The sequence below is a fragment of the Dipodomys merriami genome, unplaced genomic scaffold, assembly GCF_024711535.1.
Source record: "Dipodomys merriami isolate MVZ:Mamm:240054 unplaced genomic scaffold, mDipMer1.0.p SCAF_401, whole genome shotgun sequence".
Lineage (NCBI taxonomy): Eukaryota > Metazoa > Chordata > Mammalia > Rodentia > Heteromyidae > Dipodomys > Dipodomys merriami.
This window is the reverse complement of record NW_027205616.1, coordinates 100,729-238,879: the sequence shown is the minus strand read 5'-3', so window position 1 is coordinate 238,879 and position 138,151 is coordinate 100,729. Positions and strand designations below refer to the sequence as shown.

General features: G+C 58.8%; 3 protein-coding genes and 1 non-coding gene across 12 annotated transcripts; 1 reads left to right on the top strand and 3 right to left on the bottom strand.

Annotated features, from left to right (window-relative positions):
• The first annotated feature begins 19,303 nt into the window (after positions 1–19,303).
• LOC138806602 (monoglyceride lipase) lies at positions 19,304–95,673 on the top strand. Of its 6 annotated transcripts, none has more exons than XM_069992026.1 (9): positions 19,304–19,382; positions 20,849–20,993; positions 54,681–54,787; positions 72,496–72,632; positions 73,728–73,838; positions 79,562–79,639; positions 82,964–83,053; positions 91,234–91,449; positions 93,387–95,673. In XM_069992026.1, exons 2-9 carry the CDS (start codon positions 20,869–20,871, stop codon positions 93,510–93,512), a joined length of 990 nt encoding a protein of 329 aa, XP_069848127.1. In that variant the 5' UTR covers positions 19,304–19,382; positions 20,849–20,868; the 3' UTR covers positions 93,513–95,673. The 6 variants fall into 6 exon arrangements, with proteins under 6 accessions (XP_069848127.1, XP_069848126.1, XP_069848129.1 ...); XM_069992025.1 differs by lacking the exon at positions 19,304–19,382 and adding an exon at positions 19,913–20,015; XM_069992024.1 differs by lacking the exon at positions 19,304–19,382 and adding an exon at positions 20,494–20,575.
• Trnaa-ugc (transfer RNA alanine (anticodon UGC)) lies at positions 72,276–72,340 on the bottom strand. The gene has a single exon. It is a non-coding gene; the product is annotated as a tRNA-Ala (tRNA).
• Positions 95,674–101,385: 5,712 nt separating the features above from the next.
• LOC138806600 (ankyrin repeat and BTB/POZ domain-containing protein 1) lies at positions 101,386–108,086 on the bottom strand. Of its 4 annotated transcripts, XM_069992021.1 has the most exons (12): positions 107,929–108,077; positions 107,771–107,833; positions 107,640–107,695; positions 106,789–106,933; positions 106,278–106,437; positions 106,160–106,205; positions 105,731–105,847; positions 105,531–105,649; positions 103,931–104,029; positions 103,534–103,701; positions 101,951–102,151; positions 101,386–101,871 (listed from the first exon to the last, which is right to left on the bottom strand). In XM_069992021.1, the coding sequence occupies exons 1-12, from the start codon at positions 107,982–107,984 to the stop codon at positions 101,665–101,667; spliced, it is 1,437 nt and encodes a 478-aa protein (XP_069848122.1). In that variant the 5' UTR covers positions 107,985–108,077; the 3' UTR covers positions 101,386–101,664. The 4 variants fall into 4 exon arrangements, with proteins under 4 accessions (XP_069848122.1, XP_069848123.1, XP_069848121.1 ...); XM_069992022.1 differs by having other exon boundaries at positions 102,038–102,151; positions 106,160–106,437; positions 107,929–108,086; XM_069992020.1 differs by having other exon boundaries at positions 106,160–106,437; positions 107,929–108,078.
• A 798-nt stretch (positions 108,087–108,884) lies between these two features.
• On the bottom strand, positions 108,885–137,860 carry LOC138806627 (podocalyxin-like protein 2). The gene is made up of 10 exons (XM_069992067.1): positions 137,857–137,860; positions 136,908–137,228; positions 135,686–135,865; positions 128,097–128,348; positions 124,028–124,668; positions 122,079–122,153; positions 112,952–113,099; positions 112,683–112,744; positions 109,880–110,059; positions 108,885–109,202 (listed from the first exon to the last, which is right to left on the bottom strand). Exons 1-10 carry the CDS (start codon positions 137,858–137,860, stop codon positions 109,005–109,007), a joined length of 2,061 nt encoding a protein of 686 aa, XP_069848168.1. The 3' UTR covers positions 108,885–109,004.
• Positions 137,861–138,151: the final 291 nt, after the last annotated feature.

Here is a 138,151-nt window from a genome sequence, read left to right as displayed (position 1 = left end):
GTAAATTTCCAAAATGTATGCTCAACAATAATCATTAAAATGTTTGCAGCGTAAAAAAAAAAAAAAAAAAAAAAATTTTCACTTAAGGTTGATGCTGTACTGCTTGACCCATACCTTCACTTCCACCTTTTTGCTGGTTAACTATGGATCAGAGTCTCATAGAATTTTCTACCTAGGCTGGCTTTGAACCAGAATTTTCTACCTAGGCTGGCTTTGAACCTTGTTCCTCAGATCTCTCAGCCTCCTGAGTAGCTCGGATTACAGGCATGAGTCACTGGTACCCAGCAATCACATTTATCTTTGGCATCAGCATCTTTTCTGCTTGAAACCTACGTCTTAAGTTGCCTAGTATAGATTTCTAAAGTTGGTCATCTGTACTTAGTTCTGTCATTTGGATCTAGACTGTTCCCCAGCAGCTCAGGTGTTACAGGCTCAGTCCCTAGCCTGGCACAGTCCCTAGTGTGGCACTCCTGGGGGGGGGGGGAGCCTTTGGGAGGTGGGGCTGGTGAGAGGACTGGAGGGCTTTGGAACACGTGCTCCTAGTGGATTGGGGGACCCCGCCTCTCCCCTCCCTTTCATCTCCTGGCCATGACATCGGCAGTTCTTCTCTGCCACATGTGTCCACCGTAACGTACTGTGCCACCACAGGACCCTGGACTGAACTTCTAACCTTTACTCTCGACACCTTGATTTAGCTTACAAGGAAACCAAAACTCATTCTTTGTTTGGATAGCTCCTCTGAAGTGGATTCAGGAGGCTCTGGGAAAAAGTCAAACATTTTATACTTTATTTTGGAAAAATTTGAATGTACATAAAACAGAATAGTTTCTGTCAACAGCTATCAATTACCAATCAATTTTAACTTAACTCTCTTCCCTTATATTGTGATAGATTATTTTAAAGTCAGTCTGAACTATAGCAGTTATCCAGTCATATTGTCGGGTATCCTATATTCATATTACCCTCACGTATTCATAACTCATTGTACTAGTTTATGTGAATCAGGAGAGATTAGGTATTGTTTTTGTGGTGCCGGGGATATAGTCCTGGCCTTTTCGCATGCCAGGTATATGCTCTACCACTGAGCCATACCTCCCATTAGTTTGTGTGATGAGAACTTTATATTCTATTTGCATCTTAAATCTCTTTAAGATAAGGAATCTCACCTGACTTCCTTACCCTCTTCTTCTTCAGACGGCCTGTCCTGTAGTTTTCCCTGTCCTATATACTATGATTAGTTGCACATGTGTGATGTTCACCAAGTTCTCTTGTTACCTTTGTTTCTGGTCAACTGGTAGATCAGTTGAGAGAATTCAGATCATCAGCCACACCCAAGTTCCCCATTATCTGTGGCCATCTGGTTTTAGTAGGAATAATGGTCCATTGTGTGACAGAGTAGTCACTGGCGATGCTCCAGTTCTGTCACCTGCAGAGCAGGGAGATGAGCGCAGTTTGGATGAAGGGCATGCAAGTGACCTGGGCCTTAAAAGACGTGGGATGAGGCCGGGCGCTGGTGGCTCACGCCTGTAATCCTAGCTACTCAGGAGGCTGAGATCTGAGGATCGCGGTTCAAAGCCAGCCCGGGCAGGAGAGACCGTGAGACTCCTATCTCCAATAAACCACCAGAAAACCGGAAGTGGCGCTGTAGCTCAAGTGGTAGAGCGCTCGCCTTGAGCTGAAGAGCTGAGGGACAGCGCCCAGGCCCAGAGTTCAAGCCCCACGACCGACAAAAAAAAAAAAAAAAGACGTGGGATGAGGGAAAAAGTCTTCTTTGTAGAAGAAAGCCACTCTTCTACAAAGCATTGTATCTTGACCTTTCTGCCCTCTGACTGTTCTACCCAGCAGCCCTGTTTTTTCTGTCTGACTTTCTCTGGTTGGGAGCCCCTGTAATCCAGGCACATCATCTCCTCTTGGCACGTGCCTTTCACCAAGGGCCTTGCGCAGAGCTCAAGCCTGCAGATGGTGGGGGTGGGGCTGGAGTGGGGGGTGGCAGGCGAGGAGGGTCCGTTCAGCGAGAGCTGGTGAGGTCTGTGTCCCAGGCAGGGGCTTGTTCCTCTTGAGCTGTAACCTACCCTCTGTCACCAACCTTCCGGAAACCACCAACGAAAGAAGCAATAAGCAGCCTGCTGGGAATACCACACAGCCTGGGGGTGTTGAAGGAGTAGGTGTGGTTAGACATACTGGAGTCAGAAATCTGGTCTATATGGAAAATAGCAGCTCATTAGCATGTGTCAAGTACAAACCTGGGAGGGGGCCTCCTCTAGGCTGCTGAGTGTCTGGCCACTGGCAGGACACAGCAGAGCTGCTGGCTCGGCTCGGTCCACTCACCAGAGCAGCTGGGGGTGGCTCTTCCAGCCCCCGTCTCGGCCCTCTCTTTTCCTCGAGTGTGAAGTAACACCATCGCTTGGACTCACCCATGCATCTTTAATTTCATCTTTAAAACCCATGTCCTCCAAGAACATCTCTGATTTTTACTGTTTCCCAAGCAGGCGTTCCTGCTGGGAAGAAAATGTGGAACCCATTGGCACGAGTACCAGAGTGTACTTGGCAGTTACATTTAGGCTCTGTAAAAATAGTGCTTATTTTTTTCAATTATAAAAATAATGCATGCTTTTAATAGAAAATTGGGAATATTAAAAACTAAAAGGGAAGAAATAATTATCTATGATTTCACTGTGTAGGCCACCCACTGTTAACATTTTAGTGATTTCCTTCCATTTGTTTTCTATGAATATTTATACGGTTTGATTCATTTTCTGGGTGCATTCTTGTACTTTTAACTTAAAGTGGTCACATGAGGATTACATTTGGTCTTCATGACCAAACATAATATTTCTTATCTACTGTGTATAAAAGTTCTTCACAAACCCCAGTAATTTTTTTTAATATGTGTTAGCTGGGCAAGGTGATTCCAGCCTGCAATGCTAGCTAAGTAGAGAGGGAGGCAGAGACCAGGGGATCCCATTTTGAAGCCAGCCAGGCATAAAAGTTTGTGAGAATATATCATAAGCAGTTGTGTGTGTCTGTCATCCCCAGAGACACAAGGAAGCACAAGTAGGAGAATTGTAGCTCAGGCTGGAAGTAGGAGAATTGTAGCTCAAGCTGGCCTGGGCACAAATCAAGGCCCTACCTAAAAAATAACCAGTGCAAAAAGGCTCTGGAGCTGGGCTCAGGTGGAAGAGTATATTCAAGCATGCCTAGCATGGTTGAGGCCCTAGATTCAATTACCAGTGCTGCAAAAATAAGTAAATAAAAATAAGCCATATTTCACAGCTGCAGTAGAGGTTCATTATAACAACTACCACCACAACAATAAAAAGTAAAGATGATGTGAATAGGTAGTTTGAAAGGGAAAAGTCCTATTTTTCTCTCCCTCTCTTCAAATATAAATTTCATGGGTTGGTGAAAGAATTTACTGAGGTTTATTGGGTCAAAGATGTATCGGCAAAGATCTATTGGGACCCCATGAAAGAAAAGTGCCAGGCGACTAGAGAGAATATAGCTCACAGAAAAAGGTTTGAAAGTCGGGTTTATTCCTGGGGTCCTGGGCGTGCAGGGTGGTTCCCCCAGGAGGAGCCGGTGTCCAGCAGGACTCTCCCGTCTCCAGATAGACTGTGGAAAGTGAGCCAGGACAAGCACATCCATGGCACGCGCTCCTCTCTGAGACCCTGGCCTCCCCGGCTGCCCCCCCCCAACTCCCCGGCTCCCCGCAACCATCTCTTCCTGTTAGGTTGGGAGGAGGGCAGTTGCCAGTGGAAAAGGGCTGGGTCTGGCTGCTCCTCACAAGCCTGCCACCCTCTCCCCTAGACTTCCTCTACTTCACCCCTACTGTCAGAGGCAAGTTCCGAGTCTGGATGGCACAGCCTGGGCTGTGCAGGTGATCTGGCTATATCTCCTCTGCTCGGCTCAGGGCTTCTGGCTGTGCGGTGTGCCACTGCGGCCGTCTTCTGTGCCCTGGCTCCCCGAGCTGTGCTGTGTGGCCTCCCTGCTCCCTCACTTCCCATTGTCGAAGAGACCAGCTGGGAAAGAATCAGGGACAATCCTGGGCTCAACCTGCTGTCTTAGCTAGTGCTGTCTTACCTAATGCGTTGGAGTCACTGAAGAAAGCCGTCTTTTAACCCTTTCCACTTTCACTCAACACAATCCTTTCATGTAATAGTCAGGAAACAAGCAAGGTAACAATGTCTAGAAGACAAATGCTGTAAGAAATGGGAGTTTTTTTTTTTTTGCCAATCCTGGGCTTGAACTCAGGGCCTGGGCACTGTCCCTGAGCTTCTTTTGCTCAAGGCTGGCACTCTACCACTTGAGCCACAGTGCCAGTTCTGGCTTTTTCTGTGTATGTGGTATTGAGGAATTGAACCCTGGGCTTCATGCAGGCTAGGCAAGCACTCTACCATTGAGCCACCTTCCCAGCCCTGAGAGCACTCATTTACTGAACAGTGTGCACACTTCCCTGGCAATGTGTGTGCCCGTGCATAGTCATCCAAGTGTCAGAGGCAGTGGATTAATAGTTCTAAGCACATTAAGTTTTTAAAGAGACATTTATGCTGCAGCTCAAACCCCATTTCACTGTTTTAGATTTTAAACAGAAATAAAAACTTTAAAGGCACCCATACAAGAACAAAAGAATTATCTTCCTCATGAAAACCACTGCATTACTGTCTTTTTAAAATCTGTTTAAAAGTAGGAGTGTGAGCTGGGCACTGATAGTTCATGCCTGTAATTCTAGTTACTCAGAAGGCTGAGATCTGAGGATCAGAGTTCAGTCAGGTTTGTTAGCCCAGGCACACAAATCTGAGAGAGACTCTGACCAATTAACCACCCCAAATCCAGAAGTGGCGGTGTGGCTCAAGTGGTAGAGTGCCAGCCTTGAGCACAAAAGCTAAAGGAGAGGGTGGGGTCCTGAGGTGAAGCCCCCTACCAGCACAAAATGTAGTGAATAAGATAAATACAAACAGGAACATGTGGGACATGTAGACATCCAGAGAGAACTCTTGTAATTCCAAAGGGAGCGTCCATGCTGGGGACCAGCTGTACCACTGGGAGTTCTCGGGACCCACTGCAGAGTGCGTTGTGGACTGCATTAGCTTTCCATGCTGTGGCAGAGCGCCCGAGATAACTCAGCTGAGGTGTGGACAGGCTTCAGAAGTTTCGGTCTGTGGTCAGGACCTCTTGCTTGGGTCAAGGTACCACGGTGTTAGTGAGCGTGTGGCTGAGGAAAACCGCTCACCTCATGGTATCCGGGGCTACCCAGCATGCTGTACCCAGGCACACTGCGGTCGCTTACCCCAGAGTGATCCTAGAGATCACAGTGCACTGAGGTGAAACCAGGGCAGGGCTTCCCCTTGGCAGGTCCAAGCATCCACCCTCCTTTCTCCCAATCCACTCTTGAAGACAGATGCCCGTGTGGCTGTCAGGACCAGAGTTAGGTTTCCTGTGCCCAGGTGCCTCATCCCTGCTCCTACCGTGTCAGCACACACACGAGCAGTCTTGCAGCTTCTCGGTTGTGCCTCGTAGGGAAGAGGCGGCCCTGCCCCCTCAGCTGGAGGGCAGAAGGTGAGTGAGACTTCATCGCACACTGTGAACACAGAGAAGGTAAGGAGACTACAGAGCACTAATAGCAGGCAGGAACACAACGTGAACCTCTGGCCCTCTGACCAGATCCATGCCCTAACGGGCTGGCACGAGCCACTGGCACCCTGCTAGAACTTTCTTTTGTAAAGTCAGGATGATTCAGGGATTTTTTTTTTTAGAGCAGCTACACTGATGTACAAACCAACACCAAAACCACAGTAAACCTCACCTCACCCTCTTCCCTTCCTCTTCTCACACGGCCGCGTGTCCAGCCTGGCTGCTGCACCTGCTCCTTCCTCTCCTCACACGGCCGCGTGTCCAGCCTGGCTGCTGCACCTGCTCCTTCCTCACACGGCCACGTGTCCAGCCTGGCTGCTGTACCTGCTCCTTCCTCTCCTCACACGGCCGCGTGTCCAGCCTGGCTGCTGCACCTGCTCCTTCCTCACACGGCCGTGTGTCCAGCCTGGCTGCTGCACCTGCTCCTTCCTCTCCTCACACGGCCGCGTGTCCAGCCTGGCTGCTGCACCTGCTCCTTCCTCACACAGCCGCGTGTCCAGCCTGGCTGCTGCACCTGCTCCTTCCTCTCCTCACACGGCCGCGTGTCCAGCCTGGCTGCTACACCTGCTCCTTCCTCACACGGCCGCGTGTCCAGCCTGGCTGCTATACCTGCTCTTTTGCTGATGAGCTTCTTGGCTTTTGTGCCTCTCCCTCCTCTCTCATCTCTAGCAAACTCCTACTTATCCTTTGATAACCCACTCAGATATTCCCTTCTTGGCAGCCTTCCCTGATTCCCAGCCACTACTAGGCAGACTCTAATATTCCTCCTTTTTGAGCCTGTATTAAAGCTTCCACATCTCCCTTTGCACTTCCGACACAGCACTCTAATTATTTACCCATATGTTGATGTTTTACACTAGACTGTCATTCTTTAAAGTCAGGGACTCAACCCTGGCTTTGTAAACGACGTGAACAGACCTGCAGTGACTGATGAATGAGTACAGATGACATCACCGCATGTGTACCCATACAGATCTTCATTGTTTAAAAGATTGTTCTTTCTCTGCTAAGACACCACTTGTGTCTAGCACACTCTTCCTCCTACAGAAACCCAATGAGCACAGATTTACTCTTATATAATGTATAAGCCAGGGGACTGATTATACATGTGCCCGCAGACTTGCATTGTGGGTTTGTCAGGTCTCCTCAGCTAAATAATCCTGTAAATGGGCCCCTCACCCCAGTACTGCAGGCATTGCAGAATTTTAACTCCAAGCCTTTGCTTGCTTGTAGCTGTTCCTTCTTTCTGCTCTAAATGAGCCATCTGGGCTGCTGTGTTAGCAGTTTCCAGAAAGTGCTCAGGGATGCTAAAAGCTAGGAGAGAGATGGCCGTCCTGCCCTGGGACACTGTAGAAGTCAAAGGTTCTCCAGGGAGTAGCTTCTGTTTGGTGGGCATTATGTTTTGCCCTGCTATGCTTTTCCTGAGCCAAATATCACAGCCACTGTAGCAGTTCTGCAGGTGCATTTTGTGCTAGTGCTATTCCAATGCTGGAACTGATGTCAGCATTTTCTAGGCTTTGACATGTAACTGGTGTGAGGTCTTGGAGCCGCGCGTGCCAGTGACCCTCCGCCATCCACAGAACTTAGCAGTGGCCTGAGAAGCTCTGGGGCAGTGTCCACACACACTTGGCATGCGCCCTTAGAAAGCAGACTCCATAATCTCATGTCCAGCATGAGTTTTACTTCTGTAGGTATTCACTTTAAATAGCCTTAATTTATAAACATCTTAAAACTAAGAGGACTTCTAATGTCTGACTATCCCCAAACTAGATTTTAAGCATTGGACATGTAAAAGCAAAACATGTATACTTACATGTATTATGTCTTCATTTGCTCATTTGTTCATTTTCTGACTCCTTTAGCTAGGATATAAATACCCCAGAAAGACTGAGTCCAGGCATAGGGACTCCTGCTTACGCTCTCAGACATTTAGGAGGCAGAGCCTGGGAGGACTGTGGTCTGAGGTCAACACTGGGAAACATGTGGGGCCTTATTTGAAAGATAAACTAAAGCAAAAGCTATGGGGGTGTGGCTCACGTGGTGGAATGCTTGCCTAGCACGACTGAGGCTCAGAGTTCAAACCCAAGCCCCAGTACTCTGTCTCTGTCTCTCTCTCTGTCTCTCTCTCTCTCTCACACACACACACACGCACACACACACGCACACGCACACAGAACAAATAGAGCCTCTTGTCTCTTATTCTCACTGTATGTGTAGAACCAGGCACTGGGAGGAGTCTCTTTTTTGTAGATGCAGTGGCCACATCAGCCTGACCCAGTGGTGCCTTCCTGGACTAATCAGGGAACATCCCGGTGACTGTCCCCTGCGCTGTCTTTGCTCCTGTCCCTTCTTTGTCAGATGTGTGGCACATGCTGACTACAGGCCTTTGCCAACTCCTGACCTGTGAGTGCTGTTTCCCTCCACAACTTATTATCTTTGTTTTGTTTTCCATTTTCTTTCACGCATTCTTTCAGGTTAATTTTTAATGAAACATCTGCCCACAGGTTGGATGCTATGGTCTCAGTGTGGGTGTTTCCAACGTGTTGTGTCTTGGAGGCTCATTTCTAAGTGTGACATTGTTGAGGTGGGTCTTGTGAAAGGTTCTTAGCGCAACTGGGGTGTTTCCCCTGGAAACACTTGTGGGAGACCTACCCTGTTTGAGGCTAGCTTGGGGAAAAGTTCAACAAAGATGCTGGGCGCCTATGGCTCACACCTGTAGTCCTGATGACGTAGGAATTTGGGGTTGGGGAGAGAGAAGCTCTGGGTAGAAGAGTTTGCAGACACTTTTCACCCATAGCTTGGGTGGAGTGGTATCTAGCTGGCATCCCAAGGTAGTTGGGGGACTAAGATCAAGAGATCCCGTGGCTCTCGGTCAGCCGCAGAAAGGGTCTCCATGGAGAAAAAGACTAGAGGTGTGGCTCCGTGTAGTCCTGGAACCCAGAGCTCAAATCTCAGTACTGCCAAAAATGACAGAGATACGATATATATCTGTTCAAAAAGAGGCTAATCAGATAAGGAATGTTGCCAGCTTATTTGCAAGGACAGAAGGAGGTGGGGGAGGAGGACTAAGAGGGACCAGGAGCAAGAGGAGAAAAAGCTTAGCATTTTATTAAGTTTTCAACAAACACACTCAACTAAGCCTGCTGTATGTGCCCGGCAGTCACGAGCCTTGTTCTCAGGGAGAATCTATTTGGAAATATCCAAGATACAAATACAAGACATGAGCAACTTCAGACTTCCTAGTAGACCTGCTGCCAAAGTAAAAAGATACAAAAGGCGGTTAATTTTAATCATTATGACTAGATCAGTATATCCAAAATAACCTCATCTCAAAGTGTTAACAACATAAGAACAATTGATGCTATCTATATGTTAGTTGCTCTTTTAATCTGGCTTCAAAACGCAGTGTGTATTTGATACTCTAGATTTCAAGGCGTCAGCAGCCATCTGTGGCCCCGATGCCCTATTGGTCAGTGCTCTTCTACTCAGTAAACAACAAGGCAAGCTATGGTATACGGTTAAACACATAGAAATAACCAGCTTGAGTATTGCACATGTGATGCTTTGTGGAGTCTTAGATAGAGTGGCTGGGAAGGTCCCTGCTTCCTGGACCATTAGCTGAGATTCTGCCCTTTCATGGTACCAGGGAGTAGGGCCTAACAGCCGTTCCCCCGTTTTAGTGTTTCAGATATAGCTTGCTAGCTCCCTTCTCTTTCATTTCCAGCTTTTTGTTTTTTAATCTAGAGGTTTTAATGAATCCACCATGCCCCGACTTACAGTCACTCGGTGCTGGTCTTAGTAAGCACTGGGTGCCAGGAACACTTAAAAACATTTTCTCCCACATGGTCTCCTGTGCCACTGGCACGTCCTTTGAATGTACAGCTCCCTTGGTATCCCTTAAAGGATGAGCCCTAGAACTCCCCCCACGAATGCCCAAATCCATGGCTAGGCCGTCTCCTATGTAACACGGCAGAGGATGTGCATGGAGCCTGTGCACTATGCAGAACCCGGGCACCTTAAGCTGTCTCTAGATGATTTGTAATGCCAAATACGGTGCCGATAGTTTTATATTGTATTCTTTGGGAAGTGATGATCAGAAAAAGTATTGGTACCTGTTTAGTATTTTTTAAAATATCTCCAAACTTTTGTTTAATTGAATCTGTGGAAGCAGAGGTCACAGATATAAAGGCTGGACTGTATTTATTTCCTGTGCCTAAACAGAGGGAATGTACATGCATCACCATCTCTTCTCTGGGCATCTGCAGGGTTTTGTCCTTTCTTTTAATCAGGAGGCCTGACACCCAGCAAGTCTCCGTGCCTCTGCTGGGCTTGAGTTCAGACTGCTGTCCCTAGCCGCCACCACCAAGGCAGGCGTGAAGTGAGCCTTCTGTGGGCCCCGTGGGCTGGCAGTGCTTGTCCCGGACCGGGGGGGGGGTTCCCCCCGGGAGCAGCACCCCCACTCCTGTCTATAGACGGGCTCCACTGAGTCCAGGCCCTCCTTGCTTCCTCCTTTCCCCCTCTTTCCCATCACCTCCTCTTCCCATGCCTTCCCATTCATTCCCAAGTGCCCCACGTTTCCTCCCGGAAACTCTCAGCTGAGCTCAGGGAGTCTGCTGTGCTCAGCACTTCCATAAAGGTGATTAAGACACCCCTCTCGGGGAAGGACGCCGGGGTTCTTTCACTGTAGGCATGCCACTGCTGGCTTCTTGAAAATTTTGTTCCAGATAAAGAAAGGAAATGTTTCTTTTCTCTGTGCTACCTCTGCTGGATCCCTTCTGGATCCTGTCTGGGCTGCCCCTCATCCATCCGACTGAGTTCGCCGTGTCCGTACAGGAGTGTTTTTATTACTATACCCATGCTCCTTATAACCTCTAAACAAATGAGTTTAAAATTAGAAGTACACCCACACATTATTTGCAATTTTCTGGAACTTGGACTTCAGGGGTTCCAAGACTGTCTCTTTGAGAGTGTCACATGCCCACACTCTCTATGTCCCTACACTGCTTGAAGTCATCTAGCTACTCTGCTTAAACTGGGCATATCCTTGTGTTGACATATCATGAGAAGACTGAGTCAGGGAAGAGCTAAAGGACTCTAACATGCTGGGTTACTGATTTTGGTAGCAACAGTTCAAGAGCCATATTAATTAGAAGGATGTTAGCTGCTGTCACAGGAAGAAATCCACATCTCAGTGACCTAACTCATCAGAAGTGATTTCTCATTTCACTGCACAGCCCAAGTCAAGTTGTTGGGGTGGGGTATTTCTTTGCTCTATACAGCCATTCAGGACCCTCATTCATTAGGTTGTATGGACCACAATGCCTTCTAGGAATGCTTTTCCCCCATGATTGGGAGACAAAGGGAAGGAGATGAAGGGAGGAGGGGAGAGAGGGAAAGGGAGGAGAGGTGTCATGGGTTAAGCCTGGTTGTTGGCACATTCATTTCCTGCCATGCTCCATTGGCAGGATGGGAACTCCGAGGGCAGCTGGAAGCCCCATGAAGAACAGGGCTAGCAGTCTCTGCCAGGGATGACTTTAATACACCCTGCAAGTCCTTTTCTTTTCTTTTCTTTTTGTCAGTCTTGAGGCTTGAATTCAGGGCCTGGGCGCTGCTCCTAAATTCTTTTGCTCAAGGCTATCACTTTATTTACCACTTGGAGCCACAGCTCCACTTCCAGTTTTCTGATGGTTAATTGGAGATTAGAGTCTTGTGGACTTTCCTGCATGGGGCTGGCTTTGAACCATCATCCTAACATCTCAGCTTTCTGTGTAGCTGGAATTATAGGCATAAGCCACCGGTGCTGGCTCTGTAAGTCATTTTTCATTTCATGACACACAGGCCAATGGGCCAGAGGTGGTCTAAAAACCACAAAGAATATATATTGCTTGGGGGACTTTCTGCATTAAGTCACTTGGCCAAAAAATAGTTTAAATATCAGCTTCTGAGAGGCTACACAGACAGGAGGAGTTCCTGACATCAGTAGTTCTCTAAGAATGTAGATCTCTGATCCATTTGGAGTTTGTTCTCCCAAAGGGTATGAGCATGACTTTAATGTGACTGCTTCCCAGATAACCTTGTTTGAAAGGCCATTGGCCCCCCTAGATCTTAGTGACCTTCTTTTCCAAATAGTACTTTTCTATATGTACTTGGGTCTGTTGTTGAACTTTGTATTCTTTTTGAAAATTGGGCCATTGGTCTATTTATGTGCTAGTGCCACACTGTTCTAGAAGGTATGCTTTAATTTCTAATAAGGCTTTATTGCATGACCAGATATTAAAGAGTTTCTTCTGTCTTTTCCTCCTGAACTCAACATAATAAGCATATGTTCTACTACTTAGTGACACACTCAGCTCTTCTCTGGAATTAAAAGAAAGTAAGAACAAAGCTGAGCACTGGTGGTTCACACCAGAGGACTGATTCCACGACCTTCCTCTTCTCACAGATACCCGAGTCAGGGAAAGTTCAAGTTCCTTACATAAAATAGCATAGTATTCTTACATAACCTCTGTATATCATCTTGTGTAACTGAAATAATCTCTATACTTCTTACCTAATAACAAGACAGTATGAAAACATCTGTACATGTTTCATATAGACCCCAAATTTTTCCTCCACCATTGTCAATCCAAAGTTGGTTGAATTCTTGAACACAGAATCTAGCTTCAGCACTGAGTGTGCAATCAGTCTATTTTCTTCTTGCTCTTATGATTTTGTCTGTAGAGGGGTTGAACTTGGGACATGTGCTTACTGCACGAGTACGCTACCATTTGAGCCGTGTGTCTAGTCCTTTTTGCTTTTGTTATCTTTCAGATAGGGTCTTTTACTTTTTCCTGGGGCTGGCCTCCTATTCCAATCACTCTTCTTATTGTGCCTCACCAAGTAGCTAGGATTGGAGGCATGAGCCACCATGCCTGGCCCTAGCACACAGTTGCGAGAAACTATTGTATAAGAAAAAGTCAGGCAAACAAATCAGATAAGCCTGCCCGTAGACCTCTTAGGGCTTTGAAGGAAATGTAGAAAGTCCGACCCAGGCCTGCAGAAGGGTGTGGGAACCCAGGTGCCCCAATTCCTGTTATCAGATTCTTTCCTCACCTGGAAACCCTAGGAATGTACTGGCAGTGCAGAATGTTAGAGCAGTGTCCAAGGTGTGTGTGTGTGTGTGTGTGTGTGTGTGTGTGTGTGTGTGTGTGTGTGTGTGTGTGTGTGTGTGTGTGTGTGTGTGTGTGTGTGTGTGTGTGTGTGTGTGTGTGTGTGTGTATGTAGGTGGGGGGGGTTCCTCCCCCCTCAAGCAAGTGGTTTCATCTACTAAATGGCAGCCTCCTCCCAGACCTGCCGGGCGCTCTGGTTGTTTGAGGACCGTGCGCGTGACAGTGGGTGAGGGAATGGGGCTTCACAGGACAGGGGTCTCTGCTCCTGACCTTTCGCAGACAGCATGGACGAAGCACGATGCCGTTCCCTCCTGACCATGGGCCAGCTGTTGCCTAAGCACTTTTAATGTATGCAAATTCCCTTAATGTCCACAAAAATTCTGTGAAGGAAATATCCTTATTGCCCCTATTGTGTGGATGAGGGAACAGGCAGAGAGCCTAAATAACTTGGTCAAAGTCAACGCTTCTAAGTCCCAAGGGTCTGTGTCCTTTGCACCACATGCCCTTTGTGTTCCAAACCAGACAAGAAAAATCAGAGTTGGAGGTATGGCTCAGTGGTAGAGTGCTTGTTCAGCTTTAAAGAGGTCCTGGGTTTGGTCCCCAGCATCTTACGCACACACGCATACACACGTGCACACACACATGCCCATATTTAGGATTATTAAGGAAAACTGTGTAGCTCATTTCCCCCTCCCCAATCTCAACTTAATTGTCTGTCCATGTCTGTACATGGTAGTGCTTTGTGCACCGTTGCCCAGCCCTTCACTGGCCTCCCCTGTGGACCTCCCGTGTTAGGTCAGTGGCACCGCTTCAGGAGAAGCCCAAACAACCATGCATACTTGTGTCCTGGCACCTTTGCTCCCGCACACGGCCTGGCACCTCTGTTCGCTGGCAGTCTGTGCTTCTTATGCCTATAGTGACTCCAATGGAGTAATTTTTATGAGAACCACTTTCCTCTGCCTCACTAACCTGATTAGCCTGTGGGAGGATTCTTCCTCCTCCACCGAGTCCAGATCTCATTACAGTGCTTGGGCCCAGTTACTGGCATTCAGCACTTGCCAAATGCAGTTAAAGGAAGTGACATGTGGGTGGGGACGCATACTCTCCTCCTGGTAGATTTGATTGTACTTAATGGCCATTCCCAAGAGGCCTGCCCTCTGCATAAACACATGGTAAAAATAGCCCTTCACTGGATGACTGTCTCTGAGGGCTGGAAGGACCGTTGTAGACCATGCGGCCCACCTTGATCTCTACACAAGAAGCTGACTGCAAAATTGAAATCTGCTGGGGTGAAGGAGCCTGGCAGGAAAGAGCCCTAATTCAGCCCTCCCTCCCGAGCTCCACCCTGAGTCCCGACCCTCTTGGAAACCAACACTTCCATGATGGCCTGCTTTATCAAGGCCCCGGGGGCACTCTTCTTTATATCTTATCTTCCCTTAAATGAAGCCATGTTTTAAATCTGTTACACTTAATTTTTTAAAAGCTTTCATAAAAACACATAAAGATAACCCTACAAATACAGTCGATGCAAGTGAAGCTGAGTTGTTGATGCCCAGCTACACATGAATGCCTTTGTGAAAAGGAGGACGAACAGCACCCAGATTCGTCAGACCCCTGCCCCCCAGGACTGTCTCGACTAACAGGAAGGACGGAAGCTGCTAGAGGGGGACTTTCTCACAGTGAAGCGTGATGTTACTTGGTGCCCGCCTCCCTGGCCTGCTTCACGCCTCACTACACAGGCAGGAAAGGGGTGACCCAGGAGGTCAGGAGGTCAGGAGGTGGCCCTGCCACTCCTGACGTGTCGGTGGCCTCAGGCAAACGAAGAGTCCACAGAAGGGCCTGGTGTGGTGGGGCTCAGGCCTGTAATCTCAGCTGGCTGGCAGGGTGAGATCAGGAGGCTGACCCTGTGAAGCCGCCCCCAGTGAACAGCAAGAGCCCATTTTGTAGCCACACGTGAAGGGGTTGGAGTGTGTGGAGGACACACAGGATAGCAGACTGGCTACATCGGCCAGCTATTGCTGCATAACAAGCCAGTCGAACTTGCAGGCCTACCACGCCGCAGCGTCTTTAGCTCACGGTTTTGTGGAACAGCGGCTCGGGCTGGGCTCTGCTTGTGGTCTTTTAGTCTTAGTGGAACTTCCTCCTGCATCACTGGACGTCTTCAGGTCACAGTCTCCAGAGGCGCTGGCACTTGTCTGCCTCAGGGCCTCGGCTCCCCACATGGTCTATGACCACGTGTGCCACGGCTGTTGTGGGGGGGGGGCTCACGTGGCAGCAGGAGGAGAGGTGAGACCGCCTCTTGACACCTGGCCCGGTCTGGCCTGGTGTCCTTCTAGCCACTGTATCATGGCCAGGGAGGTCAACCAACCACTCCACCTTTTGAGGCAAGAGCCTCCAACCAGTACAGAGGGCGGGACACAGGGAGGCCATTCCCTGGGGCCGAGGAGTGCTAACAAACTGTCCTAATCCCTACCCGTACCAGCGTGTCCTGGTACCAGCAGCCCGGCCATCTGCAGCCACCAGGATGCTCACCACTCTAGCTACGGTGGTGTCCTGGCACCTTCCCTGCTCTAGCTTGCCTTGGTCTTTCCCCTCAGGCATCTCCTGCACCGCCCCTCAGGCCACAGCGAACGGGAGACTCACAGCACATGGCTAACTCAATCTTATTTACAATTTTAACTTGTGCATCTATAGCTTTTCTTCCTTATTGTTGTTGTTGTGTACCTGTGCTGGGGCTTGAACTCAGGGCCTGAGTCCTCTCCCTGAGCTTTATTTTAAAGCTCAAGGCTAGTATTCTACCACTTGAGCCACAGCTCTACTTCAAGCTTTTTTTGAGTTGTTTATTGGAGATGAGAGTCTCAGGCTGACTTTCCTGGCTGGCCTGGATTCAAACCACAGTCCTCAGATCTCAGCCTCCTGAGTAGCTAGGATCACAGGTGTGAGCCACCAGCATGCGTCTATTCCTTATTTTTAATACTCTGTGTGTGTGTGTGTGTGTGTGTGTGTGTGTGTGTGTGTGTGTGTGTCCCCTGAGGCATGAACTCAGGGCTGGAGGAATGGTCCCTTAGCTTTTTTTTCTCAAGGCTGGTGCCCTACTGCTTGAGTCACAGCTTCACTTCTGGCTTCTTGGATATAAGAGTCTCATGGACTTTCCTTCCCAGGCTTGGTTTGAGCTGTGATCCTCAGGTCTCAACCTCTTGAGTAGCTAGGATTATAGGATTATAGTCATGAGCTACCAGGGCTTGGCTGAATACAATTTATTTTTAACCAGTACCTACAGACATAAAAATTGTACATAGAGCCAGGTGTGGAGATACACACCTTGAATTCAAGGTCAGCCTGCAATACATAATGAGACCGTGTCTCAGAAAGATTATATATATTAATGGGGTTGCATGTGATATCTGGATACGTGTATAAACTGTGCAATATTTAAATCAGGTTAAATCATATCACTCAGGTTAAATCAAATCACTCCTTTATGGTAAAAACCTTCAAAATCCTTTCTCCTAACCCTAAAATGCACAGAACACAGAATACTCAGCTAGTGGCCCCACCAGTGTTTCTCGTTCCTTCCTAACTATAGTTTCCGCACCCTGAACTCATCCTGTGCCAGCATGATGCTAAATAGTCCACAAACGTCACTCCATTTTCTGCCACAAAGTAGACAAGTCTTTCATTCATTAATCCTCGTTTTATAGAGACATAAGAAGTCAGTCGGGCACCTGTCTGTGATCATGGGGTTCTAGGCTAGTTGAGCTAGGATCTGAGCCCAGGGCACCCGACTCTGAGGCCTGTTGACCTTGCGCTGTCCTGTGCGCTGTAAATGGTCGTCTCTACTTGCCATCTCTGTCAGTTCCCCCTCACTTTCTAAGTCTGCCCCGTTTACCCATGAGCTGACCTCCCCAAGGTCAGTCACTGAGCTGAGGCACAGGTCCCAGGCCTAGTGCCTGACGTCTGCAGGCCACAGCCTCGCTCTAGAAGCGTACTCGGGGCTGCAGTCTCTGAGACTGTACCTTCTTCATACCCTCCTCCCCCTCCTCCTCTTCCTTCTCCCCCTCTCCCTTAACACCTCCTCTCCCTTCCCTCCCCCCTCCTCTTCCTCCTCCTTCTCCTCCTCTACCACCTCCTCTCCCTCCTTCTTCTCCACTTCCTCTTTCTTCTCCTCTACCACCACCACGTCCTCCTCCTCCTCCTCCTCCTCTTCCTCTTCCTCTTCCTCTTCCTCCTCCTCACAGTGTTTTCCCCAGGATCACTGTCCTTCCAGTCGACCTCCCCTGGGCAGTCTAACCCCTGCTGAAGACATTGGTGATCATAACTGACAGACCGCTTTCAGACCTTCACCTCCGCCTGGACCTCCACTGCCCCTCCCAGCAACCTCCCCCATAACCTGCGGCGCCTCCCTTCCTTTTACGTTCTACAGTTCAGGAAGGCACCACCAACCAGTGACATGAACCAAAACCGCAGGCTGGCCCTTCCAGAGGTGATGGGTAGGCAGAGACCGGCACTACCTGAAGGGGGCAGTCTCTGCCCAACAGCGGGCAGGCCGTGGCCAGGCGCAGCCCAAGCCTGGTGGACTTTCAGAGGAAATCCAGCCCAACATGATTAGGTCCTGGGCGTTCACTGTTGGCTGCCTATTCAGATATTGTAAACCATCCTACAGGCCGAATCTTCTGCAGCCCAGGCACACGGCAGCTGCCAGCCATGCCACTGCCTAATCTCCCAGGCGGCTGGCTGTCTCTCCAGCTAAGTGGCTATGTCTGGACTGAGTCCTAGTCTGCCTCCAGCCCGAGCTCTCCAGGGTTTCAGATCCACACGCCCAGCTACCCAACAGCCTCGCACATCCCAAGCCCACATGCGGGCTTCCGCCAGAGGAACTGAGAATCTAGATTTGCCATGTGAAATCACCAGCTTCTAAAATGTATGGTAACAACGTTTAGATGGAAAGGCAGTTTCTCTTGGGTCAGAGTTGATGTGTTAGCCACCAGGCTGCCACCCCTGACTTAGCGTGAGCTAAGCCACCACACACCACAGACAAGGCCTCGCCAATCTCCAACCCTGAGGGGGTAGAAGTGGGTGCCAGGCCAGGGACCCCCCGCAGGCACACTGCTCCTCAGGGCAGCTGCTGCTCCGGCTTTAGTGACTTTGCTCAGCTTTCTTTCCCCCAGGGTCAGCCGTGGTCTTGGTTGTGTCCCTGAACGCAATCCCTGTTCCCAGCCGCCGCTCCTCCCTACCTGGAGGGGCATAACTGATCACCCAGACTCCTGTCATTGCAAGAAGATGAATTCATGGCGCTACTTCACGTAAGACAAACTCCTGGCTCTCTTAGGCCTCTGAGATCCATCCCACCCTTTCTCCTCACAGAAGTTCCCAGCACTTTCTACTCTCCTCTGGCCTCAGAGAGACTCTGAAGCTCATGTAAGAACACTTATGTGGGCAGAAAAATGCCACTTTTCCTTGGGTTGTCAGCCAGCCTCTTCATCTTAGGCCCAGGAGCAGATTCTGCCAGCCAGTTCTTCTCTTGAAGATCTTTACATCATGTGTCACCTAAGAGGTGAGGGTTTGGTGGCCCAGGGAGCTCCCTGCCAAAATAAAGCGCCAGGTGCACTTTCTAATAAAAGTCTTCTGTGGGGCTGGGAAGGTGGCTCAGTGGTAGAACGCTTGCCTTGCATGCCAGAGGCCCTGGGTTCGATTCCTCATCACCACATAAGCAAAAAGAAAGAAGCCGGAAGTGGCGCTATGGCTCAAGTGGTAGAGCACTAGCCTTGAGCTGAAGAGCTGAGGGACAGCGCCCAGGCCCAGAGCTCAGGCCCACGACCGACCAAAAAAAAGACACTCCTAAGCTGTTTGGCAAATATGGGTAGAACCGCTATCAGAAACACACAGGGTAATGGGACATTAAATGCTGGCAAGACTATCAGGAAGCTGGAGTGCTCACTGCTCATATGTGCAAGGGGCATGAGCAAACACTGTTTTGTGGCCTCTGAACACGCACACGCACACCCTAAGCATGCAACTTCCATGAGCCCAGAAACATCACTCGAGGACATTTGTCCCAGATGATGAGGACACAGTAGGGGAAAAAAACCCTCAATATCCTTCCACGGGTAGGTGGTTAAATAAAGTGTGCATCTACCGTGGGATGGTCCTGTGCCGGCCAGGGCTGCGGGGGCGCACGCGCGCGGAGAGCCCGTGCGGTCAGAGGGCTCCTGATTTGGCTTTGGGTGCTGGAGGCGAGCTCCCCAAGTAGCCCTGGATTGTTCCTGACCGGGTCGGGCTACGGGTGGGCTGGGAAGAGCACTCACACTCGGGTGCTGCGCCTCCTCCCCGCCTGGGCCCGGTACAGGCGTGCGCCACTGCAGCCCCAGACACCCGAGGACCCTCGGCCCGCGCCTCCCAGCCGGCCCCTTCCAGCCCTGCCTTTGGGCGGCGGCGTGCGCGCCCCGGCTGCGGCCGCCCAGGGATGCCTTCCAGGTGTCCCGGCAGGGGAAGGAAGGCCGTCCCGTCTGGCAGCCGCCCCGCCCCACCCCGGCGCCCGGGCCGCCTCCCCCCGCCCGACTTCCAGCTCCAGGCTAGGGCAGCGGAAGGGAGCGTCCGCACCCGGTGAGTGTGCGCGCGCGTGTGCGGGCCCGGCCAGCGTGCAAGGGCGTCCAGTGGAGGCGCGTAGGGCGGGGCGCCGGCGCGCGTGGGGCCGCGGGCCTGGGTCCTGCGGTGCTGTCAGTGGGGCCGGGCGCGTGCGGGCGGGCTCACCGGGCGCGGGTCTGGGGGCGCGGGGGCGGGCTCGCCGGGCGCGGGTCTGGGGGCGCGGGGGCGGGCTCGCCGGGCGCGGGTCTGGGGGCGCGGGGGCGGGCTCACCGGGCGCGGGGGCGGGCTCACCGGGCGCGGGTCTGGGGGCGCGGGGGCGGGCTCACCGGGCGCGGGTCTGGGGGCGCGGGGGCGGGCTCGCCGGGCGCGGGTCTGGGGGCGCGGGGGCCCCGTGACAGCCCCGGGCGGGCGGGCGCGCGTGGCGGGTCCCCGTCCGCCCCGCGGGGCCGGCACCCGCGGCCCGGCGCCGCCCCCCGCGCGTCCCCACCCACCGCGCCCGCCGTCGCCGCGCGGCCGCCCGCGGATAAAGTGGCGGCGCGGACGCCGCGCCCAGTCGCCGCGCAGCCCGCCGCGCAGCTCCGTCCGCCCTGGCCGGCCGCAGACCCGGACCCGCAGCGCTCGGGGGAGGCGACGGCGGCGCTCCAGGCCCCGGTAACCGCGCCCCGCCCCGTCCTCCCCGCCGGGGTCGCCGCACGCGCGGCGCGGGCGCCCGGTGCGGGTGCGCGGCTGTGTGCGCGCGTGCCGGCGCGGGCGCGCGCCCCGGGCCCCAAAGCGGCTCGTCCCCGCCACGCCACCTCGCGCCGGGCGCGGGGGCCCCCGCGCGGCCCCGCGCCCGCCCTCCCCGCCGCCGGGCTCCGCTCCCCGCGCCAGCCCCGCGCCCGGCGGGAGGCAAAGTTTGTCGCAGCCGCGGGGCGACTTTGCGGGGAGAACCCGCGTTGTGCCCGCCGGGGAGCCGGGGGGTGCAGGGAGCAGGAGCGGGGGTGCGGGGAGCGCGGAGCCGGGAGCGGGAGCGGGTGCGGGGACGGCGCCGCCCGCGGTGGGTTTGGAAAGTGATGACAGGAGCCGTGGCGGGGCGGCGCGGCGCCTTCCCCGCCCCGGAGGGAGGGAGCCAGCCGGGCGGCCGGGAGCCCGGGAGCGCAGACCCGCGCGGCGCGGCGCGGGAGCCGCCGGACGCCGCCCGCACGCAGGCCCGCCCGGCGGCATGGACGCAGGTTGGTCTCCCCTTCGCGCGCCGCCCCGCGCCGCCGCGGCTTTGTACGGGGCCGGGCCGGCGTCTCCTGACGATCGCGGCCAAAACAGGCTTGAGGAAGTTCCCGCACGATTTAAGCAAACGCAGACGGGAAGGAGGGCGCAGCCGCAGCGAGGCCCCCAGAAAATAAAGTGGGCACCCCAGCCGCACGGCGGGGCGGGCGGGCCAGCGAGGACTCCGAAGGAGACTTAGCCGTGCTGTCGTTCTGACCGGATGTGTCCGCCTTTCTTTGCAGGACTGGAAGGACCTTCCAGAATGCCAGAGGAAAGTTCCCCAAGACGGACCCCTCAGAACGTTCCGTACCAGGACCTGCCCCACCTGGTCAACGCAGATGGACAGTACCTCTTTTGCAGGTACTGGAAGCCCGTCGGCACACCCAAGTAAGTCCTCACGGCCGGCCTGGCTGCCCTGCACCTGTGCCCGCCTCCCCTTCCCTTCCCCCCCTCCCCGTGCCCTGCTTCCCGTGCCAGCGAGGCCGGGCACCGGGCACCGTACTGGTTGCTGTAAAATGAAGACGCACACATGCTCTCTTTTCATGGTAACAACTGGGATACGGATTCTACGGGGTGGCGATCTTCAGAAATGTCACCTGACAAGTTTTGTCCAGCATTCACCTAAAATCAGCCCAAACAATTAAGGAATCCCCGACCCCGAAAGGCATAGGAAAACAAAAATTGCATGTGGTGTGTGTGTGTGTGTGTGTGTGTGTGTGTGTGTGTGTGTGTGTGTGTGGCCTTGCTCTCTCTTCCTGCTTTATTCTGAGCTTTGGAACGGGGAGTCTGGGTGCTGCTGTGAGAAGGCCCCTTTCCTATGAACGGCCCGGTCCTTCCTCCTTGGTGTTGGAGATAGGCCTTGGGCAGGCTGACAGCTGCCCTCTGCTGCTCTGCTGCTCTTGGACGAAGCAGGAAAATTCTGCTGTGGGTGTCAGTCAGGGAAAGAGATTATTTGTGGCAACCAGTTGGCCTGGTGACAAGGGAATGTTTCCTGTGCCCTCTTCCCTTTCCAAGGGCTGTTTACCTGGCCCCTCAGAGCTGGGCCTTCCTCCCTTGTCTTCAGTGGTGGTGTGTGATTCAGGCAGCTGGATACTCCCAGAGTGGATATGAGGACTTTGGAGTCCTGGGTTGGAGCTATAACTTCAGGGGTGGCTAGAGGACTTGTGATTGTCTTCTCTGATGGACCGCAATCCCGTCAGTCCTGCAGGATCTCCTCTAGAGGAAAGGGTGTGCGTGTGTGTGTGCATGCGTGTCACCTAGTCATTAATTCTGACTGAGCTGGCTTAACTGGAGGTCACATCCTGGTTTAATTTCTAGCAAAGTGTTATGTGGCAAGTGATTTGATTCATGTGCAATACAGAGGAGTCCATTCTTAATGCCCAGCCCATACTTGGGGGGCTTTGTCGGTTCAGTGTAGTGAGGGTGTCCTAGTTTGGAGTTAGAAAAAGAAAGAGGGCCTGGAGGCCTGGGGGGGGGGACTGGCGGGGTGGCCCAGTTGGCTGCCCTCGCCCTGACTGTGGGTGGTTTTCAGAACCTCCGCCCAGTGGCCCACAAGCGGCTCTCTGCCAGGCTGCTCTTGCTCTGCAGAGGTAACCCACCTCCGTTGACGAAGGCCAGCTGCCTCTTGGAGGTCAGTGTCTGCTGTGGGTGTGGACAGGATTGAGCCCTGCGGTCAGAAGAAAGGCAGGTAGAGAAAAGGGAAGGAGAAGTACCGTGGGGAGCAGCCCAACAACCAGCCTTTGCCGCTCACGAACTGCCATCCCATGATGGCGGTGATTCGGGCCCCTTGTCACCACCCACCCTGCCTCCTGGAGACAGGATTGATGAGCTCCCTTAGGGGCTTGAGGGCAGTCTGGAAACATTTTACAACTGACTCTGCCTAGAACAGGGTCCTGGAAGCCCCCTGGAGTAATAGGTGCAGCCCCATGATTGCTGGGCCAGGAGAGGGCCAGCTGGCTCTGGAGAAGGCCCATAGCAGTGGGGGTGTTAGGGAGGTTCGGGCTGTGGGCGCAGGGTTGGGCAGCTGCTGGACAAGCGTCTCCAGATCTGATAGGAGAGCAGCTGCTGGCTGCCCGGCCGCCCCTCACGTGGCCTCTGGAGTCATGTAGCTTGCTGTCTGGAAGAGGCTAGGTACCTCAGGTCATCTTGGACTTGAGCCCTCTCCTCCCCCAGGCCCTTTCCTTCTGCTCCCTGCAATAGGGCCCCTCCCGCACACAATCCTGCCTCCTCCCAGCTGGGTAGGAGGGAACAGGAGGGGAGAGAAAGAAAGGAAACTGATCCTAGCTGAACTTGCTCCACCAGTCAGGACCACAGGAACCCACCTCATCTCCACCTGCTTCTCTACCATCTTTCCCAGAGTGGTTGAGACCTCAGGAGGCCTTGAGGCGGAGGGAGGGCTGGGCCTGCCTTGGTCACTTGGCTCTGGTTTGGGTTGATCTTCTGGACAACAAGCTGCCCCCTGCTCCCTGGACCTCCCAGGAGCACCAGAATCTTGAAATACTGGAGCATTCCACCCTCAGCAGAACTTGCCGGACGCCAGGACTGGCGCTGCAGGTGCTCACTCACAGTCTCTGCTGCACGCTGGCCAACCGGCCTAGCCTGCTTTCCGGAAACAAGTTATGTAAATTCCTCAGACTGACAGACACGGAGAAGAAAGTGCGTGTTGGGTAGTCACTGCTCTCTGTACAAACACAAGGCTGTGTTTAATATAGCAGGCTAGAGTTTCTGGGTTTGGTTATTATGATCAAAGCATTCATACCTCCGTGTGTCAGTCCTACTCAGCAGTATATACAGTCCTTAAAAAAATACTTTTACAGCCGAGCGCTGGTGGCTCACGCCTGTAATCCTAGCTACTCAGGAGGCTGAGATCTGAGGATCGCAGTTCAAAGCCAGCCCGGGCAGGAGAGACCGTGAGACTCCTATCTCCAATAAACCACCAGAAAACCGGAAGTGGCGCTGTAGCTCAAGTGGTAGAGCGCTCGCCTTGAGCTGAAGAGCTGAGGGACAGCGCCCAGGCCCAGAGTTCAAGCCCCACGACCGACAAAAAAAAAAAAAAATACTTTTACTAGTTCTGGTAGATGTCTTCTGAACTGAATACCAAGTAGGGATCTGGGATCTGGAGTAGACTGGCACAGACTAGATCTCAGTTAGGGTTCACAGTGATCTGCGAGACCAGCTTTGGTGGTGTCCTTGCTGCCCTCTGTGGGAGGAAACAGGTCCACCGCGATGGCTTGACCTGGATGTCCCAGCTAGCAATATCTGGCTTTGTTCGTCTTGACAATCCACCCACCGTGCCTGTCAGATTTTACCCGTGGGGTTGTGTTTTCCTGTGCAGATCATATCCTAGGGCAAAAAGAAAGAGTAATCAGTTCTCCAGAATCTTGTATTCCATCTGTGAAACAAGAAGTAGATTAAAAACAAATATTCAATCTTACGCCCTGGCAGCTCTTATCGGGACTCCACACTGGGACTCCTTCAAATGCTGTGGGTTTTTTTCTTTTCTTTTTTTTTTGGGTCCGGTCGTGGGGCCTGAACTCTGGGCCTGGGTGCTGTCCCTCAGCTCTTCAGCTCAAGGCTAGTGCTCTACCACTTGAGCCACAGCGTCACTTCCGGCTTTTTGCTTTTTTGCTTATGTGGTGCTGAGGAATTGAACCCAGGGCCTCAGGCATGCAAGGCAAGCGCTCTACCACTGAGCCACCTTCCCAGCCCCTTTTCTTTTTCTTTTTTTTTAAGGTGGACTCCCACTGCAGGTGTAGTCATTGCCAGGCGTCGAGGGGCCCAGGGGTCTGGGACTCTAGAGCTGGGAGGCTCAGGGTTACTCTGAGTGCTGGTTTATTCTATCAGGTGGCCCTTGTCCGCCGAAGCGGAGCCTTGAACGGATAACTGGGAGTGATGTGGACACACGGCTGCAGGGAGGGTCCCTCTGGCCCCTGGCGAATGGTTGAGTAGCACTAGGAGTAGGGGTAGCAATTCGTCCTGAACACTGATTTGATGATTTAGAGGCCCCCAAAGTGTATGACCCGGAAGGCTGGAGAACTTGGTAACTCTCCAGCTCCGACCCCCACCAGGTGGCTGCTCAAGGCAGGAGGCAGTTTGCTTCACCTGCGTGCAGGTGCCAAGTGGGTGGGTTGAGCACAGGTGTGTTCTTCAGTCTCGTGCCCCCTGTGCTTCCTGTATTTGACTTCAGCGGTTGTAGAAGCACACGTCTCCTGTGCTGTCCCGAGACAGTGTGTCCTGGGTTGGGGGTGAGAGGCCTTGAGAACTGAGTCTCGGGGCCTCAGAAAGCCTCTTTATCTTGTATCTCTCTTGGCATTTTGTTCTGTACTCCCCCACACTTGCTGAGCTCTTCCCAAACCTAAGCCTGTCCGCTAGTCCTCCCTGGCTCTGCCTTTTTGTTTCTCATTTCAGACTTCAGCACTGTGGTCTTCCTTCTACCAGCCTGCACCAGTGTCCTCCCCCAGAGCAGCCTCCTCTCTGGCCTCCCAGCTCCCCAGGCCCCGGCAGGATGCTCCTGTGTGCTTGTCAGGACTTTGCTGTGGGCGACTTGGAGTCAGGACTGTGATTGGGGTGCGTGGCCGGGGATGAACTGGCGAGGCTTTGTCACTTCTGCCTTTGCCTGCAATCCTGCTGGGGCTGTCTCCTCTCCGTTCCGGGACCACCCATCTGCCCTTTTTCTGGGTCACTTTGGCTCTTCCTAGGCACTTCCTAGAACACTGGCCGTGGCGTGCTAGCATCCTTCTCCCACACACTGCCCCAGCTGCAGTGCACGCACGCAGTGCACGCTGCCCTCCAGCCCCACAGCGCCCTCGTGCCAGGCCTTTCCGGTGCCACCCTGCCACCCGTTCCAGGGCTCAGGGCCCCTCCCAGCCATCTAGATCTAGACCCTGGAGAGGAAGAATTGTCACCATCTGCCTGGGCTTGACTTCCATCCCCTCCGCCTTCTGGAAACTTCATTCTCAAAGATCAGCCCACACCTGCCCTCCTCTTGTTTTCTAGGCGGTTGTGGCCAGTTCTTCACCGGCTCTCTTGTCCCCGGTGCGATACATTGGTTCCAATTTAGTGAAGGCAGCCCCTGCCTTGCGCACACAGAGGAGCAGGAAGGCCTGTCCAGTCCCACTTGCCCTTCTCGCCTCACGCACCTGGATGGTGTCTCCACACCTCTGCCTTGTTGCCTGGCTGGAAGGCCTGTGCTTGCCATCTTCCTGAGCTACTTGGTGGCCACCTGAGTCACCTTCTGGTGGTCTCCTTCGGTAAATGACCAGCAGGCCCCTTTACCGTGGCTGACGGGCCGGGCTGCCCCTGGCTCCGCAGGCCCCCAGCAAGCGGGCAGCGCGGGCTCCTCGGGGCCTCTCCTTGCTCGTCAGGCCTCATTCTGCACATCCACTCAGCACGCGCTTCCTGTTGCCCCCTCGTGTGCAAGCGTGTGGCTGCCAGGCAGGGCGTGCTTGGCACAGGCCTCTATCGGATGAAGGGACGGTCAGAGGCCACGTGGAGAGCCACCGTGTGGCATGGGTCCAGCACGGGGCTCCTGCCAGCCCGGCGTGAGCTCCGTAAAGCCCCAGGCCGCACGGGCACAACGTGGGCTGGACCAGCTCCTTCCACTTGCCCGGGGCCTCTGACCAAGTCACACCTTTGGGAAGGTGCGCCTTGCACCGCTCGGGGTGGCAGGTGAGGGAGGCCAGGCCTCAGCAGAGCGGCAGGTGGCACGGTGGCAACCGTTGAGGAAGATAGAAGTTGACCATGCTTGCTGAGAGAGGGCGCGAAGGGAAGGGGTGAGCCCCAGGTGAGTCACCCAACGTCAGGGCACAGCGCCTCTTAGCAGCACACGCCGTTAGCGTATCCGTCGTTCAGGAGATGCACTCCCGCAGGGAGCACACATGCTTCCCCAGACACTGAGACATTCATCGGAGCAGCTCTGGAATAAACCCTGGGCAGGGTGGAGGACAGAGCCTGGGCTCCCCAGGCCAGCCTGGCCCCCGGCTGAAGCCAGGTCCAGCATCACCCGGAGGACCCAGGCGTCGGTACCAATGAGTTCCCTGAGGAGAGGAATCACGACGCGCCCTGTCTCTTCGCCGTGGGATTCAGAGTGGAAAGGCTCTGAAACAGACCCCGCTGTAGATAGCTTCATCAGATGGCGCTTCTTTGTGCACCTGTCTATTCTTTTGCCTATTTTAAGGATCTCCCAAAGTTTCCTTCTCTCTCAGGAAGCTGTTATTTTCCTGCCTCGGCTTTTTCCTTTTCCGCAGCACAGCCGACTGTCTTCCTTTTAAATAGGGCATCTCTTCTGGGCTTTTTTTCCCCCCACTCCTCGGATAGCAGAGATCTTTTGATGGTGAGAGGGGAGGCCTGCCGCGGCTCTGGCAGTTGATTTTCCAACTGCTTCAGTAAGGGATAATTTCTTCCAGTTGCTCTAAGAATGTTCTACAGATACAAGTCTGGCTTTGTTTTGCAGTGGAGGCTCAGAAACAAAATAGCGAGATAAGCAGCTCTCTGAATAGCAGCCATTGTCCACCATTGTCTATTTATCGGCACCTTTTAGGTTGAAATCTTAATCCCAGATGCTTTGTCCAAGGGTGCAAACCAAGCTATTGGTCTTTGTGTAAACGGAGGAAATAGCCTTTGGTGGTGCGAATTTTTACAGCTGGGATGACAAGATGACCCTTGTCCCATCTTTGAGGGGAGGTGTTTGTCATTTCTCACAGCCTTGCTCCGCAGGGGCAGGGGCGGGGGATACATGCTGCCCGCGAGTGGAACGTGGGGGGCTGCAGAGCGCTGCCCGTGCCCCCCCCCAGTTGCAGCACCCAGGCCGAACACTCCGGCTCCGTCTAACAGGCACTCCTCTGCGGAGAATGCTGCCCACGGGACCCCCGTGGCGTTCTCCTGTGTGACCATGCAGTCGTGCCTACCTTTCCCGTAAAGGTGTTTCTTGAGGGGGGTCATCATCCTATCAACTTTCAGAAAGCAAAGAATGAGGGCAAAAAGGAAGGACAAAGAGGAAGGAGGGATAGAGAAAAGAGGAGCGGGGTGCTGGTGGCTCACGCCTGTAATCCTAGTGACTGAGGAGGCTGAGATCTGAAGATGGAGGTTCAAAGCCAACCTGGGCAGGAAAGTCCGTGAGACTCTAATCTCCCATAAACCACCACAAAACGGGGAAGTGGTGCTGTGGCTGAAGCAGTAGAGCGCTCACCTTGAGCTGAAGAGCTGAGGGACAGCGCCCAGGCCCAGAGTTCAACAGGCCTCACAACTGACGACAAGTAGAAGAGATGTAGAGAAGGGCAGAGGAAAGAGATTCATCGCATGGAACAGGCATGCCATGGGAAGACGTCTTCAGATGAGAAGGTTTAAACAGACAAGTAGAGGCACTGGGGGAGAAAGAGATGCATAATTGGTCCTAAGTCATAGATGTCGGATGGCAGACTTGGCCAGTTCACATCTGAGGATTGGTTGTCTGGGGACTTGTCACCTGGCAGGGGTCCTAGGCCTCTGGTTCCAAGATGGTTACAAAGGAACTGCAAGGAAGACTGGCAAGGCACAGGACATAGATACAACATGGAGGCAGAGACGCCCAGTTCTATCCTGCGTTTAGTTAATTCATGGACCCAGGTAATTCTTTTGTACCCTTCAGTGAAAGCAGCTTTACTCATGGCTTTAAAGGATTAGAGGTGAAAAACATCTAGTCATGAAAGCCCTGCCTCTGTAGCCATTTTAGAAGTTTCACTGTCTGCGCATTAAGTTGGCCTTTGAAGGAAGCCATTCAGGAAAACCTTGTCTGTGGGCGACAAAAATGATGGGCAGTGGAGAAGAACTGAGGTACTGGGGAGAGATACCGGAACAGAGCCCCTCTCCCATGGAGTGATTCCACAGGTTTAATAGAAGTGTGGGGTGGTTTGGGCACTTGGAAGGCAGTGGAAATGTGACCTCTCACCTGGTCAGGTCTGTTCTGTGGCTGTTACTTTAGAGTTGCTTCCTGTCCCACCCTCTTCCGCCCTAAGCCCTAGCAACAGAGCAGATGAGTTTTATAAATGGCCTTGGCCTGCTCCAGCAGCCACGGGTCCCTGCCTCCCCTGCCCTAGATGACTTGCTATTTCCAACCGTCAAGTCTCACTTCCACTTCCTATAACCTTCCATGGGTGCTACAGGCTCATTGACTTTACACGAGAAAGCCACAGGAACAAGTCATTGCTGGTGAAGTTCTTTGTAAAATAAAACACAGGTAATTTGACACGTTTAAGTCATACCAGTATTTATAATATAATTGTATGTATGTCAGGTTTTTTTTTTTGAGTGCCTTAAAAAGCATAATTTCATTAAGGTGTTGAAGAGAGGAGTTACTGTTTCGTAAGTCAGGTGATGAGTACATTTCTTTTTGGACAGTGTTACCCCTTTCTTTGTTCTCCCTGTTTCCCTTTCCTGTCCCTGCCCACCAGCTGCAGAGTTCATTTTCCACGCAGTGTCTGCTGAGTACTTTTAGCATTGTTCTAATTGGCACATAATAGTTGTGCGTATCCTGGGGTACAGTGTGATGATTTAATATGTGCATGTGATGCTGAATGGCCAGGTCAGGATGACTGGCATTTGCCATCTCCCAATGCTCTGACCGTTTCTCTATGTGAACAGGGCTCTCCTGTGGTTCTTTATAAAATATAGAATAAGTTGTTGTTGTGCCCTGTAGTTACCCCTTGTGCTATAGAGTGCCAGAACTTAATCCTTTTCTCCAACCGTGCTCTGGTGCCTGCTCCTCTCCTCTCCTCTTCCGCCTTTCCTGGACTTTATAGGTGGACTGTTGTGCTCTCTGCATTACAAAATTAACTTTAAAATGCTGCATCTGAGGAGGTTCTGCTGCACTTGTCTTTCTGGGCCAGGTTTGTTTCCCGTATTAATGTCTTCTGGTTCCATCCACAGTGCTGCAAAGATAGTGTTTCCTTCATGTTCACAGCTGAGACTGTTCATTTTATCCAGTTACCACGGGAATGCAGGTTTCGCCGTTTCACCTCCCTTGACCTGTGCTCAGGAGAGGTGGGGCTGGACGGGATGGGAGGTCTCCTCGTAGTATTTGGAGGAGCCCCTGTGTGTGTTCCGTCGGGGCTGCACCAGTGTGTGGAACTTCCCTTTCTTCTACATTTTGGCCAGCATTTTTAAAATTTTATTGCTTATTACTTTAATGTGCACACATGGGATCACTGTGATCATGACTCTGTTATCTGTCTTTGCTACTCAAATACCCTTTATAGACACACCTGATGATCAGATCTGCGTGCTAAGGCAGACGTTCCATAGCTAGGGGTGTGGCGATGCCCGTGTGTCCAGGAGTGAGCTATGGGTGTGGGTGCTGTACTGCGCTTCCCAGACCCGCAGCCGCAGAGCCCTGGGTGTGTCCAGCATCCCACCCATTGCTGTTACGGAGTCTGTGCAGGTTCAGTCCAGCAGCTCTTTGCTGGCCCTGGCCATTTCCCTGGCTGTTTCTGAGGTGGGCTGCTGGAGAACAGGTGCTGACAGGCTGGGGGGGGGGGGAAGGGGGGAGGGGGAGGGAGGGAGGGGTGATGGTGCCGCAGGCTGAGGCCCTGGGGACACTCCAAATAGCAGAGGTCAAGAAGGAGTATGTTCTGATGCTTTTCAAGTCTCTGGTTGCATCAGGTTCACCTGTGTCCCTGAGGCCAAGCAAACAGGGAGGCAGAATGTGATGTCCAAGAAGCATGGGTGGGAGAGGAAATTTCATGGTCATTTTTGAAATCTAACACTCTTTTCTCAGTCTTAGAGCTTGAAGTCAGGGCCTGGCACTGTCCCTGAGCTCTTTTGCTCAAGGCTAGTGCTCTACCACTTTTAGTCACAGCACTACTTCTGAGACAAAGATCTTTGTACTGAATTTGGACTATTGTTGAAGTTTTATTATTGCATTTGCCTTTGAGTGACTTTACATGAGATACCACCTCTAATACCTTCCAGTAAGTTCCCAGAGGTTGGGTTTTTTTTTTTTTTTTTTTTTTTGGTCTGGTTGTGGGGCCTGAACTCTGGGCCTGGGCGCTGTCCCTCAGCTCTTCAGCTCAAGGCTAGCGCTCTACCACTTGAGCCACAGCGCCACTTCCGGCTTTTTTCTTTTTTCTTATGTGGTGCTGAGGAATCAAACCCAGGGCCTCATGCATGCAAGGCAAGCACTCTACCACTGAGCCACCTTCCCAGCCCTCCCAGAGGTTTTATACTTTACATCATTGACATGTTTGCCTCTCATGGTAGTAGAAAAACCTGTAAGCGTCTCCAGGGCTCATCTGTAGAGTTTCGTGACTGGTACAGAACAAGGGACCAGAGCATTTTCCTTGCCTGAATAGAGGAGCTCCCGGTGTTTACTGTGGGGAATCAGGTCAGATGATTTGCAGTCTCTGCTGCTGTGGAGCTTTGGGAACAGAGCAGATCATGGGGTTGAGAGTGTTTCAGAGGGGCTGACTTCCTTTGCAGGAAACAGTGCCCAAATCTCAAAATCTCCTTGTAGAATAAGACGCCAAGAAAAAGAGCATTCCTTGCAGAAAACCCTTGAGATGATGGATGCCTTCGTCGCCTAACTCTGATATAAAACTGTGCCAGTAAAAACATACCTGCAAGAGTGAGCTGCAGGGTGGCTGATATTTTCCATCCTTGCCCCTGAGTCAGCATAGGTGGCAAAATCTGGAGGTGGTGTCTGCTTCCTTGTTTTGTTGTGAGACGGATGGTACAACTACTGACTTACTCCAAAGGGAAACTCAGCTTCTAGAAGTGAGCAGCAGTGGAGGGCCACCAACAGCCTGGATTCCGGGCCTGAGTTCAGCTCACGCCTTGTCTGAATCAGGTCTCACTCCATGTGGAGACACAGAGGGAGATGGCCCTGCACCATTTTGAAGAGGGCTCTGTATAGGAGTCTGCCCGTGAGGGCCATGGCCTCGGCCTTGGGTCGCTAAGAAGTTCAGGGAACTTTCAGCCGGCTCTGTAGGGTGAAAAGGGCGTAGTATCCCTTGAAAATGCCAGGAACTCTTTGGAAACCAGGGCAAAGTGCATGGCAGAAGGTGAAATTGGAGTGTCTAGTTTGGGAGCCTGAATTGGATGGTCGTTGTATTTGTCTGCTAGGACCACTGTAACCAAATTCCACAGGTGAGGCAGCTTAAAAAGCAGAACTTACTTTCTGACAGGTTTGGAGCTTGCAGTCTTCAGGCCAAGGTAGGAGCAGATGCTTCTCCTGAGCCTCTGCCCGTCTGTGCGCCCTTCGGAGAATGGCAGCCAGAGAGAGTCCTGCCACGGAGTCCGGGCCTCCCTGGGAAGGATGCAGGGTTCACACGAGGCTGGTTATTGTTTACAGTCTCATACTTTAAAAGCAACTGGGAGGTCTTCAAGGCTCCATATGGCCGAATCGCTAGAGTTGGATGAGCATCCTGCCTCTTGACATCTGTGCTTCTCTGTGGGCTTGTGCGGATGCCCAGCCCATGTAGAGTGCTGGTCTGTCCCTGCCCCGGTGGCCACCTGCCTCAAGGACAGCGGATGGGAGCGTGTCTGCAGTAGGCCTGCATGGAGAGCACGCCCTGAGCTGGTCGGCCGGCCTGCATGGAGAGCACGCCCTGAGCTGGTCGCCCGGCCTGCATGGAGAGCACGCCCTGAGCTGGTCGGTCGGCCTGCATGGAGAGCACGCCCTGAGCTGGTCGGTAGATGCCTTCCCTTTGGCATCTCCCTCCCCTTCCCATGGCTGATTTTCCACCTCTAGGGTAAGGCACATGGTTGGTCTTGATCAGACCATTTTTCTATGTGCTTTGCAACCACTGCTGGCTATAGGACTTCATGATGACTGAGACAAGTTTCCATGTGGTTCCAAGACATGCACATACTCTCTGTTTTTGACGGGAGTCATACACGTGCAGTGCAGCGCCTGCCTTGCTGGTCTCGGACAGCCAGACACACAGGCATTCCCAGGATGACCATGGGTGCGCAGCAGAGTCGGGGGAAGGGCTGAGAGTCTATACCAGTCCTGCCTCTAGACGGACTGATAGGAGAAAATCCACAACCATGCATCTCAGCCTCTGTCTGTGTTCTGATGGAGGGGAGTGGGCGTGGGGTGACTGCTTACAGCTCAGAGGGCGCCAGAAGGCATCCAGGGCTTGAGAGGACCAGGGTGGGTTGTAGCCCTGTGTCTCAGCCTGAGTAGAAGCCCTGTGTGGTGCTGGGAACAGTGGGTGCTGAGCAGGAATTGGCCAGCTGTCTCCCCAGTACCCATCTCCTTTTCCATCAGTAGGCCCCAAACCTGAGACCACGGCTGCTTCCACCCCCTGCATTAGTGGTGTCGACCCTCCTGCTCAGGGGCTGATCCTGTGCCAGGCTTAGCTTTTTGCACTTTAAATGCTCCCCTCCTTGCCACCAAGCCACAGTGACTGATTCTCATACCTTGTATGAGTGAGATTTTTTTCCCCCCAGCAATTTCTGGGAAGAGGCTTAGGGCCATGAAGGGAGGTAAACTAGACATGGGCCCCGCTTCAAGAGGCGCTGTGAGGTAACAAGTCAAGGTCAGGCTGTGTGACCCCTTGAATCGAGCCCTACAGGGCTGAGCGAACAGTTGCATGAGCTAGTAGGTGTGGCAGCATTTACCACCACAGTGCAGAGAATCGGTCTATGTGGAAAAGTTGCCAGCCTGGGGCACCAGGCAGGTAGGAGACTGATAGATTAGAAGGGTAGATGCTGGAGCCGAGGAAGGAGTGAACCAGAGTGTGAGCAGAAGACATCTTTCAATGTTCTTGTGTTGTTCTCTCTTCAAAAGTCTTCAAAGGTCAAGAGAGATTGTCTTCTCTCTCCTTGTCCCTTACAGAGTCTGCCAACCAGAGATTTGCATACTAAAATTCTCCCTGAAGATATATCTTAAAAACCTAAAGCAGGCAGAAAGAAAGAAATGATTCAGTTAGGTCAGAAATTAATGAAAAAGAGGATAGAAAAATGATAAGAGGAAATGAATCTAAAGTTGGCTATTAGAAAATATCAACAAAATTGGCAAATTATTAATCTAGAAAAAGTAGAAGACTCAAGTTACTAAATCAGGAATGAAAAACAGGATGTTATTACAAATTTTCCAGAAATGAAAAGGGTTATAGAGGACTATGCCGAACAATTGGATACCAATAAATTGGATAACTTGGAAGAACAAGGAAAAATTTATAGAAAGATATAAACTACCAAAACTGACTCAAAGTAAATGGGAAATCAGAATAGACTTGGAGCAAGAATTGTACCAGAAGCAAATAAAACTATCCACACGCAGAAGCCTCAATATGCTCTAGCAAGCAATTTTCACCCGGGCCAGTGAGGAAAGTGTTGCTCCTGGTGTCCTACAGTAAGGCCTGTGATTGGTGCTAAGTTATCAATTTGCATGGAGGGCCCTGCTGTGGATGGGACCGACACAATCCTTCATTTGCTGGAAGGTTGCTGAGATTGGTGTTAAGCATAACCCTTCATTTGCATGAAGGGCAGTGATTGGTGTGCATGCCTTTGCCACACACACCCCTTTTTAGTATATGAGTAGGATCTGCAGCTTTTCTAGTCAGTCTGAATATGCTTTCTTTACTACCCGGTTGTTGCAACAGGAGGACCATTAAAAGCCTTCTCTCTAGCCATTTTCTTGCTTATTTTGATCTAACATTAGAGGAGCACTCTATACATAGTTCCAGACAGCAGCCAAGATAGAAACAGAAAGGAGATGTTAGAGCAGGAAAGAATGAGAAAGGGCGGACCACTAGGGCTGAAAGAAAATAGAAGGCCATAAAGAGCCAGAAACACAAAGTTATAGGTTCCTATTGCTAGAAGAATTCTAAGAACAGTCAAGCCTTTGGTTTTTTGTTTTTTTTTTAAAAAAGGCTGATGTCTCAAGCTTGTAATTCTAACTACTTAGGAGGCTGAGATCTGAGGTTCAAGATTCAAAACCAGCCTGGCAGGGAAATCTGATTGATTCTTTTCTCCAGTTATTTACCAAAAGATGGAAGTGGAGATATGACTCCAGTAGAGTGCTAACCCTGAGCAAAATAGTCAAGCAGTGTGAGGCCCTTCAAGCTCCAGTATCAGTGTGTGTGTGTGCATGCGTGCACACACGCACATACACATACATACACGAGGCCAGCAGACCAAAAACCCCAGGCCGGAGAGCTGTAACATTTGTTGCTATGGGGGCTGAGGGTCCAGAGACCCAACACAAGCCTGCCACAGAGTGTGCACTCAAGAAGTGTTTGTTACCCATCTGCTGACTTGGGTTTTTCTGCAATTCCTGAATAAAATCATGAGTAAGGAGAAGCAGCTCTTCTAGTTCTGGTAGTCCCGGCCCTGGAGTGCCCAAGAACCTTCCAAGAGCCCACGCGGTGCTGGAGACGGCAGGTGGCAAAACACTAATGCCCTTGCTGGGATCTGAGGGCTACGTGAAGCCCTTCACCGGGAGAAATCAGAGAGCTTTGCCGACGAGGAAATACTAGGAGTCCCTTCTTTACACCCTTCTAGACCAGGTGCTGCCTTGGGAGTTCCCTACGGCAGGCCAAAGAAGAGCGTGTCTGGCTGGCTCTCTGAAGTCATCGCCTAAGAGCCTCCGACACCCTGGGGCACCATCACCCCTGAGCTCCCAGGAGAGACCTATTCCTTTTGATACGTGTCGTAAGAATGAATGTTCTGTAACAGCTTTTTGTTTAAGCCTGTATCATCTTTGGAAATGGGAAGGAAGCTAATTTTTAGGTGTCTCCAAGCCTGTGTCTGCCATATTGCCTCCCCCTCACCCCCCCCCCCAACATCTGTGGTGTGGTTGGCAGCATTCTTGCTACTTTATTGCTATAGAAATTGCGTCTCATGCAATCTGATGCTAGTTAGTGGCAGAACCAGGACCAGCACCCAAATCTGTTTGCTCCAAAAGCATCATTCTTTCTCCAGTACTCATCTCCAACACATGAAGCATCCACGGGGCTGCGTATGTGACCCAGTAGTGTGCAGCAGCTGCCCAGCCCTCAGGTCAGTCCCAGGAGGGACGGTGATAGCTGCGTTCTACTGTGACAAGGAGTAGGCTGGGAGAGGCTCGGTGGCAGAGACGCCATACCTAGGAATGACGGGTCTCGTGGCGCATGTGGGCCACGTGACCCCTTAGGCGTCCAGCTGCAGCCCCTGCCCGTGTTCACCGGCCAGTCGCAGCTGCCTGTGGAGGCTGGAGGCCCCACCACATCTGCAGCCAGTGCTGTGCCTGCAGCTCAGCACAGAGCTCCCTCACCTCTCCTGCTTTCACAGACTCCTGATCACTCACTGCCATCCATTTGGCATTTTACCACCCAAAAGAACTGGGAGCCATCTGCAGCCCTGGGGAGTTCATGCTGTTCTCCTTCCAGGAAAAAACTGCCGTTACATAAGCCCAAGCCCGGTGCATTCGGGCAGGGAGGTCCGGGAGCCCCTCCTCCCACTGAGGAACTCGTTTCAGCTGCTCTACCTGCTGCTTCCTGTCTCGTCTTGGTCCAGAATCTCCCTGCAGCTGTCTTTCTAATCATTCTCTCTTGTAGAACCTTTAAAATAGAATCAAATGCTAGCTCAGTGTCTGCAGAGAGAGGCCTGCCCTCTCAAAGATACTTCTGGGATCTGTATTGGACTCCCTATCCCTAGTTTTTGGGTGGGGTTAGGGTGGTCTCACGGGCCTGGGGCCTAGAGACCCACAGGGACCCTGACTCAACCTCCTGGCACCTGCCTCCCTTGCAGATTGGCTTATCTTGGGTTATTCAGTTGTTACCAAAAAAAGTGTGTGTGTGCGCGTACATACATGTATGCACGTATTGTGTGCTCGTGTACACGTGTACATGTTCATTGAAGGAGGATCACCTGAATGACTGTTAAGCTGCCCACACTCAGAAGTTGGATAGCATTGCAAAGATAATCTAATTCGTTGGCTGTGCTGTGTAGTGGGAAACTGAGGCACAGAAGACGTGGAGACACAGGTGGTAGCAGTAGGAGCATCCTCAGGTACCTGACAGCTGGCAAGCAAGCAGGAGGGCCAGTGTGAGATGAAGGAGATGAGCAGAGGTGGTCAGCTGGCTCGGGAGCCAGGACCTCTGTCTGAGCAGGCGTAGGAGCCTGATGGCCAGGCCGTGGCCGGGGCGCTGTCCACCCCCTGCTCACTGCCGGGACGCTGTCCACCCCCTGCTCACTGCCGGGACACTGTCCACCCCCTGCTCACTGCCGGGACGCTGTCCACCCCCTGCTCACTGCCGGGGCGCTGTCCACCCCCCTGCTCACTGCCGGGATGCTGTCCACCCCCCTGCTCACTGCCGGGATGCTGTCCACCCCCTTGATCACTGCCGGGGCGCTGTCCACCCCCTTGATCACTGCCGGGATGCTGTCCACCCCCCTGCTCACTGCCGGGGCGCTGTTCACCCCCTGCTCACTGCCGGGACGCTGTCCACCCCCTGCTCACTGCCGGGACGCTGTCCACCCCCTGCTCACTGCCCACCTCGTTAGATTGTGGCCCCTTTCTCATCCCAAGGTCACATTAGAGGTCATGTTCTCACCAGTTACCTTGTTTCTGTTGCAAACCCCAGCTGCCTACCTGCTTTCCTCCGGGTTTTTGCTGCAGCTATTTTAATTCCACATTATTTGTCCTTATTTTTCTTTTAAATCAGCTTTCTTTCTTTTTTGTTATTTTTACTTTAAACCTATTTTGAGAACAAACTTTATTCTAATACAGGACATAAGAAACTGTTTCTTGTCAGATACCACAAATAGGTGGGCACAGGGAGAAAACAAACCTGGTGCCAAATTCTAGTTCCACACGGAGACCTGCCAAGAAGCCTCAATCTGGGGTCTTGTGCTGGAAGTGGTGCCGAGCATGCGCCACGTGGCGGGGCCCCAGCTTCTGCCTTTTGTGCGCAGGGTTTTGTGAGATGGCAAGGGAACAGTAGTGAGCCCGGTGGGCTCCGTGTCACTGGGTGCCACACCAGCACACCTTAGCCATCCTGAGCGCGGCTCTTACCCCAGACTGGGTGCCACACCACCACACCCTAGCCATCCTGAGCGTGGCTCTTACCCCAGACTGGGTGCCACACCAGCACACCCTAGCCATCCTGAGCGTGGCTCTTACCCCAGACTGGGTGCCACACCAGCACACCTTAGCCATCCTGAGCGCGGCTGTGGTGTCTTACCCCAGACTGGGTGCCATACCAGCACACCTTAGCCATCCTGAGCGCGGCTGTGGTGTCTTACCCCAGGAGACTCGGGTCCTACACACAGCAGAGGAAGGGCACTCTGGTAAACTCGAGGGTTTTGGCCTCTCTCTAAGAGGTGATAGGTTAGCTATCTTCAGATTGTTTTCTTCTTTCTGTTGTACATGCTGATCAAAAGCTGTCCTCTCCCCTGCGTGCTGTACCTCCCCTCCACAGATTGCATGCACAGTAAGAGCATCCGGACTCCCACAGCATGTTGGCTGTGGTTTGTTACAGGGCCTGTTGGTGCTGCCGCACCCCTTCACCCTTCGGGTCTGGAGCTGTCTGTCATTTGGCAGGAGTAAGCGCAGGCCCCTGTACCCCGCAGAAGTGACTCAGTTTTGGAAGTTGATCTTAGAGCTCTTGCATTGCGGTCAGTCAGACTCACCAGCACCTGCCCTTGACTGTCTTTTCTGGAATCTTGAGATGGCTGCGAAGCTCTTCATTAATGGACCAGCCTAAAAGTCACACCATGCGCTTTCATAGGCCATTAGCGACTCCCAGAAGGCCAGTTCCCAACATTGATTTGGGTGCGGCCTGAGGAAAGGTTAAGAGCCTTTCTGGAGCCAGCCAGGCCCTGTGGAGGCCCTGAAGAGGTTCTGCCTGCTAATGAAGCTCCTTCATCTCCTGGACTCAAAGCAGAGCCGCCGTTCCACACAAACAGATCGCTCCAGAGGCTGCAGCCCCCAAGCTCAAGGAACTGGCTTGAGGCAGAGATACCTGGTGTTCTTAAGTTTTGAACCTAGTTTGTGAAAGGCAGTTACCCCTCACACTTCACCGGCACTGACATGTTTTCTGCACCTTTAGGAGATTACAGGAGGAAGGGAAATGTGGGAGAGAATAATTATGCCTAATTAGGGGAGGCAGGATGTCAGCTTTGCTCGTGATTAGAGCGTTTTGGGCACCAGTACTGTCGACTGCTAACGGCCTGTCTGCACGGTATTGGCTGCCCCGGGGGGGGGGGGGGCATCCTCTCTGGCCAGACCCAGGCGCCTGGCCCAGGCCAGTGTTGCTTAACCCGGGGGGCATGATCTGAGAAGCGCAGTTGGTTTTGTTTTGTGCAGGCCTCACAGTGTATTTATACAGGGTGGGGTGGCCGTGATGTCACAGGACGTGTGGCTTTGTGGGACACGGTCACCGGAGTAGTCTGCCCTCCACCAGCTTGTCACACTGGCAAGACTGTGTCTCACTCCATGTGGCACTTTATTTTTCTAAATTTAAAAATCAGATGCACAAAATCAGGCATGCTTATGGGATACTATGTAGTGTTTCAGTACATGCATACGTTGTATAAAGTTCTAATCAAGAAAGGACAATCTGTTTTCTCAAATATTTATAATTTATGAGTGGTTAAAAATATCCAAGATCCTTTCTTCTAGCGTTTTTGATCTATACAGTTTATTGTTATCAATAATTGCCTAAGCCATAATGCATCTCTTCTGTGTAACTTGGTATCCAATTTGTATCTCCCTCTTTTTTTCCTTTGTTCTTTTTTGTTGGTTACTGGGGTTTGCACTCCGGCCTCAAGCTGGGAGCAGGTGCTCTGCCACTTGAGCCGCACTTCCTGCTTCCCCAGGCCTCAGCCTGTCATCCTCAGTTTTCTGAGTTTTAGCTGGAATTACAGGTGTAAGCTGCTCTGCCCAGCCCATTGTCTGTCTGTCTGTCTGTCTTCACCACCCGCCCCCCCCCCCCCCTTTACTTCTTTTGCACTCAAGCCCTCATACTTGCTAGGCAGATGCTCTGGCACTGGCCTTGGCCCCAGCCCCGTATCTCTTAAATCCTTCAACTCCAGTATCTCGTACTGTGGGAAGCAGTTCTGTGCTGTGAGGGAGGGAGGAGGTGGAATGTCCCTGTCCGAGGCCTGCTTCGTGGAACCTGCCTCTGAAGCTAAGCTGGAAGCTCTGGAAGGGCAGAGTGTCTGACGCAGCTGGCCCGCTCCTGCAGGACAGCGCTCTGGCATATATCAGCTGTGCAGGAGTTTCACTCTGATAGTCCCATGTCCGCACACAGGGTGGCCTGGGCGCACGTGGCCTCTTTGCCTCGCAGCGTAACCATAGCAACGTCTCCTCTCTACATATCATGTGAAATTTACTATGACATATGCTTACAGACTATTATGTACACATTAAAATACACATTTAAGATTTAGGCTACATTGGTACATTTTTTTCTCCTGGAAAGAATACCTAGTATACATCAGAACTTTGTAAACATGGCTCTTTTTTTTTTTTTTTACTTTTTCTTTTTGTTTTGCTGGTCATGGGGCCTGAACTCTGGGCCTTGGGTGCTGTCCCTCAGCTCTTCAGCTGAAGGCAAGCACTCTACCAGTTGTACAACAGTGCCACATCCGGCTTTTTCTGCTTGTGTTGGGTTGAGGCATCAAACCCAGGGCCTCATGCATGTGAAGCAAGCACTCTACCACTGAGCCACCTTCCCAGCCTTCATGGCTCTTTTTTAATTAGTAACTTGGTCGATTTGCTATTACTAATAATACAGTACCACAGACTGCACACGCTAGTAAAACAAGACGTTTATTTTGGCTCACACCTCCGATCAAGGTTCAAGGGCTTCGTGTGACTGCATCCTCTTGCTGAGCCACTGCAGGGGTCACTAGCAGGAGGCAGGGCGCATGTGGCTGTTCCTGTGTCCCCAGAGCCAGGGGGTGGGGCTCTGTCTGTCTGTCTGTCTGTCTGTCTGTCTTCACCGCCCGCCCCCTGCTCCACCTGCTGACCTCACCTTGCAGCTCCACTCCTCCCAGTGGCTTCACCCACAGCACTGACATTGTTCTCCCTTCCTCTCGACCTTCTCTGCGTACATGTAAGTTCCAGTCCAAGTGGCTGCTTCTGAGGCTGGCCTGGAGCCCAAGAGCTCTGTGGGATGTGGAGCTGAGTGTAGAGGCAGGAAATGAGAGTCAGCCACAGGCCAGGCCCTGTGGAAGCTGTGCTGGTGGGGGGGGCAGGGGGGGTCTTTACCATCTGGAGACTTTGCAGTTAAATGAATATGAGGATGATAGACACATCGTTGACCACACAGGGACCAACATAAAACTGTTCCCACTGTGCGGTGCCATATTGTAGTGCGGCACATGCCATGGAGGGAATACCCACAGGATCAAGATTGTCCCACACCAGGAAGCAAAGGAGGCTGAGGGTGGCCAGGCTTGACCCACCCAGGAGGAAACAAAGGCGGCCCAAGGAGAACTGCTGTCTGAGGTCACATCCCCAGCGATCAAACTTCTGCCACCAGCTGTACCTTTAATGTTCCCACCACCTCTCCACACACCCCCAGACCACACCTTCAACACAGGGACACAGCTGAACGACACCCAAGTCAGAGCAAGTGGAACACTGGTTGTGCAGTGATGCTGGGCTCCAGGGCGGAGATCCCGCAGAGAGCCGACTCCCAGGGGTGCCTTTCCCACACTGCCACAGCACCTGGGATGAGTTGGCTCCACCCTCACTGTCACTGTGCAAGGCTCCTGTAGACCTCCGGGACAGCCGTGCTCTTTGCAGAGCAGAGGTGCGGAGGTCACGTGTGTAAACAGCACTATTGCCGCACGCACTGAGATTCACATGCGTGTCCCCTGACAGGATTCACCAGGAACCTCTGCTCATCCCAGAGGTGCCCAAGAAGGCTCAGTATTGATCAGGTGTGTGCATGGCCATGTGTCTGTGTGAGAATACTGAATACATACAATACTTTCCACTCTGTGGCTTTGGGCAGGCACCTGGCCCTCTCTGGCCCCGTCCATGAAGTGGAGCTCTCAGTAGGGCCTGCCAAGCCTTCAGAGCTGTGAGCTAAATACCCCAGGCTTCCTTCACAGGAAGCTCTGCCAGGTATTCTACTGCACTGCATTGTGGTGGCGGTACCTGACTAACGGAGGAGTGCCAGGAAGGCCCATCGAGATAACGGTTTGGATAAGGGGTTGCTCCCTTGCTGTGGGTTTTCTTTCCCTCTGGAGTTTTCAGAGCTTTTGGTCCCTGACAGTCTGTGCTGCGTACTGATGATACTCCAAGAGTTCAGCTGGCCTGAAACCAGCTGACCCCACCAGCCCTGCAAGGGGGTCTCCATCAAGTCCTGGCTGTTTCCCTTGCCTCCTGGCCGCTCGGCCTGATTTCTCCTGGGTGCCCTCCTGCTTGGCCACATTGCTCGAGGGGCCTGCTCGTCCTGAATCCCTGATGCCTATGCCCTTGCCCGTGACGGTGGTGCAGTGCAGGGACGGCCATCAGCAAGACCTCGTGATGGTGGGCGGGATGAGCCGGGGGAGGGGAGGGGGTTGAAGCTGTAGGGTAAACAGGGTTGGTGCAGGCGCAGAGACGAGCTGTTGGCAATGTCTGGCTGGCAGCACAGCAGAAAGATGAAGTTTGTGCGAGCACAGATTTGAGTGGGAGAGGCTGGGGGCAGGGTGTCAACTAGGAGGCTGCCATGCTGCTTGGGTCTGGGGTGAGAAGGGCCGAGGGGGGTAACTGAGGGAGTGGGAGGAGCAAGTGAGCAGAGGCGAGGCCTGCAGGGGGGTCCGTGTGGAGGGAGGTCCTGCACCCATGGAGGCGGTCTGCAGTCTGCAGGACACACACTGGCGGAGGCGGAGGGGCGGGCAGCCCTCTGGAGCCCGGGGTGTTCGGGACAGAAGTGGCCGTGGGAGTGGGTGGTGCGTGTGTCCCTTTGGGGCACCCAGGAATTCACTGTGTGCTGGCCAGCACCCAGAATGCTGGTGCGCTGTCCAGACCAGCTGTTCGCGTGGATCCAGAGTTTCTTTTCACCTAAGCTATTCTTTGATGGGAGGAATAAGGTTTTGTCTAAGCCTGATGAAGTCCATCAAGAACACTTTGAGCCTGATGCTGGTGGCTCACGCCTGTCATCCTAGCTCCTCAAGAGGCTGAGATCTGAGGATCAAGGTTCAAAAGCCAGCCCCAGGCAGGAAAGTCTGCGAGACTCTTATTTTCAATTAATTATGAAAAAAGCTGGAAGTAGTGTCGTGGTTCAAGTGGTAGAGCACTAGCCTTGAGCAATGGCGCTCAGGGATGGTGTCCAGGCCCGGATTTCCAGCCCCAGGACTGGGGGCGGGGGAGGGGGTTGAAAGAACCCAGAGAACTGCCACTCTGCCAGGCACTGTTCCAGACAGCGTGGAGACAGGGCGACAGGGCGGTGGTGCCGCCAGCAAGCTGCCGGGACCCACAAGCCCCGGGAGCTGCAGTTTGAGCAGCAAGCCGCCAGGCAGAGGCGGCGAAGGGCAGATGAGCCTGAGAAATAGGATGTGTGTGGTCGTGGGGTGTGTGCCAGCTGGGCCCAGGAGACTCAAGACATGGGCAAGAAGACGTAGATGTGCAGCCTCCCCACCCCCACAGGACAAGGAAGTGTTGCTCTTACCTGTTCCACATCGGCGTCAGGACGGAGCAGGCGGCGGTAAGGGACACTCACCCTGCAGAGCAGTAGCCCAAGCCGGTAATCCTGCACACCTTCATGCTGGCCTGGGACTCTGCCATGAGCTGGAGATCTGTGACCCTAAACTAAAAAAGAAAAAAGGAAACAACAGCCAGATTCTCCAAAACAGCAGAGCTCTGTGCCACGGCAGACCACGGGCATGCTCCAGCAGGGAGGGCAAGGGGGACATTTTAAAGATAGAAATGTGGGACTGGGAGAGGGGGTGCACTCCAGGGACGGGGCAGGGGGATTAAAGTTCAAGGCTGCGAGTTACGTAGCCAGGCCCAGGCTTTCCTCTCTCCTCTGAGCCCCAGACTTCCAATTTAAAAGAAAAGTCCAACAGAGCCGGGCGCCAGTGGCTCACGCCTGTCATCCTAGCTACTCGGGAGGCTGAGATCTGAGGATCGCGGTTCAAAGCCAACCTGGGCAGGAAAGTCCGTGACACTTTTATAAAACCACTAGAAAACTGGAAGTGGTGCTGTGGCTCAAGTGATAGAGCACTCACCTTGAGCTGAAGAGCTGAGGGACAGCGCCCAAGCCCAGAGTTCAAGCCCCACAACTGACCCCGCCCCCCCCAAAAAAGTCCAACAGAACAAAAAAATAAAGATAAAAAAGAAGAGTGTTACATCAGATCAGATATTTGAAACAATAGCCCTCCAGCAGCGTGATTCATCACCAGCGTGGTACCTACCCGAGGCTGAGGCCAATGCCGGGGCCGCTGGCCCTCTTTCTGTACAACGCCTCTGTGGCTGCCACCTGGCCAGGTCTCTGTGACTGTCCCCATTGGCAGTTGTGTTAAGAACTGTGCTTCTGGTTTCACCTACTTCTTGTTGTTTTGTTTTACAAGCAACCCCATCTTGATTCAGACAACTCATATTTCATCAGAAACTTGGGCCCCTAGGCATCTAGAGACACAAGACTGCCCAGATAGCAGGACTGGAAACAGGTCCAACTGGAGATGACCACGTGACTGTCAACAGGAGGCTAGCGAGGGAAATACTAGAAAATCCTTAGAGCACTGAATGTACACTGCTGGTACACAGAGCAGTACAGCTGAGACACCATAGAAGCAAGACTTAGAAAGTTATTAGCGTGAATCTGTTAGTGTAAAAGCTATACGTAGATGACCCCAAACAGGGGTGTTTGCCTGCACACTTCGTGATTAAAGTAGGAAGAGACACAGGTGAGAAAGTCACAGAAGTTGAGACCCTGGCAGCTTCTGTAGGGAGAAGGCACACACGTCTTTCTGATGATTGTAGTTACCAGTGCGGTTTCTCCAGCTGGAGGTAATGGTTAGCAGACGTGCACCGGTGGGTTGGATTGCTTGTATTCTTTCGTAGTTGTTTCTCTTTTTCAGTGGGAAATCACACAGGCCTGCTGGTTGTGTGCTGCTGACCCAGGTTGTAGCTGGAGATGTGGTTTGGGGACATTTTGGCCTTCCCAAGCTGTATAAAAGAACTTTTTTTTTTTTGCTATTTTGTTTTTGGTGGTGCTGTGGAGTTTGAACCTGTGCTTGGTAGAAGAGTGTTTTCTACCGCTTAGGAAACACCTCCAGCAGGAATTTTGGCCTATTTTAGAATACGGTCAGTGTATGTAGTCTTAGGCATTTAAGTAAAAAGACACGGAAAAGGTTCACGCCCCACATTTTGAGCTGGGGTTGTTTTTCATGGGTCTCAATGATCAGAAAGCAGGCTGTGTGCGTTGCACGCGGGACCACATCTGGAAAGGTCAAGAGGAAATACTACCTGATAGACACGGTGCTCTTGTTCATCTCGGAGACAGTCTTCTTTGCTTGCAGGAAGCCGGGCTGGAGACTGAGGAGGGAGTCTTACCTTGGCCCTGCTTTGCATGTGAAGAAAAGAGAGGAGCCAGCCTTGGGGGTCTCAGACAGCAGGGAATGATGGACATTGACCGGACAGCTGTCTGGGACATGTTCTCTGCAGGGACACGGGCCAAGGACAACAGGAGAATATCAAGGCACCGGGCGCCCTCCCAGGCCTGGGGACTGCCTGGCCTGGCTGGGCTCTTCTGCCGCCCCACCTGACAGCAGGCTTCCCCGGCTTGTACCGCCACGTGGGCAAGACATGGGCCATCCATCGAGCCACCCAGCCCCCTCTGCCTCAGGCTGTCAGGATGCCAGATTCGCTTGGTACGTTTATGTGAAACACATCTTTACGGGGGCTTGTAATTTTCTAGTTGAATAAGTCCAGGGTAGGCTCACTTTGGGGTTTAATGATGCTCCGTGGTGGGAGCTTGCTGAGGTTGGTGCTCAGGGAGTGGGCAGTCACACAGGGTACCTTTGCCTGTACCACATGACTGGTGTGCTAACCGGTCCCGTGTCCTGTCAGCTCCCGAACCCAGAGGGACAGACTGAAGGTCTGCTGCTCAGCCAGCAGCAGGGACGTGCCTGACGCTCCCAGTGTCTAGCCTGAGGTTTTGATTCCAAACCCTGGTTTCAGGGACCCAACACGGCAGCTCCACAGGGCTTTTTTAGTGGCATTTCAACTGCAGATTAATCAAATGCTATTAGTGGTGACTTAGTCCTAGGGGAAAATTGAGCTAAAGCTTCTCAGTCAGTCTTTCCAAAGCCAGGGCCCAGTGCAGGAAGGTAATAATGTAGTTGTTGAGAGTGTGGCACTAAAAAGACTCACAGATACTGGGGCTTCCACCAGGAAAGGAAGCTGTCATTGAATGGTGATGTCTACTCTGAGTCCTGTAGGCTGACTGACTAGTGATGTCCGTTCTGAGTCCCGGAGGCTGACTGATTAGCGATGTTTGCTCTGAGTTCAGGAGGGGAGGTATGGGCTCTATAACCACTTCCTAAATACCTGCTAGGTGTTGGGTGCTGTACTGGGTGTTTAGCGTTCTTCCAATTGCCTTCACCACAACTCTGGAAGTGGATGTTGGTGTTATTCCAGTGGGAAAATGTCCGTAGAAAGATGTTGAGGAGGGGCTGGGAAGGTGGCTCAGTGGTAGAGTGCTTGCCTTGCATGCATAAGGCCCTGGATTAGATTCTACAGCACCACATAAGTACTGTGGCTCAAGTGGTAGCGTGCTTGTCTTGAGCTGAAGAGCTGAGGGGCAGCGCCCACGCCCAGAGTTCAGCCCCTACGACGGACCAAAAAAAAAAGGATGTTGAGGACTTGAAAGCAGGCCCCAAAATGTAACATGCTGTGCGGTTATAATTACAGTGGCAGATTCTAATGATAAATGTGTAATTAAAGAACAAGTATTATAAGCAAAGTTTAATATATGTAGAAAGGGAGAAAGCAGCGGGAAATAAATTCCGTTGTTCCTGATGGTACTCTGGGATTGTGGGTAGATTTTCTTTTCTTTGTGCTTTCTATGTTTTTCTGTTTTTCTGCAGTGACCCATATTCCTGCCTCAAGCATACATAAATTAAGCATGTGAGTGGGTAGGTCCCTTTTTGTGCTATTACATAATTGGAGATTCAGTGGCATGCTTTTTCACTTCATGAATTCACCAGAAACATTAATGACTCCTCCTTGACATAATTTTAATAGCTATTTCTGGTAGTTCTAAAACTTGTGTTTTGTCTGGGCTGAAGGATTGGACAGGAACCCCTGTAATCCCCTCCTCCTGTACTAACACGAGATCCACCTTAGCCTTGTGAAGGGAGGAAGTCCAGAGACACACCCATGGTTTGGTAGTGTGAGCCACGGGCCATGCATTCGTGCAGGAGGATGCCAGTGCTCAGGATGTTGTGACAGCCTGGAGAGGTAGGTCCTTGTCGGTATGGTGGTGCACACCTATAGTCCCGGCACTTGGGAGGCGATGGCAGGAGAATCTGAGGCCAGCATGGGCTACATACAAAAACAAAAAAACAGGCAAAACAAACAAAAAAAGAGACAGAGCCTGCTGGGAAATCACGGGTGGCCTGCCCGCCTGCCTGCCTGCCTGCCTGTGCTGGGCTGTGGGAACGTCACCCCCCACCACACAGTCCACGGTGGAGGCCTGGGGACTCGCACCATACCACGCTGGCTGGCGTAGGGGAGGACAGCCCTAACCTGAAGGGTCTATGCCTGGGGGATGGGCCCTCAGCCCAGGAGGTGGGCCGCATATGCATGCTCAGACTGTGCGCTGCCACTTAAAAGCTAAACACAGTGCATCTACAGCTCAGTTCTCTGGTGTTTATCAGGGTCAAGTGGCACTTGTAAACTTCCCCTGGGCAGGGTGGCTGGCTGGCTCCTGTCCCTCCTCCCTGGACACCAGCGGGAATGGGTGGAGCTGCTGGGCAGCCAGGCCCCGGCCACCGCTACCTCTCGGCGTGTCTGGGTCCATTCTCCCGGAGCTGCGGTGGTCAGCGCGCTGGAGCTGGGAAGGCCCAAAGGGGCTAGGGGACCGTCCCACCAGACAAACTGGACTGACAGACGCCTTCTTTGGTCCCCAGTGACAACTGTGAAAAATGAGGGGCAGTGCAAGCAACCAGCTCAAGGCTTTATTGAGAGCAGACCTGCCGGGCTGCCCCAAGCGGAATGGAGGCAGCGGCCATGACAGGTTGGGGCAGGATTTAAACAAAATGTTAGGGGCTGTCACATGGGTCACATTACAAAGACTATGGAAATTCGGGGTAGGGTCGGTTCTGAGAGGAGGTGTTATGAAGGTGTTACGAGTGGTTGGCAAATGGAGGAGAAAGGAAGGAAACAGGCCAGGATTGATCTTCTACAGGCTTGGAGACTGCACGAGTTGGAACAGGAGCTGGGTTCTTGTGAGGTCAGAGCAGGAAGGCAGAGGTGAATGAAAAAGCCAGTAGGCCCAGGGAAGTGGGGCTTTCTGGTTGAGCCCGACAACGGGAAGTTTACAGCCCAGGATCATCCTGCGGGCACATCAAACAAGCTCCCACATACCTGGCATTCTACCTGGCCCTGCACAATAGGGTGGAATCCTGGAGGGGGGGGGGCTCACATTCCGATGAGGAGGGTAACCAGACTGTGGCAGGAATTTGTAAGTCACACCAGGGAAAACAACACTGCAGTGTCTGAGATGTAGAAACTTAACTGATTTCTGTAAACAGGCGGGGACACAGGGTGGGGCCTTCCTCGGCTGGCAGACTCAGACCTTAGAACAATGTCACCGTGGGGTCCCAGAGGGACTAGGGCCGTTAGCTCTAGGCACCAGTGGAGTACTTCCTGGGCCAGGTGAAGTACGCAAAACCCAGACCCAGAAGGCCCCTGTGAGGGGGAGGGACAGGGATGAGCGGGCACCCCTCCGCACACTCTCCACCTGAAGGGGCTGGGAGGTGGCCAGGGAAAGGAACCAGCAGCTATCAGACAGGGAGGAGAAAGGAAAGATCTAGGCTGGGACTGTTTACTGAGATAGAGCACCCAGGGGCCTTCCCTCCAGCTTGGAGACTGAGTGTAGAGCTGGGCTCCGGAAGGGGTTTTATGAGGTAGGAGCAGGGAGCAGGGGTTAATGAAAAAGCCACTAGGTCAAGGGAGGGGGGTGGGCTTTTCGGGATGTTTACCGCAGGCCTTAGATAAAGTGCCCCGCTGGTCTGGCTATCGGTGCAGATCTTTGGTGGCTCTCCTGGAAAACGGCGGGGGTGGGTCCTTCAGTGTGTGCCTCCTGGCAGAAGGCCAAGGCTCGGGTCCCAGACTTCCCGGTAGGGCCTGGGAGGCTCTGAATGACTTTATCAGCTTCCTCTGGCCCCTCCCATCACCGTGCACAGCCGTGCTTGGGGCCCAGGGAGGGCTTTTCTGCTTTGTGGGGGGTATGTGTAACACAAGTGCCTTTCATGCCCCCTTTTGGTGCTAGAGGTGGAATCAGGGCCTCTGCCCCAGTGAAAGTCTCTTATAGCCAGAGAGATGGATACAGACGTCTGCAGAAGGAGGTTTATCCCACAGAGTAAACAAATACAGCACCTCCACCTGACTCAGTGACGAGGAACCTCTCCCCTTTGACAGGAGAGGTAACTAAGAGACACACAGATATTTCCAACATAAATACCAAAACAGCCAAGGGCAGCCGTGTGGAATAATCAGGACATGGAATTCCAGAGTGGCTGTCTGAGCATTTACCCTGGAGGCCACAGATTCTTCTCCGGGAGCTTTCTAACGACAGCTCCGAGACAAAGAGGAAAGGAAGAGGGGATGGGTAGACAGTGCTTCTGCCAAGCCCCAGGGAGGTAGGGCCTAGAGGTGAGCATTCCCACCCACCTCGGAGTTCCGTGATCTTAGGAAGGCTCATGAAATGACACAGCTGGAAGTTGGGGCGAGGCTTGCTGAGCAAGCCTACCACTCAGGGATGGCCGGCATCCTGTCCCCTACGCGTGCACACCAGGACAGCCTGAAGCCCTGCGTGTGGCTGCACACTGGGTGTGTTCCCCGCCATTTGTTCCGCAATCCTGGGTGCCCTTTGGTGTAGGAGGGTATTGTGCGTGGGGAGCAGGGCTCGGGCAGCCTGCTCCAGGCACGTGGGCCCCTCGGGAGCGCTGCAGCAGACAGGGTGGCCGGGAGGACAGGTCCCAGGGCGGCGTAGTCAGGAGAGTGGGGGGAACAGCAGGGATGGGAGAGGCTCTGAGCGGCGCCGGGTGTTCCGGAGCGTGAGGGCCTGGGGTCTGCCGGAAGGCTGGTCTGCGGGATTTGATCAGCGGTGGAGAAGCCGCACTCCCAGAGGTCCAGCTGGGAGTGTCCCTGCCAGCGGACCAACAGACGTCCAAGCCACGTCAAGGCAAAAGCCGCTGGGAGTGGGGACTAGCAAAACAAAAGTGTTTACAAAAGTAGAACACGCCCGTTCAAAGGTTACTGGGGAGAACAATGAGAGGTAGGAATTTTAACAGCCTGGCGCAGGTATTTCCTGGAGCCTAACAACCCGTGACACTCTGGGTGTTCCATCTGTAGTTTTTAGAACTGGGTAAAAAGCCTCCATCATTATTCAGGGGCAAGGTGGCCCTGAGGACAAGACCGGGTTTTATAGGCCCGGTATCCATATTTCAAGGCCAGGCACTCTGTCTGTGGCTGGGCAGAGAGGGAGGCCAGAGAGCAGGGCACCGGGCAGGGCCACCACACAAAATAATCCACGTCGCAAATCATTGCTGGGGAAGTTAGTGCTCTGTTCTTACTTTAGTACCCAGAGAGCTTAGAGCAGATTTGAGCAGCTGAGCTCCAGACACGGTCTGTCCCTCTGACTGGGATTCACTGTCCTCCGCCCTCCTCCCGAAGAGCGGCACCCGGAGCTGAGCACGAATGCGAGGTCTAGGTCTATCCCCAGTCTACTGTTGGTAGTGTTTACATTTAAAGTTTACATTTAAAGTTGAATTCTCTGAAGGTCAAGTTCTGGGTGTGACTGGTTTTTGTTGTTGTTTTCTGCCAGTCACTGGGCTAGAAATCTTGACCTGGTCACTGTCCCGAGCTTCTTTTGCTCAAGGCTAGTGCTCTACTTCTTGAACCACAACTCCACTTCTGGCTGGATTTTGTTGTTGTTGTTTTGTTTTTTGGTGCTTAACTGGAGATCACTGAGCCCGTGGCCTTTCCTGCCTGGTCCGGCTGTGAACTACGTTCCACAGATCTCATCCCTGAGCAGCTGGGATTACTGGGTGCTGAAGGATTAGGCTAGGATTACAGGGCAGGAGCCACCAGCTCTCAGCTGACTGCTGCTCTGAAGGCTGTACTGAAGGAAAGAATGCTAGAAGAATACTTAGGCTGTGGCTTTGTTATGAATTTGATCTTGTTTTCTTTTTGAAAAGCTCCTCTAAGAAAGGAAGATTGGGTTGGCCTTCAGTCAGATGAGTCATCCAGTTCCCTTTCTGTTTATGGAAATCTCAATTCTCCCTTCCAATCACAGGGTCCCTGACTCTCCAGTCCTCAGGGAGCCCGGTGTGGTGCCTCAGGGAGCCCTCTCAGTCCTTCGGTAGCTGGCCCCAAGCTCATCTTTCTCCAGTCTTCCCTCTCCCGTCTCCACCTTGCCTGGAAGCTGTGTGCTGCTCCACCTGGGCCAGTCACAGATGACAGGCAGGCAGAGGGGTTTGGTGGGGGAAGTAGGTGCTTTCAGGGCCCTGGAGTAAACACACTGTGGCTGTCTAAATGCTCTGTTCATTCATCTATCCACGTGTGCATAAGTCCACGCATGCACGCACCCATCTACCCATGTGTGCATCCATGCACACATGTGTTCATTCCATTTTGATGGAGCAGAGGCCTTGCCCTCACTAAGGACTAGGCACCAGAATGAATCAATGGGACTTTGTCTTCAAAGAGCACAGGGTCTACTCACACTAGATTATGATGAATGCCAGGGGATGGAGGTGTGAACAGAGATGTTAGGGCCCCAGGAAGGGGCATTAGCTCTGGGGAGAAAGTGCTAACAACCTCACAGGGAAAGTCTGGCATGTCTGGACCTGTGGCATAGACAGAGGCAGGTATTAGCAAACCAGTATCCTCCTCTGTCTAGAGGACAAGGTGGGAGGAGGGAATTCACTTTCCTCATCTGAAAATGGAGAACATGCCAGCGTGTGCCGCACTCACCCACAGCCATGGTGGTGTTATGAAAGCAGCATTCTTAGACCAGGGCCTGGCCAGAGCCAGTGTGCTGCTGGCTTGCTGATTGTATAACACATAACTGCTCCCAGACTGCCGCTGCCAGTGTGCCCAGGGGCCCTGTGACGTCACGCACCATTGGCATGATCTGTCTCTGTCGCTGGGGACAGGCCAGTCTCCTTTCCTCTGAATCCTTGGTGTGTTTGGCTTTACTCTTGTCTTGTCCTCTGTGAGAGATGGGGGTGGGGAGGTGGAGCTGGAGCCATGGGCCTCCAAGGGGAGAGGCCACAGAGCCCTGGGGTCCCCCTCCCCCATGGGGCGGGCCGGGCCGGGCAGGGGGTGCGGAGGACAAAACTCAAACTTGAGGGTTCATCCCGCTGCTGCGCTCGGAGGCTCACACCCAGCCTGGGATAGTTTTAAAGCCATGAGGTTTGGCAGGCGGGCCGGAGTCTGGGGCGGATATGGCTGATAAAGCGACTCAGGGAGCCAGCGGCTGTTTCCGAAAGATGCCAGAGCTCAGAGCAGCGCACCCCTCACTGCGGAGTGCGGGTCACTGGGGCTTGAGGTCACAGTGTGTCCCCCGGGAGCCAGCCTGCGGCCCTGTGGTAGGAATGGGCTCCATGGGCCCGGGGCTCACTGCCCACAGCCACTGCCTTCCCAGGCCTCTCGCGGGGCGGGTCTTCAGCCGGAAGGCCAGGTTCTCCTCTGAAGCCTGGCACGGCGTGGAAGGCGCCCGCCCCCCAGTGCACCGGCGGAGCCATCCAGTCCCACGGTGACTCAGCTGCCTGGGGCAGGGCGCACGGGACAACACGGAGGGCTTTCCAGAGGCCGGGGCAGCCTAGAACAGTCTGACAGTGGCCTCCCACTTCACAGACAGGTCAGCCAAGAAGTCGGGTCACCTAAAACAAGCAATTCAGAAATGGGGGGTTGTTGGGTGGGGGAAGAAAAGCCATGCCACCCTGGTGGGCAGGGTGAGCGGGCTGCGTTTATACATTCTGCGCTCTGCGTCTTGTTCATCTCGGGGCTTCAAGCACTTGACTGGGGTGGGCCCCGCCTCCAGGGCCGGCTGCCAGGGAGGCCATCTGCTTCTGGGGCTGCCCCGCCCGCTGTCGGCCTCTTCCCAATGACGGCCCCGGCTGGCTCCAGCCCCGAGGGAAGCTCCAGGAAAAAGATTTCTGCAGCCTCTTCTTCAGAAGCCTCCTCCTCAGCCGCCGGGGCTCCGGCGCGGGGCTCTGGCCTGTCAGATGGGACAGATACCATCCCTGTTCCTGATCCCAGCAGCACTTAGCTTGTGAGCCTCCCAAACCTGAGGTCACGCAGGGTCACCACCTGCCCAGCTCCCGCTCTCCCTGCGGAGGACGCCGGGGCCTCCTCTCCACAGTGCCTCGACACCAGCTCCCCTTCTGGGCCTGGAATGGTGCACGTGTCCGCCTACCTGGCCAGCTCTCCTCAGGCCTGGCCAGCTGTCCTCAGGCCTGGCCAGCTCTCCTCAGGCCTGGCCAGCTCTCCTCAGGCCTGGCCAGCTCTCCTCAGGCCTGGCTTCTGGGCCCCTCATTTTGCCCCTCACAGCACAGCCTCATGCACACGTCCTGTGGAGGTCTGTCTCTGACTCTAAGCTAGCTGGCAGGGGTGACAATGGTCTGTAGCTCCCAGGCCTGGCTCCAGCAAGCTCAGCCATACTTCCAGACGGCCCTGTGCCACGACACGCAGGCCTCTTCCTCTCCTCCTCACCGCGTCAGGCGACCTGGCAGGGTCCGCGTGCCGGGACCCGGTCACAGTGCTCTGAACAGCCTTCCGGCAGCCATGAGGTAGAGCCACTCACGTGGCGTGCTGGTCCTGGCATTTTCCCAGCAGACACGTGATCCTAATGTTCTGTGAAAACACAAAGTAGAGCTTCCACATGGCAGGCAGCAGCCAGGGTTGAATGTTCACCCTGGGGACAGGTATGGAGGCTGGAAGCCTAGCCAGGTTAGACCTGGGGGAGAGGGAGGGAGGGAGCCAAGGGAGCAGGAGGAGGGGCGGCAGTGGCCACTTGCTCACCAGCGCAGCCTGGCTGGCTCTGGAGGCTCCAGCCTGGGGCCTGGGGCCTGATGGCCAAGTCTCTGGTCAGGTGACCTGCGGGTTTCCTGGCTGGGGGCATGGCTCTGAGAGGTAACCCCCCCTCCCCAGCTACCTGAGTGGGCGTCCCCACTGCTGAGGTCAGAGCCGGCCACACAGGGACCACCCGGCCGCGGAGGTCCAGGCGGATGCGGGGCGGGGCTCAGGTAGGCAGGCCTCGCCCACTGGGCCTCCACCTAAGTGTTTGCCAGCACCCAGGCTCAGGGCTGGCAGGGATGGGGCTGGGGTGGGGACATCCTGGGGTTCCCAACTGCCGGAACACAGGTTTGGCTTCAGGCTGGGTCTGGGCAGGGGTGGGAGACACAGACTTGTCAGGGTGGTTGTCCTGGCCAGAGCGGTCCCGGAACCCAGGCAGCAGCTCACCCTGGCAGTGGAGGTCCGGGTGGTTCTGAGGACAGCTCAGCCCTCCCGCCGCCTCCACGCGCAGCGCTGGGCCCGGCGCCTGGCTCGCATCAACCAGGGCGGCTCACGAGCACCCGCTCCCACATGGCCACTGTTAGGGTCCATCACAGACGTCCCAGGGGGCCACACAGAGGCCGGCGGGCGCAGGAGAAACACGATTGTAAGGTTTATTAGAGGGGCCATATCTCCCCAGGAGAGGAGCAGAATGGCCTCAGCTCTCATCCGGGTGGGTCGCTCTGGGGGTAGCGGCATTTGCAGGAAGGTCTGGGGTTGTTGGAGAGAGGGAGTGGCCAGCTATATGGTGGGAACTTTGGGGCAGGGAGGAGCTCAGGTCGGGCTGGAGCTGAGGACCAGTAGCGGGGATAATGCTAAGGGCTGTGAATTGAGTTCAGGTTCCAGCTGTGCCTTCCTGACCGGCTCCCTCTCCCCTCCAGGGCCCTGGTCTTTGTGTCCCATGGCGCCGGGGAGCACTGTGGCCGCTATGAAGACCTGGCTCAGATGCTGCTGAGGCTGGACCTGCTGGTGTTCGCCCATGACCACGGTGAGTGCAGGGAGCAGGCCGTGGCCGCCTCTCTCCTCTGCCTTCTTCAGGGCTGAAACTCACAGCTCTCTCTGTAAGTAGAACAGTGTCTGCCCAGCGCTCCTGCCCAGTCTGAGCCCACGTGCAGGTGATTGGAACTCTCCGGTGAAAACCTCAGGTTGAATGTGTTTACATAAGCACTTGCCCCAGGGCCAAGCAATCTTCAGTTATGTTTATAAAGTGCTTTCTCTCCAAATGGGCCTGGTTTTCTCCCAAGGGACTCCAAATGGATGAGGTGAGGCAGTTCAAGTTCAATTTAAATCCGGGATTACCCGGGAGAGACTCACAAAGCATCTGAAGCCCGGAGAACCGGGGCTCTCAAGAAAATACAAAGCAAAGACGCAAGAGCACCGGCACGCACACGCGTGGCCATGCACACTCACGCAAAATCTATGTAACACAAGTGTGCACATGTACGCACAACACTACACACACATGTGTGATACATGTAGACCCGTGAGTGCATTGTGTGTGCTGTCTGTGCGCAGTGTACATGTATCTGAGTGTGCACACACACCTCCACATGTAACTCCACCACTGCCACACAATGTGTAGCTCACACATCTGTGCAAATTCAGTCCTGCCTGTGGTTCTCCCGGTTTTGTTCTTTGTCTGTCTTAAGCATTCCCTGTGGCTGAACATGGTGTTTTCCCTCAGCCTCAGTGCCGAAACACACAACTGGCTTGAAAGCATGTAATTAGGTAATGCGGCAGAGAAGAGGGCGCAGGGGCCAGGCAGGGGCCACGAGGCCTCTGGAAGGAGAGGCTTGTGTCTGCACAGACATTAGCCCAGAGGGCGGCCGGCTGGGCATTGCCCATGGAAAGATCTGCTCATTTGCTTTTCCAGGAGCCCTTTCTGAATGTATATATGCAGTGTCCCCCAACTGAGGGGAGACTAAGTGCTTTCCTGTCATAATTGTAGTGTCTCTAGTGCTCTGCAGTCACCTGGCAGATGATTTTCTAGATTACTCCCAGCTTCTTCTGTGGGACTGTGTCGTCACTAGCTGGACCTTTGCATACCCTGTAAAGGCCTGGCTCCCTCCTCCCCCGCCCCTCCATTAGAGATGGTGGTAATCTCATCACTGTGTTGGAGATGTCTTCAAGGAAAGGAAGAGTTACACTATGCAATTTCAATATCTGCCTTGAACTTCAGTATCTCTTTATCAGATGGACTCCCCCAAATCTGCAGAATTAAGTAAACATGCTGAGGGTGACATCTGAGAAAATGCTTTTCTGAAGGGACTCTTTTCTGAAATCTTTTGTGTTGGTCTTGGGCTTGAACTCAACATCTGGGCACTTTGAGCTTGCCTTTTTCCTTCCTTCCTTCTCCTTCCTTCCTTCCTTCCTTCCTTCCTTCCTTCCTTCCTTCCTTCCTTCCTTCCTTCCTTTCTTTCTTTCTTTCTTTCTTTCTTTCTTTCTTTCTTTGCTCAATGCTAGCACTCTACCACTTGAGTCATAGCTTTACTTCTGGTGTGTGTATGTGTATGTGTGTGTGGTTAATTGGAGGTATGAGTCTCAGACTTGCGTGTGTGTGTGTGTGTGTGTGTGTGTGTGTGTGGTTAATTGGAAGTATGAGTCTCACAGCCTTGCTTGGCCTGAAGGGACCTTCTTTAAAGTAGAGGGAGAGGGACTGGGAAGGTGGCTCAGTGGTAGAGTGCTAGCCTCACATGCATGAGGCCCTGGGTTCAATTCCTCAGTATCACATAAGAAGAAAAAAGCCAGAAGTGGTGCTGTGGCTCAAGTGGTAGAGCGCTAGCCTTGAGCTGAAGAGCTGAGGGACAGTGCCCAGGCCCAGAGTTTAGGCCTCACAACCGGACCAAAAAAAAGAAAAGAAAAATAATTCGTAATTCAGATTAGATCCTTCCAGAAGTGTTTTCAGTGCAGGGGGTAGGATGTTCGTATTCAAGCATCCATGTGAGCATCGTGGTGAGGATGCATTGCCCTGGAGCAGGTGCAGACGTGTGGTTACTGGAACCCCGCGTCTTGAGGCCAGGGGATCGAAGGAGTGGCCAAAGGCCTGTGGATGTGGCAGAGCAGAGCAGCCACGAGGCTGCACGGCTCCTTGGAGACACCGGCATCCCTGATCCCGGGGCCTGGTGGGGGCCGGGTCACCCATTGAGAGCCATGGCTCTATCTTGTCTGTGGATGGAGTCCCTGCAGCCCTGACAAAGATGGCTGCCTGGCTTCTCCCTGATGTCCTAGTCTTTGGTGGGGCCAGACACTGGGGTTTGAATCATCTAGGTGAGTCTGATGTGCACTCAATTGAGAGTCTGCTGTGCTGTGAGCCAGGGAAGCCACGCAGCCCGCAAAGCTGAGGACATGATGCCACCACCTGGCCCAGGGCTGAGGAGGTTCCGTGCCAGGCACCCGTGTCCTAGTCAGGCAGAAACCCCCACCGCCGACGTGGCTGGACGCTAAGCTGTGCAGCAGCGAGGGCAGAGGGCGGGCCCTGGCCTGCGCAGCTCAGAGTCTGTGAGCCGTCCCGGAGCCACAGCAGCCGTGCGGCAGGGGAGGCGCAGCTGGGCAGCGCAGGAAGGACTCCGGGCTGTGTGGGTCACCAGAAGAGGGAATCCAGGGCAGAGCCCCTGGAGAGACAGGTTGGGGGTTGGTGGGAGTGGAGTGGCCCACTGCATCTGCACCGATGGGTTTCCTGTGACATTCTAAATCTAGCTGGGAGAAAGCCCAGGTGGGTGTGCCCGTGGCCCCCGGGTGCCAGCTGCCTGCGTGACTCACTGGAAACGCCATCTTCCCCCACGGGCAGCTGGCCAGGGTGACTAGAGAGATGTGAGGTTGGGACGGATGGAAGTCTGGATCCCGTGGCGCCCCGGGTATGTCTGACCCTAGCTCCCTAACGGGCACAGTAGAAACCGGCTTGCTGCTGGGGCGGGACTCGGGGCACAGTACCCACTTGCTCCACTCCGCTGAGGAACACTGCCCGGGAGCAAGCGTGTGGAAATAATTTGCTGGGGTCAGAGCCTTCTCTGTATTTACAAAGTATAAAGGAGCCATCCTGGACCGATTAACAGTGAATTAATTATCTGCAAATATTTGAGGGAAAGTGCTAAAGGAAGGCTTTTTTTTTTTTTCTTCTTTTTTCTCCTTTTAGCCCAGCCAGGCTGGAGAGAAGAGGGGCTTGGAGGGAGTCTGTGGGTGGCAGCGGTGCCGATTCTCACAGGGATGGGCCTGGTGCGGACAGGAAAGGAATATTTAGAAAACAGTGGGGGAAGATGATAGAAGTGTGGAGGCCCCTGGTGGGGTGTATTCCAAAATAGATTGCCATCAGTTACAACAAATATATTTTTGTTGGAAATGTTTGAAAATGTGTTGACAACTTTCCTCGCTTTAGTAAATACAAGAGTGGAAATAATGGGTGGAGGGGCCATGATCAGCTCCGGAGCTCCCAGCCCGGTGGGCAGGGGTGAGGATGGGCGCAGCCGCTCGCGCCTCTGCCTGCCTCCCTCTGCCCCCTCCCTCCCCCTTCGAGTCTGATGTAAGTCTCTAGTATGAGTTCACACCGGATAGACAGTCATTGCCTCTTTCTTGAGTTCTCAACGTCCCCAAGAGGCCGTAAAATGGAGGTGATGGTTACACACCACATGTGCACACGCACATGCACGTGCACGCACACATGCACACCAGCACTGTGGCTGTGAGGATGAAGAGAGGAGAAGCAGGATCCCAAGCCGAGCAGACCCGAGAGCCGCGGGAGGGCACAGTAGCTCTGGGAATTCCTAAACTTGAAGGACCAGTCCAGGGAGATGACGGGGAGTCTGCCTGTCCTGTCCCTTGGGTCCTGCCCCTGCATTCAGAGGTGAGGAGCAGGACTGGCAGAGGTGAGGGCCAGGCCTGGGTCAGGCAGCTGGGAAGGCACCCTGCTGCTGAGGAGAGGGTCAGGACTCCACCCCGGACCGGGGCGCACGGCGGGGCCTGGGCTGGGTGTCCTGGGCAGGCGTTTGGAGGTGACTGAGCCGTGGGGGAGGACGCGGTAGGCACGTGGGCAGCCGTCCCTCTCCCCCAGCCCCCTGCAAGCCCCCCAGCGGGCTGGCTGCCGTCCAGGCTGTCCGCTGCTGGGTCTCCACGTCAAGCCGCTCTGCGCCCGGCTGCCGCCCTCCAGCCAGCCTGTGCACACAGGTAGCACCTTGGAAACCCGTGGAGGTGCCACAGTGGGGCTTCCCACGCCCAGAGGCCTGGCGTCCCCACCCGCCAGCCCCAGCCCCCTTCCCCAGGCTCCAGTGCGCACTGCAGGTGCTGTTCTTGTTTTTGTGAACTGGAGCCTTGAGCCAGGCTGCTGCTGCCCGCTGGGCCACGCCCCCAGGCCCCTGGGCCACACCCCCAGGCCCGCTGGGCCACGCCCCCAGGCCCCTGGTTAGCTGTTTGTGGGTCTGCTTCCCTGCCCCACTTGGCTTTCCTGGGTTGGATGCCAGTCTGGAGGTCTATTTTTTTCCCTTTCCATCTCTTAGAGTACCACTGAGGCTTAGTTGGGGAGGCCGGGTGGAATGAGGAGACTGGGCAGGGAGGGAGGTGGGAGAGGAGGGGGGCTGAAGGAGGTGGCGGGGAGGGGAGAACTGTGGCGGCTGAGGCAGGCAGTTTCCTCCGGCTAGGTTGGGACCACGGGAAACCCAGAAGGGCTGTGGTTGGAGGGCTCAGGATTCTGGCAGGCGTGGGGAGTAGAGACCATACTCCTGGCCTCTGAGGTCTCCATCCCAAAGGAGTAGGACGGGCCTGGGCTGGAGGAGCTGGGCTGCCTGGGTGCTGGGTGCTGGGTGCTGAGTGCTGGGTGCTGGGTGCTGGGTGGTGCTTTCCTTCCACAGTCTGCTTAGCGCATGTTCTCACTGGAGTCTTAAATCTCACTCTGGCTAGGTGCTGCTGTTCCTTGAGAGGCTGGGGTCAGCCTGCAGGATGGAGATTCAAGGGTGTCCACTCTGTCTGTAAGCTGGTGTGGCGGCACACACCTGAGGTCCTGGCTCTGTGGGAGGCTGCATGCCGAAGAGCCACCGTCCCCGCAGGCTCTGGGCAAACATGCACGACTCCTCCTGAAGAGGAACTGGGCCAAAAAGGGCTGGAGGTGTGGCTAACGTGGTAGAGCACCTGCCTAGAAAGAGCGATGCCCTGAGTTCACACACCAGTACCACTAAGTAAAACAAGCCCAAAACAGCGAAAGAAATGTGCTGTGGAGAGGCCTCTCTGGACTGTCTGCTCTGGAGCCTCTCCCCGCAGAGCACGCCCAGCCCCACTGCGCGCCACACCTGGGCTGCAGGTCCTGGGGCACAAATTTAAATTGTGCACGTCCTGGTCAGGTGACAGTGGCCAGGGACATCGCCCCAACTCTGAACTCTGCACGTTTTCTTTATGGGAGAGGGACTCTCTGTCCCCAGCCAGCCAGTGTGGCACAGTGTGGCCTTCCGTGTGGCACAGTGGAGCTGAAAGCTGGGAGTCAGCTGCTACGGCCGGCAGGCAGACGCCACGGATGCCCCTGCGCTCCTCGCAGCTCCCGGGCAGGCAGGGACCTGCCGTGGGCGGAGGCGGAGCCCCACCACGGGGCGGGGGTGGCGCTTGGCATGGGGCTTACCAGCCCTGCTGGTGGCACCAGGACAAAGACGCACGCCCAGCCAGAGCTAAAACACAGACGTGCGCGATTGCTGTCTCTGAGTGGCAGAGAGGCCCTTGTATAGCGTGATGGGTGGGCGGTGGCCTTCACCCACGGAGCACGGGCAGGTGGGAGCCTGGAGCCCCCAGAGCCGGTGCTTCTGCCCACACTGGGAAATCGCAGCTCCTCCCCCTCAGTAAGAGAAGATTGGAATAACTAGCTGCAGATGGCTCGGAGCGTGGAAGGCCGCGGGCGGCCTCGCCGAAACGCCCCCGAGAAGCCGCGCGTGTGGGACCACCCTGGAGGCCGGTGGGGCAGAGGCTGCTTGGTGAGCCAGCCTTTCTGAAGCTGAGCTCCAGCAGCATGTGACCAGGAAACGGCCAGCCCACTGAGAGCTAAAAATAAGTGGCTGCCACCCTGCCAACTGTCAGGGCAGGCCGGGAGAACACGCGGACGGGGAGGGGAGGGGAGGGGAGGGGGCGCGTCCCCCGGGCTCCCCCGCCGGAGAGACAGCCTCGTGAGGGCACGGGGGCCGGGTCAGCCTCTGGGGGTGACGTAGAATCCACGCGACCGTCTTAGAAGAAAGAAAGAACTGTTTGCGTTCCTGCCATGGCTTTCTGAAGGTCTCCGTGGCCCTGTTTAACTCCAGTGTGTGAGGGGCTTTGCAGGCAGGCAGGAGCTCACCTCCCAGAGGAGGGAGGGGCAGGCGGCAGCGCCAGGGCCTGTGCCCGGGCGGCGCAGGCAGGCAGGCCTAGCTGCCAGTGCCCGGGCGTGCCACGCACAATTAGTGTCTTCCTTCTCCCAGTGAGTTCCATGGGAGACCTGCCACGAAAGAGTGAGGTTCCTGGGGGCCCGCCGGCATTGTGCGGGTCTGCTCAGGGCTCGTGTGCACAGCAGTGGCTTGCCAAGCAGCCACAGACCCTGACCTGGCCGGCCCAGCCTGGACCACCGTGGGGTGGTTACTCGGACCAAGCTTCCTGTGGGCTCCGTTGAGGCTCCCCCCCCCCGTCCCCTGTCCCCACGGCGTTCTGAAGGCGCCGGCCTTGGCGAGGTACCTCCTGCCCATTCCCCTCAGCATCTCACACCCCCCAAGGCATCAGCCCCAGTCAAAGGCCCTGGTAGATGGCACCCAGTGTGTGACACCCATTGCCCTGTGAGCCCTGCAGAGCCAGGCGGCCCGTCTGCCAGCCTCCAGGGCCGCTGTGGGCAGAATGGGGCCTGAGTGAACTCTTCCACTTCAAACTGCTTACACCGCGCCTGGTCCCCAGCGCGCTCTAGCTGCTCAGCCAGTACTGCCATAGTGTAAGGCATTTGGTAGAACCGCAGCTTCTCTGGACCTGCCCAAGTTGAGCCTCATGCATGAATCAGCTGTGTGGGGATGTACGTTCGGACCCGAGGACGGCCTTGTTGACATGCCAACAGGGAGGTCTGGTCATGTCTGTGCTGGTGGCAGTGCTCTCGGATCACACCACTGATGTCCCAGGGCCGCACAGAGAGGAGGGCGGCAGCTCCTCTGGAGACAAACCCAAGGCGACAGAGCCCGCCCACCTGGCTACAAGCTTAACTTGGGGAAATGCTCTGAGGGGGCGCTGTAGAATCCTACCCCCCCTCTGCATCTGGGTGGAGCCATCTCTGGGCAGGTGGCCCTGGGCATTTGTACTGTGTGACCCACGTGCAGCCGAGGCTCCAGAAATAGCTGGAGAAGCTGGGTGCCAGGGTTCTGTGCCAGCTCCCCACCCCGGCCAAGCTCTGCTAGGCGCCCCTCCTCCCATGGGGGGCTCTGTTAGCGTCCCACCTCCCATCAGAGGGGAGCTCTGCTAGGCACCCCTCCTCCCATCAGAGGGGGGCTCTGCTAGCGCCCCTCCTCCCATCAGAGGGAGGGCTCTGTTAGGCACCCCTCCCATCGGAGGGAGGGCTCTGCTAGGCACCCCTCCTCCCATCGGAGGGGGGACTCCTGAACCGGTGAGAGCCAGGTGCCATCTGGATAGAGCCCAGGAACACAGACACCATCTTCGCACGGTGCTGTGGGATGCTGCGGAGCTGTTCTGAATCTGCCGGTGAGGTGCAGGCCTGCCCATGTGTGCGCTGCCAGCGCCACCCCTTCCTTCTCTCTCTCCGGGCTTCAGGCTCCCTAGCGAAGGGCCGGGCTGCCACTTCCTGCAGAAACACTAAATACAGAATGTGTCACAGACTCAGATCCGGGAAACGCACGCCGGCTCCTACCCACAACACCCTGCCTTCCCGCGCCGGCTCCTGCCAGCTGGCTGGCCAGGCCCGTGCAGGCTGAGTGGCGGCCCACAGGCTGCCCGTGGGCCGGGGCCGCCTGCAGGATGGCAGAGTCCCCCTCAAAGTGCTTTCCCCAGTCACTGCAGGGCGGAAAACAGCTTCCGGCTTTTGTCCAGAGCAAGCTTTGCTACCAAAAAAGGGAGAAGAATGCTTTACTTAGTCTACAGGCAGGAGGGGGAGACTGGTCCCGGAGAGTGTGGGAGGAGGCTAGGTTGATGGCGTGGTGGGGAGGTGCAGGCCGTCCTCTGCTCTCCAGGCACACACGAGAGCCCCTGGGGCCAGAGCCAGCTGAGGTGCCCGCCTTCCTCCCCAGGGGGAGGCAGGTAGAGAACAGACCGGCACCCAGAGGAGCGTCCTGTAGACGTCAGAGGGGGGAGGCATACTGGCCTTAGCCAGCACCTGCTCAGTGCCTGGCACGCGGCGAACTCTGCTCGTGCATCCGAGGGGCCCGGGCCCCAGAGGGGGTGAGGCGCTGGCTGGGGTCACCCGACCTGTGCGTCCCAGCCACAGGGGCCGTGCTGGTGCGAGCTGTTAGAGCCAGAGGCCAGGGCTTACCAGAGGGACAGCCCTGCACAGCCAGTGGCGTCTGTGTGTCAGAGTGCCGGTCCCATCCCTCCGCGCGTACCACGCCCGCTGTCAGTGGTGGGCTTTGTTGGCAGGCTCTCCCGGTCTCTCTAGAAAGTGGATCTGATTCTTAAAGGCCTTTTGAAGGCACAAGAGAGAAAGGAAAACTGTAGGGCCTCCCCCACTCTCCCGCTGCGCGAACGGCAGCATCATGAACAAGCAGATTGACGCCCTCCTCTGGGCCCCCGAGCAGGGCACCTTCCTCAGCAGCACAGGCACAGCTGCAGCGAGGGCCGCATCTCTGAACTTGGTTCATTCACTCACTAGCTCGTTTACTCTGTAACTTACAGAGCAGCTGGCACAGGCTGATGGGGTCCTCAAGGTGTCTCCTTCACCTAGGATTTGGATTGAGAGATGCAGACTCCTGCCCTCAGACCGCAGCGACCGCTGCAGTGTAGGTCCCTGTGAGCCAACGCCACACACAGATAAAACAGGTCAGGGTGGATGGGGGCAGCCAGCTGAGAACGGTGGCTGGAGACCTGTGGGGCTTGGGGAAGGCGGACAGCCGGTGCAGAGGTCCTGAGGGGAAAGGGTCCCTTGCTCACGTTGTGAGGCTCAGGATGAGTGAGACACCGGACACAGCAGGGGCCGAGACCAGGGAGTCGAAGACCTCAGATGGGCTTTGTACAGGGCTGATGGGCCAGTGCCTACAGGAGGTGCCTCCCGGTGTGAGCCAATGAGAGTGAGAGACTGTGTGGAGCCTGGCTTGAAAAGAAGCTGGTGCCGATGGCCCTGTGGGAAGGGTGCGTCCGTCCACTCTGGGCTCTCCCGCAGCATTCTGGAACCCTCCAGAACACCCATGCGTGAGCTGTGCTGTGACCGCTGCTGCCCTGCTCCTGCGCTGCGCCGGCGTGCGTCCAGGGGCTGCTCTGTGCGCACCCCAGGAGCGCCATGACCGTTTGTCATGCTCACCCCCCCCCAGGGCCTTCTCACTGAATCTGTGTTCATCTTCAAGCTCAACAGAAGAAAGTGTTCTATTTTTTTAATGAGGGATCATTGAGGCAAAAAAAAAAAAAAAAATCAGTTGAGGGTGGATTTTTCACCCTCTTACGAAAAAATAGCCCTTGCGTATGCGTTGGTTAGATTCAAGTCGGGGAGAGGAGGCCTGGCCAGCCCATGCTCCATAGACGGGGAGGCTGGGAGAAAGCACTGCACGGAGCAGGCAGAGGAGACAGGGACGTGGCGGGCAGCTCCGATTTGGGAAGGGTTACTCCTGAGACCAAGCTGCTTGTTGGAGAGTCAGGAACAGCGAGGGACGGGCAGGAAAACCAAGGCATACTGAGACCTGACCATGACTGAGAAAGGAGCTCCACCTGGGCGCCGGTGGCTCGCGCCTGCCATCCTAGCTACTCGGGAGGCTGAGAGCTGAGGATGGTGGTTCAAAGCCAGCCCGGGCAGGAAGCCCTGGAGAGACTCTTCTCTCCAATTAACTACTCAGAAAAATCTAGAAATGGCACTGTGGCTCAAGTGGTAGAGCGCTAGCCTTGGGCCCAAAGAGGCTCAGGGACAGCGCCCAGGCCGAGTTCGAGCCCCAGGATGGCTGTGGAAAGGACTCCATGATATTAAGGGGGAAGACAGGAGTGGAAGGGAGGCACGTGGAAGTAGGAGTCAGTGTGAACAGTGTGCCTGGGAGTGGGCGTGGTGTGTGTGTGTGTGTGTGTGCAAACAGGATGTATACAGTAAGTACTGACTTGAAGTCAGTAGGAGCAGTGGTCACCTGAAATCCCTCACTGTGGGTTGGAAACCAGAGCCATTTGTCACAGGAACGGTGGCTAGAGCTTCATGTTCTGGAACAGGATTCTCTGAGGGCCAGTTCAAGTCCGGCTATAGTCTGTCCAGATACGTGACAGCTGTCAATCCATCGGCATTGACTGCGCCCCAGGACCCGAGGCTTACCACCGCAGGTGTCTGTGGGGCTGCTCTGGTGTCTGTCTGTCTCTGCCTAGGAGGGCTGGCCCGCATGCGGGTGGTGACTGCAATGGGGCAGTCGGCTCTGGACGGGGCTGACTTGGTAGGTAGTTGCGGGGAGAGTCCCTGTCCTCTGCAGGTCCGGCTGGATTTGAGGAGCTCACCAGGGAACTGCGGGCCCCTCCCAGCCCCGCCTGGTTCAGCACCAGCCCTGTGAAGTCCTGGATGCGCAGAGTGCTGGCTGCCTACTGAGCAGCGAGGCTGTGCCTCTCAGAGCAGGAAGAGCATTGCTTGGGGCGACCGTGCCGGTGGCTGGAACCCAGGCCAGCAGAAACACTGCTCCAAAAACGCTGTGCACACGCTGCTGGCCTGCCCCCGCCCCGCCCCCGCGCACACTTAGCTCATTTATTTTCCTGTCCTCAGCACCTCACCGCGGCCAAGCACCTCTGTGCAGCGTACAAACGCACCAATTACGGCCACATCTCCAGAGCAGCTGGCTGCTGGCTGCAGGCCACACCGGGCAGTGTGACTTTCATGCTTTCTGTGTCTGTACATATGTACAAGTGTGATTTTTTTGTCTTTGGTTTTTTTCCTTTCATGACAAAATACTAGCTTGTCGCAGAAATTTTGAAAATCCACAAAAACAGACCAAAAAATGAAAATAGCTTTAATCATCGATCACCCAGCAATACCCCAGAGCCTGTGTGTGGTATGTCCTGTTGTGTATGTGTGTGAGACAGATAGACACACAGAAAAAGGGAGAGAAAGAGAGACGAGTGGAAAAACAGCAGGCCAGTGTCTTGCCAGCACGTTGGGCGCCCCCCCCCCCAGACCCTGGATCGAGCCTCACCTTTTTGCAGGCCTTATCCCTGATTTTTGCACTACCTGAAAAAATGGAAAAAGAGCTTCAGGGAGCATCTTAGGGCCTGGTAGGAGTGGATGTGGTGAGCAGCTTATGGAAGACATTAATTCACACCCATGCATGTATGCACACGTGCCTGTGCATAGACACACATGCACACCAGGGAGACTGGCCAGCCAGGATCTGTTTTGGATTACTTGAAACACTTGTCAGTTAGATGCTTCTGTATGGGGCCCTGGGCTTCAGCCCAGCTTGGGAAACACAGGGCTGCGAGAATCCTTCTGAGCTTCCTGCTGACAGCCAGGACCCGGCCACCCTCTCAGAGCGCCGAGCACCTCTGCCCAGACAGCAGCCCTCAGAGTGTCAGGGCTGAGCCCAGGTGCCCCAGGATGTGGCCTGGTCACTTTTCTGTGCAGAGCAAGCCTCCTCAGGACCACGGTGTGCTAGCCGAGGCCAGACTCCAGCACACAGCTCTGGGACTGACTTGTAGGAGCTGTGTTCAGAGCCCCATGATGTCTTAGTTCCTTGGAGTGAACCTCTTGTGAGTGACCCACAGGTTACCGCTGCTCATTCGGATCCCTTCTCCCACTCCCAAGACCCCACCCCCTCCCCCAGCCCTGGTCGGTAGAGATGGTGTTTCTGAGAGCATAGCCTTGTGCCATCATAGCAGACTTGGCTCTGTGGGCGCACAGGGAGAGGAGAGGAGGCCCGCAGGAAGAGATCCAGCAGAGCGGGAGCAGGCCAGGCCCCCAGTGCCCAGACACAGGATGGCTGAGGGGCTCTGGGGAGCAGGGTGACCACCGTCCTGCCTGAGGTCCAGGCCCGGCTCAGACATACCCAGGCAGAGGGTGCAGCTGAAGAGGGCGCCCTGGGGAGGGAGACCCCTCCTGACAGGGTGCAGCTGCCAGATCCGCAGGCCCTCCTGAGGAAAAGGGGAAGAAGGCAGCCAGGAGTGTCTCCAGGGCCGGGGGGTGGGGGGGGGGGTGGGGGGGTGGGGTGTGTTCTGTGGAACCGGCTGGGCTGGGGGAGTGTGTCAGAGAGGGAGCGGGGAGAAGGTGGAGGCCTGGCCCCAGTCCAGTAGACATGCGGGGAGTGAGGAGCGTGGCAGAGAGGAGCACACATTCCTTCAGAGGAAGGGGTGAGGGTGAGCGGGAAGATGGATGCCTGGAGAACCGCCCTGCGGTCCCACTGTGCACAGAGACGTTCAATTCCACGTCTGGTCTTAAGAGGTCAGAGCACCTTTCTCCCTGTGAGGTCTGTACTCAGGAGGACAGTTGCCATAGCAACAGCACCCTGACACCAGGTCTTGCTAGAGTCCAACCACTGCAGCCGCCTCGTTTGGCCACAAGCAGAGAGACTGGGCTGGAGAAGAGGCCCAGCCACCACGTCCAGAGCTTACATGTTCTCAGCAGGCCTTCTTGTTCCGGAGCGCTGCCTGCAAGAACAAAGCCTGGAACGAGGACGAAGGAAGACTGGCATGTGTCTGGAGTGTACTGTGTGGTGGGTGCTGTCTCATGTAACTCCTCAGCAACCTGCCAGGTAACCAGTTCCCCCTGGGCAGAGCGCAGCGGGGCTCCCCATCCAAACCCATGACTCCTGCTGAAGTGAGGCTTTGTTCTGCTGTCCTCAAAAAACACTACTCAACAGCATTACGACATGGAGGAAATAAATTAGGCAAAGCACAGTCTTCCTTTCTTTTTTCTTTTTTTTGCCAGTCCTCGGACTTGAATTTGGGGCTCTTCTCTTCCTGAGCTCATCACTTGAGCCACAGCGCCACTTCCATCTTAGTCGGAGCTAAGGATCTCACTGACTTTCCTGCCAGGCTCTTCGATACTTGATCCTCAGTTCTCAGTCTCCTAGGAGTACAAGCATGAGCCACTGACAAAAGAGCCTCTTTAACTTGTCTTCCAGGGCTAGGAAGGTGGCTCAGTGGTAGAGTGCTTGCCTTGCATGCATGAGGCCCTGGGTTCAATTCCCCAGCACCACATACGCAAAAAGAAAAATAGCCGGAAGTGGCGCTGTGGCTCAAGTGGTAGAGCGCTAGCCTTGAGCTGAAGAGCTGAGGGACAGCGCCCAGGCCCAGAGTTCAGACCCCACGACCAGATCCCCCCCCAAAAAAAGAATAACTTGTCTGCCAACACAAATAAAGGTTATTTTAGGGATAGGAAGAAAATATTTAACATGAAGTATTCTGAAAAACCCAGACACGCCAGGACCTCACTGACTTCCAGACGTGCCGATCCCTCTGCCGGCCTCCCCCTCCCCTTGATCTGGCTCTGCCGATATGGAAGGCTGCTCTTCTGCTAAGCCTTTCTCTGGATTTGAAGAGGCCCCGGGTGGGCGCTCTGCAGCCATCTCAAGCATTCTTTGGAACCTGCAGGGCATCCTGTTACTGTCACAGACTTTTTATTCCTAGATCTGTCACATCCTGGAAGTCTGGTGGTAAAAGCTTCTGTCCGCCCCACAGCTACTGCCTGTTTAGAAGCCACTTTCGCCAGAAGAATCCGGGGACAGGGAAGCGTCTCTGGGTGATTCTGGTCAGCCGGGAGTGGCCAGAGCCTCATCACCGCAGAGAGAAGCCCACAAGTGAGGGCCAGCACGGCCAGGCCTCGGGAATGCCGCGGCTGAGCCCCCAGACGCTGCCCCCCAGCACGGCACGGAAGGATGCCAAGAACCACAGTTATGACACTTTTTGTCCTGCTGTTTCCTCTTATTTATACAACCGAAGTGGGGTGTTCCCAAATAAATCCTCTAAATATGACATCCTGAGGATGCATTGCTTCGAAGACACAGCGCAGATAAGTCTTTTAGTCAGTTACATTATAAAGCATGTTGTAACAGCTTAAAAAAAATCTGAGTCGAAATGTGTCTCCATAGCCCATATGCTAAATTCTGGCATCTTTGTGCCTCTCCCAAGCTGTTGTCAATTAGCACAGAAATTAATTTCTGCCTTGGTCTCCTTTGCAAAATCAGGCTGGTGCTGGGTGCTGAAGAGGGGCATCCTGCTCTCAGCGAAGGTGCCCAGGGGCCAGTGAAGAGCGGACGGCACAGCCGGTTCCTTGAGTGTGCAGATGGACACTGGACAGAGGAGGCAGAAGCCAGCCGCTCTCCCAGCCTGAGCTGTGGTCTGAGACTTTTGCCAGATGTACTTTTAGGAAAAGAGAGGAAGGGAAACGTTTCCCGCGTGGCCTGGGCCGCTGCTAGAAGAGGGGAAGTTAGTCTCCACACAGGCACACCACTCTTGCCTAATCTCCAGCCAGTCCCTTACCCCCCTTTTTTGGGGGGCTGATACTCTACCACTTGAGTCACAGCTCCATTTCCAGCTTTCTGGTGGTAGAGATAAGAGTCTCACAGACTTTCCTGCCTGGTCTGGCTTTGAACCGTGATGCTTAGATTTCAGCCTTCCAAGTGGCTAAGATTACAGGCACGAGCCACTAGTGCCCAGCCTCTCTCCTGCTTTTGACCTCTGACTTTGAGTCCCTGGTCCGGTGAGCCCTGCCATCGATGGAATGTTTGTTTTCAGTACTGACAAGATGTTGGTGGATGGCCAGACGTTCTTTCTGAGGGCAACAAATGGACATATGTCCTCTCGTCTAAGGACGCTGTTCTTCGACTTTGTCACTGTCCTAGGGTTTTCTGCTATCCTCATGGGCCTTGCAGGCCAAGAGACAAGCCAGACCTTCACTAGAAAGCTCAGTTGGAAAACGTGACCTTCACTAGAAAGCTCAGTTGGAAAACGTGACCTTCACTAGAAAGCTCAGTTGGAAAACGTGACACTGAAACTTTTGAAGGCTTTGTCAAGTGGAGTATAAAGAAAAAAGGAAGCGCATGGACACTGGTGTCTTCGTTCCAACCGAGCTCAGAGGTTAAAGACCTTAAAGACCGGAACCAGAAGACAAAACAATAGTGGAGAAGTGCTGAAATGGAGGCAGTTCCCGGGCCCCACCTACTGGGGGTGGCGATCAGGACTCACACAAGTTGCTCCAAAGCCCAGGCTACTTCTTGACCTGTTGTTGGGTTCTCTAGTTCTCTCCCAGCCAGGGTGAAGATAAGGGATGCTTAAAAACAACGGAAAAGCGGAGGTGGAGCCGGTGGTAGAGTGTGTGCGTAGCGGGCCTGTCCCAAGGGAAATGGAGGAGGAAGGCGAGGAGGAGGCATTGTTGAAGGTGGTAGCCCTCTACCCCTGAGCCACCTTCCCAGCCCTGGAGAGTGTTGTGTGACTCTTTGAAAGCCCTGAGGCCAGCCCTGAGGCGCTGCTCAAGCAGCGGGCATTTTCTCATTCTGCGCTGTGCCTTGGAGGCCTCTCTAGGCATTTCCACCACTAATAATTATCGGCCACTCCTCTGGGTCCAGCGCCGCCCAGAGCGGTCAGCCGGCATGGACTCTGATGGACTGGTGATCCAGAGGCCCGTGGCGACCCTGAATAAGAGGAGGCGGCGAGACCCAGAGGAGTGGGAACCTGCTCTGGGGTCTTCCTGGGGCAGAGGCAGACTGGTTGGGAAGTCAGAGCCCACCTGCTTCCCCCCACCTTCACCCCCTAGCAGGATGCAGCCCTGGGCCTGCGCAGCAGCAGGGAAGCCCCTGGGGACCTGCTGGGGGGAGCCCCAAGTGTTCCCAGCAGATTACTCCCACCTCCCCCCTGAAGATGTTGACCTCCTGCCTGCTTTGCCCTGACCCATGACTGCAGGTGCTAGACTGGAGACGGCAGAGTCCCTGCCTACCCCCCTCGCTGGCCAGGCCTTGAGCTCCACCACTTAGTTCCTGAGGGTCCACATCCTCAGGCGGCAAAGGGAAACGCAAAGCCCTGGCCCACACACCTAGGAGTGGCTGATGAGCGCTGGTGGTGCTTTGTAACCTGCTCTGCGTCCGGTCTGCCTGTCTTGGTTGCTTTACCAGCTTTCTCTTCCATGAGAAAGTGAGTCCTAAGTAGGGTTCTGGGAAAACAGGGAGGTGGACACCCCAGGTCTGTGGCCATCAGCTTTCTGGACGTGCCCCCGGGAACGTGGGAAGTTGTTCTCAAGTAGAAGCATTTTCTGGGAACAAAGACATGGAGACTGGTTAATTGTTAGATGTATTAAGTGCATATTTTGTGTCAGATACTTCTGGGTGTCCTGGTTTAGTTTTATTTTGGGGTACAGGAATGGAGCCCGGGGCCTTGCTCTGTGAGGCACTCACTGACTTGTGAACTGCACCCCAGCCCCTGCCAGAATGCTTTAGTGTCCTGTGCTGTAGTGGACGATGGTAAGACAGGGCGATGCACAGATGACTGTGATGAACGAAGTGCAGTCCTGCTCATGGACCCCTAGAAGCAAGAGGCCCAGCCGGCCGTGCTGACCGAGGCAGGGTGAGGAGAGGGTGAGGGTGCACTGATGCAGGCGGGGGAGGTTTCAGAGACGCAGGCCCTGCCTGATCCTGTCCTGGGGTGACTGAGGTGAGCAGAGCCTGGGAGCCTGGGAGGAGGTGGCTGACCACGGCGGCCTGGTTGGCTGGTGTTTAATAAAGGTGAGCTCAGGCTTTGCTCCGCCTCCTGGCGTGAGCCGACAGGGAGGCGAAGGAGCAGCCCCTCCAGGATCCACAAGGCATAAGGTGTTAGAGCATCAGGATGCAATAAAAACATAGTGGAGCTGCCTACCATGGCGCTCACCGTAGTAACAACACTCAGGGCTGAGGCAGGAGGATCACGAGACCAGAAGTTCAGGGCCAGCGTGGGCAAAAGAGCAGACCCTCCAGCTCCAAAGAGCAGGTAAATAAACAGAATAAGATAAGATCCAGAAGCAGACCGGACTTCATTGATACAGCAGCTTTTCTGTGGAAGGGAGACATCACCGTTTGGGGACGGGAGCGAGGACTTTTACACACACACACACACACACACACACACACACACACCCATGTTAGAACTTGGCGTAGAGTGTGGTCAGACAGCATGGCGGGCATTCTGGGTCATCTACCATGGCGGAGCGCAGTGTGTCTGTGGTGATGCCCTTCTGAGCCCCGCGGCCCCGGGCCAGTTCCTTAACCACTCGGTGCCTCAAATTTTTTTTGGGGGGGGCGGGGGGGATTCCGGTCGTGGGGCCTGAACTCTGGGCCTGGGCGCTGTCCCTCAGCTCTTCAGCTCAAGGCTAGCGCTCTACCACTTGAGCCACAGCGCCACTTCTGGCTTTTTTTTTCTTTTTGCTTATGTGGTGCTGGGGAATCGAACCCAGGGCCTCCTGCATGCAAGGCAAGCGCTCTACCACTGAGCCACCTTCCCAGCCCCTCTGTGCCTCAACTTTCTAATCTGCAAAATGGGTGGGGACAAACTCCAGCATTCTAGACTGGCTTGAGAGGCTGAAAAGAGCCCGTGAATGAAGGGCACATGTGACACACAGGCGACAGAGCCTCTCTCCTTCCTTCCTTCCAGTGGGCCACGGACAGAGTGAGGGAGAGCGGATGATGGTGTCTGACTTCCAGGTGTTTGTCAGGGATGTGCTGCAGCACGTGGACCTGGTGCAGAAGGACCACCCCCGGCTGCCTGTCTTCCTCTTGGGTCACTCCATGGTAAGGAGAGCACAGAGAGCCTCGCCCTGACTCCCTGCGGGTCTCCTCTCCCCCTCAGAGCTCCTCTCCCCTCTCCACCCTCCTCAGGGCTGTAGGGCCAGCGGGCACTGCCAGTCCGCCCAAGAGGCCCAGGCGGCCATTCCATAGCAAGGACACAGCAAGGCCAGCAACTGCCCCATCTCAGGGGCACAGGGCTCCGTCAGTGCGAAGTACCTAAAGGTTCCCAGACCCCCACCTTGTAGGCGGCCACAGGCAGGGAAGACCGTGGTGGGAACTCCCTGAAAGGGGATTCAGCCATGTTTAACCTCTGAACCCACAGCTGTGCAGGCCCATCTCCCCACAGAAAAGCTAGTTAGGGCTTAGTAGCACATGCCTATAAACCAAGCAGGAGGGGAGGCCAGGCAGGAAGGAAGTGAGTTTGAGGCCAACCCAGGCAAAAATGTAGCTGTACCTTGTCTCCATAAAAAAAAAAAGAAAGGCAGAGGCCCTGGTTCAATATCCAGGCTGGGAGGAAGAAGGAAGAAGGGGAGATAAAGGGAGAGAGGAGGGGAAGGAATGTGATGAAAACACATTCCTCCTGGCTGGCAGGTGGGGGTCTGGGAAGTGCTGGGGGGGGGGCTGAGCCTGCATCCCCGCCGGCCCCTGTGCACCCAGAGGCTGAGCCTTAGGTTTAAATGACCCTTGAGCTCCAGACAGACATGGCCTCTTTCCTCCCTATGGGCACTTCTCCTGGAATGTTCATTTCTGGGATCTTTAGCACCCAGCAGAAACCCTTAGCAACCCACCCCGTGACCGCATTGCCTTTTCTTCCCCACCCCACTAAACAAAAACTCACCAGAATGGGGGAGGCCCACCGGCCTGGGCTTGAAATGAAACAGAGTGTGTTAGTGTTTAGCGTCCAGGCCACCCACGGCAGAAACTGATTTCATTTTATTATTTTACTCTACATCTCTGACACGTTTGCTCGTGGAAACCCGGACCAGGGAGGGGCTATGATGAAATCACCGCAGCTTCGGTTTCCGGTTTACCAGCCGGCCACGGCCTGCGCCCCAGGCATGAGCCGGCACCGCAGCCACTCTGTCGTTTGCCTTGCAGGGTGGGGCCATCGCCATTCTCACCGCAGCCGAGAGGCCCAGCCACTTCTCCGGCATGGTCCTCATTTCACCTCTGGTGGTCGCCAGTCCCGAGTCAGCAACAACATTCAAGGTAAAGCGCCTTCTGGGCCACACAGTCCCTGCGAGCCCCAGCCTGGGGACATGGCTGTGGTTGGGCTGGTGAAAGGGCTGGAGACTACTCCCACGCTCTGTGCGCCACTGTGCAAACACCTGGGCGAGTACCAGACATTGTCGTCACTGGGGCTGTATCACTTCTAAAGGCCCAAAGACAGCAGGAAAATGCCTTCCTGTTTGTGCCGGCTTTATCGGCAGAAGTTGAGGGGAAAGGTTGTGTGTATTGTGTGTCCAGCAGAATCATGCTCACCAACAAATCCCATTCAAGGGGCTTGAGCTGTTCTTCCTGGAGCGTCTGCAGAAGGAAGGAGTCGGGGGCGGGAGGGGATGATGGGGCATTCCCAGCCCACCCCAGCTCCAGGCCCTCATCGCTGCTTTGTTTCTCTGGATATAGAGTCCCACATGAACAGCACGCATTGGGCTCCTCTTGACAGGTGAAATGAGCCCAGAAACAGTACCTGGAAGTAGGGGGAGAAGGGAGACGGAGCCAGCAGCCCACAGGGGTGTCTGCTGGTGAGTAGGGGTTGTGGTGTCTGTGTAGACCTGTCCTGAGGGCTGACACTGTGCCAGGTGGTTCTGTGTGCCCTCAGAACCAGCCCCCCGCCCAGCACGGCCCGCCGGGAGCACCCCAGCACCTTCCATCCCATGCCACACGCTCCACCAGAGGATCTCTTTCCTCCGAGGTCGGGGTGGGATGGCAGACGAGGAGCCTCCCCAGCAGAGAGGGGGAGAGCAGCTCTGCAGGGCCACGTGAAGCAGAGCACCGGGACGATGCAGCCATTGCCGTAGGACCATCGGTAGATCTCCGTGCTGAGGGAGGCTGTGGGCGGCCATGGGCCACGCGCGAGGCAGGGGCAGCGCAGATGTGACCTCTAGAGCATCCGGTAGTCACGGTGGTGATGTGGTGGGGGAAGAGTAAGTCTCAGGTCCTTACTAAAGTGGAATAGGCAAGGCTGGGCCTGGAGTAAGGTGCCCTGCATCCAGCGATTGACTGTGGACTGCGTGCGGCTCACCAGGCCCCCAGCTCACACATGTTGCCTCAGCCTAGGGAGAGGTCAGGACCAATGTTCCTGGTGGGGAAACTGAGGCCATCCCCTCCACCGCCACCCACACTTGTTGGTGAGTCAGCTGGAGTCTGTTGGTGGGTCTGGGTCTGGGCGCTCCACACGTCAGGTGCTTCCTACAGAAGACGGTGCGTGTCTGCTGCCCCGGAGGGAGAAGCTGGGGACCGGGCAAAGTGCACAGGGAGGACACAGCAGCTGTGCTCAGAGGAGGGACTGACCGACAAGGCTCTGGGAGCCTTGTGCAGTGCAGGCCAAGACTGCCCTTCTGGTGCGGGCTGTGTGGCGACCTTTTGGGCCTGGTGCTAATAGATGACCCTGTGGATCTGGGGCCCGCTGTCCCTGGGGGGAGGTGGGTCTCCTCTTATTAACCAGGCCTCTGCCCTGCCTCCTGGTCGTTTTGATTGACAGCATGTGTGATTCACTGGCCCACCTGCCCGGGACAGGAGCCTGCCTCCCACAGGTGACCAGGCCTTTTCTGACAAGGTCTCAAGCAACTCAGAATCTTTTTCTCTTATAGTTCGGTCTGAAATTTAGCAGTAATTTGCCCAGTCAGTTCAAGATGGGAAGGACCTAGCTGGGGGGAGGCCCAGCAGCGGTGTCTGTCTGTACTCCGCAGGTGGCGGGCCCCACGTGTGGGCAGGAGAACGGGCCTGTGTAGGTTCTTGGGGAGCACGGTTGGTTCCCTTTCCCGTGTGGTTTGGTTTTGCTGTGGTTGTTTACACGCTCTTCTTGGTGCTCTGGGTCTCCCTTTAGTGATAGCTCCTGGCCCGTGCCTGACCTCAGGTCCCTCTGAGCCTCGGTGATCATCTCGCTGTGCTCTGGGTTGGGGTTCTGTGGAGGGGCAGCAGAGCGCGGCCTGGAGTCCTGATCTTGTTCCTCAGCCCTCCCAGCCTCCCCCAGCGTGTCTGAGGTCCCGGCGTCCCCAGGACCCACGGAATGAGGGGTTCCACAGCTTGTCTCCTGGCTCTGGATACCCGCAGGTAAAGCAAGCCCAGCCACTGCTGAGGTGGACGCTACAGGGCTCTGAATCCTTGAACCGAGCCAGGTGTGAGGCCCCAGAGGTGGGGGACAGCACATTCTACTCCCAGGCCGGTAAGGCTTGAAGAATACGACGCCCAAGAAAGACAGGAGAAAGGGGGATCCTCCTCCCCACCTGGGAAGCTCTTAGAAAGACCCTGGGGGCAGAAATCTAGCAACAAAAATTCCACAGAGCTGAGTGTGGGGCCATTTCCTGGGCCTCCTGCGGCCCCGGGGGCACAGGGGCACAGGGGCACAGGGGCACAGGGGCACAGGGGCCCTGGCCCCCAGCTGTGGCCTTGTTTCTCAGATGGACCTGGTCACGCCACACCCCCCCCCCCCCCGCCCGTGGCCTTGGGTCTCCTGCTCTGGGCTTGTCTGGGACCACACAGAGCGTTGTAGGGTACAGGCCCTGTCTTTCTCTGAGTAGAGTTGTGGCGAGGGCTCTGCCTGGCCGGTGGAGCACATGGTAAACGTCTGCCCTACCGTGCTGGGAGAAGGGGTTGTCACTGTGGGCAAAGTCCCGAGGTCCGTGGGTCCCAAGGCCTGGCCTGTGCTGTTTCCTCTTGGCACCATGACTGGAAGGACGTGGTGGCCATGTTGTGGGAGAGGAAATGAGGCATTGTCTTGCTCGGGGTCTGTTTGAGCAGCAGCGGGCAGGAGGGCTGGGACAGCCCTAATGTGCCTGAGCCACTTACCTCTCAAGGCCAGGGGTCTGCTGTTGGCCACAGGGCTGGGAAACCCGGCAGTGCAGCCGTGTGAGGGAGCAGAGGTGGCAGAGAAGGCGGCCCTCGCCCGGTGCCTGGCAGCTCCCGACAGCCGGGACACGTGGGACTGAATGAGCAGTTTCTGCCGCACGTGCCACCCAGCCCCTCAGCGCCAACAGCGGTTCCCGTGGTCGGGGAGCCCCACGGGGCACAGATTTCCTCCCAAGCAAAGCTGGGCGGCCTCAAGTTCTTGATGGTCTCACAGATGCGGCGGTCCCTTGCCCTGGGCGCCACGCTGCCCCACAGAAGGCACAGGGTCCCGACTCCACGCCCGACAGAGGTTAGCTGCTGAGCCACTCTGCCGGAAGAAAAACGATAATCACCTCTTCCCCACAAGTCCTCCACTGGCAGATGCTTAAACACAATCAAGGGAGCCATTAAAACCTTGAGGATCAATAAAGGCGCTTAGTGCATCTGCTGCTTATGGTGATGGACGCTGTGCCTGGCGGCCCACGGCCCCGCCCCAGCAGGCCAGCTGGCCTTGCCTGTGGGGGAGCAACAGGCTCCCCAGCCCTGTCCCCACGCTCCCCAGCCCCCTGTCCCCACGCTCCCCAGCCCTGTCCCCACGCTCCCCAGCCCCCTGTCCCCACGCTCCCTAGCCCCCTGTCCCCACGCTCCCCAGCCCCCTGTCCCCACGCTCCCCAGGCCCCTGTCCCCACACTCCCCAGCCCCCTGTCCCCACGCTCCCCAGGCCCCTGTCCCCACACTCCCCAGCCCCCTGTCCCCACTCTCCCCAGCCCCCTGTCCCCACGCTCCCCAGCCCCCTGTCCCCACGCTCCCCAGCCCCCTGTCCCTGCTTCTCTGCATGGGTGCTATTTGCTTCCTCATGCTGCTGGCCTGATGGCAGTTACCTAACTTCTCAGGGCTAGAGGTCAGGACTGGATGTGGGGAGAATGCTGTGGAGAACACAAGTCTGTGGAATGTGGAGGTTTGAGAACCATGCATGTGAGGAACACATGTGTCCTCATGGAGGTATGGTGACCATGTGTGTGCTCATGGAGGTGTGACCATGTGTGTGCTCATGGAGGTGTGACCATGTGTGTGCTCATGGAGGTGTGACCGTGCGTGTGCTCATGGAGGTGTGATGACCATGCGTGTGCTCATGGAGGTGTGACCATGCGTGTGCTCATGGAGGTGTGACCATGCGTGTGCTCATGGAGGTGTGACCGTGAGTGTGCTCATGGAGGTGTGACCGTGCGTGTGCTCATGGAGGTGTGGTGACCATGCGTGTGCTCATGGAGGTGTGACCATGCGTGTGCTCATGGAGGTGTGGCCATGCGTGTGCTCATGGAGGTGTGACCATGCGTGTGCTCATGGAGGTGTGACCATGCGTGTGCTCATGGAGGTGTGACCATGCGTGTGCTCATGGAGGTGTGGTGACCGTGCGTGTGCTCATGGAGGTGTGGTGACCATGCGTGTGCTCATGGAGGTGTGACCATGCGTGTGCTCATGGAGGTGTGGCCATGCGTGTGCTCATGGAGGTGTGACCATGCGTGTGCTCATGGAGGTGTGACCATGCGTGTGCTCATGGAGGTGTGACCATGCGTGTGCTCATGGAGGTGTGGTGACCGTGCGTGTGCTCATGGAGGTGTGGTGACCATGCGTGTGCTCATGGAGGTGTGACCATGCGTGTGCTCATGGAGGTGTGACCGTGCGTGTGCTCATGGAGGTGTGGCCATGCGTGTGCTCATGGAGGTGTGGTGACCATGCGTGTGCTCATGGAGGTGTGGTGGCCATGCGTGTGCTCATGGAGGTGTGACCATGCGTGTGCTCATGGAGGTGTGGCCATGCGTGTGCTCATGGAGGTGTGGCCATGCGTGTGCTCATGGAGGTGTGGTGACCATGCGTGTGCTCATGGAGGTGTGACCATGCGTGTGCTCATGGAGGTGTGACCATGCGTGTGCTCATGGAGGTGTGGTGACCGTGCGTGTGCTCATGGAGGTGTGGTGACCATGCGTGTGCTCATGGAGGTGTGACCATGCGTGTGCTCATGGAGGTGTGACCATGCGTGTGCTCATGGAGGTGTGACCGTGCGTGTGCTCATGGAGGTGTGACCGTGCGTGTGCTCATGGAGGTGTGGTGGCCATGCGTGTGCTCATGGAGGTGTGACCATGCGTGTGCTCATGGAGGTGTGACCATGCGTGTGCTCATGGAGGTGTGGCCATGCGTGTGCTCATGGAGGTGTGGTGACCATGCGTGTGCTCATGGAGGTGTGACCATGCGTGTGCTCATGGAGGTGTGGTGACCGTGCGTGTGCTCATGGAGGTGTGACCATGCATGTGCTCATGGAGGTGTGACCATGCGTGTGCTCATGGAGGTGTGACCATGTGTGTGCTCATGGAGGTATGACCATGCGTGTGCTCATGGAGGTGTGGCCATGCGTGTGCTCATGGAGGTGTGGCCGTGCGTGTGCTCATGGAGGTGTGGTGGCCATGCGTGTGCTCATGGAGGTGTGACCATGCGTGTGCTCATGGAGGTGTGACCATGTGTGTGCTCATGGAGGTATGACCATGCGTGTGCTCATGGAGGTGTGGCCATGCGTGTGCTCATGGAGGTGTGGCTATGCGTGTGCTCATGGAGGTGTGGTGGCCATGCGTGTGCTCATGGAGGTGTGACCGTGCGTGTGCTCATGGAGGTGTGGTGGCCGTGCGTGTGCTCATGGAGGTGTGGTGGCCGTGGATGTTCTCATGGAGGTGTGGTGGCCGTGCCCGTGTCCTCACGGGCTTCCTGCTCCTTGGACACTGGGACAGGGCTTTGAGGCGGCACACGGTTACAGGAGGCAGGCTACAGCCCAGCTGCAGAGCTGGCCGACTCCTCCCCGGCTGGCCCATAGGTTTCTCCATACCCCACAGGATTTTCCGAGGACTGTGCAAGACTGGACACGAACGAAATTGAGATTGACATTTGTTTGGCTACCACTTCTTGTATGGGTGAGCATTCCTCTCCCCACTGCACCTCCTTGACTATCTTTGTCCTGGGGGCTCGGCTCTGAGGTCCCTGGTGGAGGCTGACCATCCGTCCTTACACTGGAGATCGGGCTCTGAGGTCCATGGTGGAGACTGACCATCTGTCCTTGTACTGGAGATCGGGCTCTGAGGTCCATGGTGGAGGCTGGCCACCTGTCCTTGTACTGGAGATCGGGCTCTGAGGTCCCTGGTGGAGGCTGGCCACCTGTCCTTATACTGGAGATCAGGCTCTGAGGTCCATGGTGGAGACTGACCACCTGTCCTTACACTGGAGATCGGGCTCTGAGGTCCATGGTGGAGGCTGACCGTCTGTCCTTACACTGGAGATCGGGCTCTGAGGTCCATGGTGGAGGCTGAGCATCCGTCCTTACACTGGAGATCGGGCTCTGAGGTCCATGGTGGAGGCTGACCACCTGTCCTTACACTGGAGATCGGGCTCTGAGGTCCATGGTGGAGGCTGACCACCTGTCCTTACACTGGAGATTGGGCTCTGAGGTCCATGGTGGAGGCTGACCACCTGTCCTTGTACTGGAGATCGGGCTCTGAGGTCCATGGTGGAGGCTGACCATCCGTCCTTACACTGGAGATCGGGCTCTGAGGTCCATGGTGGAGACTGACCACCTGTCCTTACACTGGAGATCGGGCTCTGAGGTCCATGGTGGAGGCTGACCATCCGTCCTTACACTGGAGATTGGGCTCTGAGGTCCATGGTGGAGGCTGACCACCTGTCCTTGTACTGGAGATCTGGCTCTGAGGTCCATGGTGGAGGCTGACCATCCGTCCTTACACTGGAGATCGGGCTATGAGGTCCATGGTGGAGACTGACCATCTGTCCTTGTACTGGAGATCGGGCTCTGAGGTCCCTGGTGGAGGCTGACCATCCGTCCTTACACTGGAGATCGGGCTGTGAGGTCCATGGTGGAGGCTGACCACCTGTCCTTACACTGGAGATCGGGCTCTGAGGTCCATGGTGGAGGCTGACCGCCTGTCCTTGCACTGGGGATCGGGCTCTGAGGTCCATGGTGGAGACTGACCATCTGTCTTTGTACTGGAGATTGGGCTCTGAGGTCCATGGTGGAGGCTGACCACCTGTCCTTGTACTGGAGATCGGGCTCTGAGGTCCATGGTGGAGGCTGACCATCCGTCCTTACACTGGAGATCGGGCTCTGAGGTCCATGGTGGAGGCTGGCCACCTGTCCTTGTACTGGAGATCGGGCTCTGAGGTCCATGGTGGAGGCTGACCATCCGTCCTTACACTGGAGATCGGGCTCTGAGGTCCCTGGTGGAGGCTGACGGCCTGTCCTTGCACTGGAGATCGGGCTCTGAGGTCCATGGTGGAGGCTGACCACCTGTCCTTACACTGGAGATTGGGCTCTGAGGTCCATGGTGGAGGCTGACCACCTGTCCTTGTACTGGAGATCGGGCTCTGAGGTCCATGGTGGAGGCTGACCACCTGTCCTTACACTGGAGATTGGGCTCTGAGGTCCCTGGTGGAGGCTGACCTCCTGTCCTTATACTGGAGATCGGGCTCTGAGGTCCATGGTGGAGGCTGACCGCCTGTCCTTATACTGGAGATCGGGCTCTGAGGTCCATGGTGGAGGCTGACCGTCTGTCCTTACACTGGAGATCGGGCTCTGAGGTCCATGGTGGAGGCTGACCGCCTGTCCTTGCACTGGGGACTGGTGGAGGCTGGAGATGATGGTCACACTTACCTGGGACTCGCTGTTGGCTGTCCCTTCCTGCTGCCCAGGGCCTTGTGTGCAGTCTGCCTGCTCTGCTCCTCAGGCTCTTCTCCCACTCTGCCTCCACCCCCAGCCCACCGTAAAGGAGGTGGAAGGTGGGGCTCAAGCCATCCTGCTGGAGAAACAGTTCCCCACTTTCTTGCTTTATTATGGGAAGAAGCTAACGCACCTAATTTCTCCTTTTTAGTTGTGGGGCTTGAACTCAAGGCCTGGGCTCTGTCCCTAAGCTCTTGGGCTCAGGCTAATCTTGCCACTTGGAGCTACAGTGCCACTTGTGGTTTTCTGGTGGCTCACTGGAGATGAGTGTCTCACAGTTTCCTCTCGGGGAGTGCATGTCTCCCTGGAGCACCATGTGGTCCACCACTGAGCCTTTCCCACGCGTGTGTGCAGAGCTGGCCCACAGAATCTGACTCTGGGACGGTGACCACATAGATACCAGCCCCCAGTGGGACTCCTCAGCACCTCACCCCCGGAGCCCAAAGACAGAGCCCTGGACAGTGATTGAGCAGCAGTCAGCAGGAGTGAACTCTCACTGTCAGGTGTAGGTCAGTTGTCTCAGAGAGCTGAGACACTGTCAGAAGCAGGCTTGGCCTCCGTCACTATACCTTCAACACACTCTGTCCATTCTGAGTCCTGCATTTCACAGCTCACACTTTTTTTGTTTGTTTTGGTCAGACGTGGTTGGTGCCTGAACTCTGGCCTGGGTGCTGCCCCTCACAGCTCAAGGCTAGCGCTTTACTACTTGAGCCACAGCGCCATTTCTGGCTTTTTTCTTTTTGCTTATGTGGTGCTGAGGAATCGAACCCCAGGCCTCATGCATGCAAGGCAAGCGCTCTACCACTGAGCCACCTTCCCAGCCTTCACAGCTCACTGTTGAAGTAGCATCTTCACCTTGAGTATGTGCTCATCACAGCCCCTTTGAGTTCTCTCCTTCCCTGAGAATGCATTAATCTAAAAGGGGAAAGGGGAGGGGAAGAGGGAGACCAGAACCAGGTTCAGGTGCCATGTGCATGTGTTAAACACCTGCTGTCTGCCTGGCTTTGCCCTCAGGTGTCCATAATTCCCCCTGTAGCCTCTTGGAGCCCCAGCTAGTAAATTGGAGAGGCCTGGTCGGTGAGGACCCAGCTCCCGCTCACGGCGGGCATCTCCGCCGGGCCTCCTGCCCTCTTCCGGGCTCCTCCTGAGGGGCCCTGCGACTTCCTCCCTCCCAGCTTGGAAGGCCGTGCTTCTTTGCTCTCCGCTGGTCTGGATGGTTCTGGATGGTTTTGTCCCTGCTGCAAGGAAGGGCTGTGCACACTGCATTCTGGGCAGCAGTGCGCAGTGATTCTCTAAGACCCTGTATGACTGTGGGGTGGCTGCTGTGCAGACCTCAAAGCAGGCAGACACGTAGAGCAGAGGTCCTGGAGCCCATGGGCCCTGGAGCTTCTGCGCTCCCAGGCCCGGGAGGGCAGCTGGGGGGGAGGTGGGGGGGGGGTCAGCTGTCTCCAGGGAGGGCCGGGCATGGGTCCAAGGATGCTCATGGCTTCTCTTTCGTCTTCCTCTCTAGATTCTTGCCGCAAAAGTACTCAACCTGGTCATGCCAAACATGTCACTGGGGCCCATCGACTCCAGCGTGATCTCAAGGAATAAGACAGAGGTGAGAGTTTGGGGTGAGCCTGGAGTGCGTTCATGGCCTTTGAGTAAGGTCAGTGTATTTCCCGGTGGGAAGCTGTCTGGGGTCTGTCCTGCAGTGGGTTCTATGGCCCTGTGCCCAGCGATGGGAGACACAGGAAGGAAGCGGTCCTGTCGTCTTCCGGCTGAGTGTTTGAGCTGTGTCCTCACAGTCTGCGGAGCTTACCAGGGGACCAGCAGCAGCCTGCTCGCTTTGGAGTGCACGTGACCAAAATCCAAAGTGAGATTAGGCAAAAGATTTATTGGATGCAGCAACTGAAAGCTTCAGGCGTGTCTGGATCTAGGGCGTTACAGTCCTGTTTTCCATCCGCCTCTGCTCGGCCCTCATTCCCTCTGGCTCGACTTGGTTCCCAGGCTGGCTGGGCCTACGCGTGGGCAAAGGCGGCCGCTGGCAGCTCTCCCCTAGCCGCCCTGGGGCGCAGACAGCCCCTTTCGGGCAGATTCTTACTGACTGACTGTGCAGGCCTGGGTTCTTGTCTAGGAAAGGAGTGGTGTTAGCCCCACCTAAACTCATAGCCTGAGAGTAGGGGAAGAGCGGCTCCAGGATTGGGCTAACAGGGACAGACCGCCGCACAGGCCTGTGAACAACTCACTTCCTTGGCTCACTGAGGACCTGCTTGGTCCTGGGTCTGGACATGGGGAAGCCTTCCTGTTGGTGAGCTGCCACGCCGCTGCTGCGTGCAAGGAGCCCTGGTGGGCGGCAGGGGTCTCTCTCCTGCCCACCCCGCACACCGTGGCTTTGGCCTGAACGTGGGACCTGTGGAGAGCCCAGCTATCTTCATCAGAGACAGACAGACAGACTAGCTTGCCTGTGCGGTCTTTGGGTCGGAGCACCCAGGTTGCTTTCTCCCCTCTACAAAGGTCTGGGAGATAAAGAGGAAAGAATTATTTCAGACCCCCTTCCCTGCTGAGAAACGTGGAGTTACGGAGCTTTGATCTATTGGTTAAATTACTGAAGGTCTGATCAGGAGAAAAAATGGAAGGGACCTTTCTGGACTTGAGCCTGTAGGGTTTCCTCCCCTCCAGCCTCTACCATGGCCAGGTTTGGGTCAGGGGAGGGTGGAGCTGTTTAAAACGACCCCCTTTTCCTTCTGGGAGATGCAAGAAGGGTGCGGACTCCAGTGACCAGATCTGGTGAGAGTCAGCGTTCCAGCCCGGGGTGCCCCCCTGTGGGGTGCCGGCGCCCTGGACTGAGGGATAGACACCTGCACTGTAGCTGGGGAGCGCACGGGGCTCAGCCCCTCGGCCCCCTCATCCGTGCCAAGGCACAGCTTCAGCCCAGGTATCCCAGGACCCCTGCAGCTATAGAAACCTCCAAAGGCAGATACGTTCCCTGACAAGCTAGGTAAGGGGGTGCCGGCGGGGTCCCACCGGGGTGCAGGTGATGTAGGCCGGGCGGGCGGGCCTGCTGGCACAGGCCAGGCATGGGGTGGATGGCCGAGGAAGCAGGTGTCGCTGTGGTGGACGTGGACAGGGAGCTGTGTGTTTGGGTTGCTCCGTGCCCCACCCCCACCCCGAGCACAGTCTCCCCACTTCTGTGCGGCCCAGCAGAGGCCAGCCCAGCCGTCCCAGCCCAGCTCCAGGGGTTTGGACCTGGTTGGCAACCCTGAGCCTGGCGGCTGTGACAGGCCTCTGCTGCCTGTGACCACCAGGGGTGCCTGGTTAGAGTGCTTTCCCTCCCCCAAAAGCCTTGGTGTGATTCTGAATTGTTCTCTGGTCCTGGATGGGAGAGGAGGGAGAGGGAGAGGTGGCTGGGTGGCTCTTGCGGTGCTAAGCCTTGGACCTACTATAAGGCAGGGGGAAAGCAGTGTGGGGAGGTTAGAGGGGAGAGGCAGGGAGGGACGCGGGCCCTGAGAGGGCTCCCCCATGGAGCCCTGGAGGTGCTCTTTCTTCTCCTGTGGAAGCCCAGTGTCTCCAGCGCCCCCTGTGATGCGGGCAGCCAGGCCAGGTGAGCTCTGGCACCAGGAGCTCGGGACAGGGGCAGCTCTGCTTATTTCCTTCCACACAGTGCTTCAGACGTGCCCCGCGTCGGGAGGAGGCCCGTGCCCCCTGGCACCTCTGCGTGGATGGGCCAGCCCCGCCCTCCCGCCCCGCCCTCCCTGCCCACCCTCCCTCCTGCCCTGCAGGAGCGTGCGAGGCTGGAAGGTCTTACTTTGTGACCGCTGTCAGGCTCCCCTTAGCTTGCCCACAGGACAGCAAAAAAGTGGTCAGAGCCACAGAAAAGGAGCTCGCCCCAGGGTAGAAAGGGGCCCACATGCCAGAGCTCAAGGCCATCCTCAGTGGCCGAGAACCACAGGCCAGCCCAGTCAGGCTGTCTGTGAGGGAACACACACACACACACACACACACACACACACACGAGAGCAGGGTGGAGGGGACCACGTGGGCAGCCAGCACCCCAAGGTCTTGGAGACGAAGCAGCACACACATAGTTCAGCGTGTCTGTCTGTAAGGCATTTGCACAAAGAAAAAGCAAGTAGTGAGCAGGATCTGTCCACAGGATGAAGGCTTGCAGGGGCTAGGGCAACAGAGCAAACTGCACCTCAGGCTCCACGCTGTTGCTCGGGGACCTGGAGTCTGGCTCCCAGCAGCAGAGGCCCAACTTGCCCTCTCCCCCCCATTTAGAGGTAGGCGTTCGCGGGGAGACCAAGGCCAGGCCCTCCCACGGGCCAGGGGCAGCAGAACCAGCTGTCTTCATCCCCTAAGTTGATTCCTTCCTGATAAGAACACAAAGCCTTGAGCCTGAGCACAGGACGGCTGTGACCTGTCTGTGGCTGCAGGGTGGTTGTCAGCCCAGTGTGCCTGCCTGCTCCAGCAGCCCCGGCTTCACCCCTGAACCCCACAGGAAGGCCCAGCCCGTGTGCCGCCCCCTTCCCCGGGCGCCTGGGAGCCCTGTCTGCAGCCCCTCCCCGGAGCAAGAGGGGCCCACATTTTGAACCCTTCTGGCTGGAGAGCCCCTTTGGCTTCCAGAGGGGCCCCCTGCACCTCGGGGTGGGCTTAGGTTCCCATTTGCCCCAGGTGATGACCCACAGACCACATCTGGCTTGTGGCTACTGGGCAGCTCGGGGTGGTCTCCAAGCAGGAGCTGTAGTGCACTGAGCACCGCAGGGTGTAGGCCAACCCCACCAGTTCACGGATGTCAGGAGAATGTGGTGGGGGTGGGGCAAGGCCTTATTTCTGAATGGTTCTTCTCTGCACTGGCCTGGGGTGGTGTGAGACCCCGGCCCGGATGCGGGCCTGCTCATAAACAGGGCTGGCCTGGGCCCACTGGGCGGCCGGGCAGCCCTGGGACCCGATGCGGGCCTGCTCATAAACAGGGCTGGCCTGGGCCCACTGGGCGGCCGGGCAGCCCTGGGACCCGATGCGGGCCTGCTCATAAACAGGGCTGGCCTGGGCCCACTGGGCGGCCGGCAGCCCTGGGACCGCACAGCCAAGTGGAGGGAGGCCACCTGAGGGAAGAGCACAGCTTTCTAGTGCAAACTCCAAGCCTGGACCTCACTCCCCTCCCCCTCCCCCTCCCCCTCCTCCCCCTCCTCTTCCTCCTCCTCCTCTTCCTCCTCCTCTTCTTCCTCTCCCTCCTCCTCTTCCTCCTCCCCTTCCTCCCCCTCCTCTTCTTCCTCCTCTTCCTCTTCCCCCTCCTCTTCCCCCTCTCTTCTTCCTCCTCCCCCTCCTCTTCCTCCTCCTCCCTCTCCTCCTCCCCTTCCCCCTCTCCTCTTCCTTCCCCTCCTCCCCTTTCTCTTCTTCCTCCTCCTCCCCCTCTTCCTCCTCTCCCTCCTTCCTTTCCTCTTTCTCCTCCTCCTCCCCCCTCCACCTCCTTCCCCTCCTCCTCCCCTTCCTTCCTCCTCTTCCTCCTCTTCCTCCTCCTCCCCCTTCCCCCCTCCTCTTCCTCCTCATCCTCCTCGCCTTCCTCCCCTTTCTCTTCCTCCTCGTCCTCCTCCTCCCCTCCTCTTCCTCCTCTTCCTCCTCATCCTCCTCCCCCTCCTCCCCTCCTCTTCCTCCTCCCCCTCCTCTTCCTCCTCTTCCTCCTCCCCCTCCTCCCCCTCCTCCCCCTCCTCTTCCTCCTCGCCCTCCTCCCCCTCCTCTTCCTCCTCATCCTCCTCATCCTCCTCCCCCTCCTCCCCTCCTCTTCCTCCTCCCCCTCCTCCCCCTCCTCTTCCTCCTCCCCCTCCTCCCCTCCTCTTCCTCCTCCCCCTCCTCTTCCTCCTCCCCCTCCTCTTCCTCCTCATCCTCCTCATCCTCCTCTTCCTCCTCCCCCTCCTCTTCCTCCTCTTCCTCCTCATCCTCCTCTTCCTCCTCCCCCTCCTCTTCCTCCTCCCCCTCCTCTTCCTCCTCATCCTCCTCTTCCTCCTCCCCCTCCTCCCCCTCCTCTTCCTCCTCATCCTCCTCATCCTCCTCCCCCTCCTCCTCGTCTGACCCGGGGACGACATGCCTCTCCCCGCTGATGTCTGGCGTGCTGTCACTAGGGTTGTCTGAGTGTGGGCCACGGGGGAGGCGCTCGGTGAGGGTGTGCGGGTGGCTGGCGGCTGGGGGAAGGACGTACAGATGCTGGGGATGGCAGGGCCAGGGCTCCGCACAAAGGAAGAAGGCTGAGGGCCAGGGCAAGGCCCAGGGGCCCTGGGAGGGGCCAGGCAGCTGAGCCGGGGTCCATCATTGTGGCCGTGTGAGGGCAGAGGTGCCCGTGAAGGAGAGGTGCTGGTGGAGGGGTCGGGCGTCCCTGCCGGGCGCCGATGCACACGGCCTGCCGAGCAGCCGCGCCCCAGCAGGCCACAGGGTGGGCGGCTGAGGCCCGCACTGCTGCTCCCCACATTTCCTGTGCTCCGTGCACAGCCCAGTTCCTCCGGCATTTTCTACGTGAGTTCAGAATATTCCATAAGCCTGCCCCCCCACCCACCCAGCACGCTGCACAATAGCCAGTGACCCCCTGGCCACATACCAGGCCCCAGTGGGGAGCAGGCAGGCCACCCACATGAGGCTGGAAAGGGCTCGGTGAAGTCTTAGCTCAAGGGAGACAGAAGTTTCATCCAACAGAGAGCAGGCCAGACGAAGGCCGTGGTAAGAGTGTTCTATGCCGTCTTACTGTGATTATCAGGGGGTCGCACAGAGTCTCCGGTCGTACAAGTCAGGGCTTCATAGTCTCCTTTTGGCTGATGCTCCCCCTCTCCTCAGCAAGCCCATCTCCTCCTGCTCAGGACAGGAGCGGGCCGCAGGCAGCGCCGCCCACCTGGTCCTGCCGGTGCCCACATTCTCTGCTGTGCCGGAGAGCTCTCATCTCCCAGAGGAATGAAGAGTCTGGGCTGCCGAGGAAGGGCGGGTGGGCAGGGAAACCTGTCTTCAGAGAGCCTGCGGGGCGTGCCGCGTCCCCCGGAGCACTGGCCTCGGGGGCTGGCTCTGTGAGGGGGGGAGGGCTGGGAAGGAAGCCTGCCCAGGGCCCATCCTCCCCTCACCTCTGGGCTCTGCCAAGTTCCGTCGCAGTCTGACCAGCTGTGTGTCCTGTGTGCCTGTCTTTTCTGCCACTTGCTTGGTTTCTGGTGGACCAGCGGCCACCCACTCCGTCACAGGTTGGTAGGCCTGGCTGGCAGTGGAGAACGCTGGTAGGCTGAGGTCCGCAGCATCATCCTAGCACACAACGCAAACACTGACCTTGTTGGTGAGTGGTGGCTCAAGTGGTAGAGCACAAGTTTTGAGGAAAGAAAGGAAAAGAAACAGTCAGGGACAGCACCTAGGCCCTGAGTTCAAGCCCCAGGACCATGGTGTGCACGAGCAAGAATGTCACCTCAGTGCTGGGCTCAGTGACAGAGCGTTTGCTCAGTGAACCCAAGGCCTAGGCTGCCCTTCTAATCGTCACCAGAAAGAGAAGTTTCTGTGGCTGGTTCAGAATTGCTGCTTGGGGGCCTCAGTGTCTCCCTGTGCCCCTCCTCTCCTCAGCTTCCCTCCGCCTCTCCCTCTATGCTCATACCACAGCCTGCCCTTTCCCCTGCTCAGTTCACCTTGCCCCTCACAGCCCGCCCTTTGGCCTTGCACACACACACACACACACACACACACACACACACACAGCCTTCCCCCCACACACAGTTCACCTTCCCCCCTCCCTCCCTCCCTCCCCCTGCTCAGTTCACCTCCCCCCCTCCCCCCACCCCGCACAGTTCACCCCCCCCCCCCCCCCCGCACAGCCTGCCCTTTGGCCTTGCTCAGACACACACACACACACACACACACACACCCTCCCCCCCACACACAGTTCACCTTTCCCCCCTCTCCCCCCTCCCCCCCACAGTTCACCTTCCCCCCTCCCTCCCCCCCTCCCCTTGCTCAGTTCACCTTTCCCCTCACAGCCCGCCCTTTGGCCTTGCACACACACACACACACACACACAGCCTCCCCACACACACAGTTCACCCTCCCTCCCCCTCCCCCTGCTCAGTTCACCTTTCCCCCTCCCCCCCACCCCTCACAGTTCACCTCCCCCTGCTCAGTTCACCTTTCCCCTCACAGCCCGCCTTTTGGCCTTGCTCACACAGCCCTTTCCCCTGCACATCTGGCAGCTTCAGATAGAACATTGTGTAAACAGGGTCTACGTGACCAGGACAGGAACTGAGCCCTGGCGGGAAGGAAGCCCCAGGCCTGCGGAGAGCCTCCCAGGGGGCCAGCCCTCTGCGCTGCAGGTCAGAGGACTGGACGGCCCCCTGTTGTCCAGCTCGGGACAGAGGCGGTCAGGGCATGCATCTCAGCCTCAGGCTGGACCTCTCGTGTGTACAGACACACCTCTGTGTACACACACATACACACCAACACACATCTGCATATCCACATACATCCATACCCACACACAACACATACATACGCACATACCCACACCCACACGTATACAAAGACATCCACACACACGCCACCACACATATGCACACCAACACACATCCATATATGTAATACACATCCACACACACCAACACACACATATCCACATACACATGTCCATACCTACACGTCCACATATCCACACACATATCTACCTCCACATACCTACATACCAACACAATACACACACACACACACACAGGGCCATGGTCCCAGACCCCTGGAGGAGACCCAGGCTAGAGCTGACGCAGAGCGCAGCTTGCCTGCCGGAACAGAGACCTCAGGCCACAGGTCTTGCTCAGGAGGGGGCTGGTCCTTGGTAGACATCTGTCTGTGACCGTGACCTTGTCCACATGTCCCCACCACTCCTTCAAAGGGCAAAGATTCTCCTAGTGCACATCAGCCTTCCAGCCTACCTATTGGCCAGAACAAGGTCCTGTGGCCTGCACTTGGCTGCAAGGGAGGCTGGGGTGAGGAGCTGGTTCTCAGAAAGTAGCAGGGCTCCCACGGGGAGAGTGGACTGCTTCCGCCAGGCAGCCGCCGCCGAGCCTCCTACCAGGAGCACAGGCCTACCCCCCACAGCAGCCAGAGGACACCTGTGTGTGTAACGCGGCCAACACGAGTCAGCGAGGGAGGCAGCGAGGGCCAGATGGCGGCGGCACGCTGGCGCCTGGTGCTGACGCCCGAGGGTCAGATGGCGGCGGCACGCTAGCGCCTGGTGCCGACGCCCGAGGGTCAGGTGTCCGCTGTTCTTAGTCTGCCCTGTGTGGTCCTTCCTGTGTCTCTCAGCATTGGCGCTGGGCTCTGCTGGGGCCGCAGCTCTCCTCCAGCAGGGCTCACAGCGGCCTTAACTGGCTGCCCAAGCACCGCCAGCCTCCTGTCCTCACGGCCTGCCAAACAGATGGCCTGGCTGGGCAGGGCTCAGCCTGGGCGGCCGGGAGAGGCTCGCCGGCCCCCGTGTCTCCGCCGGCCCCCGTGTCTGGCATCAGGACGAGTGTGTGGGGGGTGACCGCAGGAAGCCTGATGTCTCTGCAGTCCTTGCCAAGGCCTGCAGGCCCGGCAGCGGAAGCGAGGGCCCCCCACCCCCGTCACTGCGACTGTAAGACCGGAGCCCTGTCGTGTCAGGAGGCGCTGCCCTCTGCCCCCGCCAGGCCTGGCCGCGAGGCCCTCCACCAGTCTGCCCTGTGCTGATGGAGGCTTGTCTGTTGGGGCGAGGCGCACAGGGAACTGGGCCGGGAGGTGTGGGGACTCCCCTCCCCGCTGACCTGGCCCTGTCTGTTTCCCCAGGTCGAGCTTTACAACTCGGACCCCCTGATCTGCCGCGCAGGGCTGAAGGTGTGCTTTGGTATCCAGCTGCTGAACGCTGTGTCGCGGGTGGAGCGCGCCCTGCCCAAGCTGACGGTGCCCTTCCTGCTGCTGCAGGGCTCTGCTGACCGGCTGTGCGACAGCAGGGGGGCCTACCAGCTCATGGGCTCCGCCCGGAGCCTGGACAAGACGCTCAAGGTGAGCATGGCCCCCTCACCGCCCCTCGGGCTGCCAGCAGGCTCGGATGCCCTGCGGCAGGTTGCATGCGCTGGGCTCATGCCTTGAGCTCATGGAGAAGGGGGCCGTCCGGAGACGGTGGTTAGAAAAGAACCCAGTGGACACTGGGCAGATAAGCTCTGGGAGAGTGTCAGGTCCAAGCTCCAGGACAGCCTTAAGACTCCAGGAAGAGGGGCTGGGAAGGTGGCTCAGTGGTAGAGCGCTTGCCTTGCATGCCAGAGGCCCTGGGTTCGATTCCTCAGCACCACATAAGCAAAAAGAAAGAAGCCGGAAGTGGCGCTGTGGCTCAAGTGGTAGAGCACTAGCCTTGAGCTGAAGAGCTGAGGGACAGCGCCCAGGTCCAGAGTTCAGGCCCCATGACCGGACCAAAAAAAAAAAAAAACAAAAAACAAAGACTCCAGGAAGAGCAGGGTTACGTGACACCCGTGGCCCCTTGTCTGTGTGTGACGCCCGTGGCCCCTTGTCTGTGTGTGACGCCCGTGGCCCCTTGTCTGTGTGACGCCCGTGGCTCCTTGTCTGTGTGACACCCGTGGCCCCTTGTCTGTGGGTGACACCCGTGGCCCCTTGTCTGTGTGGGTGACACCCGTGGCCCCTTGTCTGTGTGGGTGACACCCGTGGCCCCTTGTCTGTGTGTGACACCCGTGGCCCCTTGTCTGTGTGGGTGACACCCGTGGCCCCTTGTCTGTGTGTGACACCCGTGGCCCCTTGTCTGTGTGTGACACCCGTGGCCCCTTGTCTGTCTGTGTGACACCCGTGTCCCCTTGTCTGTGTGGGTGATACCCGTGGCCCCTTGTCTGTGTGTGACGCCCGTGGCCCCTTGTCTGTGACACCCGTTGCCCCTTGTCTGTGTGGGTGACACCCGTGGCCCCTTGTCTGTGTGTGACACCCGTGGCCCCTTGTCTGTGTGGGTGACACCCGTGGCCCCTTGTCTGTGACACCCGTGGCCCCTTGTCTGTGTGGGTGACACCCATGGCCCTTTGTCTGTGTGGGTGACACCCGTGGCCCCTTGTCTGTGTGGGTGACACCCATGGCCCCTTGTCTGTGTGGGTGACACCCGTGGCCCCTTGTCTGTGTGGGTGACACCCATGGCCCCTTGTCTGTGTGGGTGACACCCGTGGCCCCTTGTCTGTGTGGGTGACACCCGTGGCCCCTTGTCTGTGTGGGTGACGCCCGTGGCCCCTTGTCTGTGTGGGTGACACCCGTGGCCCCTTGTCTGTGTGGGTGACGCCAGTGGCCCTTGTCTGTGTGGGTGACACCCGTGGCCCCTTGTCTGTGTGTGACGCCCGTGGCCCCTTGTCTGTGTGTGTGACACCCGTGGCCCCTTGTCTGTCTGTGTGACGCCCGTGGCCCCTTGTCTGTGTGTGACACCCGTGGCCCTTGTCTGTGTGGGTGACACCCGTGGCCCCTTGTCTGGGTGTGATGCCCATGGCCCTTGTCTGTGTGGGTGACACCCGTGGCCCCTTGTCTGTGTGGGTGACACCCGTGGCCCCTTGTCTGTGTGTGACGCCCGTGGCCCCTTGTCTGTGTGGGTGACACCCGTGGCCCCTTGTCTGGGTGTGATGCCCATGGCCCCTTAAACACTAAGACCTCCTGGGGAATATAGGTAAATGCTGTGGGCAGGAAGCTGGAGGAAAGTTCCAGAGTCATTCCACGTGAAGGGCTGTCTTGAAATTGAAGGAGTGTTGGGAGAGGGTGGGCTAGGGAGTCCCTGGAGAGGGACGGTCGCTGGAGCTGAGCAGGAGGATGGGAAGGGGTGGCGGCTCAGCGGCGGGCGCACAGCCCACCCGCCGTCCTGGCTGTGTGGGCCACCGCTGGAGTCCAGGTACGAGGGGCGTCGGGCAGTGTGGGGACAGGCCGCGGCCGTGCAGGGCCGGCCCTGACACCGCTGCGCCCCACAGATCTACGAGGGTGCCTACCACGTGCTGCACAAGGAGCTTCCCGAAGTCACCGACTCCGTCTTCCAGGAGATCAACACGTGGGTCTCGCAGAGGACAGCCCAGGCAGGGGCAGGGTCCCCACCCTGAGGGCCGCGCGCCGCTCATGGCCCTCACGCCCGGGCACACGGGAGAGGAGGGCAGAGCTGGCTTCTCAGACGTGGCTCGCAGAAAACCCCAAAGCCAAACCAAAACAATTGGAGAAATCCTTAGCACAATTTACTTAAAAAGAAAAAGACATCCTGGTCCTGCGTGAGGCAGGCTGCCGCCGGACCTGCTCGGGCGGAGGCCTCGTGCACAGGAAAGGCCAGGCGGGGGAGACGGGCTGAGCACCCCCCCCCGCAGGGAGATGCCCCCAAAGCACAGCCTCCACCCACCTCCCCCAGCGCCGGCTGCGGGGCCACCGCAATACCCCAGCCCCCTCTCCACCCTCTCCCTGGCCATTCTGGGCCTGAGCTGAGTGGCTGGTGGCAGGTCCCCACGGTGCCAGCCGCCCCCAGCACGTGCCCCGCACGCCCCTGGGACCCCGGGACCTCGTAGGTCCCGGCCGATGGGGAAGTGGGCATCCGGGCCCTGCCCCGCTGAGCACTGGGCGGGGAGCCTGGCTCTCGTCTACCTTTCCTCCTGCCAGGAGGCACGGCCGCCCGCGGGGCGCTGTGCATATCCCCCAGTCCCCTTCCCCCAACTTGCCTGAATGTGGAGGAGAGCCATGCGGAAGAGGAATTTCTAATAGAAAGTATATTCTAAAGCAGAGATATATGGGTGGGGAAGTGGACTGCACCCCAAGAAGGGGCTAGTCCAGCCTTTCCCTCCCTGGGGACGGTGCCCCCCTCCTTCCCGGGTGGGGCAGGACCTCCCCCCTTCCCCAGTGGGCAGTGACGCGTCTAGGGGGCCATAGAACACGCGGTGCCCACCTGGGCCTGCAGTGGCCTGGTGCCCTCTGGTGGCAGGAGACCACCGTGCAGCCCCGGAGGACACAATGCAAGCGCCTGGGGACCCCCGGAGCCAGGGACGCCCCAGCGACGCCCCAGCGGGAGCCAGACCACAGCAGGACCCAGGTGCCCCCGCCCACCTGCCCTTGGCCTTGGCGCCAGCAATAAAGGGGAGCGCGCACCGCCCTGCCCCCGCAGCGGCACTTCCCTCAGGCGTCTCATTGGTGAGCTGTGGGGCTGCAGGGCAGGGCGGGAGGCCTGCTGAGCCCCAGGGCGGGGCCGGTGCCCAAGCCCCACAACAAGGTGCGCCTCAGGGCCCCATGGTCCCGCCCGCCGCGGGCCCCTGGGTGAAGGCTGCTCCCTCCCTGAGTCAGGTCCGGCTCCAGACTTTTTCTGGGCTCCCAGAGCGTGGACCCTTGGCCCCGGCAACCCTGGCTGCACCGATGCTGAAGATCCTCTGGGGGGGCAGGTCGTGTCCACTGCCCAGGTCCTACGTGCCCTCCAGGCAGAGTCCGGAGCTGACCCCGCCATGCCCCTCTGCCCCATGAAACCAGGCAGCCTCGAGGCTGTGCTCCAAGCAGGAATCTCTCAGCCCCAACGGCTCGGTGCTGGGGCCTGGAGCTGTGACTCCTGCTTGGCGCCCGAGTCTTCCCGTCTCCCACCGCCTCCCACACCCAGTGACGGCACCTGGTTGGCCCAGGGTGTCACTCAGATGCATGGTGTTTTTACATGAAAGCTCTTGTAGAGACGCATTCAAACTCAGACATGTTGATGTCTGGTTAAAGGATTCATACTTGGAAAGGGGTGGAGTGATTGGACTGGACTGTTTGGGGGGTGGAGGGCGGGGGCGCCCTGCATTGGTGGATGAGTCCGGAGATTCTGGGACCCGCCAGGTGCACGCTGCCGCCCGCCCACTGCCCACTGCAGGGCGCCCTCTCTGGCATGCCAAAGCTGGCAGCCCTGCCGACCGGAGGCGAGGGTTTGGCAGGAATAACACGGCTCTGCCCGCGGGAGGAAGTGGGAGGGCAGGACCCAGGACCCAGAGACACCCGTAGGGAGGGGCGGGGCCGCCCTCCCCGCCCCAGCCCACGCGGAGCACTGCGGCTGGAGCGCCCACCCCAGTCTGCCTCACACTGTCCTCTCTTCAGAGTCACACGCCGCTGCCTAGCGGGTCACATGACTTCTACTTGTCACTGTCACTGCGGCCTGACACGTGTCCACGTGTGTGCTCTAGTGGGGAACACGTGTGTCTGCTTAGAAATATTAAAGGAACCAATGTGCGCTTCTGCTAACTCTAATAAACCGGGTGTTTTCCGACAGTGTCCTGTGCGTGTGTGCCTGCGGCCGGCCACACTGGCCTGGTCTGCGTGACAGGCGTCTTGCAGGGAGGTCGCCATGCTGTGGCCACGCAGCAGACGCTGCCTCCACGGCCGGTTCCAGACAATCCCACCGCCCCACCCCGCCTCCACCTCGGCCCGCCTCCACCTCGGCCCGCCCGCTGCGCTGGCTCGGCTCCGTGTGGCGCCAGACCCTCCCGCACCCACGCTGGAGGCCGCGGCTCCGCCCGGACAGCGTGGCCGGTCAGGTCCTCCAAACTGAGGCTGAGCCGCTGTCTCCGGCCCCACGGGGTCTGAGCCACACACCAGATGAGGGACAGGCAATGGTGACGGGGTGGCAGTGCCCAGTGGGGAGGCGCCGGGTGCTCTTCTCCCTGGGCTTGGGCTTTGGGTTTTAATAGGAGAGGGGCAAGGGAGGGGGCGGGGTTCCAAGTGTTAAATGGCCTGGAGGTCATTGTCTCGGGATTGCTTAGGTGGAGCCTTCCATAGTACCAATCCCTGTGGCCTGCAGACGGCTGTCCTGTATGGGTGAGCCGCGGGGAGTCTGCTCCATCTTTGCTGTTGTAGAGATGTCATCCATCACCTGCCCCGCAGTGCAGGGTAGCTGCTGGAGAGCAGCTCGGGGCAGAGCACACAGGCTGGACAGTGTCCCGCGTACAGGGCACCACGTGAGGGCTGGGATGCCCCAGCATCCAGGTTGGATCCTGTCTGCAGTCCATTGTGGCCAGAGTAAGGAGAAGGAATGCCCCACCAAAGCAGCTTCAAACACCTGCCGTGGGGAGGCGGCGGCCATCACAGACGTGAGCTGTGGAGTCGGGACCAGGGGAGGTGGCGGCCATCACAGACGTGAGCTGTGGAGTCAGGGCTAGGGGAGGCGGCGGCCATCACAGACGTGAGCTGTGGAGTCAGGGCCAGGGAGAGAGGAGACTGGCACACCCGCATAACCTCCACGGCAAAGGAAGCCTCCAGGGAGGGAGCTGCGCGGCCGCGCTGGACCAGGTCCAGGGTTTCTCTCCTCCCTACTGAGCCCTCCACGGGACCCTGCTTTGCCCTGAGAGAAGTAACTCCACCGGGCCAGGGCCTAGTGACTGAATCCCTGCAAGAAGCCGGGCCAGGGTGCAGTGACTGAATCCCCGCAAGAAGCTGGGCCAGGGTGCAGTGACTGAATCCCCGCAAGAAGCTGGGCCAGGGTGCAGTGACTGAATCCCCGCAAGAAGCTGGGCCAGGGCCTAGTGACTGAATCCCTGCAAGAAGCCGGGCCAAGGTGCAGTGACTGAATCCCCGCAAGAAGCTGGGCCAGGGCCTAGGCAGAGCCGCTCACAGTCAGCAGCCACTGTTGCCTGAGGTGGCTTCCCAGAGCCAGCTCTCCACTCAGCCCTACCTCATCGTAACAAAGCAGCAGGAAAATACCAACAAGGGTGCAGGAGACAAATCGCAGCAAATCCCGGACCCTGCACATAAATCCCAGCGAGAGATCACAAAATTCATAAACAAGACAACATGTCTTCCTCAAAAACCAATAATGCCAGAATAAAGAAGTGACAACGGAGAGGAAGAAAGTCCAAATAATGAGTTCAGCCAAACAATGATAACATGAACGAAGTAAACAAGTAGATGTGAACAAATGAGAATACAGCCAGCTGAATGAACCAAAAAAGACAATACAAAGTGTGGGAGAGAAATTCCAGAAAGATGGAAACACTGAAAAAATAAGTCAGAATTCTGGGCTCAATTGTCCAAATGGTAAAATAATTGAATCTAAAAGTTAAGTAACAAAGGACGTTGAAAACAGGTCTGCCAAAGCTCCATGACAACGCATGGAAATTAGATAAAGCAGGCCATACCAAGTTGACTTGCAAGTTCTGGAAAATCTAGAAGAAATGAATAAAAATTTAAGTACAGTTGATCCACCAAAATTGAACCATGAGACTATATAAGCCACTTAAACAGCTATAACAAGTAATGAAATAGAAACAGTACTAAAGAGTCTTATAATAGGGGCTGGGAAGGTGGCTCAGCGGTAGAGTGCATGCCTTGCAAGCATGAGGCCCTGGGTTCTATTCCTCAGCACCACATAAACAGAAAAAGCCGGAGGTGGTGCTGTGGCTCCAGTGGTAGAGCGCTAGCCTTGAACTAAAGAGCTGAGGGACAGTGCCCAGACCCAGAGTTCAGGCCCCATGACTGGCAAAATAAAAAATAAATAAAATAAATAAATAAAAATGCTTAAAAAAAAAAAGTCTTATAATAAAGAACCCAGGGCCAGACTCACAGCTCAGTTCTACCAGACCTTCAAAAAAGAATAAACACCAATACTCTTCAAACTCATGAAACAGAAACGGAAGGCTACCACACTCATACTATGAGGCAAGAATTAGGCTCATTCCAGGACTGGGAAGGTAGCTCAGTGGTAGAGTGCTTGCCTCGCATGCATGAAGCCCTGGGTTCAATTCCTCAGTACCACATAAGCAGAAAAAGCCAGAAGTGGCACTGTGGCAAGTGGTAGAGCACTAGTCTTAAGCACAGAGAGGCTTAGGGACAGTGCTCAGGCCCTGAGTTCAAGTCCCAGGACAGCCAAAAAAAATTATGCTCATTCCAAAGCCAGATAGAGATATAACAACAACAACAAAGATAATTCGAGAACATTGATGGGCAAAACAGAAATCATGAGAAGAGGCGTCCAGTCTCTCCACTCTTACTCAGTATGGTACTAGAAATCCTAACCAGAGAAATGAGGCAGGAAATAAAAGGAACACAGATAAGGAAAGAAGAAATCAAGTATCAGTATTTGCTAATGACATGACCCTGTACTGTACATGATCCTACAGAACCCATCATAAAACCTTCTAGAACTGATAAACACATTTGGAAAGACAGCAGGATATAAAACCAATATTCAAAATTCAATGCCCTTTCTACATACTAACAACAGGCTGGGAAAGAAATCAGGCATACAGTTACACGCACAAGTAGTTCCTAAAACCATCTCATACCTAAGCATTAACCAACATAAGAGACCTCTACATTGAAAACTATAAAACCTTGAAGGATAAAAAACGTGAAAAAACACCAGAACATGGAAAGACCTCCCACACTCGGGGATTGGCAGAATCCATATCATTATGGCCATACTGCCGAGAGCAGTCTAGATGCAGTGCAAACTTACCAAAACTCCAATGTCACTACTCACAGAATTAATCCAAAAATTCATGTGCAGGCATAAATAATGCTGAGCAGCAAAAGTGATGCTTTCTGCCGTTCATTACACTGGAGTAAGGCCGCCGTGGGCGGGGAGCTGCCCCAGCAGTCCCTTCAGTGGCAAGTGGCTGTCTTGGACACCTCACCTTCCCTCTGGGGACCCTGCAGCAGCTGCAGAGAATCACAGCACAGCTGAAGACAAGCTCCAGTTGTGTGGGCCCAGAAGCCCCAGCTAAGCAAGACCAGCCTCCGCCAACTCTCCATGACCCAACTGCAATTCTCACCGGGCCAGAGGGGGCGCACTGCCTCCGGTGGCCGTGCTGTGATTGGTGCAAACACAGCCCTAATTTACATGAAGGGCTGCTGTGATTGGTGGAATGCCCCAGCCACGCCCCTCTCTGGCTGTAGAAGCTGGCTGCTTCCTTCTGCAGTGTATCTTTACTGGACTCAGCCTGGGAAGAACCCCAAAACTGATGAGGAAGCCGGGCACCGGTGGCTACTCAGGAGGCTGAGATCTGAGGATCGCGGTTCAAAGCCAGTCTGGGCAGGAAAGTCCGTGACACTCTTATCTCCAATAAACCACTAGAAAACTGGAAGTGGCGCTGTGGCTCAAGCAGCAGAGCGCTAGCCTTGAGCTGAAGAGCACAGGGGCAGTGCCCAGGCCCGGAGTTCAAGCTCCTCGACGGACAACAAAAGAACCACAGAAATGTAGAGCCAGGTCAGCTGAGGCTGAAGGCAAGGTCAGTCCGGCCTTGGTGGGGGAGCTGCACCTCTGGCCATGCAGTGTGCTGAGGCTTTGCCAGAGCAGTCACCAGCCAGGGAAGCTGGTGGCTAAAGCCCAGGGCACTGGGCCTCTACTGAGAGGTCATGGCCACGGCCTGGCTGTGACCAGAGCAGCCCTGGCTCCTGAGGCTCGGCACCGAGGCCTCGGATCTGCAGTCCAGCCCCGGGGAGCATTGCTTCGAGTCCAATCCCAGCCAGCTGAGGGGACTGGGCCCTTTGTGCCTTCCGGTTTATTTGCCTACCACAGCCGCGTACAGGAAGTGGTTCCCACCCACGTGCTGCAGTGGGGGAGCAGCCCACACCCCAGCCCGCGGCCTGGCCTGCCCCCACCCCAGGCCTGGCTTCGGGGCCTGCCCGCGCCCCAGCCCGAGGCCTGGCTTCGGGGCCTGCCCGCACCCCAGCCCGAGGCCTGGCTTCGGGGCCTGCCCGCACCCCAGCCCGAGGCCTGGCTTCGGGGCCTGCCCGCGCCCCAGCCCGAGGCCTGGCTTCGGGGCCTGCCCGCGCCCCAGCCCGAGGCCTGGCTTCGGGGCCTGCCCGCGCCCCAGCCCGAGGCCTGGCTTCAGGGGCGCGGTGCTGACATGCCTTGGCTGGAGGCCTGCTCGCCACAGCAGCAAGCCTGGAAGCTTGATCTGTTTTTCCCCTGACTTCCTCCGTGGTCTGGAGTGGAGATGGAAGCTACCAGAAGGCAGGTCAGTGTCCTAGCCGGCTGTTCCACTAACCACGTGGTCACTTAAAGTCTGTTCCACAGAGGTCTGAATGTCTCTTACTGACCTTGACCCACCAGGGTGGGTGTGGCCGGAGGCCTCTAGTCTGGCCTTTCTGGCCACCAAAGCAAGGTTTATTGTTTTTTTGTTGGTTGCTGGGCTTGAAATCAGCCTGGGTGCTGTCCCTCAGCTCTTCAGCTCAAGGCTAGCGCTCTACCACTTGAGCCACAGCGCTGCTTCTGGTTTTCTGAGCGGTTTATTGGAGATACGAGTCTCACAGACTCTCCTGCCCAGGCTGGCTTTGAACCTCGATCCTCTCAGCCTCCTGAGTCGCTAGGATTACAGGCGTGAGCCACTGGTGCCCGGCTTAAAGTGAGGCTTTGAAAATGCAAGCCTGCTGACTCCTCCCACCGGGCAGCCCGCACCTGGCATCAATGTGGTCCTTATACCTTCAACTGCCAGTGTACTGGTGGGTAAATGGAGGCAGAGCAGAGCCCAGTAGGGAGAGGCACGGCAGACCAGGGTGGCACTGGCCTCTTCCTGCAGATGAGCCCAGCCCTGAGGCCCCCGGGGAGCCGTCTCTGTCTCTCTGGCTCCAGACAGGCAAATCCCCTCTGCCAGCTCCTGGTGCGGCCCCCTCCCTCCCCATCTTAAGAAACAAAAAAATGAAAATGTTCTAGACAGGGAAGATAAGATCCGAAACGTTCTAGGAGAGGGCAGGGGCGGGGGCGGGATGTGCAGTGCTGACGGCAGTGGGGCCGGAGGGACCCCGGGACCACGAACCCCTTCCCCACCCCCGCCACGCCGCCGTCCCTGGGCGGAGGAAGGGCACGGCTGAGGGGACGGCCCGCCCAGCGCACACCGGAGCAGGCTCCGTGGGACTGACGGGCAGAGCCAGGCTGCTGGGGTCAGGGCCGCTGGGTGGACCCGCACCACCGAGGAGCACGCTGGAGACGCCCGAGCCGCCACTCCCCAAAGCCTGCCCCACCTGGCTGCGCTGGACAGACAGCCCCACGGTGAATTCAAGCTTTATTACCACAGACACCCCTGGCCCTCCCACCCCGCTCGCCGGGGTGGGCAGGGAGCAGGCACCACAGGCCGGAGTGCCCACCCCAGCCCTGGGCCCCACGGCTCCCCCCCCCACCTTCCCCATCACCCTCAGGTGTGCAAGGAGACACCCACGCACACACACACCTGTCCCCAAAGACCCTCAGGTGTGCAAGGAGACCGCTGCTGCACCCCCCCCCCCCCCCGCACGCCGCCCCAGACGGGGCTCTGGGCTCCACGAGGCTCAGCAGTCCAGGCCGATGGACGCCAGCAGGTCCTCGAGCGCCCGCAGCCGCTGCTGGGCCTCCTCGATGGCGCTGTAGGTCTGCACCGTGCTGGTCACATGGAAGCGGATGTCATCCACCAGGGGGATGGAGTCGGTCTCCTGCCGGGCCGCCACGGCGGCCGCCTCCTCCCTCACCGCCTCCTCGAAGTCCTCCTGCTCCACCAGCTGCGGACAGGGACAGTCGCTCAGCCCGGCCACACCCCGGCCCCGCCGCACCCAGCCCCGGCCCCCCGGCCCCCCCCACCTTCTCGATGACTTTGGCCATGTACTCAGTGCACTGGTCCTCGAGCCGCGCCAGGCGGAAGAGCTTGGCCACGCGCCACACGCTCACCACGTTGTCCTCGTCCAGGGTCTGGGCCAGGCTGCGGCCACACAGCCGCTTCAGGCCGGGCAGCAGGTACATGTCGGCCACTCTCAACACGTCGTAGGCTGCCTCGGGCAGCAGCTGCGATAAAAAGAGGAGCAGAGTTGCGCCCCACAGCAGCGCGGGTTCCCTGGCCCAAGGAAGGGCTGGTGCTGGGCTCGTTTGGGAGGAGGGTGGACGCGCTGGTGGGAGCAGCCTGGCCCTGGTCCCCACTGGGGGCCAGCAGGAGGCAGCGCCTGAGAAAACAGCCCGGGCCGTCACACCTGGGGCTCCACCTCGTGTGGCTGTGGGGCCCGGGGCAAACCCCTTCCTCTCCAGCCTCTGTCTGTCACACGAGACCCAAGGAGGCCGCCAGCTGTGTCCCGCCGTCTCCAGTGGGCAGTAAAGAAACTTGCCCCGAGTCACACAGCCTGAGAGGCCAGCTCCAGGTCAAGCCGGGTTTGGTGTCCCATCCACACCCCACAGACCCGGGCAAGCGGGCCTGAGTTCTCCGCCGGCCCATCTCCACGTGCAGAGGACAAGGTCCTGCACAGGCGCTTGGCCGTGGTGGCCCTTCCTGTACACTGAGCTCTCCTGATCCAGGCCCATCCCCGTGGCCCCAGCTGCTCCATCACGGAGCCTGGAGCCTGAGGCCCCAGCCTTCAGAGAAGCCTGGCGGCCCTGCCGGGCAGGTCAGCCCAGCCACCCACCGGACACACGCCTCAGACCAAAACACAAGCTCCTGCCTCCCTGGGTCAGCTGACAGGGCCCACACTGCCACGTGACAGGGCCACGCCCATACCTGCCATGGACCCCCACACTGCCACGGAACCCCACACTGTCACATGACGGGGCATGCTCACACCTGCCATGGAACCCCACACTGTCTGCAGCCAGTGCAAGAGAAGGCGCCCGCCCCTCTCCCTCCTACATAGAAGGGACAGCCTGACACGTCCAAGTGTCACTACCTCAGGACAGGAAGCCTGTCCCCTTCTGCCCCACCAAAAACATCCACTGCAATCCCCCTTCCGTGAGAGAGCGTGGCTGGGGGGAAGAGCGTGGCTGGGGGAGAGTGTGGCTGTGTGGGGGAGAGCGTGGCTGTGTGGGGGAGAGCGTGGCTGTGTGGGGGGAGAGCGTGGCTGGGGAAGAGCGTGGCTGGGGGGAGGAGAGCATGGCAGGGGGAAGAGCGTGGCTGTGGGGGGGAGAGTGGCGGGGGAAAGCGTGGCTGTGTGGGGGAAGAGCGTGGCTGGGGAAGAGCGTGGCTGGGGGAGGAGAGCATGGCAGGGGGAAGAGCATGGCTGTGTGGGGAAGAGCGTGGCTGTGTGGGGGAGAGCGTGGCTGGGGGGAAGAGCGTGGCTGTGGGGGGAGAGTGTGGCTGGGGAAGAGCGTGGCTGGGGGAGCGTGGCTGGGGGAGAGCGTGGCTGTGCGGAGGAGAGCATGGTGGGGGGGGGAGCGTGGCTGGGCCCCACTCGGCCTAGACGGACCTCAGTGTGGTCACTGTACACGTAGAACAGCACGTGGGTGAAGACCTCGGGTGAGATGCCCTGCAGGGTGACGGTTGTGGGCGCCCCGGGGGCCCCTGGCTCCTCACTCTCGCAGAAGTGGTCCTCCAGCAGGGCCCGGAAGTAGTCGCTGCGGCCACAGAAGAAAGCCTGGGGGCGGCGGGTGCCGGAGAGCCAGGGCTGGGGTCTCCCCGGGGTCCCCTGGACCCGGGCCTGGTTCTCCACCCACGGCCCTGGGTCCGGGGGGGGGGGGGAGGGGGGAGGACTCAGGGCGGCGGGGGCAGTGGAGAGGGGGGGAGGTCTCAGGGTGGTGGTGGGGGCAATGGAGGGGGGGAGGACTCAGGGTGGTGGCAGGGCATCAGAGGGGGGACAGGCACACCTTGTGACAGAGAAAGCTGCAGTCTGCCACGCGGAAGCAGACGTCGGGACAGCTGTTGAAGTTGTCCGGGCACGAGAAGGGCAGCTCACCCAGGTCCCCCTGCCACAAGATGGCCGCCGCCTCAGGGCGAGCAGCCAGAAGGGAGACCAGAACCCAGCCACGGGAGCCGGCTCCCCGTGAGGCCTGCCCACCCCCACCCCTGCTCCTGCCCACCCCTGCTCCTGCCCCCACCCCTGCTCCTGCCCACCCCTGCTCCTGCCCCCACCCCTGCTCCTGCCCACCCCCACCCCTGCTCCTGCCCACCCCCACCCCTGCTCCTGCCCCCACCCCCACCCCTGCTCCTGCCCACCCCTGCTCCTGCCCCCACCCCTGCTCCTGCCCACCCCCACCCCTGCTCCTGCCCACCCCTGCTCCTGCCCACCCCCACCCCTGCTCCTGCCCACCCCCACCCCTGCTCCTGCCCCCACCCCTGCTCCTGCCCACCCCTGCTCCTGCCCCCACCCCTGCTCCTGCCCACCCCCACCCCTGCTCCTGCCCACCCCCCTGCTCCTGCCCACCCCTGCTCCTGCCCCCACCCCTGCTCCTGCCCACCCCCACCCCTGCTCCTGCCCACCCCTGCTCCTGCCCACCCCCACCCCTGCTCCTGCCCACCCCCACCCCTGCTCCTGCCCCCACCCCTGCTCCTGCCCACCCCCACCCCTGCCCCCACCCCTGCTCCTGCCCACCCCCACCCCTGCTCCTGCCCCCACCCCTGCTCCTGCCCACCCCCACCCCTGCTCCTGCCCCCACCCCTGCTCCTGCCCACCCCCACCCCTGCTCCTGCCCCCACCCCTGCTCCTGCCCACCCCCACCCCTGCTCCTGCCCCCACCCCTGCTCCTGCCCACCCCCACCCCTGCTCCTGCCCCCACCCCTGCTCCTGCCCACCCCCACCCCTGCTCCTGCCCACCCCCACCCCTGCCCCCACCCCCACCCCTGCTCCTGCCCACCCCCACCCCTGCTCCTGCCCCCACCCCTGCTCCTGCCCCCACCCCTGCTCCTGCCCACCCCCACCCCTGCCCCCACCCCCACCCCTGCTCCTGCCCACCCCCACCCCTGCTCCTGCCCACCCCCACCCCTGCTCCTGCCCCCACCCCTGCTCCTGCCCCCACCCCTGCTCCTGCCCACCCCCACCCCTGCTCCTGCCCACCCCCACCCTGCTCCTGCCCACCCCTGCTCCTGCCCACCCCCACCCTGCTCCTGCCCACCCCTGCTCCTGCCCACCCCTGCTCCTGCCCACCCCCACCCCTGCTCCTGCCCACCCCCACCCCTGCTCCTGCCCCCACCCCTGCTCCTGCCCCCACCCCTGCTCCTGCCCACCCCCACCCCTGCTCCTGCCCACCCCTGCTCCTGCCCACCCCCACCCCTGCTCCTGCCCCCACCCCTGCTCCTGCCCACCCCTGCTCCTGCCCACCCCTGCTCCTGCCCCCACCCCTGCTCCTGCCCGCCCCCACCCCTGCTCCTGCCCCCACCCCTGCTCCTACCCCCACCCCTGCTCCTGCCCACCCCTGCTCCTGTCCCCATGGGGCCTACCCCCCCCCCCCCGCACCCGCCTGTGCTTACTCGCAGCTCCGGAGGCAGAGCACAGTTGGCCAGCAGCGCCATGTCCTCTCGGAGCCGGGGGTGGGTGGGAGGGGGCTCAATGGTCAGCACTTTGACACACGTGCCTGGCTTAGAAGCCACTGGGGAGGGAGAGCGGCTTCAGGGGGCCAGGCTGGTCCTGCCCGCTGCCACCCAGGGCGTCGGCCGGGGCCCGGACGCACCGAACTCAGACACCTTCTCACACTTGGCCTCCAGGGCATCCAGCAGGTCCCACAGCCGGCACTGCTTAGCCAGGCGCTCACAGTCACCAACGTGCTCTACACCCACATCCAGGCGGCCTGGCAGGGGGTGGGGGTCAGGTGTGTGGGGTTCAGCTGGGTAGGGGGAAGGGTCGGGCCCTGGGGGGTCAGGTGGGGGCACAGAGGCCTCCCTGGGCCTCCCGCTCAGCCCATCTACCAGCACAAGGACCACTCAGGGCCTGCCCTTGCCTGGGTTTCCCCTCCAGGCCCGCGGGTCTGCTCTAGCTGCATGTGGCTCAGGGGCAGCCGGGAGGCGGGTCCAGCCCCTCCTCCCCCTGTCCTCCTCCCTGCCCTCCCCCCCCCCCCCCCCCCCCCGCGCCCAGGGGCTCCCGGGCGGGCAGCCGGGGTCACCTGTGTACAGGTACTGCAGTAGGGCCCCAAAGGCCACGGGGTTGATCTGCGGACAGACACGGGCAGGGGTCAGGGTGGCGGCCGGGCGGCGAGCCCCGCGCCGGGCCCCGGGCCGCACCAGGGGGTGCCGGAGGACCACCGCGCTCTTGCCCTTCCACTTGGTGTCCAGCATGTGGGCGAAGTAGGCGCTGCGCGCACCCAGGACGCAGCGGTGCGCCCGGAACGGCTTTCCGTGCACGACGAACACCACGTCGCTGTGGATGCCCTGCTCCAGGAGCCTGCGGGGCGCGGACGGGCGCGGAGGGGTCACGGTGGGCCCTCTGGGTGCGGGGAGGGGCGCAGCCCCGCCCTCCCGGCCAGCCCCGCCCACCCACGGCCCAGACTCCTCCCCCGCCGGGTCAGGCCCCGCCCACCGCCGGGTCCACCCATCGCCGCCCCGCCCGCCGCCGGCCCCGCCCACCGCCGCCCCCGGCCCCACCCATCGCCGGCCCCGCCCACCGCCGGGACCCACCCACCGCCGGCCCCGCCCACCGCCGCCCCCGGCCCCACCCACCGCCGGCCCCGGCCCCACCCGCCGCCGGCCCCGCCCACCGCCGGCCCCGGCCCCGGCCCCGCCCGCCGCGGCTCACCGCTGCAGGAAGTCGTCGTAGTAGTCCCGCCTCCGGCAGGCGGCCGTGACGTGCTTGTAGTCGCGCAGCGCGCGGCGGATGGAGTCGCTCAGCGCGCCGTAGAGGCAGCGCTCGCCGTCGAACGTGTTGGCCTCGCAGCGGGCCCCTGGGGCGGCAGGGCTCAGCCGTCAGCGGGCGGGCGCCCCGCGGGCCGCCGCGCCCTCGCCCCGGCCCTCCGCCCTCCGCCCTCCGCCCCGCGGGCCGCCGCGCCCTCCGCCCCGGCCCTCCGCCCCGGCCCTCCGCCCTCCGCCCTCCGCTCCGGCCCTCCGCCCTCCGCCCTCGCCCTCCGCCCTCCGCCCCGGCCCTCCGCCCTCCGCCCTCCGCTCCGGCCCTCCGCCCTCCGCCCTCCGCCCTCCGCCCTCCGCTCCGGCCCTCCGCCCTCCGCCCTCGCCCTCCGCCCTCCGCCCTCCACCCCGGCCCTCCGCCCTCCGCCCTCCGCCCCCCGCCCCCCACCCCCCACCCTCGCCCGGCCCTCCGCCCTCCGCCCTCCGCCCTCCGCCCCGGCCCTCCGCCCTCCGCCCTCGGCCCTCGGCCCTCCATCCTCCACCCTCCGCCCTCCGCCCCGGCCCTCCGCCCTCCGCCCCGGCCCTCCGCCCTCCGCCCTCCGCCCCGGCCCTCCGCCCTCCGCCCTCCGCCCCGGCCCTCCGCCCTCCGCCCTCGGCCCTCGGCCCTCCATCCTCCACCCTCCGCCCTCCGCCCCGGCCCTCCGCCCTCCGCCCCGGCCCTCCGCCCTCCGCCCTCCGCCCTCCGCCCTCCGCCCCGGCCCTCCGCCCTCCGCCCGCCCGGCGCGGCCCGCGGGGCGCCGTGCTCACCGCTGGCCAGCAGGTAGCGCACCAGCTCCTCGTGCCCGCACAGGCAGGCGTAGTACCTGCGGGCGGCGGGCGGGCGCTGTCAGCGGAGGCCGCGCCGCGCCGCGCCCGCGCCCGCCCGCGCCCGCACTCACAGCGGGGTGCTGTCCCACTTGTCGCGGACGTTCACCTCCGCGTCCCGCTGCTCCAGCAGGTACCTGGGCCGAGGAGGAGGCGCGGGTCAGCGCGCGCGGGCCCCCCTCCGGGCGCCCTGCCGAGGCCCCGGCCCCGCCCGCGCCCCGCGCGTCCTCACCGCACGCGGCCCACGTCCCCCTTCCTGCAGCTGGCGAACAGGTCGCTGGTGTCCATGACGGGAGGCTCGGCCGGCGGAACGACCTCGGGAGGCGCCGGGCGGATGTAAACACGCCCCGCCCCGCCCCGCCCTTCCCGGCCGACCCGGGCAGGTTGGCTCCGCAGCGGCGCCTGGCGCCCGGAGGACCGGTGCGGAGCGTAGAACGGGCCGCCCGGAGGGCCGCCCTGCGCCACGCCCACCGCCCTGAGGCCCGCCCCTCGCCCAGGAGGACGGCTCCGGCCCCGCCCATTGCCCCGGAGGACCGTCCCGGGCCCGCCCACCGCCCTGAGGACCCCCCCAGGCCCCGCCTATCGCCCCGGAGGACCGCCCCAGACCCCGTCCATAACCCTGAGGACCGCCCTCTGGCCCCGCCTATCACCCTGGAGGCCCGCCCTGGGCCACGCCCACCGCCTTGAGGACTGTCCCAGGCCCCGCCCGTCACCCCGGAGGACTGCCCCGCCCATCGCCCTGAGGACCGCCCCTGGCCCCGCCTATCACCCTGGAGGGCCGCCCTGGGCCACGCCCACCGCCTTGAGGACTGTCCCAGGCCCCGCCCGTCACCCCGGAGGACCACCCCTGGCCCCGCCTATCACCCTGAGGACCGCCCCTGGCCCCGCCTATCACCCTGGAGGGCCGCCCTGGGCCACGCCCACCGCCTTGAGGACTGTCCCAGGCCCCGCCCGTCACCCCGGAGGACTGCCCCGCCCATCGCCCTGAGGACCGCCCCTGGCCCCGCCCTTCACCTGGAGGGCCGCCCTGGGCCACGCCCACCGCCTTGAGGACTGTCCCAGGCCCCGCCCGTCACCTCGGAGGACCACCCCTGCCCCGCCCATCGCCCTGAGGACCCCCAGGCCCCGCCCATCGCCCCCGGAAGGCCGCCCGGCCCCGCCCCCGGGACGCAGGAAGGAGGCGTCAAGCAGAGGCCCACGCGGTCTCGGGCGGCTTTAATGGAGTCCGAGCGGGCGGCGCCCCGGCGGGCGCGGCTCCGGGGCCGGGGCCGGGCGGGCGGGTGCGGCGTGGCGCGGGCGTCACAGGCGTCACAGGTGGGTGTCCTCCTCGAACGCGTCCGAGTCCTCGGGGTCGCGCTTGGCGCCCATGAGCGCGCTCCAGCCCCCGGGGCCGCCGTTGAGGCTGGGCTGCTTCTCCTGCGCCTCCGTCTGGCCGTCGCTGGCCACGTCCAGCGTGGGGTTGTCGTGGCAGCCGTTCTCCACGAAGCGGAGCTCCTCGCCGTGGGCCTGCGGGGACCCAGAGGCCGCTGGGGCTGAGCGCGAGCCAGGCCGGCCCGCCCGCACCCCGCACCCCGCACCCCGCACCCGGCTGCGGCGGGGCCCGTGCGAGCACTTCACCCCGGAGACCCGCCCGCACCCGGCACCCCGCACCCGGCACCCCGCACCCCGCACCCGGCTGCGGCGGGGCCCGTGCGAGCACTTCACCCCGGGCACCCGCCCGCACCCGGCACCCCGCACCCCGGCACCCCGCACCCGGCTGCGGCGGGGCCCGTGCGAGCACTTCACCCCGGAGACCCGCCCGCACCCGGCACCCCGCACCCCGCACCCGGCTGCGGCGGGGCCCGTGCGAGCACTTCACCCCGGAGACCCGCCCGCACCCGGCACCCCGCACCCCGCACCCGGCTGCGGCGGGGCCCGTGCGAGCACTTCACCCCGGGCACCCGGCACCCCGCACCCGGCACCCCGCACCCCGCACCCGGCTGCGGCGGGGCCCGTGCGAGCACTTCACCCCGGGCACCCGCCCGCACCCGGCACCCCGCACCCCGCACCCGGCTGCGGCGGGGCCCGTGCGAGCACTTCACCCCGGGCACCCGCCCGCACCCGGCACCCCGCACCCGGCTGCCGCGGGGCCCGTGCGAGCACTTCACCCCGGAGACCCGCCCGGCCCGGCCCGCCGCGCTCACCACGCGCTCAAGCTTGGGCAGCCGGCGCTGCCAGCAGTTGTAGAGCAGGCCCAGCACGATGATGAGGAAGCAGACGACGCCGATGACCACCAGCACCACGAACAGCGTCCCGTAGTCGCTGCGCACCTGGGTGGCCCGCGCCTGGCAGCTGCTGGTGGTGGAGTAGTTCTGGATTCCAATCTGGGGTCAAGGGGCCAAGTTCCTGAGCCGGAGGGGGGGCACCTTGCCCCGGGCTCGGGAGGAACTAGGACTGGGGCACAGGGTAGGCCTGGGGCCTGGACCCACCCCCACCCCCTGCCGGGCTGGCACCCAGCCCTCCCTGCCGCTGACCCCACACCCCTGCCTGGTGCTCACTCCACTCACATGGACCCCAAGCTGCTGGCCACAGCCCCACTGGGCGGGGCCCCGGTTAAGTAGAGAGAGCCCCCCCCAGCCCGCACCTTCAGGGTGAGGGCACAGTGCTTGTGTTTGGCTGCTGAGACCCCGGAACACCGTGAACGCAGAGCAGCAAGCCTCTCCGGCCTCCCTCTCCCAGCACAGGCCCTGAGGCAGGCCCGCACCAGCAGAAGGGGGGGCAAGGAGGGCCTGCGGGCTGGGCAGGCCAGGGTGCACTGCACCCCTTTCCGAGATCTGGCTTTGGCCTCTGCAGTTTTGTTGAACCGCTTGTATGTTCCCAGCAAGTCTCTCCAGGTTTTATCTGTTTTGGTGCCAGGCCTAGGGCTTGAACTCAGGGCCTGCGCTGTCCCTGAGCTTTTCTGCTCAAGGCTAGTGCTCAACCACTTGAGCCACAGCACCTCTTCTGACTTTTGGTGATTAATTGGAGAGTCTCATGGCCTTTCTTGCTCAGGTTGGCTTCGAACCTTCATCCTCAGATCTGAGCCTCCTGAGTACCAAGAGACACTGCTGCCCGGCTCTCGTTTTTTAAGTTAGCAGGCGTCATGTTTTTGCTAGTCACCTACCAACACGCCAACTCTACCCACTTCCATACTCTACCAAAGACCCAGCATGCTTTTGAGCCAAGTGAGTGTGAACTGAGAACCTGGAAGGGCAAAACGCCCAGATGCAAGGAGTGGAAGTGGACCGGCGTGCACAAGGCAGTCAGCCAGCCCGGGTGTCCACACTGCCCGCACACCCGTGTTCCCAGACGAAGACCCTCAGCCCTCAGCAGCCCCAGGCAATGCAAAGGCGCTCGCCCCCCCCCCCCAGGCTCTACGGGAGCGCGCTCGCCCCCTCCCCCCCTGCACACACACACACACACACACACACACACACACACACACACACACCCCTGCAGGCTCTATGGGAGCCCGCTTCTCCCCCCCCACACCCCCCTGCAGGCTCTACGGGAGCGTGCTCGCCCCCCTCCCCCCCCAGGCTCTATGGGAGCGCGCTCCCCCCTCCCCCCTCCTCCCCTGCACGCGCACACACACACACACACACCCCTGCAGGCTCTATGGGAGTGCTCCCCCCTCCCCCCTCCCCCCTGCAGGCTCTACGGTAGCGTGCTCGCTCCCCCCTCCCCCCTGCAGGCTCTATGGGAGCGCGCTCCCCCCTCCCCCCTCCTCCCCTGCACACACACACACACACCCCTTGCAGGCTCTACGGGAGCATGCTCGCCCCCCCTCCCCCCCAGGCTCTATGGGAGCGTGCTTCCTCCCCCTCCCCCCCTGCACACACACACCCCTGCAGGCTCTATGGGAGCGCTCCCCCCTCCCCCCTCCCCCCTGCAGGCTCTATGGGAGCGCGCTCCCCCCTCCCCCCTCCCCCCTGCAGGCTCTATGGGAGCGCGCTCCCCCTCCCCCCTCCCCCCTGCAGGCTCTATGGGAGCGCGCTCCCCCCTCCCCCCTCCCCCCTGCAGGCTCTATGGGAGCGCCCTCCCCCTCCCCCCTCCCCCCTGCAGGCTCTATGGGAGCGCGCTCCCCCCTCCCCCCTCCCCCCTGCAGGCTCTATGGGAGCGCGCTCCCCCCTCCCCCCTCCCCCCTGCAGGCTCTATGGGAGCGCCCTCCCCCTCCCCCCTCCCCCCTGCAGGCTCTATGGGAGCGCTCCCCCCTCCCCCCTCCCCCCTGCAGGCTCTATGGGAGCGCGCTCCCCCCTCCCCCCTCCCCCCTGCAGGCTCTATGGGAGCGCGCTCCCCCCTCCCCCCTCCCCCCTGCAGGCTCTGTGGGAGCGCTCTCCCCTCCCCCCTCCCCCCTGCAGGCTCTGTGGGAGCGCGCCTCCACCCCCCAGCCCCCGCCCCCAAAGGAGCCTGCTGGAGACTGAGGGCTGCACGGAGTGATCTGTGCACGTGGTATTTACTGAGAACAATGGTGCCTCCCTGGCCTGTGGCAGGTGAGGAGGCCCCCAAGAGCAAGGAGGGCCGTCCACTCCTGCTTAGGTCCAGTGGCTCACACCTGTCATCCCAGCTACTCAGGAGGCTGAGATCTGAGGATTGCGGTTCAAACCCAGCCCAGGCAGGAAAGTCATGAGACCCTTATCTCCCCAGGACTGGTGCACACACACCAGACAGCTCGGGTCAGGGTAGCAGCTGTGAGAATGGAAAGGCTGTGGGGCCCGGCCTCTGCGGGGGCCAGGCCCAGGCCCCCGAGATCGGAGCCCAACCCAGTCTCCAAGCTGGGACTGGGGCCAGGCTGGAGATTCTGTAACTGTCCCGCAGCCCTGCCCTGGGCATTCCCATGTCCATGGCGGCCCACTTTCCACCCCTCAGGCCCCGCCCCGCCCTCGGCCCCGGCAGCGCACACCTGTCCCAAGAGCCCGCGCTTGTCGGGCCGGGCCGGCTGTGGACGCACAGGGCTGGCCCACTCACCTCCTCCAGGCTCCGGCGGATGCTGCTCAGCACAGAGAGCACGTCCTGGGTGGGCACCACCCCTAGGGGACAAAGTCACCATCAGCAGACAGGGCCCCAGGGGACGCCAGCCCCCCCTCCCCCACTGAAGCCCCAGGGATCACAGCCCTCAGTGGGGAGCACGTGGGGCAGGCGTGAACACATGCGGCTCCTGCAGCTCCGCCGGCCAGCCAGCCGGTCCCCCCCACAGCACCCGGCCCGATCCCCGGCCGCCCGGCAGCCCGCCTCACCCTGCTCGCCCACCAGCGTCATCAGCAGGTGCTGCTCCTTCTCGCTGGGCTTGCTCAGGGAGATGCGCCAGGCGCCACGGCCCCGGCCGGGCAGCGCCTCCTCCACCAGCGCCAGCAGCCGCAGGCCCCGGCGCCGCCGGAACGCCTCCTGCATGGAGAGGCCTGCTTCAGGACCGGCCGGACGCCCTGGCGCGGTCAGTGCTGGAGATGGCCGCGAGCCCGAGCTTGACGGGGAGCGGAAACTCCAAGATCACCTCCACCGTGGCTCTCGGCTCTGGCCAGAGGCGGCCTGGGCTCCCCAAGACCCCCACGTGGAGCCAGGGGTAGGTCTGGGACTTGCTGGTGTGGGGGCTGGGCTGGGGCTGGACACAGTAGGTCCTGGGCACAACCCAGATGCCTCTGCAGCCGTGGGCAGACGCGGGCTGGCCCCCGTCGCCCTAATGGGCAGAGGGGCCGCCGGCAGGGGGATGGCCCGCTTGCAGACTTCCTCTGTACACAGGTACGGTTTCGTCATGTGTACCAGAAACAAGAGGCTGGCCGGGGGTGAGTCCAGCCTGCTGTGGGAGCAGCCGCTCTGGAGGGCGGGCAGGCCCTCTCCCAGCTGCCCGGGTCTCTGCACGCATGGCCACCAGGGCCTGCGGCACTCCCAATCTCTGCTTTTCTGCTGCGGCCCAGGCTAGTGAGCACTTCCCTGGTCACCATGCCAGCTCCAAAGGCCACCAGGCTGGCTGCTGTGCGGGCTCTCACCTGCCCGGATACCCGCAGGGCCCTGCGTTCTCCTGTGTCCTCTGGGGGGCGGGCAGGCCGGTCCACGCTGCCTGAACCAGGTGCCGACTGCCCCCGCGGCCCTCCCCCCCTGCGGCCCTCCCCCCCGCGGCCCTCCCGCCCCGCGGCCCTCCCCCCCGCGGCCCTCCCCCCCGCGGCCCTCCCCCCCGCGGCCCTCCCCCCCCGCGGCCCTCCCCCCCCGCGGCCCCCCCCCCGCGGCCCTCCCCCCCGCGGCCCTCCCCCCCGCGGCCCTCCCCCCCGCGGCCCTCCCCCCCGCGGCCCTCCCCCCCCGCGGCCCTCCCCCCCCGCGGCCCTCCCCCCCCGCGGCCCCCCCCCGCGGCCCTCCCCCCCGCGGCCCTCCCCCCCCGCGGCCCTCCCCCCCGCGGCCCCCCCCCGTGGCCCCCCCCGTGGCCCTCCTCCCCCCACCCCCCGCAGCCCTCCCGCCCCGCGGCCCTCCCGCCCCGCGCCCCCCCATGCCCCCCCACGGCCCTCCTGCCCCACGGCCCTCCCCCCCGCGGCCCTCCCCCCCCGCGGCCCCCCCCCCGTGGCCCCCCCCGTGGCCCTCCTCCCCCCACCCCCCGCAGCCCTCCCGCCCCGCGGCCCTCCCGCCCCGCGCCCCCCCATGCCCCCCCGCGCCCCCCCATGCCCCCCCGCGGCCCTCCCGCCCCACGGCCCTCCTGCCCCACGGCCCTCCCGCCCCGCGGCCCCCCCCCGCAGCCCTCCCCCCCACGGCCCTCCTGCCCCACGGCCCTCCCCCCCGCGGCCCTCCCGCCCCACGGCCCTCCCGCCCCACAGCCCTCCCCCCCGCGGCCCTCCTCCCCCCACCCCCCCGCAGCCCTCCTGCCCCGCGCCCCCCCACAGCCCTCCCGCCCCGCGGCCCTCCCGCCCCACGGCCCTCCCCCCCTGCGGCCCTCCCGCCCCGCGGCCCTCCCCCCCTGCGGCCCTCCCCCCCCGCGGCCCTCCCGCCCCGCGGCCCTCCCGCCCCGTGCCCCCCCATGCCCCCCCACGGCCCTCCTGCCCCACGGCCCTCCCCCCCGCGGCCCTCCCGCCCCACGGCCCTCCCGCCCCACGGCCCTCCCGCCCCGCGGCCCCCCCCCGCGGCCCTCCTCCCCCCACCCCCCCGCAGCCCTCCTGCCCCGCGCCCCCCCACAGCCCTCCCGCCCCGCGGCCCTCCTCCCCCCACCCCCCCACAGCCCTCCCGCCCCGCGGCCCTCCCGCCCTGTGGCTGTCCCCGTGCAGCCACCCGGCTCCCCACCACGCACGGCCCTCCACCATCATCAGCTGGGAGCTGAGGGCTGTCAGGGAGCCACGCTGTGGCCGTGCCTGTCCTTCCTGTCAGCTCTGAGGCCTCAGCAAAGCGCTGTGCCTCTGAGCCCCAGTTCCTCCCAACACCACCAAGAGGGTGGAGGCAAGTGCCAGACGCAGTCCCAGGTCTCACGCCCAGGCTCACAATGCCACGGTATGCTCCGCCAAGGCTCCCGGAGAACTGCATGTCCCACGGAAAAGGGACTGAAGTTTCTAGAAATACAGAACTAAAGTTCCCTGTGTCTTTGTCAGGCTGCAAGGGGGCTCTCGCAGGAAGGGGGCAGATCTAGATCACAGTCCTTCTCAAAGATGCCGACACCCCTGCTGCCAGACTGCCTGGAGCCCAGATCCTGGTTTCAGAAGAAACCAAGGCTCCTTGGAGAAATGGCTGACCCCAGAGCTGGGCAGGGAGAGCACCGTGGCCTGGGCCCTGGTGTGAGCGTGCCCGTGGCCTGGGCTCTGGTGTGAGTGTGCCCGTGGCCTGGGCCCTGGTGTGAGTGTGCCCGTGGCCTGGGCCCTGGTGTGAGCGTGACCCTGGCCTGGGCCCTGGTGTGAGTGTGCCCGTGGCCTGGGCCCTGGTGTGAGCGTGCCCCTGGCCTGGGCCCTGGTGTGAGTGTGCCCGTGGCCTGGGCTCTTGGAGTGTTCCGTGGCCTGGGCCCTGGTGTGTGTCCGTGGCCTGGGCACTGGTGAGAGCATGCCTGTGGCCTGGGCCCTGGTATGAGCGTGCCCGTGGCCTGGGCCCTGGTGTGAGTGTGCCTGTGGCCTGGGCTCTTGGAGTGTTCCGTGGCCTGGGCCCTGGTGTGTGTCCGTGGCCTGGGCCCTGGTGAGAGCATGCCTGTGGCCTGGGCCCTGGTGTGAGCGTGCCCGTGGCCTGAGCTCTTGTTCTGTGGCCTGGGCGCTGGTGAGAGCGTTCCCGTGGTCTGGGCGCTGGTGTGAGCGTGTCCGTGGCCTGGGCGCTGGTGTGAGCGTGTCCGTGGCCTGGGCCCAGGTGTGAGCGTGTCCGTGGCCTGGGCCCCAGTGTGAGCGTGTCCATGGCCTGGGCACTGGTGAGAGTGTGTCCGTGGCCTGGGCCCTGGTGTGTGTGCCCGTGGCCTGGGCGCTGGTGTGAGCGTGCCCGTGGCCTGGGCGCTGGTGTGTCTGTCCGTGGCCTGGGCCCTGGTGTGAACGTGTCCATGGCCTGGGCGCTGGTGAGAGCGTGTCCGTGGCCTGGGCCCTGGTGTGAGTGTGCCCGTGGCCTGGGCGCTGGTGTGAGCGTGCCTGTGGCCTGGGCGCTGGAGAGTGTGTCTGTGGCCTGGGCGCTGGTGTGTATCCGTGACCTGGGCGCCGGTGAGAGCGTGCCCGTGGCCTGGGCTCTTGGAGTATTCTGTGGCCTGGGTGCTGGTGAGAGCATGCCTGTGGCCTGGGCACTGGTGAGAGTGCCCGTGGCCTGGGCTCTTGGAGTGTTCCGTGGCCTGGGTGCTGGTGTGAGCATGCCCGTGGCCTGGGCTCTTGGAGGTTCTGTGGCCTGGGCACTGGTGAGAGCATGCCCATGGCCTGGGCACTGGTGAGAGCGTGCCCGTGGCCTGGGCTCTTGGAGTGTTCTGTGGCCTGGGCCCTGGTGTGAGCGTGCCTGTGGCCTGGGCCCTGGTGTGAGCGTGCCCGTGGCCTGGGCTCTTGGAGTGTTCTGTGGCCTGGGCCCTGGTGAGAGCGTGCCCGTGGCCTGGGCTCTTGGAGTGTTCTGTGGCCTGGGCACTGGTGTGAGCGTGCCCGTGGCCTGGGCTCTTGGAGTGTTCCGTGGCCTGGGCACTGGTGAGAGCATGCCTGTGGCCTGGGCTCTTGGAGTGTTCTGTGGCCTGGGCCCTGGTGTGAGCGTGCCTGTGGCCTGGGCTCTTGGAGTGTTCCGTGGCCTGGGCCCTGGTGTGAGCGTGCCCATGGCCTGGGCTCTTGGTGGTTCTTTGGCCTGGGCCCTGGTGTGAGCGTGCCTGTGGCCTGGGCTCTTGGAGTGTTCTGTGGCCTGGGCACTGGTGAGAGCATGCCCATGGCCTGGGCGCTAGTGAGAGCGTGCCCGTGGCCTGGGCTCTTGGAGTGTTCTGTGGCCTGGGCGCTGGTGAGAGCGTGCCCATGGCCTGGGTGCTGGGGAGCGTGCCCGTGGCCTGGGCTCTTGGAGTGTTCTGTGGCCTGGGCACTGGTGAGAGCGTGCCCGTGGCCTGGGCTCTTGGAGTGTTCTGTGGCCTGGGTGCTGGTGAGAGCGTGCCCGTGGCCTGGGCTCTTGGAGTGTTCCGTGGCCTGGGCCCTTTCCTCGAGGTGTCAACCCAGCCCTCTGCACAGGTGCGCGGGCCTTTGTGGCTCTCACTAAATGGCCACGAGCTGGTCTCGTGGTAAGCTGGGGAAAGCTGCGGACCCTTGGGTCTCTAAGGCAAGGGCTGCTTCGACTTCTGGAACTCCAAGCCAGACGCTCTGGCTCCACTGCTTTCTGCCTCCGCTCTCCACACAGCTCCCTCCCAGTGTCCTGTGAAGCCTCAGGTAGATTCCAAGCTGGTGAAGCTGATGCTTCTCCATATCGCTCCATCTTGCATTCCTATTCTCTTCAAATACATCACAAAGTCTGAGGAAGTGAGTAGACAGGCTGAAGATGGACACACCTATGATTTAGAACAAGAAGGCCCACGCGCTGGTGAAATGCAAACGAAGCCATGGGGTGGGCGGGCACCTCAGTTCATTTCCCGATTTTGATAAGTTTGCTATGGTTATCTACAAAGATACTCCTGAGTTAACACAAACCAGTATTCTAGAGGGGAGCAAAAGGGAGGGATGAGTTCCAAGATTTTCTCAAATGATTTGAAAACAATGCTAACAAGCTGGACGCTGCTGGCTCCCGCCTGTGATCCTACTCAGGAGGCTGAGATCTGAGAATCACGGTGGTCATCTCCAACCAAAGAGCCAGAAGTGGCGCTGTGGCTTGCTGCTAGAGCACTCGCCTTGAGTGAAAAAGCCCAGGGACAGCGTCCAGGCTGAGTTCAAGCCCCAAAACACATATGTGCGCACAGCTAAAATGTGGTGAACCAGGATTTTTTTTTTTTTTTTTTGGTTTGGTTGGTTGTGGGGATTGAACTCTGGGCGTGGGTGCTGTCCTGAGCTCTTCAGCCCAAGGCTAGCACTCTACCATTTGAGCCACAGCGCCACTTCCAGTTTTCTAGTGGTTTATTGGAGATGAGTCTCACAGGTGTTTGTGCCCAGGCTAGCTTGAACTGTGATCCTCAGATCTCAGCCTCCTGAGTAGCTAGGATGACAGGCGTGAGCCACCAGCGCCCGGCCACAGGATTCTTTTGTAAGTCTGAAACTACAGCCAAAAACACTACAGAAAAGAATGCAAGAAAATGCAAGACTTTCACACCTGTGCTGGCTGAGACTCCTCGAGGGGAGGGGCGTGGCCATGGCGTGGTCCTGAGCGCCCACCGAGGCCCTGTGGCACTGCTGGAAGTGGTCAGGGGCCCAGCCTGGAGGGGCCCTGGGGCCTCGCCCACCTTCCCCTCTGCTTCCAGCTTCCAGAGGGCAGCCCCTCTGCCACTCGCTCCCTTCCCCCACACCCCACCTCTCCTCAGGCCCCTGAGCAACAGAGCACATCTCCCGGAGCCAGGAGCCAGGGGACGCCCTACGACTGGGCGCAGGTGTGTCAGCCACAGACGGCTGGCCCACAAGGATCCACGCGGGGAGGAGGAGGCTGGGCCAGAGCAGAGCTGCAGGTGGGGCAAGTCGCAGAAGGCAAAACACCAACCTACTGACAAAGCAGGTCAGGCACCAGCTACGCATGACGATTGATAACACGGTAAACCCTCATGGATGACCGCTCCCCCCCACGCTCCCCCGGGGGAGAGACGCCGCCTCTCAGGGCTCATTTGATCGCCGCAAGGCTGTGGAGATGGCCTTGGTTTACGAACAGTGGGCGGGTGTGGAGACACCGGAGCCCTGTGTGCTGGAGCTGTGGGAATGGGAGCCTGAGCCGCGGGGCAGCTGGGACGGGGCTCCCCCAAGAGACCGGAAGGCTGAGCAGCCCGGCCTCTCCCGAGAGCCGAGGACACGGGGCTCAGCGGATGAACGGATGGCAGGGGCGCACTCTCCAGTCTTAAGGGAGAAGGCAGTCGTGACACCAGCCACAACACAAACACCTTGAGGCTGACATGCGGAGGGAAAAAAGCCAGACACAAGATGACAAATGTGGTACGATCACACGGACACGGGATGGCTAACAGCATGGCGGAGGCCAGGGGCCAGGAGGGGGAGCAGGGCCTTGCTAGTGGACACAGCTTCAAGGACAGCCGCGTTTCATACCAAAAGGAATACACTTAACTCAAGTGGTTAGACGGTAAATTGGGTTTTCTTAGTATAAGGAGGTGGTAGCCTTGAAAACAGTGTTGATAACCACAGCAAAGATGTTGGGTATGAAATGAGATTAACACAGAAGACAAGACCAGGGCAGACAGAGTAACTGCATTTTAATATCCATGTTGCCTCGGGACAGAACCACACTAAGTTCCCCCTTTCTTGTTCAGGCAGACCGCAGGACCCGAGAGCAGGCAGCACACATGCAGGAGAATTCGGGGTCCCAGGTGCCTGGCGGGGGGGAATGAACCGAATGTCTTACTAGACCAGGAAACAAGGCAGCTCTCAGCTAACAGGGTAGCAGAAAGAACACAGCGCTACTTCCCAAGCTCTCACTGGTGTTTCTACGAGGTGTTGGGCATCCGTAAGAGTTACAGCACACTGTCTGGCTAAAACCCACCCGTTAGGACGCTGCCGATCTTCCTCCCCCTACCCGCCCAATGGCAGTGGAGAGCAGATGGTCTGCGCCACGCGCACTGACACAGGCGCACGCACAGGAGGGGACAGACACCGGACAGGCACACGCACAGGAGGGGACAGACACTGGACAGGCTCACGCACAGGAGGGGACAGACACTGGACAGGCAGAGCTTCCTGACGAAGCAAACCCAGCGGCCGGACCCTGAGGCAGAATGGGGAGAGCCAAGGAGAGCCACGGCTGCTTCCTGCCTGGGGCTTGCCAGCGGGTGAGAACCCAGAATCAGGAGCAGAAAGTCTGCCCGGGGCCGGCCGGACCCCGCTCTCTGCGACGGCGGCTGGCAGACAGTACTTCCCCAGCAGGGACTGCTGTCGAGTTTTCTTGTCCTTTCATTTTCTCCCCCAGCTGGTGCCCAACCCCAGGCCTTGCTCCTGGTGGACCGGAGCTGGACCAGTCCTGGCTGCCTATTCCTGAGGGCCCAGAGGGCTGGAGGCCGCCCTGGGAGTGGACAGCCTGCTACCAAGTGAGAGGCCCTAAGTTCAAGCCCTAGCACGGCCAGGCGGCAGCAGAGGGTCCCTGAGAGAGCCAGAGGACGCAGGAGGGCACGGCCACGGGCCACCGGCCGCCCAGCTCGGCCCCAGCCCGCACACCCTTTCCAGGGGTCAGTCCCCTAGCCCAGACGCCCCCCCAGCTCCCAGGCCGGGCCAGGCGAGGGCCGGGGCGGCACGAAGGCCTTGCCTAACACAATCAAAACTCTTTTTTTCCCTTCCAGAACTGGGGATTGATCTCAAGGCCTGTGCTTGCTGGGCAGGTGCTCAACCACTCGAGCCACGCTTCCAGCCCTTTTTTACTCTCCTTGTTTCTCAGATAAGGCCCCCTCACGGTGCTCAAAGCAGGTCACACGGTCTTCCTGTTTGTGCCTCAGCGTGGCTGGAATACCAGGCGTGCCACACATGCCTCACAGCTCTAGCTGGCCTGGCCAGGAACTGACACCGGCAGACAGCGCAGAGAGCGGACACAGGGAAGGACAGACACCGGCAGACAGCGGAGAGCGGACACAGGGAAGGACAGACACCGGCAGACAGCGGAGAGCGGACACAGGGAAGGACAGACACCGGCAGACAGTGGAGAGAGTGGACACAGGGAAGGACAGACACCGGCAGACAGTGGAGAGCGGACACAGGGAAGGACAGACACCGGCAGACAGCGGAGAGCGGACACAGGGAAGGACAGACACCGGCAGACAGCGGAGAGCGGACACAGGGAAGGACAGACACCGGCAGACAGTGGAGAGCGGACACAGGGAAGGACAGACACCGGCAGACAGCGGAGAGCGGACACAGGGAAGAGCGGACACCGGCAGACAGTGGAGAGCGGACACAGGGAAGAGCGGACACCGGCAGACAGTGGAGAGCGGACACAGGGAAGAGCGGAGCCAAAGTGAACCACTGGCCAAGTGACTCCCACAGGGAGAAAGCAACTCTTTTTTTTTGAGAAAGAGTCTGAGTGGCCAGGCTGGCTTTGAATTTGTGGCCCTGCTGCCTCAGTCTTCTGAGTGCCAGGATTATAAGTGTGCATTACCACACTGACAGTGAAAACAACTTCGCAAGAAGACTCCATGGGACACAGTAGTGCATGGTGTAGTCCCCAAACTCAGGAGGCTAAAGCAGGGGGATTACTTGAGCCCAAGGGTTCAAGGCCAGCCTGAGCATAAACAACAACGAAGACCTTGTCTCCAGAAGCAGAGCTGAATATGCCCAGAGAGTTAAGATACTGCCCACAGAGACAAGCCCACCCTGTCAGCCTGGAGAATTGAAAAGCTGAGCTCTCGAGCATGGGGCTCTGAGATCAGGTCCCAGTACTAGGAGAGAAGGAAAGAGGGAAAGAAAGGAAGAGGGCTGGGAAGGTGGCTCAGTGGCAGAATGCATGCCTTCCATGCATGAGGTCCTGGATTCGATTCCTCAGCACCACATAAGCAGAAAAAGCCGGAAGTGGCGCTGTGGCTCAAGTGGTAGAGCACTGGCCTTGAGCTGAAAAGCTGAGGAACAGCGCCCAGGCCCAGAGTTCAAGCCCCATGACCGACAAAAAAAAAAAAAAAAAAAAAAAGAAAGGAGGGAGAGAGGGAATAAGGGAGGGAGGGAGGGAGGGAGGGAGGGAAGGAGAGGCAGGGGGGAGGAGGTCTTAGACGGTTGAGCACAGGAGAGCACCGTCTCGGGATGGCCATGGCTAGCCCTGGCTGGGCCAGGCCCCTCGCCAGCCCCTCGCCTTCAGGACACTCACACAGTCTACATTTTCTGTCATGTTCAGAATGACGTAGCTCTTCCCAGCCAGATTGCTCCAGTCCTTGCAGATCACCTGTGAGCAGAGACAAAGGAGGCCTGAGGGGGCGTCCCCGGAGGGAGGGTGGGGGCAGGGAAGTGGGTCTGGGTCTGCAGGGCTCTGCCCCTGCTGTGCCAGGCTGACAAGTCCAGGGCTGCAGACGTGTGTGTGGTGTGTGCGTGTACGTGCATGTGTGTGGTGTGTGTGTGTGGTATGAGCGTGTGTGTGGTGTGTGTGCATGTGTGATGTGCATGTGTGGTGTGTGCGTGTGTGGTGTGTGCATGTGTGTGTGTGTGTGCATGTGTGCGTGCGGTGTGTGGTGTGTGCGTGCGGTGTGTGCGTGTGTGGCGTGTGTGGTGTGTCCGTGTGTGGTGTGGGTGTGGGTATGTGTGTGTGTGGTATGTGCGTGTGTGTTGTGTGCGCGTGTGTGGTGCGTGCATGCGTGTGCGTGCGTGTGGTGTGTCCGTGTGTGGTGTGTGTGTATGTGTGGGTGTGTGCGTGTGGCGTGTGCGTGTGCGCGTGTGTGGTGCGTGCGTGCGTGTGCGTGCGTGTGGTGTGTGTCTGTGTGTGTTGTGTGTGTTGTGTGCGCGTGTGTGGTGCGTGTGTGTGCGTGCGTGGTGTGTGCGTGTGGTGTGTGCGCACGCGCGTGTGTGTGGTGTGTCCATGTGTGGTGTGTATGTGGATGTGTGTGTGTGTGGTGTGTGCGCGTGCGTGTGGTGTGTGTCCGTGTGGTGTGTGTGTGCATGTGGTGTGTGCGCACACGTGTGTGTGCATACATGTGTGTCCGTGTGGTGTGTGTGTGTGCACACGTGTGTGTGTGGTGTGTCCGTGTGTGGTGTGTCCGTGTGTGGTGTGTGTGTGGGTATGTGTGTGTGTGCGTGTGGTGTGTGCACAGGCGTGTGTGTGTGGGTATGTGTGTGTGTGCGTGTGGTGTGTGTCCATGTGTGGTATGTGCGTGTGGTGTGTGCGCACGTGTGTGTGTTGTGTGTGTTGTGTGCGCGCGTGTGGTGCGTGTGTGTGCGGTGTGTGTCCATGTGTGGTGTGTGTGTGGGTATGTGTGGGTGTGTGTGGGTGTGGTGTGTGCATGTGTGTTGTGTGCGCGTGTGTGTGCGTGTGGTGTGCGCGCACGCGCGTGTGTGTGGTGCGTCCATGTGTGGTGTGTATGTGTGTGTGTGGTGTGTGCGCGTGTGTGTGGTGTGTCCATGTGGTGTGTGCGCACGCGTGTGTGTGTGCGTACATGTGTGGTGTGTGTCCGTGTGTGGTGTGTGTCCGTGTGTGTTGTGTGTGTGTGCACGTGTGTGTGTGTGGCAGTGCTGGGGTTTGAATTCTGGGTACGGAGTGTTGCATCTCCAGGCCCAGCTCACCCCCTGATCCCCCATCTCCTGAAGGCACAACATGTACTGGGATCACAGAGTTCACCACTTCATGTGCCTTATTAACTGAGCTGTAAGGGTCTCACTAACTTCAGATAATGGAACCATCCTCCTCCTGGTCTTTGCCCCATAGTAGCTGGGAGTTAGTATCTCTTTCCAGAGCACAGGCAAAAGAGAAGAGAAGGAAGGCCAAGCAAGGTACCCAGGGATTGGGACTTGTCCAACATCCAGGCTTCAGAGGGCTGGTCTGCTGTTCAGCCAGGCACACGGGCTGATGATGTGGGGTCTCCCTCCCCTCCCCTCCCTTTCTGGGCACACACTGACTGGAGTGTGTGTGAGTGTGAGCAGGGGCCGCGGGTGGGAGCATGAGGCAGGGCCTGAACCGAGGGAAGCCAGGCTGGCGGCAGCGTCTCCGGAGGCTTCGCAGCCACTGTGAGGCCTTGTCCGGCACCCCAGGCCCTCTGCCCCTGCCGTCCCCCCCCCCATCTGGGCAGGGAGGAGGGGCACCATGGAGGCAGCGGCTGGTGCGGGGCTTACCTGGGCCGAGTCCCAGGGCTGCCGGCTGGGGTCTCCTTGCCTCGGGGCGGTGGAAGAAGGTGCCGGGTCTGAGTCTTGGGGGGTGGGCGGGAAGGAGGCTGGAGTGCCAGGGTACCGGGGGCCCTCTGTGGGTGGTGCAGCCCCGCCTCCTGCGGGGGGAGGCCAGGTCCCCGTCCCGGCGGTCCCGGGGGTGGCCCCGGCGCCCGCCTCCTGGGCTGCCTGGAGCTCTGCCCCAGGCCCGGCCTCCCGACCGGTGATGTCCGGACCCTCCGGGGACGCTGCACTTGGGGTGGCTGAGGGCGGCGCCAAGCTGGGCTGCACAGTGCTCTCCATCTCGGCCTGGGACACGGCCTGGTCCCCGGGATCCTCCTGACTGCGGCCGGTGGTGCTGGGAGAGGTGGCCAGCGTCGGGGCTTCTTCCTGGGACCTGCTCACAGGGAGCAGCTCCTCCTCCTCCTCCTCCTCCTCCTCCTCCTCCTCCTTTTCCACTTCTTCCTTCTCCCTCTCCTCCTCCTCCTCCTCTTCCTCTTGGAGAGGCAGATGCCAGGGAGGCTCAGCCAGGCTCATCTTGGGCAGAGCGGAGGGGAGGTCGGGGTCCTCCAGAGAGGCCGCCTTGCCCGTCAGGTCTGGGAAAATGTAGTCTGAGGGCAGAGACGAGAGTTCACCCGTGAGCGGCGCTCTGGCCACGCACAGGAAGCCCGCCCGGATGAGCCCGCGGGACTCCAGCCTCACACAGCCTCCAACGGAGGAACACAAGGCACGGGGCCTTCCGAGCTCTGATCATACAAAACAACAAAGCAAAATGAACTCCGGGAATGAGAAACTCAAGGGTTTCTCTCTTCGTTGCCGTCTCTGTCCTATTTATCTGTCTTTGGGCAGGTAAGGGGAGGCACAGAAATGGAGGGACAAAGGGCAACAGAAGCAGCAGTGGCACTCGCACTCACTGGACACGACATTGGAAACTGGGACACTGGGAGGGAAAACCTGGGAGAGCGGGAGGGAAGGGGCGACCGTGTCCACAAGGACATGTGCCTGACATGACTGCACCCCCTCTGTACCCCACCTGCATAATATTTCTAAAGAACCCCAATATGCTCACAGAGACGGAGCGGCAAAAGCAGACCGTGGTCATGTCGGGGAGCACAGGGGAGGAGTGGGGAACGAGGCTGGGGGGAGGGCAAGCATTTCCCTTTGATGATAGAACTCATTTGGGGCTTAGGAATGTGGCTCAGAGGTAGAGCACTTGCTTCACACGCGGGCCCCGCGTCCAGCACTGTTCATATTAATAAAAATAGTGAGCCAGGCCCCCGTGGCTCATGCCTGTCATCCTAGTTACTCAGAAGGCTGAGATCTGAGGATCACGGTTCAAAGCCAGCCAGGGCAGGAAAGTCCCTGTGAGAGTCTGATCTTCAATTAACTACTCAAAAAGCCAGAAGTGGTCTGTGTCTCAAAGTGGTAGAGCACTAGTCTTGAGCAAAAGAGCTCAGGGACAGTGCCCAGGAAATAAGTTCCAGCCCCACGATCGAGAAAAAGGAAAAAAAGTGATTTGTCACTAGAAGATGACGCACAAGGGACCCAGGAAGACGGCGTGGCACTGTGAGCACCAGTGTCCCTGAGAGTTTTTGTTGTTTTTTGTCGGTCGTGGGGCTTGAACTCTGGGCCTGGGCGCTGTCCCTCAGCTCTTCAGCTCAAGGCGAGCGCTCTACCACTTGAGCCACAGCGCCACTTCCAGTTTTCTGAGTGGTTTACTGGAGGTAAGAGTCTCACAGTTCCCTGCCCGGGCTGGCTTTGAACCGTGATCCTCAGATCTCAGCCTCCTGAGTAGCTAGGATGACAGGCCTGAGCCACCGGCGCCCAGCTAAAATTAGTTCTTTTGTGTTTAAAATGTTCATAGTCTGGTATTACTGCTAGCCTAACAAATGCAAGCGCAGGGTTCTCCATGCTGCTATCAGCTGACTCTGTGGGCGCCAGCCCACCGCTGCGGGGGGCACGCGCCTCGGCCAACTCTGGGCGGCCATCCCACAGCAGGCCCAGCCCAACACAAAGCCAGCCCCGGACCCCGGCACAGTGATACTGCATCCTGTGCTGGTGGGCTGACTTGAGCCCAGGAGTTCAAAGCCAGCCTGGGCAGTACAGCATAGTAAAACCCCGTCTCAAAGCAGCAGCAACGAAAACCTAGAACTGCCCAAGTCTGTCCGCTAAGTCCTCAGGAGGTGGAGGCAGACAGCATGAGTTCCCAGGCAGGAAGACGGGAGGATGGAGGAGGGAAGAGGGACGGGAGGGAGGCAAAAGGGAGCAGAAGAGAAGGCAGGCAGGCAGCGGAAGGGAGGAAGGCCCGTCGGGTCCCAGGCTTTGCTCTCCTCCGGTGCGCGTGCATGCTGGCCCATCTGCCCTTCCCTGCAGAGGCCCAGGCTGGAGGCCCTGGCCTCCACAGCTGGAGCTGAACCAGCTTCTGTGCACTGCACCTGACGGGTCTGGCCAGGTCGGTAGGCGTGTGGAGGGGACGTGCCTGGGCACGGCCAGCCCCTGCCAGCCTCCCTCCCGGCTCTGCCAAGATGACCACAGCGCAGGCGCTGCAGGAGGCACACATGGTCCGACTCCCGGCCGTCCAGTGGCAGAGCCGTCTCTCCAGAAGGGGGCCTGTGAAATGGGCTCCTTCCTCCTCTCAGCCCCAGCCTGGTGGCTGCATCGCCTGCCAGGCGCCTGGACAGGGCCCCGGGGCCTCCTGAGCGTCCTGCTCACGGCCGGAACGCAGGCTCTCAGGTGAGGACAGACACTCGGGGCTCCAGCCTGGCGAGAAGAGCCTCAGACAGCGCGGCAGGCGGCCGCAGACAGCCCTGAGCTGCCGTCGGCTCGAGAGCCAGCGCCGCCACCTCTGGATGTCCACTGGCCCAGGAGGCCCCAGGCACACAGCTCCCCCCCCCCCCCCCCGCCTACCGGAAGAGCCTGCCCTCTCACACCACACACTAAGCCAGGGACGGCCAGATCAGTTATGTACAAAGTCAAGTCAAATCAAGAAGCGCACAGCTCAAAAAGGAAATGCAAAACAAAGCAATGTCCGGGGTGGCGGTTCATGCGAGGTCCCGGCTACTCTGCAGGCTGAGTTTAAGAGGATGGAGGTGCCAGGGTCACAAGACCCATCTCAGCCAAAGACACACAAGTGGGCACCGTGGTGCACGCCTGTAGGCCAGCCGCAGGGCAGGCATCAGCTGTGAGCGGCAGGCCAGGCCAGGCCCGGCATAAGCTCAGCTGGGAGACGGGGCCCCAAGGACACCGCACGGTACGGGAGCCCACAGATTAACAGGCGCCCTCACGGTCCCGGCCTTGCGGTGACAGTGACGAACAGCACTGCCCCAAAACTGTGACAAGCAATGACCCTTTATTTTATTATTTGGGGGGTGTGTGCACGCACACGTGGGGGGGGCGGGGTGGGGCAGAGGCTTGAACTCAAGCCTACACACTATCCTACACAGCTCCGCTTCTGGCTTTCTGGTGGTTAACTGGAGACAGAGTCTCAGGGATTCTCCTGCCAGGCTGGCTTCAAGTCTCGATCCTCAGATCTCAGCCCCCTGAGCAGCTAGGATTGTGGCGTGAGCCACGGGCGCCTGGCGCTATTAACCTTTTACTCTTAGGCAAAAGTTGCTTCTATTCCCTTCTTGTGTTATTTTTCTGTTGTTTAGATGTTCTACAATGTTCACACGTTCCTTCTGTAATCAGGAAAAGCCCAATAAGCAGAACATCTTCTGCACATGAAACAGCCCCCAGGGGACCTTGCCGCCGCCGCCGCCGCCGCCGCCGCCGCCTTTCCTGGCCCTGGGAAAGCGCGCTAGCCAGGACGCACGCCGCCCGCCATGCGGCCAGCCCAGGGCTGCGGCAGCTCACCCAACAGCGGTTGGTACTCAGGAGACACTGGCCCGCCATGCGGCCGGCCCAGGGCTGCGGCAGCTCACCCAACACTCGGTCCCAGACTCGGCCTGATGTACAGGTGAGCAGCTGCGTGGTAAGGTCCAGGGAGCACAGGGGCTGGGAGGGAAGCCGCCCGCCCCGGCCCGCGCCCCGTGCGTGCTACCTGCAGTGGGACCCAGGTCCAAGGCGGAGCCGTTCAGCGTCTCCTCCTCCTCCCAGAAGTACTGTGGGGGCTGCAGGATGCGGGACTCCTCGCTGTCCTCGCTGGGAAGGCCGGAGCCGGGAGCCTCGCTGGGCTCCTCTGGCTCCAGCGGTCCGAGGCCGGTGGGCAGCAGCAGGTCCAGGAGCGAGGTGGAGGTGAGGCCCTCAGGGCTGGGCTCGTCGGTGCCCGGGGCACAGGCGCCCAGGGACACTCCTGCACAGAGGAAGAGGGGACACTGAGAGATGCGGGCAAGGACCACGGCCCCGGGCGCAGAGAAGCCAGACTGGGGCTCCGCCGGGAGAGCCCGGGCGCCGCCTGCACCGCACAGGGCCAAGCTGCCAGGCCTGCGCGTGGCAAGGGCAGAGGGGAGGAGACAGCTCGGGGACTGGCACCTGGGGGCTCCGCTCCCCCGGCGCGCACTCCGAGCCCAGCCTGGCTGCCGCTGGACCAGGACCAGCGCCAGCTTCACTCCCAGGCCGAAGCCCGCCCAGAGCGCTCCAAAGACCTGGTTTGTTCTTCAGCAGCACAGAACCCAGAATACTGTCTTTAAAAACCCACACAAGAAGCCGGGCGCTGGTGGCTCACGCCTGTAATCCTAGCTACTCAGGAGGCTGAGATCTGAGGATCGCGGTTCAAAGCCAGCCCGGGCAGGAGAGACCGTGAGACTCCTATCTCCAATAAACCACCAGAAAACCGGAAGTGGCGCTGTAGCTCAAGTGGTAGAGCGCTCGCCTTGAGCTGAAGAGCTGAGGGACAGCGCCCAGGCCCGGAGTTCAAGCCCCATGACCGACAAAAAAACAAAACACACAAAAAAAAAAACCCACACAAGAGCTGGGCGCCGGTGGCTCACGCCTGTCATCCTCGCTACTTGGGAGGCTGAGATCTGAGGATCACGGTTCAAAGCCAGCCCGGGCAGGAAACTCCAGGAGACTCTTATCTCCAATAAACCATAACTGGAAGAGGGCTGTGGGAAGTGGTAGAGCGCTCGCCTTGCGCTGAAGAGCTGAGGGACAGCGCCCAGGCCCAGAGTTCAGGCCCCACGACTGACAAAAACAACAAAACCCCACACAAGGCCATAGGTCCTTTGACATATTCGTTTAAAACTTTGGATCCTCTCTCTGAATGTATCAAAGCAAAGCCACAAATGAACAAAAAGAATTCAAAAACCCACACTTGGCAAACAAATGAAAGGTGGCACCATATCCTTTCTTTCCACCCTCCCTGGTGGAGAACAGACAAGGTCCTGTCTGTCACTTCGGACTTGCTACCCATCTTCTGAACAGACCCTCGGGCGCCTGGGCCTGGGTCTCCACCTGAAAGGCAGAAGGTGCGCCCTGCCGTAGGGAGAGGGCGCCCGCGGTGCCGGAGCACCTCAGTGGTGTCGGGTGCAAGCGAGCCCTCAGGGCACCGCGTCCTGAGCATCTGAGTGCCGTCCCCACGGCCACGAGGTAGGAGGCCTGATGCTGGCAGGGGCAAGACGCAACGTCCCTGCGAAACCACAGCATAGCATCTCAGAAAACAGGGAGCACGCACGGGCAGGAGGCCTCTGCACGCGTGCACCACCCAAGGCCAGGCTCAGGGCAGCCCCACGCCGGCCCGCCGGCAGCCCCACGACCGGCACGCTTTGCTCCAGAGGGCCTGCCCCCGAGACGTCTACTTTTGTTGGGCTTAGGGCCCCATCCCACACAGGTGGATTTTGTCTTTCAAAGCCTTGTGCAAGCTACTTTCTGGGCTGCAGGGGTCTGGGACAGGATTCCACCTGCAGTGGCCGGCTTTCTAATAAAGACTCCCAAGTCAGCCTCTGAAAACACAGCTTCTCTGTATCATCGGGACTGAACTTCCGTGTCACAGTTGCAATGTAGAGCACCTGCCTGGCAAGCCATAGGCCCCGAGTTCAAATTCCAGCACCGCCAATAAAGAATAAATAAATAAGACAAGTCTCCTGCGGGTTTGCAGGCAGCGGAGAGCAGGATGAAAGCAAAGCCTTGAGGCGTGGTGGCGGCCACTCTGCGGCCCCTGGGGAGACCCAAGAGGAGCAGCCACACCAGGACAGCGCAAATCCCGCTGGGCCTCCGGACGTGGGTTCCCATCGCCAGGGAGGGGACACGTCCCACGGGGCAGCCTCCCCAGCAACCCACTTTCCAGTCAAGCAGAGCAGCCTCCTTCACCCCTCGCAGGGCCAGGGCTGAGGAGATGGGCTTTGGGAGCAAGGAGCTGGCTCGGGACGGCCGCCAGCCCCGGCTCCTTCCTCCTCACAGGCGCCACAGGTGTGTCCGGCCCCCAGGCGCTGGCTGGCACATCTGCTCTGCCCTTTGCCGGGTGTGACGAGCGCATTGCTGGACAGTCTGTAGCTCAGGAAACCTACAAGGTAGAGCTGGTCCTAGGCACTCATCACCCAGCAACTGAGCCAGATCCTTTAAGGCCTCAAAGCTCTTTACCAGCAAATCCCCTCCACACCCTCACCCATGCCTCAAACTTGGAGCTTCTAGCAATTTCCAGGACTTGAGGCCCTCCTTTGCCGTTCGGGTCTTTGCACTTACTATTCCTTCTACTTCAGGGCCTGTTTCTCCGGCCTGCCTCCTGTTCTCCTGCCTGCCCCCGCCCGGGTGCCAGCGCCCTTCTCCAAGATCAAGGGTCACCGGCCTGTCACAGAGCCACCCTGGGGCAGAGCCTGGAGAGCCGTGGTATCGAGGACACAAAAAACAATGGCTCGACCACTCAGGAAGCTTCACCACAAGCACTCTTCCAGGACCTTGTTTCTGCTTCAGCTTCTGCTGAGACATACCAGCTTTCTACAAATCTCCCTCTTCACTTAGATTAAGCACAGTCCCTTTCACCTTGCTCTTTGGGGAGGCAGAGATCACACGTATTTACCACAAGGCCGACCTGGGCTTCTCCACATCCAGTGAGCTGAATAGTGAGTGTACAGGAATTAACAAAGGCTTCAAGTACCCTAGGTTATTTATATAGACCACGCTTGGTCAAAACCACATGTAATCGATCCGTGATCACAGTGGGCTGGACACCTTCTCCAAATGACACATAAAAGATGACATGCAGGCTGGATTCACAGCTCCGGGAGTGCACCTGCCTGGAAACGTCACAGCTCTGAGTTCAAACACAGGTAGCACCACCACCACTATGACTGCGCATACACGCATGCATGCGCACGCGCACGCACACATACACACACACACATGAGAAAATAATATTTAGATATTTCATGGGACTTCAGGCCTGGAGAAGGAAACACATGCTGAAGGCCAGAAGACGCCCCTTCCTTCTAACATCCTTTCCAGGGCTCCACAGCCAGTCCACACCAGACTCTGAATGGAGGAATCCATCCCCCTGCCAGGGGATCCCAACGTATTCACCACCAAGTCCCCTTTCATTCCTATTTCTGTCTGGAAGTATTTCTTCCATTCGCTGTCTTTATTTAGTATTCCCTATTAAAAAAAAAAAAAGTGGATCCATGGCCAGGCGCTGGTGGCTCATGCCTGTAATCCTAGCTACTCGGAAGCTGAGATCTGGGAAGTGGTGCTGTGGTTCAAGTGGTAGAGTGCTAGCCCTTGAGCTGAAGAGCTCAGGGACAGCACCTAGGCCCAGAGTTCAAGCCCCGTAACGGAAGGAAGGAAGGAGGCAAGCTGAGATCTGGGAGCTCACCCTGTAATCCTAGCTACTCAGGAGGCTGAGATTTGAGGATCACAGTTCAAAGCAGGAAATTCCATGAAGCTATCTCCAATTAATTACAGAATATGAGAAGTGGCGTTGTGGCTGCAGTTGTCCAGCTGCACGGGCGGCACCCCAGGTCCAGGGAGGGCAGATGGCAAGGAGCCAAAGCACAAGGACGAACCTGGAAATGCTCACTCCCGCAGGCGACAAGATGGTTATGCAGTGCGTAGCGCACAGGTTGGCAGGGGGCCTGCACAGCCTCGCACCGAGACCACCGTGAGGTGGTGCTGGGGAAGATGTTCCCTCAGCCTGGTTAGGAAAGAGTGAACCCCGAGTTCCACCTCATAAGCACACAGGAGGATGAAACGCACACGGCCAGCTAGGCCATGGTCCGGCTCCCCAGAGCTGCTCCTGGGACTCAGGTGTGACCAGCAGAGGCTGTGCAGGCCCTGTCTGGAGGACAGATGCTTTTTACTCAGTGGGGTCTGGGCAGGGAGCTGAGGTCTGCAGCACCCCAACATCCCCGTACCCAGTGGGAGCCTCCATCCTTCCAGACTCTCCCTGATGGTCAAATTGCAACTCACAGACTCCCCAAAACCTCTCTTTCTCCCTCTTTGTCTTCCTCTCCTGTTAACAAAGACCTTGAAATCCTGCTGAGAAAAAGGAACCTAGCGTTTTCCCGGCCTTCCGTTCACTCTCCAGTGAACAGTTTTCTTTCTTTGAAGTTATTCTTCCTGTGAGGATGGGTTTTGTCTTTATATAGAGCAGATGTTTCCGAGACCTTGGCAATGGTAATTATTTAGGTACTTCTCACACGCGCCTTGTAAAGCATGACACCGAAATTGTAGCTGAGCCCCAAGCATTCTGCATGTCATTATTTTTGTGCTTAATAATTAATCTGCCTCATCTGAGACTCCACCTGGCTTTAAATTTCAGATTTTCATCTCTCCCGTGATTTATTTTCTTTCTCTATATAATTTCCTGTTGCTTCACCACCCCCAAGGGAGGGGGGAGGAAAAGAAGGCACAGGCAGAGGTGAGGGGTCATCCTCAAGGAAACTCTGATCCCAGAGAACTTGGAAAAGAGGCCCACAAGCCAGCTGACACCGGCGGGGGAGGGGGCTGAGAAAGGAAGCCAGACTCCTGTAATGTGCCTGTTTTCCCTCCTCTGTCCCCTCAGTCCCTGCAGACTGCCCAAGGCATTAGCATGGTCATTACCACGGTCAGCAGCACACCCAGCGCTCCCCAAACCAGCAACTCTTTTGGGTTGGTCGTGGGGCTTGAACTCATGGCTTGAGTGCTGTCCTGAACTTTTTCACTCAAGGCTAGTACTCTACCACTTTGAGCAACAACGCCACTTCCAGTTTTCTGGTGATTAACTGCAGGTAAGAGTCTCATGGACTTTCCTGTCCTGGCTGGCTTTGAACCACCATCCTCAGATCTCAGCCTCCTGAGTAGCTAGGATGACAGGCGTGAGCCACTGGCGCCCAACTCTGAGCCAGCAGCTTTTAAGCCTTCATCTTCCTAATCCCTGAAGACCCTAGCAAGGGAAGGAGGTGTAGAGGCGCCAGGCAGCCTCCACCCGTGAGCGTCAGCCACAACACAACTCACCCGTGCGCCACACAACCCTGTCGTCTCTGCACGCGCGCTCACACACCCACACACACACTCGCGTTTGTGCCGTACGAGTCAGAGCAGCTCTGCTGACAGGTTGTCCCAGGGCTTCCACTGTGAGACCCAGGCCCAGCCAGTGCCCTCCTGGCAGAGGGGTGACGGGGCCAGCAGGAGGAGCAGGAGGAGCAGGGGGAAGAGAAGGGAGGGTTTCTGGCTGCAATCTGCCTCAGGACCAGCTTTTCACTGACGTTACAGGAAAGTTCTGGTATGACCATCTCACAAGGAAACAGCAGATCTCCCAAAGAGGGCTGGGTGCTCAAGGACACAGGCAGGCCCATGTCCACCGTGGACATGTCCTCCTGTGCCTGCTACATAGATCCTTTATCCATGTCTCCTGGGAAAACCTGTCCTCACCAATGAAGTCTGTGCAGGGCAAGCACAGGACAAACAAGGGCCATGTCTCCTCCTGACCATTCTCCCTGGGCTTCTGCCACCGGGACCTCGTGACTGTAGCCAGGACACATCTCCCTGCCACGTCGGCATGGCCTCACAATTCTCTCCTGTGGGATTCTCTCTGTGAGACGTCCCTCTGGGATCCTGTGGGATCCTCCCTCTGAGATCTTGTGAATCCTCTCTGTGAGAGTCTCACAGAGGAGGATCTCACAGGATTCACAAGAGGGAGGATCTCTGGGATCCTGTAGGGCCCTCCCTCTGGGATCCTGTGGGATCCTTCTCTGGGATCCTGTAGGGCCCTCCCTCTGGGATCCTGTGGGGTCCTCCTCTGGGGTCCTGTGGGGTCTTCCCAGTCTTCCCTCTGGGAGCCTGTGGGGTCTTCCCTCTGGGAGCCTGTGGGGTCTTCCCTCTGGGAGCCTGTGGGGTCTTCCCTCTGGGGTCCTGTGGGGTCTTCCTCTGGGAGCCTGTGGGGTCCTCCTCTGGGGTCCTGTGGGGTCTTCCCTCTGGGATCTGGGGGGTCCTCTGGGGTCCTGTGGGGTCTTCCCTCTGGGGTCCTGTGGGGTCTTCCCTCTGGGGTCCTGTGGGGTCTTCCCTCTGGGATCCTGTGGGGTCTTCCCTCTGGGAGCCTGTGGGGTCTTCCCTCTGGGAGCCTGTGGGGTCTTCCCTCTGGGATCCTGTGGGGTCTTCCCTCTGGGGTCCTGTGGGGTCTTCCTCTGGAAGCCTGTGGGGTCTTCCCTCTGGGATCCTGGGGGGGGTCTTCCCTCTGGGATCCTGGGGGGGTCTTCCCTCTGGGATCCTGGGGGGTCTTCCCCCTGGGAGCTTGTGGGGTCTTCCCTCTGGGAGCCTGTGGGGTCTTCCCTCTGGGATCCTGTGGGGTCTTCCCTCTGGGATCCTGTGGGGTCTTCCCTCTGAGGTCCTGTGGGGTCTTCCTCTGGAAGCCTGTGGGGTCTTCCCTCTGGGATCTGGGGGGTCCTCTGGGGTCCTGTGGGGTCCTCTGGGATCCTGTGGGGTCTTCCCTCTGGGGTCCTGTGGGGTCTTCCTCTGGGAGCCTGTGGGGTCTTCCCTCTGGGATCCGGGGGGGGGTCCTCTGGGGTCCACCTCTGGGGTCCTGTGGGGTCCTCCACATCCCTCTCGCCTGCGCCCAGCTGGTCCTGGTGAGCACCTTCCCGCGCGGTGCTGCCAATGCCCGCAGCGACCCCGCACCCTCCCCTCACGCACGACCCCATGTGTCCGGAAGACGACGGAAGGGGGGGGATGATGACAAGGAGGGCGTCCGCGGCCCCCTCCCCCGCATGCGGCGGGCGCGGGGCGGGGCGGGGCGGCCTCGTCCTCGCCTGACCCGCGCCGCAGCCGCAGACCGCCGGCCGCGCAGGCCGGGCCCTCTCACCGCACGCGGGGGCCCGCCGCGCCCGCGGCTCCCGCAGCCCTGGCGGCGGCGCGGCTGTCACAGGCCTTTGTCCTTTCTGACAAAGTTGCGGGCGCGGGGCGGCCTCCCGCGGCCTCCGCGACCCCGGCCCGGCCGCCCCGCGGGCCCCGCGGCCTCGGTGGAGCCGCCGCCCCCGCCCGGCGCGGGCCCCTCCCGCAGACCGCGAACCACCGCGCACCTGCCGCGGGCGCGGGGCGGGGGCCACGGCAGACCGGTCCGGCCGCGCCCGCGTCCCGCGCTCCCCCGGCCCGCCCCGCGCCCCGCCCCGGCAGCAGCCCGCCGGCCACGCGCGCCGCCGCGCGGCCTTTGTTGCGGCGGGAGCTGTCCAGCGCGGGCGCCCGCCGCCGCCCGGCCCTCGGCGCGGCCCGCCGGCCGGCCGCACTCACCCGCGGCCAGCAGCAGCAGCAGCAGCAGCGGCGGCGGCGGCGGCCGGGCGGCCCGCGGCGGCCGGGCCATGGTGCAGCGTCCCGCCCGCAGCCGCAGCGGCGCGGCGCCCGGGCCCGCGGCGGGGGCGCGCAGGCGAACGCGGCGGCGCGCGCGCGCCCCGTTGGCCCGCGCGCCCGTCACTCAGGCGCCGGGACGGCCAATCCGCGCCACGCGGGCCGCGGGGGGCGGGGCCGGACCCCGGCGGAGCCCCGCACCTGCCCACCGCGCCGCCCGCCCCGCGCCCCTCCCGGCGTCGGCGGAGGAGCGGGGCCTGGAGACAGGGAGGGCGGGAGCACGCGGAGGGTGTCCCGGCTGGCGGGCCGCCTCCGGGCCGTGCCGGCCCCTGAGCCCGGGGCGGACTTCGCCGCCCGCGGGCCGTCGGTCACGGCGGGCGTTCACAGGCGCCCGCGCCGCTGGAGGGGCCCCGCCCGCCCCGCCCCGCCCCGCCCCGCCCCGCCCCGCAGCTGTAACTCGGGCCGCTGAGGGCCTGCGACACCCCGGCCACTGCCCGCGGCCGCCGGGGTCCCAAACTCCGGCCCGCGGCCAACGCCCCTGCCTCTTCCCAGCCCCGCCCCGCCCCGCCCCGCCCCGCCCCGCCCCGCGGCCAACCCCGCTCCGGCCCCGCCCCCCAGCCAACCCCGGCCCCGCCCCGCCCCGCCCCGCGGCCAACCCCACTCCGGCCCCGCCCCACAGCCAACCCCGGCCCCGCCCCAGCCCCGCCCACAGCCAGCCCCAGCCCCGCCCCACGGCCAACCCCGGCCCCGCCCCAGCCCCGCCCCACAGCCAACCCCGGCCCCGCCCCAGCCCCGCCCCACAGCCAACCCCGGCCCCGCCCACAGCCAGCCCCAGCCCCGCCCCGCCCCGCGGCCAACCCCGCTCCGGCCCCGCCCCACAGCCAACCCCGGCCCCGCCCCAGCCCCGCCCCACAGCCAACCCCGGCCCCGCCCCACAGCCAACCCCGGCCCCGCCCCAGCCCCGCCCCACAGCCAACCCCGGCCCCGCCCCAGCCCCGCCCCACAGCCAACCCCGGCCCCGCCCCAGCCCCGCCCCACAGCCAACCCCGGCCCTGCCCCAGCCCCGCCCCACAGCCAACCCCGGCCCCGCCCACAGCCAGCCCCAGCCCCGCCCCACGGCCAACCCCAGCCCTGAGGCCAACCCCACCCTGCCCCCGCCCCACCTCACATCCAATCCCGCTGCGGCCCCGGCCACGCCCAGGGGGCTCCCGAGTACTTCCTGGAGAAAGCCGAGGAGGACTGGTGCGAACCAAGTTCTCCGTGTCACTGCAGGTGATGTCTGTTGTACACAGGCCCTCCGTGTCACTGCAGGTGATGGTCACTGGTGTGGACAGGCCCTCCGTGTCACTGCAGGTGATGGTGACTGGTGTACACAGGCCCTCCGTGTCACTGCAGGTGATGGTGACTGGTGTACACAGGCCCTCCGTGTCGTCACTGCAGGTGATGGTGACTGGTGTACACAGGCCCTCCGTGTCACTGCAGGTGATGTCTGTTGTAGACAGGCCCTCCGTGTGTCACGGTAGGCAATGGTGACTGGTGTAATACAAGCCCTCTGTGTCACTGTAGGTTGAGTCTTTCTTACAGGACACTGCCAGGCCAAACAGTGAAGAGAAATTGGGTTTGGGGTAGGATGATACAGGCCATAAAGGGACCAGGCTAAAGGAGGGGCTCAGATCCCATGACTGGGACTGTTCAGGGGACTGTCACCATCAGGAGGGAGGAGCAGTCTGGAGACACAGTTGGGGACACATGACACGTTGGCTGTTCTGTAGAGCAGAAAGTCCTTGCTGTATTTTTGTTTTTGGGGGAGGGGGTCCGGTGATGGGGCCTGAACTCTGGGCCTGGGCGCTGTCCCTCAGCTCTTCAGCTCAAGGATAACGCTCTACCACTGGAGCCACAGCGCCACTTCCAGCTTTTTTCTTTTTTGCTTATGTGGTGCTGAGGAATCGAACCCAGGGCCTCATGCATGCAAGGCAAGTGCTCTACCACTGAGCCACCTTCCCAGCCCCAGTCCTTACTATATACAGGAGCAGCCAAACACAAGGAAGTGACCAGCTTTATGAGAGGAGTAGCATGGTTAGAATACTGGGGTTTGCGTCCTCATAGTACTGTGGTACCCATCCCGCGCTGCACTTCAGCTGCACAGCCCTTCCTATATGGTACCATGAGCAGTAGGTATGTGGGATCCTGGTAAGTCCTGTGCAAATCAGGATGAGTTGACTTTCTATGGTAGGGGTACTGGAGTCAACTCAGGGCCCTGCCCTTGCTCAACCAAGGGTAAGCACCTAGCCCTGTCAGTTTTGCAAGCCCAATCTGGACTACAAGTTGCACTTCCTTCATGGCTGGGGTGACAGATGAATGGCTTCTGTTGTTCTTGAACCACAGCCTCTGCTCCTCTCCTCCACTCCTCCC

Excerpts from the sequence above, each read along its gene's own strand:
- LOC138806627 (XM_069992067.1), bottom strand. Across the intron at positions 135,866-136,907 it reads GGGCCGCAGCGGGATTGGAT|TGACGGGCGCGCGGGCCAAC; the intron begins GTGAGGTGGGGC and ends CCGGCGCCTGAG. Across the intron at positions 124,669-128,096 it reads GGACCTGGGTCCCACTGCAG|ACTACATTTTCCCAGACCTG; the intron begins GTAGCACGCACG and ends CTCTGCCCTCAG.
- LOC138806602 (XM_069992024.1), top strand. Across the intron at positions 73,839-79,561 it reads AGTCAGCAACAACATTCAAG|GATTTTCCGAGGACTGTGCA; the intron begins GTAAAGCGCCTT and ends CATACCCCACAG. Across the intron at positions 83,054-91,233 it reads TCTCAAGGAATAAGACAGAG|GTCGAGCTTTACAACTCGGA; the intron begins GTGAGAGTTTGG and ends CTGTTTCCCCAG.
- LOC138806600 (XM_069992020.1), bottom strand. The coding sequence starts at position 107,984 with ATGGACACCAGCGACCTGTTCGCCAGCTGCAGGAAGGGGGACGTGGGC. Across the intron at positions 105,650-105,730 it reads TGAGAAGGTGTCTGAGTTCG|TGGCTTCTAAGCCAGGCACG; the intron begins GTGCGTCCGGGC and ends CTCCCTCCCCAG. Across the intron at positions 101,872-101,950 it reads TGGCCAAAGTCATCGAGAAG|CTGGTGGAGCAGGAGGACTT; the intron begins GTGGGGGGGGCC and ends CCCTGTCCGCAG.